The following is a 138789-nucleotide window of genomic DNA, read 5'->3' as shown; positions in this document are numbered from 1 at the left end:
CTTCATTTCACTGACTGTGGAAACAAAGTGGATTTATTCAAGTTTAAGTAACTCTGAACAAACCAACCAACACAGCATTGATTTTTGACAGTGTGTGACTCACTGTGAAAGGAAATGTGGAATTATACTGTGGTGGAAGAACATGAAAAACTATCGTGTGGGAGGCTGTCAGAAAGACTGTTTGTTGTTCTTAACAGTTCTGATGTTGTGAGAGTGTCTGCTCCTCTCTGTCTCCTCAACAGGATCATTTGTAGTGGATGTGACACAGAGCTCCTATCAGGCAGAGGAGAACCACAACATCACACTGGAGTGGACGTTCACCACCAAACCAGACACGTCCATCTCAGCACTGGAGATCCTCTGTTACCTGAAAACTGGTCAAACATACTCAACTCTTTATTTTCTGTTTGATGGTGTCGAGTTCTCAGAGGATGAAATGTTTTCAGGACGAGTCCAGAGTGACAAAGACGCCCTCAGAGAAGGACGAATCAGACTCCAGCTGTCCAGACTCAGGACTGAGGACTCGGGTCTGTACCTGTGTGACGTGGACACAGGTTATGGCTGCGGCTACAACAGCTGCAGAGTCACCGTCTCTGGTAAGAAAATTCATTTATACACATGTGATCACTGGGAGCTGTTAAAATAGATCAAGGTTGGATCCTAAGGAAAAAAAATGGTGTTTATAAATCCTGACATTGAGTTTTTTGAAGAGACAACAAAAAGTTAAAATATAATTTTATTTCGGAATCAAACTCTGGGAAAACAGAAACAACTGGGCAACCTGGAAACATCGAACCACCAGGGCCCTGTTTCAGGAAGCCGGTTTAGTGCAAACTCTGAGTAAGTATACCCTGAGTTAACGAAAACTCTGGGTTTTCGGTTTCACAAAGCGAGTTTAGATTAATTCTGAGTGAGTTACTATGACGACACACTCCGTGAAGCTAACCTGCCCCCTAGCAGGTTTACTTCAACTAACCCTGACATTCTCAGCCTCTTTGTCGGAAACCTGACTGTAGGAAGTGTCAGACATGGCGTGCCCCTCCCTTGAAGAGCCAGTAGATGTTGAAGCCCAAATTCTCCGCAGAGCTCTCCGCCGGGAGAGAGTGATTAGAGCGCGTTCGGACATTTTATCATTTCCTGATGATTTCCTGTGTGAACGTTACCGTTTTTCAGCACAATCTATAAGTTATTTGAATAACATCCTCAGGCCATATATTACGCATGTGACACATCGCGGACATTCTCTCAGTTCTGTACATATTATTTGTATTGCACTTCGGTTTTTTGCAAACGGGCGCTTTCTGTATAATATTGGTGACGCTGAGCACGTTTCCAAGGCTACCATCTGTCGGGCAGTCAGGAATGTTACAGTTGCACTGAAACGTCTCCTGTACTCGTTTGTGGTGTTCCCCGGTCATAGACCCACAAGATTTATCAAAGAGGGATGCCACTAAATTGCAGGTATCAGGATGAACAAAACTTAATTCATGATGTGGTGATACTTGAACTACTACTTAAATTTTACATTTATTTTCAAGATTCCCAGGCGTGATTGGCTGTACAGATGGCACTCACATTCCAATCATTGCTCCTTCAGTAAATGAAGGAGACTATGTGAACAGGAAGTCTTTCCACAGCATTAATGTGCAGGTACATAGTTCCCTGTAGCATTTCAAACTAACAAATTATTTCATTATAGTAATGGATGCCAATTTGTGTTCTCTGCACTGTGAAGATCATATATGATGCTGCCAACATTATCACAAATGTGGAAGCCAACTGCTCAGCCTCTGTGAGTGGTGGTGGTGGAGGACCCCCACCTGTTTTTCGGGCCTCCGCTTTTTTTCTGTTGGCTATAACGGGTCACATTTGAGCATACAGAGTAAGCAAATATGTACTTATAATGTGCTCAGATAATTTCAATAAGTGCTTACAGAAAGAAAATTAATGTAGCCTCTAACTGCAATTGATTTACATGGGACAAACAGACCAAGCACTATATAGCTCATAATACAATTACACCTTACCTGTTTGGACTTTATTTTTATATTTCATTTTTACTTGCTGCCAGGAACGTTTGGGGCCTGTTGGGTTGCACCTGCGCTCACATCATGTCACAAAATAAAATGTATAAAATAAAAAATAAGATATAATAAAATAACGTGTTAAATGGGTGGAAATCCTTCGATCAATGTTTAAATTAACACTCACGCATTGACTCTGTCGGCTATGTTTTGCCATGCATGCTCCCTTTCTTTTGCAGCTGTGGCTGTGTTACTTTTTTTCTGCAAAATTTGCATGTTATCAGCATATGCTGCCATCAGAATTTCGGCCTCAAGCGCTGTAAAATACATTGACCGCGCCTTCTTTCCCTCCGTCTCCATGGTGACTCGCTTAATCTGTGCTCCACTAATCAGGGCTTTATGTATCTTTGTGCGCGCGCTTAACTTGGGGTTAAAGCAACTCCGCGTTGATTGAACTACTTGTTATCAGCCTTTCTGAAACCGAATATTCCGAGTTGGACAGTTCGGGGTTACTCAACCCTGAGTATCGTTTTTCACTCCGAGTTTTCTAAACCGGCTTCCTGAAATAGGGCCCAGATCTGAATAAAGAGACCAAATTCACACATAAAAAATAAACAAATAAATGTAACTTTAAAGCTTACAACACTTATTAGGCTCATTTATTCACTCATACAGTACAGATAAGGCAGGTGATCTGTGCCAAAATTCAGAGCTCCACCATCTTTAAAATACTACCCATAAACACATCCTGGGCTTCTGATTATCACAAATGTGTAAATAATAGAATAAAACTAATTATTACCCTATTCCGCTTCCTGTCTTTAAAATGTGATAGAGAGATACTCCCATACATCTTATGACAAAATTTAATCCGAAGTGATTGATGGCCCTAATCATGACCTTTTGACCTCCCCCCTCCCCCCCGGAAGTGTGTAATGAGCGTGACGAATTGCATCCGGAGAAGGGGGGGTGAACCCCGGAAGCGCGCCATCTGTTGCTAAGCGTGTCGAATTGCATCCTGAGAAGGGAGGGGGAAACCTCCGGAAGCGCGCCATCTGTCGCTAAGCGTGTCGAATTGCATCCTGAGAAGGGAGGGGGGAAACCTCCGGAAGCGCGCCATCTGTTGTTGGGAAAAAAAAAGTTTTTAGAGGGAGGGACTGCAGCAGGGGAGGGAATAAAAGCAGAGAGGAGGAGTCCGTCACAATTTCTAAGTCACAGACACACAAGATGGAACCTTTCATTCTAACCCCCAACAGCGCTCCTGTTTACTTGGACGGGGAAGAGATCTGCTCTCCCAAAGAAGAAGGCTTTGAATATGACATATTCAAATACAGCATATTTACTATGGAAGGCCTCGATCCGGACCTTATGACACTTCCGGAAATACTCCGGAAGTGTCTAGTCATTTTCAGACCTGATGCGTCATGTTCCATAAACATGAGGGGAGGGGTATGGTTCCTGAAGCACAGCGGTGATGCAGCAGCTGATTCTGTGCTGTATAGAGAGACAGAGCGGCAGTTAGTTTTCCGCAAACTCATAGTTTGAATTCTGTTTCGATATTATGACAATTTTCTCTGTTTTTTACAATAGCGGGTGTAATTTTACTTTCTTAAGCTGCACCGGCGTCTGTAATGGGAATAAAGACTGACTTCCTGTAGAGATTTCAATAATATTTTATTTTCCTATAATACAGACGCAGTAAAAAAACCTTTAAGATACACCATAGCTTGTGATGAAAAGAAGAACTTTCTATCCGCTTGTAACCTACAGGCTGCCTACCCTATATGTGTAAAAAACGAATAAATATTCCTTAGTGAATACTACTTTTCCTTTTGAGAGACTGAAAAACAAACCATAATTGCCGTGACAGGCGATCTTGTTTCACACACACACACACACACACACCGCGGGCCAAGGAGGAGTGAGACGGCGGAAGAGTTTTTTTCTTCAATACTTTTACAATAGGTTTTCTCAATATATAGAAAATGATGACGCCGAGGAGTCAACAGCCGATATTATCATTGCTTGTAACCCGGTAAATAATTTCGTACATCTCCCAATAAAATAAGTCTTAGTGGAAAAAAGCTCATTTTCGAATAAGTTTATTAAAGCACCCCCCCCCCCCCCCCCCCCCCCCCCCCCCCTCTGTGGAAAAGAGTCAACCATGAGGCGAGTTTTGTCAACAGCAATTGTCCATTTGGTAAAACAAATATCCGCCTCAAAGTCGTATTTTACCGTTGCAGAATGTGGAAAACAGACGGCGTTCGCAAGAAGGCAATCAAAAAAAAAAAAAAAAAAAGGAAATTTGGTACCTCCAACTCTCCCGACTGCGCGCGCACACACACACACACACACACACACACACACACCGCGGGTCAAGGAGGAGTGAGACGGCGGAAGAGTTTTTTTCTTCATTACTTTTACAATTGGTTTTCTCAATAGATAGAAAATGATGACGCCGAGGAGTCAACATCCGATATTATCATTGCTTGTAACCCGGTAAATAATTTCGTACATCTCCCCATAAAACAAGTCTTAGTGGAAAAAAGCTCATATTCGAATACGTTTATTCCCCTCTGTGGGAAAGAGTTTTTTTCTCAGAGTCAACCATGAGGCGAGTTTTGTCAACAGCAAGAACAACTGTTGCCCATAAAGTAAAACAAATATCCGCCTCTAAGTCGTATTTTACCGTTGCAGAATGTGGAAAACAGACAGCCCTCACAGGAGGCACCATAGTTAAAATATTTAAATTTCAACTAAATTTGTAGTAATGATCGGATTTCCTCACTTATCTACACCACACTCCTTGTCCTTGATTTCTTATCGTTTCTTATCGTTCCTCTGTCCCTTAATAGAAACCACATATATAGAAACTATCCTCCCTTTCAGTTGTCTTTTGCACTTCCATATCGCAAAGCAGTTACTGTAGGTTATTTTCTGCTTATGCATTAATGTAATTAATTAACTTATTTATCCTTAAGTAAGGTAATGACTTGAGTTCTAATGCTTTTTGTCTCTTGAGTTAGCTGTCAATGTGGGATTTTTTTCCCCTTTTGTCCAGTTAAAGCTGCCTTTCATTCTTCAACACAGCTTAAACTCTAATAGGTAAGCTTTCTTGTAATTTCTTAGTTCTGCAGGCTTCTTGAAAGACATCCGAGACTCTTCTTTGGATGCTGGCTGCCTTTTGTTTTGTTTTCTGTCAAGATGATCCCACACTGCTTCGATTATCTTGAGGTTCGAACCCTGGAGAGATCAATCCATGACTGATGCGTTGTTTCATCCAGGCATACTTTGACTACATTGGCAGTATGTTTGCGATCATTGTCGTACTGAAAAATGAAGTTGAAGCCAATCAGACACTACGTGGTATTACATGGTCGATCAAAATCTGGTGGAACTTTTCTACATTCATAATTTGATTAATTTGGATAAGAGCTCCAACAACACTGGCTGAAATACAGCCTCAAAGCACGGTAGAGTATCCACGCTGTGTTAAAGACGGCTACAGACATTCACTGTTGTATCTCTTTTCGGACCTCTTCCATGCATATTTCAAATTTGGATTCATTACTCCATAAGACATATTACAGCTGATTTCTTTTTCCAGTCAATTTCTTGTGTAATTTGGCACACCTCAGCCTTATTTTTCTCTGTTCTCCTTCCTTAAGAATGGCTTATTAACAGCCACCCTTCCAACTCAGATAACTTTTGATGAGGTTTCATGAAATGTTTACAGCACTTGAGTTACTCGCCACGGCCATCCTAAATGCTAAAAACACTAAACTTTAATTCTAAATTACGTAATTAACGTTAACCAGAAAAAACAAGCCAAAGTCGAAATGTTGCTGAGCTGACCTGTGGTATGCTATGTCTTCTAAAGCACGTATAATGTAAACAGAACTGGTCTTTGCACAGAAGCCTGTGGAGCTTCATAATTAACCTCAGTGTGTGAAGAGGACTCTCCATTTAATAATAGCTGTAATAAAATGTTCTGGCCGACGGTGTTAAACGCTGCACTTGGGTCTAGCAGGGAAGATTTCAACTTTTCAATATGAATGAAGGCTGAAAACTGATTAGATTAATGTCTGATGATCTTTTCCGTGCTTCTTCAAGTTTGTAACACCAAACATATTAAAGGATGATGTAAGGCTCACAGGAAGAGTTTAATTAGACACACATTTACTATTTTTCTTTATACTCTTTCTTTCTTGACATGTTTAATATGATTACTATCAGAGGAGAAAATGAACCTTGTGTAGTCTAAAAACTTTTTTATTTAATCAAACTGTAATGTTGTTGAACTCTGACGGACGTGTCTTTTAATCTTGTCAACAAATCCTTAATCATCTAAATCTGCCATTTATCATCTTGTAAAATGTTCCCTCTGCTTCTGTTGCACATCTCCCCGGACACTCTCTGCTTCACCTGTCCTGTGCAGGTGGTCCAACCCCTGCCTGCCTCCTTAAACTGGGGTGTTTAAATCTCTTTACCTCTGTTGTGAACTTCACACAAAGTTTGTGGTAACAAAATCAAAGTGACGAGGATCTCATTTGAAAAACACACACACTCACGAGACAAAATAAAAACAGACTGCTCAAAGCAAAAGCAGAGCCCTCACAGCTGGTAGTACAAACACAGTGACAACATGCGTATTAGATACCCTCAGTGCCAAAAGCATAAATATGAAAAAAATGTGATCACCAAGAATATCCTAAAAATGGCATTGAGGTGCGTGTTACAGTAAAGAAAAAAAAAAAGTAGCCAAATTTTCATCGGAAAATGTTGAATTTTAGTAAAAACAATGCTCTGTAGTTTGATACTGTCGTTACAGACAAAGCAGATGTTTAAAGCCTTTGGACGCACATTTGAAACGCACTCATTCTCCTTATCAGCTGGAAACATTAAAGCCGTAAAATGACTTTTTCAAACGGATAAAAACTATTGAACAGCAGCAATGTTGAGCCTGTTCCAAAATTTGAATGTACATGTGTTGAAGGTGCGGGTCTTGTTGAATTATTAAACATACTTTCTTTAATTTTTCGAGCCACAAAAACAACAACTTTTAATTTTCTTCTGCTTGAGTATCGGCCTCGGGTAGCTCTACTTATCATTGCTCAATCAGTCGTCTGTTTGTGCTACTTTTTTTCAAGGAGCAGTGGATTATTGGTAAGGGTGACTTTATGTGTTTAGTTACTTAAGTGGAAGTACTGTGGAAAGTTTTACCTTACATACATAGATCTACCAGTACAGCTTCTGAGGTATCTGTTTACAAAATGTTATAATCTATTCAAAGGTTCTTTGCAATTTTACATTGATAAACATTATCCTTAACACATTTGGCCCACATAAAGTACTATGGCCATCACACGGTCATTTAGAATTGTTTAAATAACTCGTGTCTTAAGTCCTTCCATCAAACAGAAAATTAAAAAAAAAAAAAAAACATGGTTCACTTTTACATCACAAAATGTTAGAAATATAAGCCGTTCATCACAACCTGAAAGGCTGGGAGTTTAAAATGCAAACCGATGGAAGCAGAAGTAGAAGACTATAATGTCTCAGAGCACACGGTGTCTATTAATGTGTAGACATGTATAAATAAGAGCTTAATAAAGATGCTTAATTTCTTAAGAAATAAACAGGTGGAGTGATCTTTATCAAAAGTGGATGTTGCATCTGTGGCTAAACCCCTGTACCCAAAAAAACTTTAAAAATCTACTGTGTGTGAGGCTGTGTAAGTAAAGCTTGCCCTTCACACCTGCGTGTAATAAACCATTTGTTGGGGGTTGTGGATTTGGCACCTCAGCATTGTGAAAGTGGGGAAACATGTTTCTGGCTGTGCATAAGATTCCTCCTTACAACTTAGAATCTCAGTTCTAAATGAAATTCAGATGTTTTTTTAAGTATGGCTAATGTATTATTTGACTTCTAAGGCACGCACACACACACACACACACACACACAAGAACAACACAGAGAAGAAGAAGAGGGGGTCGTTTTACTACACATCATAAAAACGCAATCATTCATCTTCCAACTGTATCTTTCTGTTCTGGCTTTAGAATCATAGGTTGTTTACTGAGCCGTACTTTGGGAGTCATACTGTTGTGATACTGAGGAGAAAAGGGTAAGGTTTGATAGACTAAACCATTACACACACCAAACTTGAATAACCTAAAGAGTGTGTGAGACTGCTAGCTGTGTTGTTCAGCATTAAACTCATCTACAAATGTGTTAGTAAAGAGCGACTTGTACTTCTGTCCCATTAAGCAACGGTTTAACAAATTTCACTGCAAACTATAAAAGGAATCTGGATTTATATAGAACATAGTAGTGATGGATTAAGTGCAGGAAACACTAGTATAAGGTGTCTATTGAACAAATCTCCTTCAGCGTTCAAAATGACCAAAGTGAGGCCTACAGGCGTTTCTCTCGATTGGTTGTGTTCAGGGAAAAAGCAGCTAAATACACTGAGACTGCTCCGCATTGTTAGCGAGTTAACTCTGGATATCTGTAGGTTTTGTCAAACTTGGAGTGAACAAAAGCAGAAAAACAGTAAAAGATGCAGACAGTGAAAGTCTGGTTTATTTCATGAACACAATGAAACATTTTACAGTCCACAGAGCAAAGTAGCATACATGATAAATAGATACACATAACACGGTCAGTGAGAAGTAAAACTCGTCGTCTTACCACATGTTATATTCTGTAAACTTAAAATAACCACAGAAATTAGAGTTTAGTGTTTTAAGTCATCTATTAAAAAACATGAGTCAACATTACTGAAGTGACGCTTTAACGATGCGTCTTATCACCGTGTTTATGATGATAAAACATGTCCTCTCGTTAGTAGATGTCAGCGCTGTCACTTGTCATGAAAATGTCCAGAGCCAGGGTTCCTCTTCAATTACCATTGATCATTAATAGGGTCACAAAAGATTTGTCACATTATCCCCATAAACAAAATTGCTTTTATAGAAATCATTGTGATACAAATATTTAGATTCTTGATTCACAATGTGCACGAACTCAAAATCTTTAGAGGTTCATATTTATAAAGTATCGCAAATAATACATTTATACCATTGTATGAGCTACACTTCTTGTAAAAACTGATTGAAAAAAGCTCCTGTCGTGACCTTCCTTCTGTGAGGACACACACACAGAGAGAGAGAGAGAGAGAGAGGGGGAAGATCATTAGGATTGGAGGCGTTTTTGGATTTTCACTTATTGTTGGCTTTACAGTCACATAAAATTCATTCCAATTTTTTTGCCTTTGCTTCAATTAAGGTGTTTCTTTAAATCTACAGCAGCTTCCTTTTCAAAAAGTTTACTGACATAGTAAGGAAGTAGCTAGGGAACTCAGTAAGTATGAGCAACAACAGCTTAGGGACTGTTTCTACAATAAAGAGGAATTCATCATCATCCGCAGTTCATCAAAAAAAAAAAGCGCCATTAAAAACAATTCAGCAGATCCTCAAAGTATGGATACAATCTGTTTTCAGCTGTAGAGGTACGCTTCATGTACTTATCAACATGCAGTTTAGAGGCTTGCATTAGAGTGCTTTGGTACTTGGGCCTCTTTTATTTAGCACGGTTATACCATTGTGTATTTAGCTATATAAATATGCTCAAGAGTCTATTGTATGTTTGTCATGCAATTAAAAATTCAAAAATATAATTTTTAAATCAGTAACTTTGCAAATTTAGCGCGGACCCTCACCCCTCCCTCCGGCTCCCACGGCCCCGCTGTCACCGTAAGACTCATACTCTTCCCCCACGTATGCTGCTATTTCCCCGCGCCCCAATAATTCTTGTCCTTTTTCTGTTGCAGCCTCCCACAGTCCCGTTTTCGGCGTTCCTGCGCGACTCATCTCCCGGTCCCTTGGTTTCTCGAGTTTCACGTAACCAACTCTGTCTAACTGTTGCAGAGTTAAGAATCTGTAGTTTTTAGATTGCAAAGTTACTGATTTAAAAATTATATTTTTGAATTTTTAATTGCATGACAAACATACAATAGACTCTTGAGCATATTTATATAGCTAAATACACAATGGTATAACCGTGCTAAATAAAAGAGGCCCAAGTACCAAAGCACTCTAATGCAAGCCTCTAAACTGCATGTTGATAAGTACATGAAGCGTACCTCTACAGCTGAAAACAGATTGTATCCATACTTTGAGGATCTGCTGAATTGTTTTTAATGGCGCTTTTTTTTTTTGATGAACTGCGGATGATGATGAATTCCTCTTTATTGTAGAAACAGTCCCTAAGCTGTTGTTGCTCATACTTACTGAGTTCCCTAGCTACTTCCTTACTATGTCAGTAAACTTTTTGAAAAGGAAGCTGCTGTAGATTTAAAGAAACACCTTAATTGAAGCAAAGGCAAAAAAATTGGAATGAATTTTATGTGACTGTAAAGCCAACAATAAGTGAAAATCCAAAAACGCCTCCAATCCTAATGATCTTCCCCCTCTCTCTCTCTCTGTGTGTGTGTCCTCACAGAAGGAAGGTCACGACAGGAGCTTTTTTCAATCAGTTTTTTACAAGAAGTGTAGCTCATACAATGGTATAAATGTATTATTTGCGATACTTTATAAATATGAACCTCTAAAGATTTTGAGTTCGTGCACATTGTGAATCAAGAATCTAAATATTTGTATCACAATGATTTCTATAAAAGCATTTTGTTTATGGGGATAATGTGACAAATCTTTTGTGACCCTATTAATGATCAATGGTAATTGAAGAGGAACCCTGGCTCTGGACATTTTCATGACAAGTGACAGCGCTGACATCTACTAACGAGAGGACATGTTTTATCATCATAAACACGGTGATAAGACGCATCGTTAAAGCGTCACTTCAGTAATGTTGACTCATGTTTTTTAATAGATGACTTAAAACACTAAACTCTAATTTCTGTGGTTATTTTAAGTTTACAGAATATAACATGTGGTAAGACGACGAGTTTTACTTCTCATGTTATGTGTATCTATTTATCATGTATGCTACTTTGCTCTGTGGACTGTAAAATGTTTCATTGTGTTCATGAAATAAACCAGACTTTCACTGTCTGCATCTTTTACTGTTTTTCTGCTTTTGTTCACTCCAAGTTTGACAAAACCTACAGATATCCAGAGTTAACTCGCTAACAATGCGGAGCAGTCTCAGTGTATTTAGCTGCTTTTTCCCTGAACACAACCAATCGAGAGAAACGCCTGTAGGCCTCACTTTGGTCATTTTGAACGCTGAAGGAGATTTGTTCAATAGACACCTTATACTAGTGTTTCCTGCACTTAATCCATCACTACTATGTTCTATATAAATCCAGATTCCTTTTATAGTTTGCAGTGAAATTTGTTAAACCGTTGCTTAATGGGACAGAAGTACAAGTCGCTCTTTACTAACACATTTGTAGATGAGTTTAATGCTGAACAACACAGCTAGCAGTCTCACACACTCTTTAGGTTATTCAAGTTTTGTGTGTGTAATGGTTTAGTCTATCAAACCTTACCCTTTTCTCCTCAGTATCACAACAGTATGACTCCCAAAGTACGGCTCAGTAAACAACCTATGACTCTAAAGCCAGAACAGAAAGATACAGTTGGAAGATGAATGATTGCGTTTTTATGATGTGTAGTAAAACGACCCCCTCTTCTTCTTCTCTGTGTTGTTCTTGTGTGTGTGTGTGTGTGTGTGTGTGTGTGTGTGTGTGTGTGTGTGTGCGTGCCTTAGAAGTCAAATAATACATTAGCCATACTTAAAAAAACATCTGAATTTCATTTAGAACTGAGATTCTAAGTTGTAAGGAGGAATCTTATGCACAGCCAGAAACATGTTTCCCCACTTTCACAATGCTGAGGTGCCAAATCCACAACCCCCAACAAATGGTTTATTACACGCAGGTGTGAAGGGCAAGCTTTACTTACACAGCCTCACACACAGTAGATTTTTAAAGTTTTTTTGGGTACAGTGGTTTAGCCACAGATGCAACATCCACTTTTGATAAAGATCACTCCACCTGTTTATTTCTTAAGAAATTAAGCATCTTTATTAAGCTCTTATTTATACATGTCTACACATTAATAGACACCGTGTGCTCTGAGACATTATAGTCTTCTACTTCTGCTTCCATCGGTTTGCATTTTAAACTCCCAGCCTTTCAGGTTGTGATGAACGGCTTATATTTCTAACATTTTGTGATGTAAAAGTGAACCATGTTTTTTTTTTTTTTTAAATTTTCTGTTTGATGGAAGGACTTAAGACACGAGTTATTTAAACAATTCTAAATGACCGTGTGATGGCCATAGTACTTTATGTGGGCCAAATGTGTTAAGGATAATGTTTATCAATGTAAAATTGCAAAGAACCTTTGAATAGATTATAACATTTTGTAAACAGATACCTCAGAAGCTGTACTGGTAGATCTATGTATGTAAGGTAAAACTTTCCACAGTACTTCCACTTAAGTAACTAAACACATAAAGTCACCCTTACCAATAATCCACTGCTCCTTGAAAAAAAGTAGCACAAACAGACAACTGACTGAGCAATGATAAGTAGAGCTACCCGAGGCCGATACTCAAGCAGAAGAAAATTAAAAGTTGTTGTTTTTGTGGCTCGAAAAATTAAAGAAAGTATGTTTAATAATTCAACAAGACCCGCACCTTCAACACATGTACATTCAAATTTTGGAACAGGCTCAACATTGCTGCTGTTCAATAGTTTTTATCCGTTTGAAAAAGTCATTTTACGGCTTTAATGTTTCCAGCTGATAAGGAGAATGAGTGCGTTTCAAATGTGCGTCCAAAGGCTTTAAACATCTGCTTTGTCTGTAACGACAGTATCAAACTACAGAGCATTGTTTTTACTAAAATTCAACATTTTCCGATGAAAATTTGGCTACTTTTTTTTTTTCTTTACTGTAACACGCACCTCAATGCCATTTTTAGGATATTCTTGGTGATCACATTTTTTTCATATTTATGCTTTTGGCACTGAGGGTATCTAATACGCATGTTGTCACTGTGTTTGTACTACCAGCTGTGAGGGCTCTGCTTTTGCTTTGAGCAGTCTGTTTTTATTTTGTCTCGTGAGTGTGTGTGTTTTTCAAATGAGATCCTCGTCACTTTGATTTTGTTACCACAAACTTTGTGTGAAGTTCACAACAGAGGTAAAGAGATTTAAACACCCCAGTTTAAGGAGGCAGGCAGGGGTTGGACCACCTGCACAGGACAGGTGAAGCAGAGAGTGTCCGGGGAGATGTGCAACAGAAGCAGAGGGAACATTTTACAAGATGATAAATGGCAGATTTAGATGATTAAGGATTTGTTGACAAGATTAAAAGACACGTCCGTCAGAGTTCAACAACATTACAGTTTGATTAAATAAAAAAGTTTTTAGACTACACAAGGTTCATTTTCTCCTCTGATAGTAATCATATTAAACATGTCAAGAAAGAAAGAGTATAAAGAAAAATAGTAAATGTGTGTCTAATTAAACTCTTCCTGTGAGCCTTACATCATCCTTTAATATGTTTGGTGTTACAAACTTGAAGAAGCACGGAAAAGATCATCAGACATTAATCTAATCAGTTTTCAGCCTTCATTCGTATTGAAAAGTTGAAATCTTCCCTGCTAGACCCAAGTGCAGCGTTTAACACCGTCGGCCAGAACATTTTATTACAGCTATTATTAAATGGAGAGTCCTCTTCACACACTGAGGTTAATTATGAAGCTCCACAGGCTTCTGTGCAAAGACCAGTTCTGTTTACATTATACGTGCTTTAGAAGACATAGCATACCACAGGTCAGCTCAGCAACATTTCGACTTTGGCTTGTTTTTTCTGGTTAACGTTAATTACGTAATTTAGAATTAAAGTTTAGTGTTTTTAGCATTTAGGATGGCCGTGGCGAGTAACTCAAGTGCTGTAAACATTTCATGAAACCTCATCAAAAGTTATCTGAGTTGGAAGGGTGGCTGTTAATAAGCCATTCTTAAGGAAGGAGAACAGAGAAAAATAAGGCTGAGGTGTGCCAAATTACACAAGAAATTGACTGGAAAAAGAAATCAGCTGTAATATGTCTTATGGAGTAATGAATCCAAATTTGAAATATGCATGGAAGAGGTCCGAAAAGAGATACAACAGTGAATGTCTGTAGCCGTCTTTAACACAGCGTGGATACTCTACCGTGCTTTGAGGCTGTATTTCAGCCAGTGTTGTTGGAGCTCTTATCCAAATTAATCAAATTATGAATGTAGAAAAGTTCCACCAGATTTTGATCGACCATGTAATACCACGTAGTGTCTGATTGGCTTCAACTTCATTTTTCAGTACGACAATGATCGCAAACATACTGCCAATGTAGTCAAAGTATGCCTGGATGAAACAACGCATCAGTCATGGATTGATCTCTCCAGGGTTCGAACCTCAAGATAATCGAAGCAGTGTGGGATCATCTTGACAGAAAACAAAACAAAAGGCAGCCAGCATCCAAAGAAGAGTCTCGGATGTCTTTCAAGAAGCCTGCAGAACTAAGAAATTACAAGAAAGCTTACCTATTAGAGTTTAAGCTGTGTTGAAGAATGAAAGGCAGCTTTAACTGGACAAAAGGGGAAAAAAATCCCACATTGACAGCTAACTCAAGAGACAAAAAGCATTAGAACTCAAGTCATTACCTTACTTAAGGATAAATAAGTTAATTAATTACATTAATGCATAAGCAGAAAATAACCTACAGTAACTGCTTTGCGATATGGAAGTGCAAAAGACAACTGAAAGGGAGGATAGTTTCTATATATGTGGTTTCTATTAAGGGACAGAGGAACGATAAGAAACGATAAGAAATCAAGGACAAGGAGTGTGGTGTAGATAAGTGAGGAAATCCGATCATTACTACAAATTTAGTTGAAATTTAAATATTTTAACTATGGTGCCTCCTGTGAGGGCTGTCTGTTTTCCACATTCTGCAACGGTAAAATACGACTTAGAGGCGGATATTTGTTTTACTTTATGGGCAACAGTTGTTCTTGCTGTTGACAAAACTCGCCTCATGGTTGACTCTGAGAAAAAAACTCTTTCCCACAGAGGGGAATAAACTTATTCGAATATGAGCTTTTTTCCACTAAGACTTGTTTTATGGGGAGATGTACGAAATTATTTACCGGGTTACAAGCAATGATAATATCGGATGTTGACTCCTCGGCGTCATCATTTTCTATCTATTGAGAAAACCAATTGTAAAAGTAATGAAGAAAAAAACTCTTCCGCCGTCTCACTCCTCCTTGACCCGCGGTGTGTGTGTGTGTGTGTGTGTGTGTGTGTGTGCGCGCGCAGTCGGGAGAGTTGGAGGTACCAAATTTCCTTTTTTTTTTTTTTTTTTTGATTGCCTTCTTGCGAACGCCGTCTGTTTTCCACATTCTGCAACGGTAAAATACGACTTTGAGGCGGATATTTGTTTTACCAAATGGACAATTGCTGTTGACAAAACTCGCCTCATGGTTGACTCTTTTCCACAGAGGGGGGGGGGGGGGGGGGTGCTTTAATAAACTTATTCGAAAATGAGCTTTTTTCCACTAAGACTTATTTTATTGGGAGATGTACGAAATTATTTACCGGGTTACAAGCAATGATAATATCGGCTGTTGACTCCTCGGCGTCATCATTTTCTATATATTGAGAAAACCTATTGTAAAAGTATTGAAGAAAAAAACTCTTCCGCCGTCTCACTCCTCCTTGGCCCGCGGTGTGTGTGTGTGTGTGTGTGAAACAAGATCGCCTGTCACGGCAATTATGGTTTGTTTTTCAGTCTCTCAAAAGGAAAAGTAGTATTCACTAAGGAATATTTATTCGTTTTTTACACATATAGGGTAGGCAGCCTGTAGGTTACAAGCGGATAGAAAGTTCTTCTTTTCATCACAAGCTATGGTGTATCTTAAAGGTTTTTTTACTGCGTCTGTATTATAGGAAAATAAAATACTATTGAAATCTCTACAGGAAGTCAGTCTTTATTCCCATTACAAACGCCGGTGCAGCTTAAGAAAGTAAAATTACACCCGCTATTGTAAAAAACAGAGAAAATTGTCATAATATCGAAACAGAATTCAAACTATGAGTTTGCGGAAAACTAACTGCCGCTCTGTCTCACTATACAGCACAGAATCAGCTGCTGCATCACCGCTGTGCTTCAGGAACCATACCCCTCCCCTCATGTTTATGGAACATGACGCATCAGGTCTGAAAATGACTAGACACTTCCGGAGTATTTCCGGAAGTGTCATAAGGTCCGGATCGAGGCCTTCCATAGTAAATATGCTGTATTTGAATATGTCATATTCAAAGCCTTCTTCTTTGGGAGAGCAGATCTCTTCCCCGTCCAAGTAAACAGGAGCGCTGTTGGGGGTTAGAATGAAAGGTTCCATCTTGTGTGTCTGTGACTTAGAAATTGTGACGGACTCCTCCTCTCTGCTTTTATTCCCTCCCCTGCTGCAGTCCCTCCCTCTAAAAACTTTTTTTTTCCCAACAACAGATGGCGCGCTTCCGGAGGTTTCCCCCCTCCCTTCTCAGGATGCAATTCGACACGCTTAGCGACAGATGGCGCGCTTCCGGAGGTTTCCCCCTCCCTTCTCAGGATGCAATTCGACACGCTTAGCAACAGATGGCGCGCTTCCGGGGTTCACCCCCCCTTGTGTAACTGTGGAATTTCTTTTTTTAGGGTGGGGAATAATTAGTGTTTCATGTATCTCCTGCTTGCTGATCCTGTGTGCATTTGTGTTTCTTCTGAAATATCTAAAACAAGTAAGTCTGTTTTAGAGAAAGATATTATTCTGTAAATATAAAAATATCTCAGTCACACTTTAAAGTTTCTTAAATTATATTCAGTATAACATCTGTCAACAAAACTATATCACTGTCACATTTTGGACTTTACAATATTGCATCACTGACTTTTAATATTTAATGTCTCGCTATGCATAAATGTTTTTACAAATGTTTTAGCTGTTTAACTTCTTTTTCAAATTGTATTTGGCTGTTTTTGTTTGTTTTTCTTTTTGTTTTATGTTTGTGTTTTGATCTGTGAACCTTAAGCAGTATTTTCTTTCATAAGGTGAATCATCTCTGGAAACTGACTCTGATTTTTTTTTTTTTTCCCATTATTAAAACTGCTGAATCCCTAATGCATTTCAAAATTCCGAAAAATGCAAACTGTATTATGGACAGTGTTGGGGAGTAACGGAATACATGTACCGCCGTTACGTATTAAAAATACAAAATATGAGTAACTGTATTCCGTTACAGTTACCGTTTAAAAAGGTGGTATTCAGAATACAGTTACTTTGTTGAAATAAATGGATTACACGGCGGTACTTTCCTGTTTCATATTGTGGCGGGTCAGGACTGTTTGAGTTTTGTTTGACAGCTACGTTCTGTTGTTCCTGGCGGCAGCGTTACGGTTGCCATGGTTACAGGGTGACGCTCTCTCTCTCTGCATGTTTCCTGGGTGAGAGAGCGCCTTTTTGTTGTTGTTGTTGTTGTGCTAAGCTAATAGGCAGAATGCTACAGCTCTAAAGAATGTAGCCTCATGGGCAGAGCGCGAGGTAGGAGAAAAAGGCGAGTGGGAAAAGTACGAGTTGTCATCGAGCAGAAACGGGAGCTGGAAGCATGTAAATATAATAATAACCACTGCAGCCAAGAAGAGTGCCTGACGAGCCCAGTTGTAAGTACGCTATTAAGACTCGACTGTACACCGTGTTCGTGTTTTCCTCCGAAACAATAAGTTCCGTTGGAGCAGTCTTTCAACGCCTCTCTTTGTCTCTCGCAAGCAAAGTTGACCCAGACAACAAAGTAAAGCTATTTTTTTCGGCTACGAGCCCAACACGAACCCGACGTATTAGCCAGAGATCCCTTTACTACGGGTTCGGAGCCACGAACCTTCAGTAACAGTAATAAATCACAGCGATAGTACATTCAGGTAGTTGTAAAAAGCATGATTAAGTAATCCAAAGTATTCAGAATACGTTACTCTCATCGAGTAATGTAACGGAATACGTTACATAATACATTTTGGGGCATGTATTCTGTAATCTGTAATGGAATACATTTTAAAAGTAACCTTCCCAACACTGATTATGGATTACCAATAAATAACTGTAGTGATTTACAATACATTCCTTTTTATTTCTGCCATTGAACATAGAACACATTTAATCTTCAAAATGAGAAAATATGACATTAGTTCATTTTTAATTTGATGGCCGCAAAACCACTTAAAACCATTACCTCAGTGAGGAGGGCTTATCGTGTACCCAGTTTGATGTATGAAAAATTATTTTTCTGAAATGTGATTACATGCTGATTCAGCTCCATGTGTATCTATTAATTTTGTTCCCTTTGTTCTTTTTAAACTTCAAGAATTTGTAGTGCACTAAAAATAATGCATTTTGGGGTCATCTTGAAAGAAAGCACATGTGAAATGTAAATGTAAGGTCAAAGGTCAAATGTGACATGCTATTTGAATGCAAACAATAATAAGATAAGATAAGATAAGATAAGATAAGATAAGATAAGATAACCTTTATTAGTCCCACACGTGGGAAATTTGTTTTGTCACAGCAGGAAGTGGACAGTGCAAAAGTTATGAGGCAAAAATTAGAATACAATAAGAATAAATACAGTACACAACTGTACAGAATAGAATAAAATAAAATACTATATACAGTAGAATAAAATAAAATAAATATACAATAAGATAAAAATAGAATACAAATACAAATACTATATACAACTGAGTAAAAATACAACGATGACAGAAAGGATTATTGCACTTAGTATTATTGCATATGTATGGATGTGTGTGCTTGATCAATTAAAGTCTTTATTATGGAGTCTGACAGCAGTGGGGAGGAAAGACCTGCGAAATCTCTCCGTCCCACACCGTGGGTGCCGCAGTCTCCCACTGAAGGAGCTGCTCAGTGCTGTCACAGTCTGCTGCATGGGGTGGGAGATGTTGTCCAACAGGGATGACAGCTTAGCCGCCGTTCTCCTGTCACTCACCACCTCCACTGGGTCCAGAGGGCATCCTAGAACAGAGCTGGCCCTTCGGATCACCCTGTTCAGTCTCTTCCTGTCCCCAGCAGAGATGCTGCCGCCCCAGCAGACCACGCCATAAAAGATAGCAGAAGCCACAACAGAGTCATAGAAGGTCTTCAGGAGTGGGCCCTCCACTCCAAACGACCTGAGTCTCCGCAGCAGGTACAGCCTGCTCTGCCCTTTCCTGTAGAGGGCGTCTGAGTTATGAGTACAGTCCAGTCTATTGTTCAGATGAACACCAAGGTACCTGTAGCTGTCCACAGCCTCAATGTCCATACCTTGGATGTTCAGTGGTTGCAGTGGAGAATGCTTGTGCCTGCGGAAGTCTACCACCAGTTCCTTGGTTTTACTGGCGTTGATCTGGAGGTAGTTCAGCTGGCACCAGTCCACAAAGTCTTGGGTCAGACCTCTGTACTCCTTGTCGTCCCCATCAGTGATGAGGCCGACTATTGCAGAGTCATCAGAGAACTTCTGCAGGAAGCACTGGGTGGAATTGTGGGAGAAGTCTGCAGTGTAGATGGTGAAGAGGAACGGAGCCAGAACCGTTCCCTGTGGGGCCCCCGTACTGCAGACGACCCTGTCCGACACACAGCCCTGAGTCCTCACATACTGTGGTCGGTCAGTGAGGTAGTCCAGGATCCAGGTAGTGAGGTGATGGTCCACTCCAGAGTTCACCAGCTTGTCCTTTAGAACCGAGGGAAGAATGGTGTTGAAGGCACTGGAGAAATCAAAGAACATGATTCTCACAGTGCTTCCAGCGGTCTCCAGGTGAGCGAGGGAACGATGTAGGAGGTGAATGACGGCATCATCCGCTCCAATGCCAGGCTGGTAGGCAAACTGAAGTGGGTCCAGTGATGAGCTTATTAGGCGCCGAAGCTGAGCCAGGACCAACCGCTCCAGGGTCTTCATCAGGTGGGATGTCAGAGCCACCGGCCTGTAGCTGTTGAGGTCCTTGGGGCGTGAAGTCTTTGGCACTGGTACAACACAGGAGGTTTTCCAGAGCTGTGGGACTCTTCCCAACCTCAGGCTCAGGTTCAAGAGGTGCTCCATCACCCCACACAGTTGGTCCGCGCAGGACCTGACGACCCTCGAGCTGATGCCATCTGGACCCGCTGCCTTCTTGCCATTAATCCTCCTCAGTTCCCTCCTAACCTGGGTGGTTGAGAGAGACAGGCTGGAGCCTTGTGTTGAGTGTGTATTGGATGCTGCAGTTGGGGGTGGGGGGGAGTGAGCAGGGTGAATAGAGGAGGTGTGAAGTGTCTGAGGTGGAACAGCAGCAGTGGGGGTGGGTGAGTCTGCAGCCGATGTTGCAGACTGCCTCATGGCTGAATCAAATCTGTTGAAGAAATGATTCAGTTCATTTGCCCATCTCACATCCCTCCCAGGCAGAGAGTTCTGCTGTTGGTGTCCCGAGATGGTTCTGAGGCCTCTCCAGACTTCACCAACGTTGTTTTGTTGAAGCTGGTTCTCCATCTTCTGCCTGTAGCTCTCCTTCCCATTCCTTATCAGTCCCCTCAGCTCTCTCTGCACCCTTTTCAACTCCTCTTTGTCTCTGAAATATTTAGAATTCCCATATCAGTATTTCATATAAACAAATTTTAAGAAGTTCAAAATATAAAAGACAATTAATGATTGTTTGACCTTATTTGACCTTGATGAAAAGGTCAGGGGTCTAATGTAATCTTATATGTATAACCCCCATATATCATTCTCTATATTGTCAATACAAACAATAGCAGGAAGAGATATCATATCTGCTCTTGCTCTCAGCGAAGGCGGTCGCACTTTTCTCCTCTCCTCCTCCTCCTCTCCCTTAGCTTCCCTGCTTAGCCTCTTGTGTCCTTGTCTAGTCTCGTGTTTTTTGTATTACTTTTCCCTGGAACACTCTCTCACAGTCTGTTCTCTAAAACCTAAAAGAGAATTATGGATTTGATCAACTGGTCTCTGAATGCAATTGACACCCCCTTCTCAACGAGAAGTCTGGGCTCGGGTGAGCCTGAGTGCTGAAGATATCTACCTATTCAGAACCATGGTAACAGAGTTCTTGCTGATCGGAGCTGGCTTGGCCCTGGCTTATTGAAGAATTAAGAAGGCGGAACCGGCTGTTCAAACCCCCCACAAGGCTGCCCGCTGGGATTGAAATGATGGGACGAGGCGTGAGTTTCTCAAAATGGGCTCATTGAGTGCAGCACGGCTGCCGTGAATACTCAGAACAAGACCTCTGAGTGAAAAACTGGATTACATCTGGAGGGACTAGCTCGAATAACACCTTTGAGCGCAAATTCGATCACATCTTGGGGAAGTGCACTGCGGTCGTGAGTTCTCAGAACCTGCTCTTTGAGCAAAAAGAACGACAACATCACGGAACGTAAGTTTGGATAACATCATAGAAAGCTCACGGCTCTCCAACGGGAGATTGAGAGACCAGTGTTGGACTGTTAGAACAGCTTTGAACTTCATATGAGTTGTTCGCACTAAAGTAAAAAGCACCATCACTTCATGCGGATACCCTCTCGGCGCCAGCTGCGGTCGCAAGGCTGGAGCCGAACAAAAAACACCCTGATAACGACGGTGTTTAGACTGTTCTTCCCATTCCATGCAAGGCCACCTGAGTTGGCTGGAAGACTGTTTACTTAGCCTAGCAGGGCGAAGGACACTGTCTCAGCTGAACTCTGGACACACACACACATACATATACACTGATATGCACACACTCATCCTCCCTCCCTTTCCAAACGCCTTCGATGCTTATTCCCTTCCGATGCTGACGGTGGATCAAGGAGACCAGCGCACGCAGGCCCGGATGTACTGTCTAATTTGGCTGTCTCTCACCCTTTACCCACCCCTGTGGCTTGTCATGTGTTTCTTTGGTGTATTAAGAGTTTTTTCATGTGCTATGTGCAGAGGTGTTTTTTTCTGTTCTCAAACTGTTGGAGCTCAGTCTGGGGGGAGTTAGTTTTTTCTCGTTATCTTTCCTCATGTGGTGCATTTTCCATTGTTATACCTCTCTGACCTGTCTTCCCCATGTGATCTTTTGTGTAATGTATGTATGGTCGGAGGGTAAGATGGTGCCGCCATTGCGTGCAATAGGTCGGTAGCCTTATGAAATGAAATTTCCCCTGTGGGACTAATAAAGGTATATCAAATCAAATCAAACATTTAATTAGCTCTATGTGGCATTAGTATCACTTAGATCTTGAGATTAATCTATTGAACTTAAAGGAGAGGTCAGAGGTCATATTTTAAAGTACTTTCTATATGTTGGAAATACACACCACATTTGTAAGAATCATACGGTTATAAGTGTTTTTATACATTTGTAATCAATAAATCATTTATTTGACCTGGACTTTAATTGGCAAATCTGAAAACAACACAAAGGTTAAATAAAGAAGCTGTTGACAATTATTACACACTATGCAGTACCAGTACTTTGCTGAAGTGCCAATGGCATACTGTCAGAAACATACTTGCAAACTGCTAACATCATTAGAAATGAAGAAACCCCAAAAGAGACAACTAATTATATGATCTTCTGGTTGCGTAAGATGGCTGCACCGACGAGAGCTCCCAGTCATCTCAGCAAAAATGTTATTATTTATTTTGTACTGCTTTCTATTTCTGTGCGCACAGCACGATCATACACTCGGTATGACAGACAAACGCTTTTGGAGCTACGTTCGGCAGCCAGTTCGGACTTCGGACTACAGCGGGTTTCGACTCCGTGGACGCTCTGCTGCCTGGGATCTTTTGTTTACTCGCGCGACGTTGAGGGAAACCAAAGAGGGGGAAACGCGCCAAAGTTTTGGGCCAAACGTGACAGAGAAACAGCAAGCCACCTCTGCCCAGCATCCTGCTCGCAAATCTCCAGTCTCTGGACAACAAACTTGACGAGCTGCGTGCACGGATTAAACACCAACAAGACATCAGGAACTGCTGTGTTCTGGCCTTCACAGCGTCCCCGACTGCGCCATCACGCCGGATGGATTCACTGTTTACCAGGGAGACCGAACGAAGGACTCAGGCAAGAAAAGGGGAGGAGGGGTGTGCTTTATGGTTAACGCTTTGTGGGCTAGAGATGTGTGTATCTTAAAAACGTACTGCTCTCAGAGCCTCGAGCTGCTGACCATTAAAGTCAGGCCTTTTTACCTCCCGAGGGAGTTCAGCTGAGTTCTCCTCTCAGCTGTTTACATTCTCCCACACGCTGATAAAGCTACGGCTATGGACGAACTGTATAACATCATTATTGGACTTGAGAACAAAAATCCAGAAGCTGCCTTTATTGTGCTGGGAGACTTCAACAGAGCCAACATGAAGAAGGTTCTACCCAAATACTATCAGCACATCTCCTTCCCCACAAGAGGTGATCGAACACTGGACCATTGTTACACTCCATTCAAAGAGTGCTACAAACCCCTCCCCCACCCAGCTTTTGCTAAGGCTGACCATTGCTCCATACTGCTGCCTGCATACAGACAAAGACTGAAAGGTCCTGCAGGAGTGCTTTGACACAACTGACTGGCAGATATTTGTGGATGCAGCTGATGGCAACATCAATGAACTCACAGACTCTGTCATTGGATATATTGGAAAGTGCATGGATGATATCATCACAAAAACCACTGTCCGCATATATCCAAATCACAAACCCTGGGTAAATAAACACGTTCGCGCCAAGCTAAAAGTGCGGACCTCTGCCTAGAGAGTATTTTAAATTCAGGGAATTTAAAATAGAAAGTAGCTCGTCCACAGAAGGACTGGTAGCTCCCCTTACGATAAGGGTTCAGATCGCGCGAACAGGTGTGGGATTAGAGCTCTGGGTAGCTCCCCAACTGGGTCTAGACTGGGTCTAGAGAGTATTTTAAATTCAGGGAATTTAAAATAGAAAGTAGCTCGTCCACAGAAGGACTGGTAGCTCCCCTTACGATAAGGGTTCAGATCGCGCGAACAGGTGTGAAATGTGTGTGTTTAGTTAGTTTGTTTGTTTGCTTGTTTTAATCAATTTTAAATCATGCTTTTTATTTGTTTTTGTTTCTAATGTCTCTGTAAAGCACTTTGAATCACCTTGTCGTTGAATTGTGCTATACAAATAAATTTGCCTTGCCTTGCCTTGCCTTTAACTCCGGGGATGCTGATGCATATAAAGCAGCCAGGTACGACCTCCGAAAGTCCATAAAAAAGGCCAGAAAGGACTACAGGGACAACATGGAGTCCAGCTACCACAGCTTTGACACCAGGCGATGGTGGAATGGACTGCGCTGCATCACTGACTACAAGAAGGTCAACACAGTCAGTGTTCAGCCCACTGCATCTCTCGCAGACGAACTCAACAACTTCTATGCTCGTTTTGACGCAGACAACACAGAGCAGATCCTCTACCCTCAGGAGGACAGTGAGGCTGCAACTTTAACTCTGAAAACAGAAGCTGTGAGATGGACTTTTAAAAAGGTCAATCCTCACAAAGCTCCAGGACTGGACGGCATCCCAGGCCGGCTACTCAGAGTGTGTGCAGACGAGCTGGCAGAGGTGTTCACCAACATCTTCAACCTCTCCCTGAGGCAGTCAGTGGTCGACTACAGCTTGGTATTTAACACCATCATCCCCTCAAAACTTGCCACGAAGCTCGTCGACCTTGGGCTGGGAACACCAATCTGCAGATGGATTCTAAACTTCCTCACAAACAGGCCCCAGGTGGTGAGAGTTGGTAAGCACACCTCCTCACCATTCATCCTAAACACAGGTACGCCACAGGGTTGTGTGCTTAGCCCCCTCCTATATTCACTGTTCACACACGACTGTGTTGCTAAACACGAGTCCAACATTATCATCATCAAGTTTGCGGATGACACAACCATCATAGGCCTCATCACAGACAACGATGAGACGGGCCTATAGAGAGGACGTGATGGCGCTGTACGAGTGGTGTGTGGAAAATAACCTGACTCTCAACATCAGCAAAACTAGAGAGATGATAGTGGACTACCAGAAATGACCAGTCAGGGAAAACCAGCCCATCCACATCAACAGTGTCAAGGTCGAAAGGGTCAGCAGCTTCAAATTCCTTGGAGTCAACATCACTGAGGACTTCTCCTGGACCCTTCAAACAGACACTGCTATCAGGAAAGTTCGCCAGCGGCTTTACTTCCTGAGGAGGCTGAGGAAGTTTGGCATGAACGCCAACATCAGCTCAAATTTCTACAGGTGTGCAATCGAGAGCTTGCTGATGAGCTGCATTACAGTTTGGTACGGAAGCTGCTCTGCCAGCAGCCGTAAATCACTACAGAGGGTGGTGAAGGCAGCAGAGCACATCACTGGCATGAGGCTTCCTGCCATTCAGGACATTTCTCTCCAGCGATGCCTCTAAAGCACACAGCATCATCAAGGACCACAGCCAACCAGCACATCAGCTCTTCTCCTTGTTACCATCTGGCAGACGTTACAGGAGCCTGTCTGCTCGGACTACAAGACTTAAAAACAGTTTCTACCATCAAGCCATACGACACCTCAACCACAACACAGTCCACAGGACGCACTCAGAAGCTAACCTGCAGCTTCACAAGTACTCTGTATAATCTGCACTGGTCACTCCACTTTATTGATATTTATATTTTAAAAAAAGTGCAATACTGTAACAACTGCCACAAAAAACAAAAACTTTAGTTACTGCTGCTTATTCCTGTGCAATATCCCATCTGCCCCCCCTACATTCCTATTTAAGTTTTTCTTTATTTAATCACTAGTGTGTACATATATATATATATATATATATATATATAGTCAGTTAACTTAAAATCTCTTTTTCTTTTACTACATCTTATTATTATTTTGCTCTTACTATTTTTCTATTTATTTTTTATTATTTTATTTTATTTTTTTCTACTGTACCATTCTGCTGAGTGACTGTCTTCTGCTTGTCAAATACATTTCATTGCGATGTTGACCCTGTGCTAACTTGCATATGACAATTAAAACTGAAAACTGAAAACTGATCAGGTAGATGCTCTGTCTGGATCATCAAAGTACAAACCCCTGGGCATAGATGTTTGGCACATCATAAGGAACTTGTTTTTATAAGCAAGCTGAGATTTTTCTTCCTTTTCTTTTCTTTCTTCAATAATCAATAAATACTTTGAAAAGGACAGTGTTGTACCTTATTTAGATGTTAACCATAGTCCAGAAGTCTTTAAATAGTGCAGAGGTCTCTGCTTTGGGAAATCCATTCCAGAAACTTTGTGGGCCTTTTTTATTGGCCTTTTCTGAATGACCACGGTTCAGTTCTACATAAGTACCAGTTTTCTGGATATTTCACTACTTTGCTAAGTTCTGGAAGATGACCAAAACTGTCACCATCAGCTGAGAGGAAATTGATCGGGATGCTTGGAAACAACCGAGGAACCACCAAGACTCAATCCTGCCATGGAGACTCAATCATTCCACAGTAAAGCTAATTTTACATCCACATGAAGTGAGAGGGTGTTGACCAAGAAACAAAAAATCAACTACTCCAAAATCAAACAAAAACCTGTCAGGTAATGACGTTGATCGTTTCTATGATCACAGTTATACCATAGACATGTTTGGGTATGTCTACATACAATGGAGACATTGAGAGCAAACAAGGACACACCTATTCCAGCAGGTAACTGTCCTGACAGTTAAACCGCCATCTGACACGCAGACATGCTACCAGTAAATGTCAATACCAGTATAACAAAATAAGAGTATTTGTTATGCAGACAGAGAAATATTTTATTCTTGAAGCTCCTTTTGGCAGGGTAAACATTGGCAGTTGAATAGCATTGTCGGTCAGGGATTAAATGTCTAGTGATTAAACGCTTTTATCAGTGGATTTGAATGGAAGGTTTTCTGCTAAAAAGCTACAAAGATTTGACAATGCATAAAAAGGCGTTTTATACTATGTATTAATTGAAAATATGACAATAAACCTTTGGCTGCACCAGTGCAAAACGGGATAGGCAAAAAAAAAAAAAACCTCAGACAACGCAGATTCTGGTTAGACCAACAGATGACGTGTCATTGGGAACGAAAGCTCTGAAGATGATTGAGTTAATTTCCAGCTTACCGTTTGCCATTCCATCAACTTGACCTACCTCACAGCAAAACACAGCCTTATGTTTAATGTGTCCTTTTACACTGTTGCCTCGTGTTTCAGAACAGAAAACATAACAACAAAAGGGAACAAAGTTTTTAAAATGTATTTCATCAGTCTTCAAGACAAATGCTGCACACTGAATTCATGCTGTTTAATTTAAAAGATATGCACGTATTTATATAAAAATATTTATGCACATATAGAAAAATGGCCCAAACATAGACAAACAAAAAATAAAAACAACACAAATAGAGGAAGAAGAGAAGAAAAATAGTACATTCATGTAGTTGTAAAAAGCATGACAATATATCAAGTAGTCCAAAGTATTCATATGTTACTCACATTGAGTAACTTGTAGAAGACGTTACAAACTTCATTTTGGGGCATGTATTTTGTAATCTGTAGTGGAATACATTTTAAAAGTAACCTTGTGGACACTGTTTGTTTCACAACCTTTTTTAATAACTGACTGCTCAGATGGGAAAACCAAAAGAAGCTGAGTTTATAGGATTTACCCAAATTCAAAGCCGGTGATTCAACTAGTTTAACTCCAAGGGCGTGTCAGTGTAAGATCACCACAGTCAAGGACACATTTTGTGGTTTCATGCATTCTTTGTTTAACCATAGACTAATCCTTTTTATTTATTTATTGATTTAGTTTAGACTATTGTATTGCACTGTGAATCTGTGTCTCTATGCTTGACCACTCTCTGAAATCTCTTTTATTATTTAATGGTTTTGTATTTTCTGTGTTTCATAAACAAAGACAGATCAACATCAAAACCAAACTAGACAATGTCCATGTCTGGATATGCTTGCTTATTATGACTCACATCTCTGTCTAATTACAGGCTTTTGACATTTTCAGTTTAAAATTAGGACACTGCCAAAGATGAACTGTAAGAATGACCTCTATACACAATCAAGGGTGAAATGCCACAAAATGCCAAAGACAAAATTAGTAAAAAAAAATACTATTATAAAATACTGTAAAATACACTATACTAACAGAAGTATTCTTTCATCTGCCTTCACACACATATGAACTTGAGTAATATCACATAGTTAATCCATGGGGCTTAATATGATGTTGGCCCACCCTTTGCAGCTATCACAGCAACTCTTCTGGGAAGCCTTTCCCACGAGGTTTAAAAGCGTTTCTGATGATTCTTCCAGAAGCACATTTGTGAGGTCAGACACTGATGTTTGACAAGAAGTCCTGGTTTGCAGTCTCTGATTTAATTAATTTAATTCATCCCAACTGTGTGCTCTGTCAGGTTGTGGTCAGGACTCTGTGCATGCCAGTCAAATCGTTCCACACCCAGCTTACCTATCCAAGTCTTTATAGACCTTGCTTTGTGTGTAGGAGCGCAGTCATGTTGGAACAAGAAGCACTTAGCATTGTGCTTGGTGATGTAAGGCTTGGATCCAGCCATAGAAATCCATTCATTTAAGCTGTCCACACACTGTTCTTGAGCTAAAGGTCAATATAGTTTATTTCAACTAATAAAAACAAACTATTGTCAGAACCTATATATCTGCCCCCAGTGACTTGGCTTAGCCTTTACCAAAATGGGGCAGTTATAAAGAAATTATGTATAACTAAGACATTTTGACAACATAGCTGTCTTATATTTGACCAAAGGAAAAAGAGTAGCCATTATTTGCACAGGTAAATGAAAGCTTTTCAAACGTTAAAATCAAGTAGGTTTATAACGTCTGAAAGGTTTATCAGCAGGTTGTTGTCCTACATGGGAGAGTACAGTAAATTAGACTTGGACATCTCTGACGATAACCACATTGTTATTGTCACTCAAAAACTGGTGAGTTCTTTTCCTGAAGTGCTCCATTCAGCAATGTCTGTAATGTGGTGGTAGTTATTACATTCACATGCTCCTCAGGGCAAATCAACACAATGAAAATTATATGTTTCTTATTCTGCTAAAACATTATTACTTTTATTTTATTGGTATAGAGGCAGTTAAAGGAATTTCTTATATTAGCATCACACTATTTTAAGAAGGTGTTTTCCATTAATACATAACAGTCAAGTATAAATTTAGAAAGGCATGAACATAAACAAGCAATCTTCTTTCATATGCTATTTATTTATTTTTACATCTTACACATTTGTCTTTTCATATTCACAGAGCACATTTATGCTCCCTCCATCACTTTTGTTATTCAGAACCATAATTCTTGCTTTTTTAAGAAATACTGTTTTAATAAACTGATATACAGATTTTATTTTCCCTAATAATGTCAGCAATTTACTGTTTTCTGTACATTTTCACTGTTGGTATTAAGATAGAAAACAGCCTTCCATATAATACATTTGTAATCTCGTCTTTAGTCCATGTCTGATTAAACTAAGCAAAGCACAAGCTGATCTCTAACAGTTAGTCAGCCCAGGCTGCATGAGTTCTGTAACAGTATTGCAGTCCATAGTGTAAAGTTTTGTTTTGAGCTACCTTCAACTTTTTTCTCTTTTGCAGGAGTACTGATGAAATCAAGTAGTAATGATAAAGCTGTTAGAGACCAAACCATGAAAAACGTCTAACCAGTGTTGCTACAACTTACTTGAATTAAATAGGATCATGAGACAAATCTCTGCTTGTATCTATGAGTGATGATGTAAAACCCAACCAGAAGTCTCACTGTGTCTCCTCTACTGAGTGGGACATAAATGATGTTTTAAAGGGAGGGGAGTAAAGAAGGAGGAGCAGTGAAACAATCCTGTTTTTAACCGTTGTGCTCGTTTCATTTCAGATGAGTCCGTTTTTGTACTGTATCGAGTAGCTGACTGTATAAAGCAGCAGTTAAACTGAGGACATAATGACCACAGGCTTGCTTCTTCTTCTCCTGGTGCTTTCTGGTTCTCAGGCATCCCATTACTTTGGGACAGTGATGACCTTTACCCCTAAAGAAAGCACGGATGATGGATCTCTAAGGGTAAGGGCACAGTGCAAAAATATTGATTGCTGTTATAATGTGTTCTTTTACAAAATTTGTATTTGTAAAAAAAAGTGAAAAGGTGCTCAGCTTTGTTTGATTTACAAAATGGGGGGAATTAACGTGATGTCGTGAGTGTAAATCAATCACATGGAAGTGTCAAAATCTGTGGGTGAACTACTGACAATGTGCGAACTTATATACAAAGAGGGCAAGTAATTCCAGATTTTACAGATCCGTCTCAGTGTGGTAGCTGAAGAAGAATCAGCATATATTTTCTACTTTTTTATGTAACCTTGCTATTAGAAATTGTTGGGAATTGTGCAAGCATTGCAGGATGGGACAGCTGCTCTCTGGATAAATTTGACAGCTTAGGTAAAGCCCAGGATTTATCTTGCATTCAGTTCTTCTTTGTTGTTCTTACCACAAAATGGTCCAGTCTGCTTAAAGCTGTGAATTGGAAAAATACACTGGTATCATTGTTGTGTAATATATGTAAGTCTAATGTAACTTTTCACACGTGTTAGTATTAGAGATGGCACGATACCACTTTTTTATGTCCGATACCGATACCGATATGATAAATTTGGATATCTGCCGATACCGATATGAATCCGATATAGTGTTTTTTAATCAACAAAACTGTTTTTTTAAATATCTTGCTGCATTTTGTATAAGTTCATACTCAAGTTTAAAACAACAACTACACTAAAGCTATTCTGTTATACCTGTATGCAAAAAAAAATATTTCATAGTTCAGCAATACTGATCAATCTAATAAACTTAAACCTGCACCATCCTCCCTATTCTGGTATTTTAAAGAGTACTTAGCGTAAATATTAAGCAACCTAACTAATAGGGTTCCAACTCCCAGCAACAACAAAAATAAATAAATAAAAAATAGGGAACCACCCCTCACGCTCCACCTCATGATGCTTAATCGACGTAATCAACCTTAATTTGATGCAGTGTGAAAAAAAATGCACAGAAATCAATTATTTTTCAAGAAATATTAAATAGATTCAACATCTTTCTTCAACCGAACTGCAGACTGCACAGATGGTACCTTCCCAAAGGAAAATGTACTATAGCTTACTAGGGTATATTAGACTTAACAGTTACTATATACAGTAATGGACTTCTATACATTTTACATCAGATTAAAACTTTGGGTGTAAGATTCAGATAATTATTTAATAACAGCCAGACATTTTAAATGAGAATAAGAAAGAAAAGTATGTCTTTGTGCCCCCTTTTCCCTGTTAATGCCGTATCGGCCCCCCTGGCTAAACTTTGCTAGATCCACCCCTGCACAGTTACAACCGTCAGCTGCGTAGAAAAAGATCCCGGTGTAGAAAGTAATATTAAATCAATTCTAACAACAGCTTATCAAGCTTAAACATGCTGCTGTTGTTCAGCCGCTGGTTTCCTCTTTCTGGTGCAAAGTGGGCCAAAAACAAAGAAGAGACACGGCCTCGTGACAGAAAAGCCGATCAGCTGATCATTAAGCAGTTTCATGATTGAAGTAGCAGCCGGAGAGGCAGTCGCTTGTTAAGCTTAACGCAGGAATGCTTTACAAAGATTCAGAGATGGACTTACACACTTGCTTTACTTCTCTCGGGGATAACTTTGTCGGAGATGAAATGCCGGGTTGCTAGCGAAGCTCCAAATACTATCCAGACCACCGACAGGTCCCACATGCCACAGCCGCTCTATCAAGGTGATGCATACTGCTCCGACGTGCTAACGTTCTGAGGCGAGTTACGGTGTGTTGCAAGTTTTGTGAGGTGCTTTCGTGATATTTAATGGATCGGATTACATTTTTTATTTTTCTCCGATATCCGATCCAGTAATTTAGGTCAGTATCGGACCGATACCGATACGTAATATCGGATCGGTCCATCTCTAGTTAGTATGCAGTGGTTTTATTGTGTGAAGTGCCATGAATTCCATGATCAGAGGGTGATCATGAAGCTGTGTGGTTTCCAATTTGTTATTACAACATAATCAAGGTATTAGCTACCCAGTGGACAACACAGTACTGTCTATTAATTTTTTAAGTTGCAACAATCTTGTTATAATATTATAAAATTATATAACAATAGCATCATCTTTTCTTTCTTTCTTTCATTTTTTTTTTTTACAATATCGCAGGTGGTCTTTGACTACAAGTTGAGCTTTCGCTCATGCACAGATGTAGACAAGTGGAGCTGTGCCAGCGGTGACTGTGGTAGTGAGAGTGTGGAGCTGAACATCGTGGATGAAGAGGACAAAGAGTGGTGTCAGAGGGAAGGAGTCATGACTCGGGAGGTTTCCAGCAACTCTCTGTTTCAGCTACGGTCAGTAACACGTCAGCTGAAACAGCAGATTCAACAAAATGCCACTGACCTGATTGCATTCACTCAGTGGTCAAACTTGTATGTATCACTTGACAAAAACATAGTACACTGTACATCGGTTACTCACAATAAGAATTACAGAGTTTTGACAACAACTGTCCCCTTTGGAAGAAAAAACCTTAAGTGTATGTTTTTTCTGCTGTGGTGAAAGGAATTTTATCGAAATAACACCTATGGTTAAGAGGTTAAACATCCCTAATTGTTTAAAATCTCCAGGCTTTGGGGGCCTCCTGATCTGTAAAAATGGTCTTTCCCATATCTTAGAAATGTCTTGTGCTTATACATTACTTGGATTCATGTACAAATTAGTATATTAATGTGTGTACTATGGACCTTACAACCTTCAATTCAAATCCGTAGTTTGGCTGGTGGTGACTGGATTGACAACAAAAATGGTATTGGTAACTGGAAAGCTATAACTCAGGTGGACCTGAGGACTCGATCTGACACAGCTCAACCCAACAAATCACCTCAGACCACCATCCTGCCAGCTCTGAGGTAAAGCTATTAACTTTGTTGTGGCTAGTTTTTTTAGTATTTGCAAACCATCATTAGAGGAAAGCATCAAACATTCATCATATATCTTGTTTGCAAATCAAAAATAAATTCAATACTTCATGAAAAGAATGAATTATCATGTAATATATATCCTAAAATGGGTGTCGAACTCCAGGCCTCGAGGGCTGGTGTCCTGCAGGTTTTAGACCTCAACCTGGGTCAACAAACCTGAATCGAATGATTAATTCATTACCAGGCCTCTGGAGAACTTAAAGACATGTTGAGGAGGTCATTTAGCCATTTAAATCAGCTGGATCAAGGACACGTCTAAAACCTGCAGGACACCGGCCCTCGAGGCCTGGAGTTCAACACCTGTGTCCTAAAACATGTAACTGAAATATGGGTTCCTGAAAAATTTGATGTTTTTTCTTTACATAGAATCATGATAATAATCAGGACACCATTAGTCTGTTTAGGGCTAGGATTTAATTACATTTTTGCCAGTGTTGGTTGTTTTTTAGCAACATGGTAATGCAGTGTGTTATTGTACCAAATTGAATAATTACATTAGTTACTATTATGTTGTTATTGTGTTACAAAGGTTCTTCAGTTATCTGTGTGCCAGATAGAAAGAAAAACGTAAAAGAAAGATTTTTTTTTCTATCTGCTACAGTCAACCATTTTTAGTTGGTGTGCAGCAGGAAGACAGTGGTAGAGCAGTGCAATGATACAGCCATAGAGTTTTTGAGTTGAGTTTTTGGGCATTACTTTTATTACATGAAAGATGTGTGTGATGGTAAAATGGAAACTAGGACAGAAACTTTATTGTACTGCTAAGAGAAATTTGGCTCTTTGCAATCATCTGTACAGACAGCATGCTAATGCTAAGCTTGCCAACAACCCAGAGTGATATTAAATCTCAGTGTATGCTGACCCCAGCATAGCAGAGCCTGATCAACAGTTCACCAAGACAGTGATGAGCAGTCAGGCTGTGCCCTCTGTTTGTACCTTTTTATTGTTCTAAAGTAGAATCACTTTGGGGATCTGGGTCCTGGTTTTTCATCTTTCCTTTGTGCTGTTGGTTTTATGTTCATAATTAGGAACTGAAGAAAAGATCCCGTGCGTTTCCTTCTAGGGTAGGGATTTGTGTTATTGTTTGGGACTGTAGCCTTTAGTATGGTAATCAGTTGAAAATGCATTTCAGAACATTTTGCACAGCAACAAAACAAGTGTAACAAGTAGTGTGCTGAATTACATTCACTAGCAAGGAGTTAAGTACCAATACACATTATTTTTAATAAAAATCCATTACTTCTTACATTACTTTTAAAAGCTTTGTGTGTTTCAAACAGGCAAACATTACATAAAAGTGCTTATCCCTAGCCATAGATAGGTAGCTATGTAGCTAATGAAGTAAAGTTTAATAAACAAAAGTGATTTTGGATATACAAAATCTTTAGAGCTAGAGAGAAATATATTGTCTTTGCACTTATTAAAACCACAAGACAGTTCTACCTTTTAGGCGAGAAGTTTTGACCTGTGATATCTCTGTGCCAGAGTTCCTTCAAACTGTAAGAGAGAATTCAGCCTGTTGGCCTTTGATCCTGATGGAGACGAGGTTCAATGCAGATATGGAGACACAGCAGCAGATGAGTGTAATCCTTGTACACCACCATCTCTTCTAACCATCACACCAGTAAGTTAAAAGCATTTTCATCTGTCTCAAGCTAAGTGTCACAAAGTTAAGACGTTATTATTCTTCTGAGGTTATTATTTAATCTAATAAATAATGAATAACATCACAATAAAATACAGTAATAACTCTCATACACCCAAAGGTTACACCCCCAAATATAGATTTGGGGTCATTGCTGAAACCTCAGTGGGTTAGAACACACTTTATTGTTTTTTGCCTCATGGTCATGCCACCTTCCAATTTCTGACAATTTCAAAGATGTCCTAAAAAGCTATTTCAAAATAGCTTCTTCTTATAAAACATAAATTCAGCTATATAAACATGTAACTGGTTTCTCTCTGTGTTTCCTTCTCCTGTAGTCTTGCAAACTGACCTTTCATTCTGCGAGTAGGAGTGATGAAGGTGCATATGCAATACAGCTGGAGATGGAGGACTTTCCCAAGCAGACCATCTTTCTCCATCAAAGTGATGATGTGGAGACAACAAGGACTCCCAGTGATGCTCTCAGCAAAATACCAATCAGATTTGGTCTAATAGGTAGGTCGTTAACTTTTAACCTCTTAACTATTTCACAGTCCTTCAGAGTCCTGGATGAAAACTCCTACAGATGCAGTTGTCTACATCTGTGGATCATCCCATTCTTCTGCAATCATCTGACATCAGAAGAGTAATTAAATACTTACTGTGTAGGTCTTGGATTTGCATTTCTGTACTACTTATGACTCTTGACTCAATTGCTTTGCATTTGGGGGCACAATAACCAGCTAACACAGCAATACATGTCCCACACAAAGTTCCAACATTGTTACATTTGAAGCACCTACAGCTACATTTACAGCTAATTGGCTATATTTTTGTTGTTGAAATAACTTTCAAAATCATATCTCATTTTAAATCCTAGCTTGCCAAATTAAGTCACTAACTGATATGATCTTGAATTAATATGCCACCTTTTTGTTTTGCTCCAGTGGACCCGCCTGTGCCATCCTGTTCAGAGGGAGCCTACCTGCCCAAGTTTCTGCCTCCAACCCCCGTCAGTGGGGCTCAGCTGTTGGCCTATATTAATGAAACATTGAATATTACCATTATGGCAGAGGCAACCAACACCATGTAAGTTAAAGAGAAAGACACAAAACACTGGCATATGTAAAGAATATTTTTGTTTCAAACTTTCTCCTAGATTGTGTGTGAGCATAATATAGAACCTTTAAAAAAAAAAAAAAAACGTTTGTGACTCTTTTCAGTGTTTTTCATTTTCATTGCAAATTAAAATCAGTAATGCTGCCATATATGATTCCTTGCTTGTTCAGAATATACATTTCTTTCCAAAAAATTGTGTATATAAAAACTATATGAAAAACACATAACTTTAAGAAAAAATTCATTCATGAACATTTGTCTTGATTCACACTTTTAGTAAATATAATGCACTATTGAAGTACATCCCTGTCTAGTCACATTTGAAGAAAAATAGTAAAATTGATGTCTAGATCTGCTGAAGATAAATAAATTGCAGACATTAAATTATTAAATACATTTTAATACTAATAAGAATTATAGTTAAAAAACAAACAAACAAACAAACCAAAAAACAAAAAATTACATTTCTCACTGGATCACTGTAAAGTCATACATGAAGTAGTGGTAACATCCAATCCATCACTTGTAATAGTTTGAGGTGAACAGGGCATGAATTCAAATATGGTGCGATCATTATGTGGCATAAAAACATTTTAGAAATCCAGAACAAACAACATTAATTTCAACATGCAGAATAATTATTAAACCATATATTACATGAGTTTAATCAAATTACTACTCTTAGTTTTGATGTTATGACAACAAGAGTGGGAGTAGGTTGGGGTGAAAAACCCAATTTCCCAAATTCTGGAGGGACACTGAACTCTGACAAACTTTAGGTCATTATTGGTTGGCCACATGCAATAATGTCAGTATCAGCCACATAACCTGATCTTTGCTGATTAGCTGGGACAAAATCCACGTGGTTCTACAACCTCACAGTGAGTCATGGGAAGGCCAATTTTGATGTCCATCTAGGTTACCAAATATACATTTAATTTACCCAAGAAAGGGCAAGTAACCAAGTTAGAATATAACTTGATCTGGATCACCCTACACTACCCATGCAATGTCACCTATGTTGCATTGCTACATAGATGTCCTACATGAATGCCTTGACAGTGCAAAACATTTTTTATTTGATTTTTGTTTGCAATGTAGAATGTTTTGAATTGCAGGTCAAAAATAAATAAATAGATGTGTTTGAAAAAATCAGATGCAGGACTGGGAAAATTATTTAGCAGAGGCATTGATAGAGAGCTGTCTTTGCTTGCTCGTTTCCTCTTTAAACATATTGTTTAAGATGTATTTCTTTTTGTAAAAAGATACAATAAAAAGAACGGTGATGAAACAGTCTGCAATAAATTCTGATGTTTGCACTCTGATTTACCCCTACATGCCAAATCTCTATTTTATGTATTTTTGTAAGGGTCTCAAAGCTTTTGTTCAGTGGACCACACAGCGTTGTGAAACATGTTGTATCACATGGAGAGTTCATCCTGACCTGGACACCATCTGACAGGGAAGATGAAGAAAACCATCCCATCTGCTTCGTAGTCCAGGCAGAGTTAAAGTCAGATGGTTTAAACATTTTCGCACCACCATTTTTATGGACATATGTTGTACTGTTTCATTTTTTAATTACTATGTTTTGGATTTCTTTTCTCAGTACGGCCAAGTATCACTCTGAGCTACGCTGTGTGATTGTGAGCATTCAAATTAGTGAGTAAACTCCAAAAATGTGCATTTCCTTCATTGATTACTGTAACTGTTTATTTTTACATATTTGTTTATTATATTTTCAGGACCAATCACCACTCCTCTGCCAACAACTGTTCTGCCTTCAACCACCCCAGAACATACAACCACTCTTCTGTTCAGTACGTGAAATATAGAGGAGCTGATGCAGATCATGAATTTTGCCAAAGGCCTGTATCATGATGGCAGTTCAAACTCTCATTATTAGTTATTTATTATAACCAGTGGCAAAAAGACAGTTAACAATTGTACTTCCTGTCATATTGCTTTTTTTTGCAACAGAATATATGAGCTTCATTTAGATATTTGATGTGTTGAAGTAAAATCTTATGTTTGATGTTTGGATTTACTACATCTTTCACTACATTTCTCTGTTATTTAATAGTAAATGAAACAGAAGATCAGAAGAAGGTGCTATATGAGTCCACAGGATCAGGTAAATATGATTATTTTTCATAGCTTGAAAGTGAATAGCTGTCATGGAAATATTGTTTGAGCTTAAAAGCAGCTTAAAGATTGTCAGCTTTTATGTTTATCCTTCTTCTACATGCAGGTGACGACAGCATGGGTGCTGGCAAAGTTGTTGGTATTGTGTTTGGTGTTGGAGCCGTCGCAGCCATTGTTGGCATTGCCTTGTGGGCTTTAAATCGAAGTTCTCCTGTGCTCTGTGAGTCACAACATTTGCTACTTTTCCAAAATTTTTAAAAGGATTTTCTGATGATAAACATTATTTAAGGCAGTGGTTCACCTGTCTTTTTGGTTTGTTTTTGAATTTTACAGAAAAAAAGTTGGAGCTTTGGATGAAGATGGGGAAAACAAACCTGTAGAATCTGGAAATCACTGGTCTTCTAGCTACTTTCAGCTGCTCGCTTCTTGCGTCCCATTCCAATTTCTACAAATGTAAATGTTATATAATGCAGGTCTGCATTTTATTGTCAAAGCCTCACATAAATGGTCAATGAACTGTTTTGAGTCTTTGGCTCCATCTGTTGGTGAAATGATGGCATTAATGTACAAGGTTGTTCATTAAAGCTACAGGCAGACTCCCACAGATGCAGGTGACTCTGTTTTATCAGAGAAAAATTTAAATACTGGCAAAAGGAAATATCTACAGAGACAACATGTGAAAGTAAAACGTCATGCGTGAGAGCTAAAAACCTCAAAAGATATGAAAATTTTCAACCAACATGGTACAAAATGTAGTGTTGTAAGAGGGCGGGTATTTCTCACCACTGTGGTTTTTTCGTTAGTCGATCTTCACTGAGGACATTTTTATGTTGGACATTCTAAACCATAATCCTAATCCCAAATTGGCTCACAGTTGTTAAAAAAAATAAACAATAAAAAAATTATTTTATTTACGATAGAAGATACCAGCTCTCCCTCCACTCACCCCTAATTGATTGCAGCAATGGGAAGCCCTCCCAGAGCCTGGATCTGCTGGAGGTTTCTTCCTGTTTTAAAACATGTTTTTCTTTCCACTTTCACCAAGTGCTTGCTCATAAGGGGTCATCTGATTGTTGGGGTTTCTCTGTGTTATTGTTCGGTCTCTACCTTACACACCTTGAGGCACCTGTTCTTGTGATGCTATAAATAAAAATGAATTGAACTGAACAGAATACCAGATCATATTAGATGTTTGAAATGAGGAAATGAACCATTTCATGTTGGCCTTAACAAGATCTTTCTATTCCCTGTGTGAACTTCTTTGTCATTTTTTTGGATTTGTTATCTGTATCTCTTTAAAAAAAAATACACAGATAATTTTGGAATTATTTAATTCACTGACATCATTAATTCGCCCTGACAAATTGTCTATCATTAACTTTCTGGGCAGTCCAGACTCTTTACAAGTCAAGTCATATATATGCTCAAAAAAAATTAAATGGATTCTTTGAAATGATTACTTTGGTTTATGAGCCTCATTTCCTATAGCTCAAGAAACATTTTGCTCACTGATGTATTCTTTGGATACTTTTGTGCAGCTGTCATTGATTCTCAGCTGATTAACACATTTACATGTTATGGCAACATTGATGTCTGTCAGTATCCTAAAACTCACAGTAGTCCCTGTTGAACTGTTATCAACAGGAGCTTTTCATTTAGCAACTCCTTGACTGCATTTTATGACAATGACCTTTGAACCTATGTTATTGGTTTCCTTATTTATTCAGTGTTCAGTGCAACAAACCTTTTCCACCAGAGAGGGAATTTCTGTGCACATTTTAACTCACTCTCTGATTCTCATTTCATAGTGTTGCCTTTAGTGACACTGAGTTTGACACATCTGTGGTAGATTATATACTGACAATGTTAATATTTGGGTTTTTCAACTAAAAACTACCTCAGTACTGAGGTCATCATGTACCGATCAGACCAGATTGTCAGCAACTGGTTATTTTCACTGCCTGTCAACATGAGAGCAAGTTTGTACATGATCATACATGGACATGTCTGTGTGTGTCTGCTCACAATGGAGACACTGTAAGTATGATAAATAAAGACACACCTATGCCAACAGCTAAATGTTCTAGCATTTATATCAAAGCCAAACATGCAGGAGTGCTACCAGCAAGTTGTACCATGAGTATCAAATATATGAGGGATTGTTCTGCAGATAGAGCAGCATTTATTATTCTTGGAGCTCTTTGGAGAAGAGCAAACGTTTTCTAGTTAACATACAAGTGGATAGTTTTGTCTGTCAATTTCCATTCCCCCCTCCCCCCTCAGAGGTCTGCAGTTAAAAGGCTAAAAAGTATCCTAAGTAAAGTAGTCTAAGCTCATCATACTAAATTTCAATGTAGGTGACTTTCAAAGTGATGACTAGAGAGCTAAAGTTATTTCCATCGGTCCTCTTTTCATACAACGTGAAGCCAATTCTGTTCTGGTGCCTTTTGAAGACCAACCCACATTTTAACAAATTCCAGAGCTAAATATGACAAAGCATGACTTCCAGATGTTGGAGAAATTTAAATAGGAAAGAGATCATGGCAGCCACAATATGTGGGCATGTGTGAGTCACTGCTGAAATTCTTGTGCCAGGTCCTCCAATAGCCACTGACATCTGTGGCTCCAGTTTGGTGTCCAGCATTTCCTTGGTGCTAAAATGTTGCAGCTGTTTTTGCAAAAGGAAAAAGCTTGTTTCCCCAAACTTAAACATTAGAAAAACATTAGGCCAACTCGGACAACTGTGCTATTTATATTGTAAATAGCAAAGTTAAGTGAATTCCCTGCTGCTTTTCAATTTTCCTGAAGATCCTGCAGACATCTGTTGAACCTGCAGCTGGATGTTGAGGTCATATTAGTTTTGTTTTGTTTTGCACCATCTTTGGGAAAATGATGCCTCCTGGCTCCTTTTTTTTCTGGTGTCAAGTGTGACATTTATCATTGGAGTCTGTGCTTGGAGACAGGTTTTCTTCCACCAGATCACCTGTACAATCACCTGACAATGGAAAACATTACACACTCAATCTTTGTCACCTACTTTTAATTGTAGTCCGATGTGCTGCTGAGCCATTATTGGCACTTTAGTGATGACTTTATTTTTCAATCCCAGAGGTTCCCACTGGGTTGCACCACTGCCAAAGGAGAGCCTAACTGTGGCAGAGCAGTGGCTGAGACAAAACTGCATCATTTTAGACCTATGGAAATGAAAATGGCCTGAAAATCCAGAATCCATTATCTGTATAGAAATGAAATGGAATGTCCTACATAAAGATAAAAAAGAAAGTACTTTAGGACCTACAAGTAATGTGTAGTTGCTGTTTAACATAGTAGTGCACACTGCATCAGACTGCATGATTTAAGAGTAAATCTGCACATAATCACAGCACTATTGTGGGAATAATTAAAGCTTGTAACAGTTGGTGAGTCAGCTTCCTGCAGTGCCAGAATGTTTGGATCGTGGTAGCAGCTGGCACACCCTTCTGCTTCCTTCTCACGTTCAGGAATGGCAGAAGCCACATATCATGTTTCCACTGCTACTCTGTCAAAAACAAGAGAGTGAGAGAGAAAGAAATGTGAACTTTAAAGGTGGGGCTCCTCAATACAATCAGATTGATTAGAGCAAAAAGTTAGTTAACTCTAAGTAAACAGGATCAAGAGAAAAGTCGTGCTTGTACGATGACTTGACTGAAGAGACAGCCTCCGTTTGTCTGCTCTCAGTTTACAACATAACTGTGTCATAGTTATAGTTGTAAAGGGAGGAGACAAAAGTAGGAGGAGTACTGGGAGAAAAACACGTTGTTTGTTTCATTTCAGAGCCATACATAACTGGGTCAAGGACTTTATTTTACTCTATTTTAAACTTTATTTTAGGGCTACACAGTTTCACTGATCACAACTATGGATATAAACATGCTGCTCCTCTTTCTATTGCTGCTGCTCTTTGGTTCTCAGGCTAACCATTTCTTTGGGACAGTGATGACTTTTACCCCCAAAGACAAGACGCATAATGGCTCTGTCACGGTAGGTGTACCTATACCATTAATGCCAGGACTCTTTAGTTTAGTCTGAAATAGGGGCTCAGAGTTTTACTTATTAATTAAGGAGGATTGAAGTAAAGGCAAATTCACTGACATTCCAAAAGGCTCCTAAAAGCACTGACTTTATTTGAACAGTGCATGGACTCTTTATAATAACACAACAGGTGTTATTGTTACAATATTACAGGTGGCCTTTCACTACAAGCTGAGCTTTCGCTCATGCACCGATCAAGACACGTGGAGCTGTGTCAGCGGTGACTGTGGTACAGAAAGTGTGGAGCTGAGCATTGTGGATGAGGAGGACAAAGAGTGGTGTCAGAGGGAAGGAGTCATGTCTCGGGAGGTTTCCAGCAATGCTGTGTTTCAGCTACGGTCAGTAACACGTCAGATAAAAAAAGAAAGGTTTAATCCTCTGAGGTCTAAATTATCATAGATGATAACTCCAAACCAGCCCCTAATCCTAATTTGAGGCAATCAGATTATGTAACAGAGCTACTTTCATCTCCTCCCGCATTTGCAATGGGTTGCCACACTATTACAGGTAGCACTGCATATTTGATTTTGATTTAATGCCAGATGTCCTGCCAGACACAACACAAAAGGGATTTCTATGTTCTCTCTAGTCTTCCCAATCAGCGTAAGAATTCTAGTTAACAAACATTAAAAACCAAAAACAACAATTAACAATGCATCAAATGTCATGCATCACACCTTAATATATATGAGCCCTTTTTCATTCACAGTGTAGTCTTACCTGACTTGTCTCACCTAAAACATCATCAAAACCTGATTATACTTCATTGCCTGCTATTTCACAAAGATCTATTTACATACATCAATTTGTATTTACAAGATTTTCAGTAAACTTGACCTCTGACCTAGAAGGCCTATGCTCCACCAGGAGTCTACGAGAAAATTGATTGATTTTGACCTCTGACCTTGACCTTGAGTTGATAATTGCAATCATTTGAGACGCCTAGATGACCTCGTTATAAAATTATCACACAGACAAGGTTTTCAGAAAACTTGTACTTTAACCTTGACATTGAGATCAAAGCCATTAAAATTTAAATATATCCCAGATTATTATTAGGTGCACCTTTGCAACATTGAGTGTCTATCAGGTTCCCACCCACCCGCCCGGCAGGTTGATAACAATACCCCATCATTTCTTGTATGAATGAATACTAATTAGTATATGTTGCACAAGTTCTTAGCATAAGTTGTGTATAGAAAATAACCAAATTACCTTCTTTGAAACCCCAAAGATTGGATGGCGGTGACTGGATTCAAACCAAAAACAAGGTGAAGAAATGGAGAGCTCTGACTAACGTGGACCTGAGGACTCGTCTCGACACTAATCAGCCAAACAAGTCACCTCAGACCACCATCCTGCCAGCCCTGCGGTAAGCTTCTTTATTGTTTTAATTGTCATAAACTTACTGTAATGAAGGCAGGAAAGGACCCAAATGCAGACTCATAGGCAGGACGTTAACACAAAAACACAGTTTTATTTGCTGAGTGGAATAAATGATACAAAACTAAACAGGGAAATTTCAGGAATACTGAACTAACAAAGAAACACACGGAGAAGCACACAGCCACGACAGATGAGGGAGAATGCAACACTGGACAGAGGGAAACAGAGGGCTTAAATACACAGTAAAATCATGAGGCAACAGAAAACACATGGGGAACACAGCTGAGACGAATTATACACAACAAGACTGGGAAAACAAAACTAAACACACTGAATAAGGAATGCAAGACTTTCACAATAAAACAGGAAACAAAGGAACACCAGACTGACACATGAGCTTGACAGAGGAGTGGAGGAGAGTGTTAAGGGTTCCGAAAGAGACTCAGGCGCAGGCCAGGGTTTCCCTTTAAGCGAAGAACAGTGCGTTTTATTCACAGTGAACACAATCACCAAGTGGCTATGTACAATGTGCAGGGGGAAAAGGGTCCGGGTCGCCAGGGTCCGTGGGAAACAGGGTTAGGGGAAAAGGTGCTCCACACTTTCTGTACAAAAACTCCTCCTCAGTCACTCCTCTCAGAATCCGGTTCCAAAAACGATCTAAACACAAAAGGTCGGGTTAGCGGGATAATAACAAAGGGCTTTCAAGATACAGGTTGGCAGATACACAAGTTTGACTGACGCTGATAGTTCAACGATCCAGCGAAGACTAGTGCAGACTCGCCATCTAAGTAGTGCAGTAATCAGCTGGGATCAGCGGCCGGTGTGGTGATGAGCAGGTGTGTGGGCCAGCAGCGGGAGCCCGCAGTGAGCATCGCCGTGGCGAGAGAGAGAGAGAGTGAGAGAGAAAACAAACCACAAACATATTGCCCAATAGAGGATTGACCAGCAGGGCACAGGGACCATGACAGTACCTCCCCCTCAACGGGAGCCCCCCGGCGACCCACCAGGCTTACCAGGATGAGACAGATGGAAGGCCCGCAGCATACGCTTGTCCAGGACAGCGGCCCGCGGAACCCAGGATCGCTCCTCAATGCCATAGCCCTCCCAGTCCACAAGGTACTGGAAGCCACGCCCGCGGCGGCGAGAGTCCATAATCCGCGTGATGGAATAGGCGGGCAAGCCGTCCACAAGCCGGGCGGGCGGAGGGGGCCTGGACGGAGGGCACAGGGGGCTATTCTGTACAGGTTTGATTTGGGAGACGTGGAACACATTGTGAATCCTCATGTTGCGGGGCAGCCGGAGTTTCAGAGAGACGGGGTTGATCAGCGCCGAAACCTGAAAAGGACCAATGAAGTTTGGATTGAGCTTCTTGGACTCAGTCCTGAGAGGAACAAAGCGCGTGGACAGCCATACCTTTTGTCCCACGCTGTATGCTGGAGCTGGTGTGCGGCGGCGATCTGCGGTCTGTTTGGTTCGGTCCTTCGTGCGCAGCAACGTCGTCCGTGCGGCCCGCCAAGCTCGTCGGCACCTCCGTAGATGGGCCTGGACAGATGGCACAGAATGCTCACCCTCGACAGAGGGGAAGAGAGGCGGCTGGAAACCCAGTGAGACCTCGAAGGGAGACAGACCAGTGGCGGAGGAAGTCAGACTGTTGTGGGCGTACTCAATCCAGGGTAGTTCATCACTCCAGATGGACTGGTTGGAGGACGCTGTGCACCGCAACATCGCCTCGAGCTCCTGGTTAGCTCGCTCACACTGACCGTTGCTTTGGGGATGGTAACCGGAGGTCAGACTGACCTTTGCTCCTAATGAGGAGCAGAATTCCTTCCAGACGCCAGACGTGAACTGGGGGCCTCTGTCAGACACAATGTCTTCCGGGATCCCATGCAAACGAAACACATGACGGGTAAGCAGTCGTGCGGTCTCCATGGCCGTGGGAAGCTTGGGTAGAGCTATGAAGTGGGCAGCTTTAGAAAAACGGTCCACGATGGTAAGTATGACAGTGTTGCCTGCTGATTGCGGCAGTCCGGTTACAAAGTCCAAAGCTATATGGGACCACGGCCTGGACGGAGTCGGCAGGGGATTGAGCTGTCCAGCGGGCGGCTGATGAGATGGTTTATTCCGGGCACAGGTCGCGCAGGCGGAGACGTACTCCCGAGCATCTTTAGTCAGAGAGGGCCACCAGAAGTAGCGCTGGAGGAAGTTGATAGTGCGGTGGACCCCTGGGTGGCACGTAAAGCGGGCAGTGTGGGCCCATTGAAGCACTTGAGAACGTACTGATTGAGGGACGTAGAGCCGTTGGGCTGGCCCGCCTCCCGGATCCGGTTCCAACACCTGAGCCTCCCGAATGGCTGCTTCGATCCCCCAGGAGATGGCGCCCACGACACAGGTGGCGGGGAGAACGGGAGCGGGCTCAGTGGTGTCCTCCGAGACTGAGAACTGACGGGACAGGGCATCGGGTTTGACATTCCGGGAACCGGGTCTGTAAGAGATGGAAAAGTGGAAACGGGTGAAAAACAGGGCCCACCTGGCCTGTCGAGCGTTGAGCCTCTTAGCTGATTGTAGGTATGCCAGGTTCTTGTGGTCTGTCCAGACGAGGAAAGGCTGAGCCGTGCCCTCCAACCAGTGCCGCCACTCCTCCAGGGCTAGTTTTATCGCCAGCAGTTCCCGATCCCCGACGTCATAGTTTCTCTCTGCAGGGGACAGACGGCGGGAGAAGAAGGCACAAGGGTGGAGCTTACCATCCTTCCGTTGCGACAGAACCGCTCCAACCCCTGAGTCGGACGCGTCGACCTCGACCACAAATGGCTGCGTGAGGTCGGGTTGGATCAGGATGGGGGCTGAGGCGAATCGTTTCTTCAGTTCTTGGAAAGCTGCCTGAGCTTCTTTGTTCAACTGAAAAGGAAGCTTGGGAGAGGTTAGCTGGGTCAGCGGCAAGGCAACTCGGCTGAAGTCCCGAATGAACCGCCGGTAAAAGTTGGCAAATCCAAGGAAACGTTGCAGTTGGTGCCTATTAGGAGGTTCCGGCCACTCAACAACGGCTTTTACCTTCACAGGGTCCGGGCGGAGGTTTCCTTGGTCGATTATGTACCCCAGGAATGCAACGGTGGAGACGTGGAACTCACACTTCTCTCCTTTGACGAACAATCGGTTTTCGAGGAGTCGTTGCAGGACCTGTCTGACATGGGTCTCGTGCTCGGATTGGTTTCTGGAAAAGATCAGGATGTCATCTAGATAGACAAAAACAAAACGGTTAATGAAGTCTCTGAGCACGTCGTTCACCAGGGCTTGGAACACCGCAGGGGCGTTAGTGAGACCAAAGGGCATGACAAGATACTCGAAGTGGCCGAGGTGGGTGTTGAAGGCGGTCTTCCACTCATCGCCCTTACGGATGCGAACCAGATGGTATGCGTTTCGCAAATCCAGTTTGGTGAAAACAGTAACCCCCTGGAGGAGCTCGAAGGCAGAACTGAGGAGCGGCAGAGGGTATTTATTCTTTACTGTGATGTTGTTTAATCCGCGATAGTCAATGCATGGCCGGAGGGTTTTATCCTTCTTTTCGACAAAGAAGAAGCCTGCCGCGACTGGAGAGGTGGAGGCCCGAATGAGGCCGGCAGCCAGGGATTCCGTGATGTACTTGTCCATAGCGTCTCGTTCTGGAAGTGAGATGCTATATAGCCGACTGGTGGGTAAAGGAGCTCCCGGGAGCAGTTCGATAGCACAGTCATAGGGTCTATGCGGAGGGAGTGACTGGGCGCGGGCCTTTTGAAACACCTCAGCTAGGTCGTGATAAACAGAGGGCACATTAGTTAAATCAGCTGATTCCAATACCCCAGAAGAGGGCGTTTCAACGCTTGGAGGCGAGGCTGCTTTAAGGCAGGTCATGTGGCAGTCCTCCCCCCACCCAGTGACACGCCCCTTTAGCCAATCTATGTGAGGGTTGTGCTGTTGTAGCCAAGGATGGCCGAGAACTAGTGGAGTGCGAGTTGCTTTAAACACCAAAAAACAGATTTCTTCAGAATGATTGCCAGAGAGGGTGAGCTCGACAGGCTCCGTCACCAGAGTGATGTCTGGAAGGCGTTGACCTGACAATGCCGTAACACGTAATGCATGAGGCAGGGGCTCCAATAGTAACCCAAGTTGCCGGGCTAACTGACAGTCAATAAAGTTTTGTTCCGCCCCAGAGTCGATTAACACCGATAGGGAGCGGCTCTTAGAGTGAATGGAAAGCGTGGCCGGTAGTGTTAAACGGGGAGGAGCTTCTTCCTGGCTCAGCTCGCCCACCAGTACTCCTACCATCACTGGCGGGCGCGCCCTTTTGCCCGCGAAGGGCAGGTAGCCACAACATGTCCCCTGTGACCACAATAGAGGCACTCACCGGCGGTAATCCGGCGCTGACGCTCCGCCGCGGTGAGATGGGAGCCGCCCAGCTGCATGGGTTCCTCTCCGTCCCCGCTCTCGTGAGTCCGGGAGGGGCCGGCATCCGCCATGGCGCCGGTGCCAGAGACTCCCGCAGCCTCATGGAAGTTGTAGTTCCGCTGCGACCGGCGAGCCCGTAACCGCTCATCCACCTTAATGCACAGGGACATTAGCTCATTAAAGGAGGCAGGGAGATCACGCATGATTAGCTCGTCCCTTAATTCTTCTCTGACATTGTTCAGCAACGTGCTCCGTAGCGCCTCCTGATTCCACCCTGCCTCTTCTGCCAGAATCCAGAAGTCGATAGCGTAATCAGACATGCTTCTCCTACCTTGTTTGAAGTTGAGGAGACGGAGAGCAGCGGCCTCTGCCCCGGTGCCTGGGTTAAACACATTCTTAAACTTGGAGAGAAAGTCAGCGTAGGTGATGACAGGATCAGAGTTTAACACAACCTGGGCCCACTTTAGTGCACGGCCCCTCAGAAGTTGAACTAAATAAGTTATCTTCGCCCCATCGTTGCCATGAAAACGCTGCAGCTCGCGAAACGTCAGAGACACCTGAGCCAAAAATCCGGCGCATTTGTCAGACTCACCCGAGAATGGTTCCGGTGTGGGTAAAGGTCCGTCAGACGGCGTACCGACCCGCGGTGAGCTACCTGACGCTACGGCGGGCGGTGCCGCCTGGGGAGCCGGGCTGGGCGGCTGGGGATTCCCTGGTTGCGCATTTCCCTCCAGCGGTATTAACTGCGCCACTGCCAGGGTCAATGCGGCGACATCCTGCCGTAGCTGCCCGAGCATTTGTTCATGGCGGACCAGCGCGGCTTCCTGGGCGGCCAGAGCCCGGCCCACGGGGTCCTGTCCTGCGGGGTCCTGTCCTGCTGAGTCCATAATGGCTGGATCGTTCTGTTAAGGGTTCCGAAAGAGACTCAGGCGCAGGCCAGGGTTTCCCTTTAAGCGAAGAACAGTGCGTTTTATTCACAGTGAACACAATCACCAAGTGGCTATGTACAATGTGCAGGGGGAAAAGGGTCCGGGTCGCCAGGGTCCGTGGGAAACAGGGTTAGGGGAAAAGGTGCTCCACACTTTCTGTACAAAAACTCCTCCTCAGTCACTCCTCTCAGAATCCGGTTCCAAAAACGATCTAAACACAAAAGGTCGGGTTAGCGGGATAATAACAAAGGGCTTTCAAGATACAGGTTGGCAGATACACAAGTTTGACTGACGCTGATAGTTCAACGATCCAGCGAAGACTAGTGCAGACTCGCCATCTAAGTAGTGCAGTAATCAGCTGGGATCAGCGGCCGGTGTGGTGATGAGCAGGTGTGTGGGCCAGCAGCGGGAGCCCGCAGTGAGCATCGCCGTGGCGAGAGAGAGAGAGAGTGAGAGAGAAAACAAACCACAAACATATTGCCCAATAGAGGATTGACCAGCAGGGCACAGGGACCATGACAGAGAGGGGGCGAGAGGATACATGACGGGCTGGGGAAACATGGATAAACATGGACACGAAGAAAGACCTACAGGACAAAGACACAACAGAGAGCCTAATCATCAAAGACTTAAACAAGGAACATGAGAAACTCGAAACAAGCTAAGACTACTAATGAACAGGAACATAAACCATAATACAAAATATCACCAAAACAAAGAAACTCAAAATGCTGGGTCACAAGGACTCTCTGGAAAGGTTGTCATTCCATCACCGAGTGAACACAGAGAGACAGGCAAACGTTTGCATTCACATTCACACAAATGGCTAATTAATAAATGACATTTAACCTAACCTGCATGTCTTTGGACTGTGGGAGGAAGAGAACCTGCACAGGCACAAGGAGTATAAAATAAAATATGACTTGCATATTATTTTTTTTCACATAAAACCAAGTCAGTAGCAGACAGTGGGGCACCAGCAAAACATTATGGCTACCTAATTTTAAAGGCACTTTTCACCTTTCAACCAGTGCCTCACACGTTTTGGCATTACAGCTTTGCTGTTACAGGATTTTCCATTTTCCAATATTTTTAAAATATGTGGAGATATCAGAGCTCTATCCCGATCTATAACCCTTAAAGAATATCCAGTGACATGGTGAATGTTAACAGGGTTAAATGGGTGATTCTTGACAGTCCTTACATGTATTTTATTTTTGTTTTCCTTGGAGGAAGCCTTGTTGAAACTGCAGTTGTTAAAAACCAAAGTTACAGTGCTGATTTTTGGGTGAGTTTTGTATTTACTGTACTGCATGTGATTCCTATGTGCCAGAGTCCCTTCAAACTGTCAAAGAGTCTTCACCCTGTCGGCCTTTGACCCTGATGGAGACAAGGTTAAATGCAGATTTGGAGACATAGACGCAGATGAGTGTAATCCTTGTACACCACCGTCTGTTCTGACCATCTCACAAGTGAGTTTCACATACACTTACAGCATGATACTACAGTAAAAACTAGTCACAGAAACAGAGAAATGTTGTAAATTATTAATTCTTAGCTCTTCTAGCTGAAGGACTGCTGATGGTAAGCGCTGATAAAATGTCTTTCTTCCATCCATCCGTTTGTCTCTCCACAATTCACAAACATTTCTACCCCTCAAACTCAAACACAATGCCCACTTTTAACAAGTCTTCACCAAACTTGTGCAGGCTTGCACATTGTCATTTAATCCTGTCAGCAGGCAAGATGAAGGTTCATATGCAGTACAGCTGGAAATGGAGGACTTCCCAAAAAAGACTATCATCATCAGTGATTATGGTTTTCAGACAAACATCACTCCCAGCGAGGCTCTCAGCAAAGTACCAATCAGATTTGCTCTGATGGGTAGGTTTTTTTTTCTTTTTCAAAGCTTTTTACCATTTGAGGATCCTGTTTATTCAAAGTAAAATCAGCACAGGGATGTTATACTCCATAGTGCTGCAAGAAAAGATGAACTCACTCACGGCTGCTCCCTTTATGCCACAGCAGATCATCTTCCTGCATCTCACCCTATACCAGCATTCTCCTCTGTCACACCCACCCTCTGCATGTCCTCCTTCACCACATCCATCAATCTTCTCTGCGGTCCCTCTCTTTTTCTCCTGCCTGACAGCTCTGTGTTCAACATCTATTGCCCAATATGTCCTCTATCCCTCCTCTGCACATGTGCAAATCAACTCTGACTTTCTGTCAGTTTTGGAACCTTACATATCAAACCAGTGTCTTAATTGAGCAACCAAAATTTGATAAACTTCATATCAAGGTTAAATTGCTTGCTACACTACTTTGCTAGCTATCTATTGTAATGACCTAAAAATCTTTTTCCAGTGGACTCTCCTGCACCATCATGCTCAGAGGGAGTCTACCTGCCCAGGTTTCTACCTCCAACCCCAGCCAATGGGGCTCGCATGTACACTAATGACACAGTGAACATTACCATTATGGCAGAGGTGAAAAACACCATGTGAGTAAACACAGAACATATTTGAGTACCATGTTTACCTTACAAAGAAATAAAATTTTTGCACCATTACACGTGTGTTTTTTAAAGGTTTAGTGGTTAGATCCCTCCACTTAATACAAAGGTGGAGCGCCCACGAAGTTAAATCCCAAGAATCAATTAAACAAGCAACAAGTGCTCTCAGAGAGTCTAACTTCCCCAAAACTGAAGGGCTGTACTAACACTTTAACGCTTTATGATGTTTTTATTGCAATATGATGATGTCACCCTGTTATTGAGTCATTGCAACATTCAATTGAAAAAAATGAAAAGATATGGTTTCTTGAAATTTGACCTTTGACCTTGAGTGCTGAAATTGAAGGTCAAGGTCATAGTGTTGTGAAGTTCGAAGAAAATAAATTAACATTACATTACAAAATTGTGGCTAATATAAAGTTTGTTTGTTTGTTTTTACAGATTTTCAAATTTAGTGTGACCTTGACCCAGTTTTGACCCAAATTAAATCAGCCGTTTTCGGTATCTACCATCACACAAAATTGGAAAATTATATCTTCAAAACTGTGGATGCTAGAATTCTAACAAACAGACAAACAAACTGAAACAATTAAATACTCCCTTCATTTGAGGCAGAATAAATATAGTACTACCTTATATTGTTGTTTTTGGGTTATTGGTATTTAGGGTTTATCTTTGTCTTTTTATTTCTATATCTGATACTTTTCAGCATCAATCTCTCCTTTGTGTGTGTTTTTAAGGGTTTTAAAGCTTTTGTTCAGTGGACCGCACAATGTTGTAAAACACAATGAATCACATGGAGAATTTATCCTGACTTGGACGCCATCTGAGAATCAAGATGGAGAAGATCATCCCGTCTGCTTCTTAGTCCAGGCAGAGAAAGGGTCAGTGTGGGATTTGGATCCATTAATAATAATAAGTGAAAAGCACATCATACAGTAAATACACGAGGACTGGAATATTTAAAATTTATGTTTTTGTACTATTTCAATTGTTCATCAGTGCAGCCAAATATCAGTCTGAGCTACGATGTGTGATTGTGAGCTATCGCACAGGTGAGCACACTCACATTATGTTTTTCCCTTCATTGCTTTTCACGATCAATTATTTTTACATGTTTATTATCATGTTTTCAGAACCAGTCATCACAACATCTATGCCAACAACCGTTCTGCCTTCAACTACTCCAGCGAGCACGACTACTGGTGCGTCAAACACAGAGAGCATTAATATTGTGTTAAAGTCCTGCATCACTGACGTCTGGTTATTGTAACCTGTTATTACCATTAGTGGCGTTCAGTTATCAAATGCATTTTTTTTGTGTAATTCTACTAGGAGTGATCAAAACAAAGATGTTTGTTGTGCCCAACAAGACAGAGCCATTCAGCCATCACTAGCTGTAGCTGCAAAATAATGCATGTTTTTCTCCTTGGTGGTGGTGCAGGACTGGAACGAATCTGAATGTGGCCATTTTCCCACCATGTCGATATGTTTGTCTTTAACAGTAACCGAAACAGAAACACTGAGCATATCAACTATGGTGGCAGATGAGCCCAAAGCATCAGGTAACTATGAATACTTTTAATGGGTTGAAAATGTGCAGCCAGGGTATAAAATGAATGAATACAATGTACTTGATTACTTCAGCTATTCTCCTTCTGCCATGCATACATGCAGGTGATGACAGCAGTCGTGCTGGCAAAATTGCTGGTGCTGTGTGTGGGGCTGTAGGTGTTGCAGCGACCGTTGGCATTGTGGTCTGGGTGGTGAGAGGAAGTCCACACGCGTTCTGTGAGTCAAAAGTTCTCCTGTTTCTTAACTTTAACTTTTATTTTGGCTTAAAAACAACAGTGTAAAGTCAGTCGTTCAACAGTATTTTTTCTTTATTTTTACAGATAAAGTAGTCTAATGGAAGAAGAAAGAGATTAAGGAAAAACAAAACTGGCTATAAAATCTAGAGAACTTGGGAAAAGGATATCACAAACGTTGTTACTGCACATTTTTTTTCTGAGTAAATAATCACATTTCTACTTATGTATATACTATATGATATAGATGCATATTGTTTACTGATGAAGAATCGCACCATCGTGTCAATCTCCAGTGTACTGATATTAGTCTTTGGCTCTATCTGGTGGTGGAATGATGGCATGACATAAATGTACAGAGTTGTAAATAAAAGCTACAGAGAGCAGCTTTTAGATGTGTGTATTTCATCCTTTAACATCTTACAGACTTAAATGTAAAATACAAATGAGGCAGGTTTAATATGTACAGAGAAAATGGTTGGAAGTAAGGCACTGAGGTTTGAAGCCTGAAAAGAAAAAAGAAAAGTTCTTATAATGCACCTTTCTGCTACAACTGAGCACTAAAAGCACTTTAGTTCTGTTGCTTTATTGTTTATGTTTTGTGATCTGGATGGTGAAGGAAAGTCAGGGCTGTTAGGGCAGACAAACACATCTTTTAACCCCGTGAGGTGGAAATCAGTGCTGGTGATAACAATAAACCTAATATGACCATAATCTCATCATATAGACAAACACAAAACAGCCATTATCTTTCTCTTAAAATGTAAATAGTTTTTGAATGTTTGTCACTTTAGATTTTTTTTTTTGAGTGCATACAAACTATAGGGGTTTGCTCATCTGCCTTCACATGCATACAAACTATAGGGGTTTGCTCATCTGCCTTCACATGCATACAAACTACAGTGACATCTCATTCTTTAGTCATAGGGCTTCAACTCTTCTGGGAAGGCTTTCCACAAAGTTTAGTAATGTAAGAGTTTTTGATCATTATTCCAGAAGTGGATTTGTGAGATCAAAAACTAATGTTTGATAAGAAGGCCTGGTTCACTTAACTCTAATTCATCCCAAAGGTGTTTTCTAAGAGGCTGATGTCAGGACTCATCCATGTATTTATGGAGCTTGGTTTGTGCTCTGGTGCAAGTCATGTTGGAACAGGAAGGGGCCATAGCCAAACTGTTCTGACAAGGTTGGAAACTTAAAATGGAAACAGCTCTAGAATCCATTGGCAGTGTGCTTTTTGCCACTGCATCCAGTTACGTTCCAATACATCTCTAGATAGATAGATAGATAGATAGATAGATAGATAGATAGATAGATAGATAGATAGATAGATAGATAGATAGATAGACAGACTTTGCTTATAGGTGGTAACCCAAACCCCACTGTGCCAGTGTGTGTGTGTGTGTGTTTGTGTGTGTATTTTATTCATTTCTATGTTTAACATTAAATGTCTGTACTATTAAATCATTTGGATTGCTTGTATTAAGAGAAAACCAGCAGATGGTGCTAATTCTATTGGTTACCTCTGGCCAAGCTGTAATTCACATTCTTTGCTGGAGCAAGTTTGACATTTGATTTGTTCTGAGAATGAGTGCGATTTAGTGAGTCTTTTATAAGAATATGAGAATGTAGATTAAAAGTGTATCACACAACAGAAACCTAACATTGTTTCATATTAGCGTTTTTGCAAATCTGGCCAAATTTTTCCACAGGAAGTGGTTTCAGTCAGACAGACTTGCCCGTGGTTTACATTTGTATTCGGCACAATGCAGCTGTGATTGTGTTGACCAAGACATATTGTTATATAAAATAACAAAAAAAAAGAACTAAATTACCTCTATTTTTCTGTCTTTACTTCATTCATCGTCAATTCCCCCTCCTCTTTTCCCTTCTTATGTACAAAATGTTGGAGAATATTTAAATAATTTGTAATGTGAAGACTTTGTAAAGATTCACTATGATTTACACAGCAGTGCACTCCATGACAGTGACATCAGTACTTATTCAGGGTCAGAAACCTCTGGTTCAGTGTTTGAGATAGGTCCTATTGTTCCCACCACAGAACACAACAGAGAGCAGCTTTACTCAGAAACCAGACCACAGGATTTTCCAGCCACACAGCAGAAAACTAAATATAGGTCAAACAAGTTTACCTGTCAAAACAAGCACTTATACTCGTTTGCATTTTTTTGTTTTTTTGTTCCATTTTTTAAATCGTTTTTGCCATTTTAAACTGCACATGCTTTCAATATAACTGCTGAGCTGTTTGTGTTGTGGGTTTTTAAACTGGCACAGTGTCCTGTGTCTTCTCAGAAATTACACTCCCCTAGATTGAATACACTCAATTTAACCACAGCTGACCCATATTGGCTGAAAGAGCTGATGGAGCAATAATCACTGCATTTCTCTGTTTGCAATTTAAAGAAATATTATTAATTTTTAGTAAAGTTTTGAGCCCATGCTGAACGGAGATGAAAGTGTGGACAAAAACAACAAGAGACAGCCGTACAAAAGCTGATGAAAATAAAACCACAAACACTTCGCCGAGCACTGAAGGCCCCTACACTTCCTTTTCACACACAGCGATTATGCATTTCACATCCTCTGTAATCTAACAGTTTGATATTTTTCAACAAACGTTCTTGCTCTTATGAAAACAGAGGAAAATTGTCACAAAAGGTCAAAAGCGTCACACGTCAAAAATAGCAGATAGCAGCCATGTCTGGGACTTTTACTATGGGCTCCATGTCAACAGAAATGTCACAGCATGCTTTACACCTCACTGCTTATTACTGATTTATGACTGAGTGGAAACTTGACTAAAGCCACCTGTGGCCAATAAAAGAACTGGCCAGTTTTGCTCTTATGTGTCTCTTCATATTTCTGCTCTCCTACTGTCCCCTCCCACACCACAACAGGAAGGAACTGAGCAAAGTGAACAGCCTTTGTTGAGCAACAAAACACAGAACCCGGGAAAGCTTACTAACATTTATTCAGTCCTAAGATTTCTGTGATTTTAAGAAAAGTCACTCGGCAGGGTTGATAATGTGATCGGAGAAACTGGTCATGAAAACCTTAATAGTGAGAAAAAACAAAAGAACCACTCCAGACGAACCAACAACACAAGAATGAATCAGAGGCATCTCTTCATGTCCAGACATGAAATTTATTTTTAAAATATATTTATTCTTGCTATGAAATTAAGAATTCAACTAAAACAATTTTTAAAAAATCGGTTAAATCTGTACAAAAAGATCATAATAGGTGAAAAACTATTGACAAGAACCTAACATATCAAATATTAATTCAAAACCTTACCACTGTTTTAAAATAAACCAAAAACAAAAATTTGATTAAAAAAATCTCCTTACAGGAATAAAAACTAAGACACATCTTTGTCTCCTCTAAACACACACTTGCACTTTCTGTTTTTTAAACTCCTAACATTCAACAGGTCTCTGGTGACCCATCTAGGGTTATTAACCCATGGTTTGTTTTAGCTAGATGCTAAAAAAGTAAATTAAGTATGCATCGTTTTGCACTCTGGTTATTCAATTTTGGTTTTCCAAACAGATAAAAATTCCATTCAAATGAGTGGATGTTAACTGAATTCAAACCTTTCTCTCTGAGCCTAACTCATCAATAGTCCCCAATGACCGGGTGTCATACATCGAAGCAGGTGAACCATCGCCTCAACCTGTCGTGGTGTTGGCGTCACATACAAATGATGTCATGGGTCTTTTGTCCACATTGCTATGATGACCTCACGCACATTAAGTGGTCCTTTTAATGGAAAATGATTAAAGTCGATTAGAGCCACATCAGGTCGACCTGAGATACTGTTGAAAGGGCTATAAGTGGTAAGATATGAAGAAAGATTGCGCAGCAGGCACACGCAGTGGCATCAGGACAGGAAAAACCCTTTGAGATAAAAAACCAAGGTTTATACTCGAGTGTTAGTGAACATGAAGTCGTATTAAAACATTATCCTGATATTCAGATAGTAACTACTGTTTTCCTGATAAACAAAGTAAACAACATGGTGATGGGCTTGCACACACACAATAACAATGCAAAACATGAAATACTGTGGCAGAATACAGCAAGACAATAACATTAGTTATTAGAAGACTCAGTTTGTAGAAGTGTTACAAACAGACCACTTACGCAGGCCTCAGCTCTTTTTTTTTTTTTGAATAACACTACGGTCCCCGTTGGCCCTGCACAGATAAATGCTGGAAAATGTCAACTGAAAGCTGGTGAAAAATGAATACCCACGTTCAGGACACCCCGTGGTACATGTTCATCAGCTTGTTTGGTTAAACAACCATTTCCATGATGACATGATCCGTGCTCATTCTCTTCACAGCATTCTGAGCTGCTGTGAAGAAAAAACAAACAGAACAGCAACATGAATTCTTGTAGCTTTTGTCTTAACAGTCGTCAGCAAACAGCAGTAAAAGGTTTTTAATCAGATCAAGAGTGCCTCATTTTTCTAGAAGTAACTTGTTTGTCAAAGGTCACCTGCAATACCACATTGTAACTTTGGAATTTACCTGCAAACCTCAATAACCTCAGCAGCTGGTGTCAAAACACAGTTCACCGGAAAAAACATGGCTGCTTTATAATAACGTGGCACCTAAAGAACAGACTTTTTTCTACCAATAACATCTATTGGTCATGAGCACAGTATAAAAAAATGGACATGACCACCATGAGATCAACCGATGATTTATAAAGTCTCATTATGAAAGCTCAAATTCACACTTTTGTAGCACCATTTGAAACCAGATTATTAGTTTGTATAACCAAAAATTATGTTGTGGAGGCTGTCCACCTTCAGTTAATACTGTAAAATGATAAAGCCAGACAGGAAATAAAATTTTAAAATTTTAAATTTAAAAGTTAAAGCCCTCTGGCAACCATTAAAATATGTGTAATGTGAAAACGAACATACAAATGTTATATTTGACATAAGAAAACGAACATATCTACTTTCCTTTATCTCTATTTCCAACCTCACACACACCAACACCCACACACACACACATATAGTCAATATATCGTAGAGTGAACTACAAATACGGCATTAGATTTTAAGGAGTATTATCCATTGCCATCATATCAACAAAAGGAGGATGACATTACACAGTTAGGCATGGATGATTTGATTATTTGATGTAAGCGCTGAAACCAAACAGTTTCCAAAAGCCTCCCTTTTATGAATTCTAAAATTGTGCATTAACGTAAACGGACTGGTTCTTATATGGTGCTTTTATAGTCTAATTGAGCACTCAAAGTGCTTTATACAACTAATTCATTCACCCAATCACTTTTTCCAAGCTGTTAGCCTATCTAACATTCATACACAGTCACACTCGATGGATGCATCGGAGAGCAACATGGGGTTAGCATCTTGCTCAAGGATATTTGGCATGCAGACTTGGGGGAAGCCAAGAATCGAACCACGAACCTTCCAATCAGTAGATGACCAGCTCTACCGCTGCAGCCACTTTTATGAAGACTTTTATGAATTGAATTTGAATTAGTGGCCAAATTATACGTACAGTACAGAGAAAAAAAAGGATTTGCATTCCATTTTCAATGTTTTTCTTTCTTTTATTAATATTTGTCACACTTAAATGTTTCAGAGCTAATAGTTACTTGGCGTAAGGGCGGAATCAAACATTTGGCAGTGAGCCTGTGACATTGCTGTGGAGAAATTTTGTGTGCATACACACACATATATATAGCTTGATCTGATGGCTGGGGCTTCTGGTAGAGAGGAGAATTCATGGTTCCATCAATTATGGTAAGATGTCCGGGTCTTGGAGCAGCAAAGTTGTCCCAGACTATCACACTACCACCACCTTGTTTGACTGATGGCATGATGATCTTCTTATGCTGAGAAAAGGTGAGATGAGAAAACCTTCCAAAAACTTTGGTCTTGTGAATCCAGACATTATTTTGCCAAAAGTTTTGGGGATCATGGAGATGTTTTTGACACTGTGAGATGAGCCTTTCTTTTTGGTTAGCAGTGATTTACTTAGAACTCTCCCATGAATACAATTTGTATCCATTCTCTTATTGTTGAATCATGAATTCTGACTTTTACTGAACCAAGTGAAGGCTGCAGTTCTTTAGATGGTGTTTTGTGACCTCGCTTGCGGTGTTCCTGTAGATTGTGGCATGATCTGTTGCTTTTTGTAATCTTTAGGCTGATTCACTTTGTCACAAAGGTTCTGTTTAAGGAAATTCTTAAAATGAACAGGTTTGGATACACTGGACTATTATTTTCTTAATGATTTGATGCATGTCACTGTGCAGAATAGGCAAAAAAAATGAAGACAACAAAATAATCAACTATAGATGACATATCTATTTTATGTAACATTCTAATTTCAGACAACAGTTTTGCTTGACAGAAATTGTCACTGACAACAAACAAAAGCCTCCAGAAAATAGTTTACTAGCTGATAGCACATGTTGTTGTTGTTATAACCCAATCTGATAAGAAATACCTCTTACACACTTGCAGGGTTTACTTTACCTCTCCTCCTGTCTCGGTATATAAGCCCCAGTAGAACAGTGGACACCAGGTAAGGCGTTCCCACCAACAGGTGAAATACTAGTCTTAAGACAGAAAAAGAGCAGGGAGCGGCCGGTTCAGCTGCAGATGTAGATGAAGGAAACTCCTGAGATGAAGCTGTAAAGAGATGAACATGGAAATTATACATTTAAATGCTTTATTAAATACATGTTTTCTTTAATTGTGTCTTTTTTAGGGGTAGAATGTTTTTCTCTCTTCATCATTTGCAGATGTACAAAACACAGACAAATATGCAAATTTTGGAGATTTAGATATAATTCCTCTAACAGCCATTTTTTTAAATTTCTTTTTTCTTAAAATGCTTAAAATTTTTAAATTGCTCAACATTGTGTATGTGATGGGATTTTTGTTGCTCACCATCAACTGCCAGCCAGCTGCCTAGTGATTCTTCACCTCCTGAAATGCTGCATTTATAGAGTCCTTCATCTGATTTAGAAACCCTTTTAATGGTGATTTCTCCTGTGGAGTTCCTTTTGATGCAGTGGCCATCTTTATAGAAATCAAAAAACTGGTTGAAGGACTTTGTCTCAGGTGTACAATGCAGTGTTACAGTGGCACCCTCGGACACGGGGAGGGCAGGACTCTCCAGAATCACAGGCTGATCTTTGGAAAATGCAGAAAATCAATCATTTTTATAGGTTTTCTTTGCTTCGTTTCTAAATGATCTGCCTTAATAAGTGTGACTTTAAGTTTAAATATTACATAGCAGAACTTAACGTAGTGTTATTCATACCAGTAATGGTAATGTTGACCACATTGCTCTGCTCCCCACTGACAGACTCACACCAGTACACGCCGCTGTCTGGTGGGTAGGTTTGTCCGATGATGCAAGTCGAACCCGAGGAGGCATAGCCCCAGCCAGAGGAGCAGGGTCTGGTCCCCCCTGCGAGCGTTTTCCTCTTCACTTTCCAACCAGTGTTGTTCAACTGTTCGCCACAGCTCAAAGAGATGTTGTCATACCTGAAGAACTGAGACCTGTCAGGGTTGACCTGAAGACAGGCTGTAGGAAGGAAGGGAGAGAGAAAGAGACAAGAAAAGGGTGAAAATTAAAAAAACAAACAAAAAAACAACAACCAAAAAAAAAACCAGAATGAAAATAATTTATTAAGGACCGAATAAAAGCAGTGTTTAAGAAATAACAGTGTAAGCAGGGATAATGATGGATTATAAGAAAAAAATTGTCCAAATTGTTCAAAATATCCTTAAATGTTAAATTTTGTACTCACTCAGCATCAGGCAGAATGGTGTTAGCTGCATCCTGTGTCAATACCAACTAACAGAAAAACAGACGCTGATCTCTCACTTCCTGAAGATTTTGGTAGGCGGGCTTGTTTTGTTTGATGGCAGCTGCTGCGGGAAACACATCGAAATGTGTTTGCTCATCAACAGTTATCATGGCATGCTATTGATTTGATTAATGCAACTGACCTGCTTACTAAATGCATCGATTTTATTTCGGGGAAAGGACACCAAACTATAAAACAACCCAAGAAGTTGCCTGTGCAAGTAATGCAATCATATATTAACAGTATTATCTGTTTTAATGCATATAAATGCTGGTTTGATATCCATTACTTGTTTTTGATCTCCCTTAACACCAATTTATCTTTTTTACAAGATGCGAGCAGCCACCTTAACCCTTAAATGTGTAAGTGGGTCAAAAATGATCTGGTGAGCTTGTTTTCTTTCAATATCTTCATAATGAAAAGTTATTATTTTTTATTGCAGTTATACACCCCCCCCCCAAAAAAAAAACAACAACAAACAAACAAACAAAACAAACATGTTATTGATACATGCCATTTAAGTTTTTTAATTACCTTTTATACATTTTACAAAACTCCTGTTTTTGTATTAATACCAGAAACTTTAATAAGTGGCTCAAAAATGACGCTCCGATAGGTATCATAAGTTTCCTAGAAACAAAGGTCGTAAAGTTGTAAAGTAAAGTCAACAGTATGTGTGTATCGATTGTAGCTCGAAACAGGTAGTTTGTCATAATTGAATACAGCGAGCAGATAAGGCAAGAAAACAGCAATGTCTCCACCCACCACCACTTCCCCTGCCGGTGGCGGACTCCCTCAGGTGTCGGTGCGTTGGTGGTTCTTTGTATCTGGGGGTGGGCGTCCGGGTACACACCGGCTCACTCCTTGGCGGCCGCTTATTGGGGCTCGCTCGGGCCATTTCGGAGGTGGGGTGCCCCCGGCCTCTCGGCCTGGGGCTCGGTCACTCAGGCACAGCTGGCTGCCGGCGGAGCTCACGGGCGCGTCACTGCAACTCCCCCTGGCTTCTGCTCCGCGGCTGCTGAATGAGCCCTCATCAGGGACTCTCCTTAGCTCTAACTGGGACAGTGGCGCAGCTGCCCCTCTGTGGGTCTTCCTTGGTCTCTTGTGTTCTGGGGGCCTCTGGATGTCTGAAGTTTTGATCTCCTCCATACCTGCTTGATACCATAAAGGACAGGGCTGTGGCTCCCCACACTCCCTAGCAGATCATTACATGGAGAAACCTTTGGAATGCAAGCATGCTGATCCACACAGGTATGCACACAGGTGTACACATGGGTATTCACAGACGCGGACTACAGCTTTCTTGGCTGCTGCCTCAAAGCACATTGTGCGCTGTCTATCTTGCGTGCTGCACAATATCGTCTATTATTTAGTAACTATTGATATCTATGACTAGCTAGTTTATTGTGATGGTGCTTTTTTTTTTCTATTATTATGTTGCTCTTTGTTGTTTGCTGTCTCCTCTGTTTGTTTGTTTTTTTCTCCATACAGGTGACCCAGGAGTTTTTTTTTTTTTGTTGTTTGTTTTTTTTTCTCTCTTCCCCCCCTCCTCACCGTCTCTTCTCCCCTTTGGTTTTCTTTCTTTCTCTCCCCCTCTTTCTTTCATTCTTTCCCCCTGTCCTATCCCACAGTTATGTCTGTCCCGTTTGCAACTGTAAATAAAATAAATTCATAATTATAATAAAGGTCAATCAAATGGACCAATATGGCAAGGCCATGATGATCCACTTGGTAAAATAAATCCGCTTGGCATCTTTCTTGGCCTCAAGACAACAATTCTGATGGCTATAGATCCAAACGGGACACAAAAAAAAAAAAAAAAAAAAAAAACAGCAATGTTTGACTTACTTAAGAATGTAGAGTCCAGTCACTCGTGGATCTAAGAGTTAATATCAGTTGCTGATTTGTGGGCTGATTTATGAGCTACTAGTGGTGGGATTTCCGGCTCTTTTTAGAGAACCGGCTCTTTCGGCTCGGCTCACTAAAAAGAGCTGGCTCTTTCGGCTCCCAACCAGCTCTCCAGGTTGTTTTGTTGCTTTAATTAATTTATTATTAACAACAATACAAAATTATGCACAAAAGGAATTACTAATTTATTTATATATGTTTATATATAAATATATACGGTGGCCCCTAGAGACAAAGCACGTACAAACTCCAAAAAGCACGTACAAACTTCAAAACACATTTCTAGCATGAACTGAACTTCCAAAACAGAGCTACCTAGATCACTTAAATTACACAATTGAAAGCATGTGTGTATTGTTTGCGTATTTATACACAAGCACTCATATATATTCAGATAATTAAAAAAAGAAAAGTTCATTTACCTGTTACTTCCTCACACCAAATCCGGTTGTTGGTGCTTCCTGGCTTGTGCAGCCACTAGGTAAGGTAGCAAAAGCTCAACACTATGCCTACCATCCTGGAGCACTTCTGTTTGGTTTTGTACGTGCTTCGGAGTTTGTACGTGCTGTAAATATACTTTAAATATACTTCAAATATACATTTATTTATTCACTCCACATAAAATATAATAAATAAATCATATAATACAGAAACCAACTATTTCCATTTCAACTTTTAACTTTTAAAAATTTCAGCTTTTTCCTTTTAAACAAATTTAAAGTGAAACAACACAAAACACTGCAAATCACAACAAAATTAAATATAAATTAAAATATGAAAACAAAAAGAAGATGCACATTCTCTGTTATATAGGCCTGCATGAATAAACTTTTCTGAATCCTGAATCATCCGCAACTGAAAATAGTTGTGGATGATTACTATACTTTTCTAATGTGACGTTGTTGTCTCTGGCTCTCTTTCCCTCCCGCTCTGTTCCTGTGCTACTGAGAGTGTAACTATCGCCCATCCCCCTCTTCCCAGCTCAAAGCACAAGTCCTGTGCGGAGTGAAGCGGAAAAAAGTGCGAGAGAGGGTGAGAGAAAGAAAAAAAAAAAAAAAAACTCGCATCGTTCACGTCAAAGATCCGGCTCTAAGAGCCGTTTCGTTCGCGACCGACACATCACTATGAGCTACCATTCTGAAGCACTAGTTTTAGCATTGCGGCTTCTTTGAGCTAAAAGTATCCAAAGATTGAATGCTCTGTTGCCACTAATGCTTGCCATTGAGATGCATGCATAAACAACAGGTATGAACACAATGACAGAATTTTTCAGAACTGGTAACAAACATCTTCTTGGATGGTCTTTTAGTAGACAACAAATAATCACACAAGCAGTTGCTAGCCTAGCAAGTATAGCTAATGTCTTTTCACTAAAATGGCTAACCACTTTCATAACAACCGACCCTTTTGCACTTTAAGTTCTTTTCCACTGATAAAGAAATTGGAAAAGTGCTTTTTTAAAATTTCAGTAGAATTCATATTTTATTTCTTCCAGGTGTTAATTTAACATTTTAATACTAGATTAACGTTTTGGTTACACAACAGATATTTAGCACAATGCAGTTTTAAATAATATAAGCCCCCATATAAGTAGAGATATTTAGTGATTGTGGAAAAGTAAGTAAATGGTAAATGGACATGCATATCACCTTTATATCACCTTTCTACAAGTCTTACTCACCCAGTCACACACATTCATGCTGGGCTTATGTCTCAGCACTTTTTAACATTTACATGAATGTACTGGGGTCAAAATGAGGTTCAATATCTGATACTTTGGTGTGCATTTAGTATGAGAGCATTAAGAATGAACCACATCATTGACAAATCAGTGACAGTGCTTTGAGGTCTGTGGTCTCTTTGGGCATGTGATTCTTCTTGGAGAGGTCTGCCATCCTGTGGCAGTTGGAGGACACTACAAATGTTAAGCTTTTCGAGGCAGAGGGAAAACTCGGCTGCTCAACACTCGGCATGCCTTCACTTCTCAGCCTACCATCTTTTTTTAATTGAAGACAATGACTAACCTCATTTTTTTGTTCCCCTTATACATCAATACAGCTTTTATATATATGCTACTAAGAAGAAAAGAAAAACACAAGGGTGTTTTGTTTTTTTTTTGGGGGGGGGGGGATTCACACATTTAATCTACCAAATGAATGAATCTACCAAAGGGTAGATTCATTAAAATGAATCTACCCTTTGGTCCTCCAGGAGATCCACTACTCTGTCAAACATTAAATTAATCTGTGTGGATCCCACTGAACAAAATGTAGTTTACTATGGGTATCTTCAGATAATCAGACTATAAAAAGGCAGATAGGTAAAGATTCAAATTTCTTAGTGAAACGGAGGATTAAAACCCAAAGTGTTAATTTTTTTACTTTTTTTTTGTTTTATATTAAATAAAATAAAACCCAACAAGTCAGTTTGTTAGATGATCTCATTCCTCACTTAAAGATGGAATCGGTTTAATTTTTGTAACTTTTTTCTAATCTTCATATAATTTATAACATAACTACCTGTGAAAACTGAACAAGATTTGTATGCAATTTGTAAAGTACTGATGAGTGCATGCAATGAGCACATAAAAACGAACCAGTTCGTTCTGAGAGGCCACGTCCCCACAAATTACAAGCTCATCTAACATCTGTGCACAGACTGAACTCTGTCTTTGTTGACAAATGTAACACAAGCTCAGAAGGGTTAGCTACTTCTGATCTTATCAATGCGCAGGTTTCATTCTATATCCACATAGATTCTGGGTTTGCCAATAAAGTGTAATGGAGCTGCGACTAAATGCTCTTTTCATTATGAAATATTAGCTCATTACGAACGGCTAGCTGTTTATTTTTATCATTTTTACTGGCCAAAAATCGCTTACCACTGTTGCCTCTGAGAAATTAGGTTGTGAGTATGTATGTGTATGTGTATATATATATATATATATATATATATATATATATATACACACACACACACACACACACACACACACACACACACACATTTGAGAAAATCATATTAGAATACAGGACTTTGTTGGGACATTGTGCTGAGAGATTTGTAAAGTACTTTCACAGCTGGGTGAAGTTGGTGGAAAGTTACATTTTAATAATAACTTAAATGAATGCATGCCCTTGTACAAAAAACATCACCAAACAAAAATGATATCATTTGGGATTACAGATGATAGATGACAAACATTTTTACATGACCCACTGAAACCGAGCTCACTGTCCAAGTTTAGCAAATGTAACGTTTCAATTACAGAAATACAAAGATACCCTTTTGCACATTTTATGCAAAAACCTGGAAATATTTTTAATTAAAGAACAAAAGGGTTAATGTATGAGCAGGATAAATACATCATGATATATACAATAATTCAATAACAATTAAGCTTACTTGATTTAGATTCTTGGAAAAGATATCCATGCTAATTTTAGCACAGAACATTTTGTTTTTTCCCCCAAATCATGGTAAAGTATCATTGTCTGTGTGATTTTGCAAATGGTAATGCAAAAAAAAAAAAAAAAAAATCAAAGACCTGTATCTCTTACATACTTTCCTTAGTGATTAATAAAGTATTCTGATTCTGAAGGACTAGCTTTGTTTTCTGGAAATACACCACCGGGCTGGCTCAGTCCTTTTAAATTCCATTTTTCTACTACTTATTTGAACTCTAGTACAATTTACGTTTCATTTTGTTTTCATTTCTTAATAAACTTTTCTGTTCATCTCCTTCAGGTAAATTTCCCAGGAGGTTGTGATGCTTATTAAATTCTGTTAAATGTGGAAGTACTGAGGAGTGTCTACGCTGAGGAAAGCGGGTGCTTCGATGGGGTGAGACACTGGAGTTGATCATCTGTTGGCCACTGAGAGCAGAAGAAGGGTTGGATGTTGGTGAATGTAGTTGTAAAATATCTGGACTGCTGTACATACGGTGGTTTCTTTGAGATACGTGACCAGGGACTGGAAAGCTGTCTTGTCTTTTGATAACAATTTTCGAATCCCTGCTTTTGGGTAAGTTGCCAGATTTTGTAGTGTTAATGCTGGTTGAAGCTGAAGATGGGTTTGGATTGTACACACTGGTGACGTTATTAATGTAAGGGCTATGATTTAAGAATAATTGTGAGGGTTTTGGAACATCTCCTGTGGTTGTGGAATGGCGTCGAACAATTGTTGCCCTGTCGTAGTGAGTAACTTTGTTGTTCTGTATTTTTATGATCTCATCGTCCATAAGAAACTCATTCATCTGCCCATTGTGGCCATTTACCAAGTTGTCCGTTGTCTGTAGGTGGTAGCTTTCACACGTTATACTTCGATCTGATGACTTCTTGGTCACTAGCTGCTTTACAATAGCTGTAAAAAAAAATATTTTTTTTAAAAATCAGAAGAATAATCTAGTTGTAGAAAGAAACCAAAATGTATACAGCTACAAGAGAATTAGCCTGCTTTTCACTATATTTATGACTTCAGAAAACACTTTCCCAATCACTGTTTTGGGAAAGGAATTCCCAGGACTTATTTCTCCAGCATGTCAAACAGACAAACAGATTGGAATGAGATCTGGGGAATTTGAAGGGCAAGTCAACACCTCAAATTTATTGCTGGGCTCCTCAAACCATTCCTGAACCATTTTCTTTGTGGTAGGGTGCATTATCCTGCCAAAAGGTTCCACAGTTATCAGGGAACACCTTTCACATGAAAGGGGATTGTGTATAAGAATGTTTAGGCAGGTGGTACATCGAAATAACATCTACATGGATGGCAGGACCCAAGGTTTCCCAACAGAACATTGTCCAAAGCATCACATTGCATCTGACAGCTTGCTCTTCTCCATGATACCAGGTGTTCCCCAGGTAAGCAACACAAACAAAGCTGGCCATCCAGCTGGCCATTTCTTCCATTGCTCTGTGGTGTAGTTCTGATGCTCATATGTCCATTGTTGGTGCTTTCAGTGCTGGACAGTGGTCAGCACTGCCACCCTGACTGGTCTTTGGCTATGCAGCCCCTTATGCAACTGCAATGCACCGTGTGTTCTTACACCTTTCAGGCAGGCATTAACTTATTTTGCAATTTGAACTACAGTAGCGTGTCTGTTGGATTGGACCAGACAGACCAGCCCGTGTTTCCCACAACAATTAGTGAACCTTGGCCACCTATGATCCTGTTGCTGGTTCACCACTGTTCCTTTCTTGGACCATTTTTCATAGATTTTGACCACTCCAGACTAGAAACACCGCACAAGATCTGCAGTTTTAGAAATGCTCTGACTAGCCTAACCATTCCAATTTCTTAGACTTGCCAATTTTCTCTGATTCTAACATCAACTCTGAGGGCAAAATGTTCACTTGCTCCATAATGTTTCCCACCCACTAACAGGTGCTATGATGAAGACATAATCAGTGGTCATAATGTTATTAAGAATCAGTGTGTGCACTTCCCAACACTGATTACTGATCACTGGACATACCTCACTATAAAATATGTCTAAGCTGCTCAGTATATATAAAAGTATATGGCTCCGTGGCTTGCCTTGCTATAGCACTGTTTTTGTTTACGTCTTTTAGTTGAGAACTGTTACTTACCAAATTTGCCACATGGCTTAAACAAAAGAGCAATCAGTCCAGCTGCAGCTAAGAGAAACCCAGCTGTTCCTCCAATGGTGATGACAACCATTTGAAGATCAGATTTCATACAGCCAGCTAAAATGACATAACACTGTGCAGTTATATAAATAACTTGGAATATTTTGAAAATATAAAATACTCTAAAACATAAACCTATCATGGATGAAAAATGCAAATAAAACAGGATTTTAGGTGTAAGATGTACACATGTCACAGTGAAGTCCCTGCATACCTGGTATGAGGATTGTTGTTTCCCTTGTCAGGTTAAACTCTGGTTGATGAACTCTGCAGGTGACACTAAATGACATAATTAGTGTTATATTAGTGAAAAGCTCATTTTACTGTTAGGTGGTTAGTAAAAACATCATCTGTAGTTTTGTGCAAAAGTCTTGAGCCAGTCTTCATTTATATGGGAAAAAGTGTCCTCGTGGACTGTGACCTTTTCATTGTGTGACGTGTCCTGCAAAAGAATAATTTTTTAAAGCTGTGTTTTACCATCTTCCTGGCAGAATAGAAAGAGAGAGGTTCAAATGTTTTGCAGAGTATGTAAAACATTTAATGCCAAGATGAATATTTTGTTTCCTCATTTCTAAACCATTTTACAGATGTTTTAGAAAGTATAAGTATATATTTATAACCTGCTGGTAGCTCTTTGCAGAGTGGCTCTTCGTGTCACAGTGAAACATCCACGGGCATCTTGCTCTCTTTTTGGATTTTCCTCAGAGATCTTTTTTCCTTTGTCATCCAGAAATGTTATCTGAGGCTCTGGCAGCCAGCAGTTTCCTTCGCAATGCAGAGCTATGTCACCGCCCTCCACTGAAATCACCGAAAGCTTTGGCTCCGAAACAGCCACTGTAAAAACAACAAAAACAGATTTATATATCTGCCACACATGTATCCTAATTTCTTGCTTGTTCTACTCTTGTTTTTATACTAAATATATGATGTCTAATCCTAAATCTTTTTATAGAACTTGCTTCTGAAGAAGAATGAAAGGCACATACCCCCATAAAAACTGCTGTTAAACAATTCAATTATTTACAGTGGCTTGCAAAATATTCGGCCCCCTTGAACTTTTCCACATTTTGTCACATTACAGCCACAAACATGAATCCATTTTATTGGAATTCCACGTGAAAGACCAACACAAAGTGGTGTACACGTGAGAAGTGGAACGAAAATCATACATGATTCCAAACATTGTTTACAAATAAAATAAAAGTGGGGTGTGCGTAATTATTCAGCCCCCTGAGTCAATACTTTGTAGAACCACCTTTTGCTGCAGTTACAGCTACCAGTCTTTTAGGGTCTGTCTCTACCAGCTTTGTACATGTAGAGACTGAAATCCTTGCCCATTCTTCTTTGCAAAACAGCTCCAGATCAGTCAGATTAGATGGACAGCGTTTGTGAACAGCAGTTTTCAGATGTTGCCACAGATTCTCGATTGGATTTAGATCTGGACTTTGATTGGGGCATTCTAACATATGTATATGTTTTGTTTTAAACCATTCCATTGTTGCCCTGGCTTTATGTTTAGGGTCGTTGTCCTGCTGGAAGGTGAACCTCCGCCCCAGTCTTGCAGACTCCAAGAGGTTTTCTTCCAAGATTGCCCTGTATTTGGCTCCATCCATCTTCCCATCAACTCTGACCAGCTTCCCTGTCCCTGCTGAAGAGAAGCTCCCCCAGAGCGTGATGCTGCCACCACCATATTTGACAGTGGGGACGGTGTGTTCAGAGTCATGTGCAGTGTTAGTTTTCCGCCACACATAGCGTTTTGCATTTTGGCCAAAAAGTTCCATTTTAGTCTCATCTGACCAGAGCACCTTCTTCCACATGTTTGCTGTGTCCCCCACATGGGTTGTGGCAAACTGCAAACAGGATTTCTTATGGTTTTCTTTTACTATGGCTTTCTTCTTGCCACTCTTCCATAAAGGCCAACTTTGTGCAGTGCACGGCTAATAGTTGTCCTATGGACAGATTCCCCCACCTGAGCTGTAGATCTCTGCAGCTCGTCCAGAGTCACCATGGGCCTCTTGGCTGCATTTCTGATCAGCGCTCTCTTTGTTCGGCCTGTGAGTTTAGGTGGACGGCCTTGTCTTGGTAGGTTTACAGTTGTGCCATACTCCTTCCATTTCTGAATGATCGCTTGAACAGTGCTCCGTGGGATGTTCAAGGCTTGGGAAATCTTTTTGTAGCCTAAGCTTGCTTTAAATTTCTCAATAACTTTATCCCTGACCTGTCTGGTGTGTTCTTTGGACTTCATGGTGTTGTTGGTCCCAATATTCTCTTAGACAACCTGTGAGGCCGTCACAGAGCAGCTGTATTTGTACCGACATTAGATTACACACAGATGCACTCTAATTAGTCATTAGCAATCATCAGGCAAAGTCTATGGGCAACTGACTGCACTCAGACCAAAGGGGGCTGAATAATTACGCACACCCACTTTTCAGTTATTTTTTTGTAAAAAATGTTTGGAATCATGTATGATTTTTGTTCTACTTCTCATGTGTACACCACTTTGTGTTGGTCTTTCACGTGGAATTCCAATAAAATTGATTCATGTTTGTGGCTGTAATGTGACAAAATGTGGGAAAGTTCAAGGGGGCCGAATACTTTTGCAAGCCTCTGTACATGGTGACAAATCACAGTAACAGTTGTCTTAAGGTTATTATTGTTGAAAGGGTCTTTAACCGTACAATAATTTTAAGAAGCTGTGCTTTTCATTAAGTAAACTACTTTTTTTCAAAAGCTACATGGAGTCAAGCCAAAGTAGATGACTGTGGTTTGTCAAGGTGTCCCTTCATCCGAAAAAACTAATTCTGTGCCCTGTGGAAAGGAAATGTATTTTCTGTGAACCAATCTTTAATTATGCCAACTTTTGCAGGACCTTAAATCACATATTTATCAAATATCACTAATATCATAAAATATGCAATTCTGTCAAGTAGTAAAAAGCAACAGCAAGAGACTAAATATAGCTGGTTATATGCCCATCTTCAAGACTAAACACTAGATAAGGCTGGTGCTGTTTAAAGGTCAGTTTTGGAACAGTAAACGTAATGATGTCCCAATGCTGCAGTCTATGACTAAACATATACTCTGATAAATAAAAGGACAGTAAAGGAGAAAAAGATTGATAGATAAAATGATACCAATGAACCATGCTGCCAATGAGGACCAGTCAACCAGTGAACATAAAGCACAGTGGTGAGCTAAAAGTTTACAGCCAGTTATAAATCTTAACTCCCCATGATAGACAGAATCCAACAGATGAAGATAGTGAGCAGAGGCATTCGTGTAAATGATACCAATGTAATCCAGGAAGGGTTTTCCTTGCAATGAAAGAGAAACATGATCAGTTCATGAAAAAGAATACCAACTTCAATCAAGTTAATAGGACGTGATTGAACCTGGTCCTGCTTAAGAACGAGTCCTCTGAATGATGATGATGTGAATAGCTTATCCTGGTAAAAATATATCGGATAAAACAGCTCTCCAAAGTCATGGCAAGCAAAATGTTATATAAAATAAAAAAAGGATTGTAATATCTACATTAAGTCACCATGGAAATCCATAAGGTCGGTTGTCTTATTGTAAGCCTAATTGAACAGTTTTGGTTTCTAAACCCCAACCCAGCATCAACTAAAAATGTAGTACAGGTAAGTTATAAAAAACGTTTCTTTTATAGCCTTACACATCCTCTATTATAAGACTTGGTGCATAGCTTTACTTCATAATTAAACTACATGCTGCTAAGAGCTCTGACTCTAATGTACATATAATAAATGGGCAAGGATTCAACTCTCAGGCTGGTGGACCACACAGTTCACAGCCGAATTACCAATGTGGAAATGAACATTAGTAGACATACCCACAACCAGCTCCACTTTTGTAACCTTCCTGATGGCATTTTTCTGGAATATGAGGCATTTGTAGTTTCCAGTATCAGACACTTGCACATTGGAGATTCGTAATGAGATGTTTCCATCTTTCAGCTCTTTCACGATGAGGCTTGTCCTGTAATCGAAGGCTGGATTCTTCATCTCGTAGGCCTCACAACCATCCCGGTACAAGAAGACAACATCTGGCTTCAAGCCTTCCTTGGACCACTCAACAGTCGGAAAGTCAGTGTTGTCAGAGATATTAAAACTGCACGGTAGAATAACATCTCCACCAGCAAAGGCAAGAACGTGCAGTGGCTGACCATGAGCACGGGATCCGCCTAGAAAAAAACCCACAAGAGGAATAATCAACCATATTTATACTAATAAAGCTGTGTGCAAACTCCATCTGGATTGCCTCCTTTACATTATTCTATGTGTTATAGGTGAAGAGAGCTGAGAGCTACAAGGCAAACTCTGCAATTTACCAGTCTTTTTAAAATACTGGTCAATACTCTGCATATTGACCAGTAGGATTACAATTATATTACAGAGAAAATGAAGTATAACCTATATGTTTTTATCCCCATGTTAAATCTGTAAGGGCATAAATCTGTGACAACAGAGATAGAGGTAAACCTTTGACTTCAACAGGAGAAAAAAACCTTTTAAAAATTTTTAAAATTCTTTTTGACTCCTCAAGGCTCCTGAAATTGAAGTTAATTTAGGTAATATTTGAAAATTACCACCCTAATGAGAGCCCAACCAAAAAAAAGCACCAAGACTGGCAAGGCTGTTTTTTTTTCATAGCACTTTAAACGCTACAATCAGCTGCATTTCTAATAATCTTCTCAGCTGCATAAATTGCAGCTGTAGTTTTCTGTGATGCAAGTACATTGGAGGCTTAGTCACTCGAATGCATTTCTCATCGATTTCCTCATAAACATTTGATATGCACTGACTTTTCTGTTGGGGTTCACACAAAATGCATAGTATTTGGTTAATGGTACAACTATTGGGACGAGTCCATGTGGTGAAGTTTGCACAGTGTTCCTGATTGGTTTAGGACGATTAAGATATTGTTCACCAATAAAAAAAACACAGGTTGAACTAGGGGTGCACATCAGTGAATAACACTGTTCCACTTCTTGACAGAAAAGGAAAGGTATAGTTCATGGGGTAAGGGGATGACCCCAAACCTGTAAGATGTATAGTTTTTATATGAAGATGTCCCACACTGTCCCACACAAACATACTCTATGTTCACTTTGTTAGGACTCAGAAAACTGTGACATTCAATTAAGATAAACATGTCATGTCAATAACACAAGTACACACTCACCAGCCAATTTTTAGGTACACCTGTTCAACTGCATGTTAATGCAAATGTGATGGACCGAGCAGTGAAGGAAACTTAGGCACAGGTTAAAGTCCAAAAAATGATTTTTTTATTTAACCCAAAAAACATAATTGATTAACTCATGCAAAAAGAATCAAAATCTTGGGCCCATAAAAGAGGTCAAACTAACAAAACTCTACTCAAAGTTGACAACACAACCGATAACTCAAACAAACTGCCCTAACTTAATGCGACAAAGGGGAAACTTAAATAGTGGCTGATCAGCCCACAAAAACAGGAAAAGGGGTAAAACACACAAAACCTAACTAAACCAAACATACTGAACTCCAATTCCCCCCCATGGTCCTGAGTTATGGCGTGAACCAATTTGTAGCCTTCCTTTAAACCTCGCTCCGCCCCTTTTCCACCTCTTGGCTCCTTAATCAAGGGACTGGAACAGCTGCAACTAAGGTAACTCAGAAAACAAAAGATTAATCATACATAACAGTGTAAACTAAAATGTGCGCACTTATTTTAGAATGCAGTGTTATGTGGATATGTGAATGAATTCTAAACCAAAACCAGTTATTTATTGTTCTGTAAATAAATTCCTATATTTAAAGAAAGAAATGTGAATGCAATGTTACTTATAAGCCTCTACACTAACATGGTGATATTACCACTGTGTGGCTGTAAGTGCAGCCATCACAGCAAATATCTATTCACACGAATCACATGGCGACAAATTATTGCATTAAGACATGCAGATGTGGTTAAGACAACCTGCTGATGTTTAAACTGTTTAAAAATGAGAAAGAAAAGTAATTTCGGGAACTTTAAACTTATGCACAGTTATAATTTTACATTTCACTCAGTTCACGCATGCAGATGAATTATACTTGGGGTTACATATAAATACATGTTTTTCTTTTTTTTTTCTTTTTTTTGCCATAATCATACATTCCTGTTACTGTATGTATACATGATATAAAATCCCACCTATAACACCCAAGAGGAACTTTTTCTGCTCTTCTTCTAAGTGTCAGAAATATAATCCACAAATTTTATTAATAACGTTTTGATCGGACATCATTTTCCAGCTAATTGACTTACAAAAGGTAGCGGCATCAGGTGAAGCAGTTTATATAAACACTTTCCCATAGCAGTGGAAGATAAACAGTAGCAGTACTGCTTGCATCTCCTCAGTACATACACTGAAACATCCTCGTGATGTGCTATACTGGCTTTAACCGGCTTTTCGGGTTAAAAAAAGAAATAAGGACATTTAAAGAAATCCAAACGCATGCTTGTTGTTTTATCGATTGGCTCCTGTGATTCTTATTCTGCCAACCGCAGAAAAAAAGCATTTTGCCGTCAACTGTTCTATTAATTTTGTCTTTCAGCGAAATGCTTAATTTGTTTCTCAAGTCATGTTTCCATTTGAATAACTGTAATTTAACTTTGACATGCGCAACATCAATTTAAAGCAACCCGGCTCTCTTTCTTACCTATATAAGCTGACAACAGACCGGCAATCACGAGAAGACGATGATACATCATCATTACACAGTTATTAATAAAACCAGTTAAATGTTTCAAAAGTAATCATCCTCTCCTCAGACACAAGCGACTCTTTAAGATCAGACTTGCGAAAAAACAGTCACACTGAATGAGAACTGAATTGTCAACTTCAGACTTTGGACCTGGGCTTGGGTGTGTGCTATGGGTGGGTGTGTTAAAGATTGCTACACTTTTACTTCTCATTCGCTTACACATGAAACGCCAACACCAGCTCTAACTTCCCTGTAAAATACAACAACAACAACAACAAAAAATGAAAACACTAACTTGAACTCCAAGACGTTTAAAGGATGGCTGGAGGTCCATATTGAATTTGCAAATCAAGTGGGTGGGTGGTGGTTCCGCTCTTCTATTTAGAGCGGTATTTCCTGAGATGAGCTAATTAAAACACACACACACACAAATATTTATGAATATTTAATGTAGCAGGTTCAAAAATAATAATTAAAAGACCTCAGCTACAAAAAGGAGAAAATACAGATTTATCATAAATATGATAGTATTAGACAAGCTTTCACTGACAGATCCGTGTTGGATTTTTTTCCTTTCATTAATAATTATTAGATCATTTTCACATGCTCAATTTCCCTCTGGGATTAATGAAGTTTCTCTGATTCTGATATGTCTTTTCAGCTGCAACAACATGTTGTTGCATCTCTGGCAAATGCAGTTCCGCATTTTAAGTGTTGCACTGAATGCTTTCTTGTTCTTTTTCCCTATTAAAGCCCAAAGATGCCACCCAAATACACATTTAGGGGTTGAACTATAAAAAAACAGGAATTTTTTGCAGGTTTTCACAATTCGCAGGTGCTCTATGAATGTAATCCCTGTGAATTTTGGAGGTTTCCTGTACTTCAGTAGTTTTCACACTTTATTTTCTTTCAGGTTTCAGGCTAATATTGTCTGAAGAAATAAACAATGAACTTGAGTGTGGAAGAAATACAAAGCATAAGCTTGAGAAAATGATCATTTTTGTTTATATGACACATAAATATTTCATTAAGTATTTAGCTTTTGAAACCTGAAACATTAAGCCAAACAGAACATTTAAAATTTGTATTACAAAGCAGTTTTAAATAATGTAAACCCTCAATACAACCTTTGACATCAAATGTTATGGTAACATAAAGCAACATTTACATTACAGTAAAACATAAATCAAAATTAAGGTACTGAGATTCAATAAAACATCAACACACACACACACACACACACACACACACACACACAAAATATGTTGGTTATATAATACATCCAAATCTGATTCATTATGTTTAATGCTCATTAGCTTAAAACCCAAGACTTCATTTTCAGCTCTTACCTTTTAAATAACTGTTGGTGTAAAAAAAATAACCATCCATAAACAAAAATACAAAGAGCAAATAGGAATTAAAACAGTCGGTTCATGAATGTCTGCCTAAGTGTTATCCATCAGCATTCTAGCCATGCTTTACATGGATTTTTCCCCATAGCACAACCAAATGCAAATCTTATAAAAGAACTATAAGGCCAAAGTAATTTCAAAGTTGATATCTTCTAGTTTCTGAAGCCAAGCTTGTAAAACATCTGGCTAAGATGCAGTCATTAGTAGATGTTAACTGAAAGTTTTCCAGTTTTTGTTCTCCTTTTGTGAATTGGCAGCTCATGACTCTTCAGTTAAATCTTCCAGTACATAAAAGCGGTTATTACTGCAAGCTAAATGAGAACCTCCTGAATAACTTCTATGCAGTGGTGAGAATGCATCTTGATCTAGCAGGGCTTCAGCTTCACTCTTTGAGCTGCTAATGTGGTCCAGCATTTTCTCTGCATTGCTGGTTAAAGACAAGCTAGGTAACGCTAAAGACATAATAGCAGGACTACTTCTGTTGCGATGTTTTCTTTGGATTGGTTGGCCCGGTGCTGGATTGCTGTTTTGCCTCTTGACTCCTAAATGTGAACCTTTGTGGTGTAAACTGCCAGATTTTGGAGGGTAAGTTTTGGTTGAAGCTGTGGATTTTGGATTATAGTCATCAGCACAGTAACTAGCGTTGGAGTCCAGGTCAGAATAATGATTGAAAGGTTTTTCGGGGATTTCTGGTTTGGACATGAAAAGGCCCCAATTTGGTTGGTCATGCTGGGTAGCAACAGCACGAGACGGCTGATCATTTCTTTTTAGCTGGCGAATGATCTCTTCTTTCTCCTGAAGCTCTGACTTGAGTCCAGCCAATCTTTCTTTTAGCTGCTCAGTTAAACTGTTTAACATATTTTCAGTGCTGCTATTCTTTCTTTGGTCTGATGACTTCCTGTGAAGACGCTTCTTTTTTTGGGCTGTGTAGACAGAAAAGAAAATGTGTCATTAATAATGTGACATTAATTTACGGATTAACAAGAAGGGAAAGTAAAAGCAACCCAAACTATTTTTGTAAAAGAAGACATAATTTTAAAGTGACTTTAGCTGTGAAGCAACAAAATGAAGATTTTTCCCACCAAACATTTGAATCTGAAGGTAATAAAAACATTAAAACACTTATAGGCAACTTTTCACAAGCTTGTCGCCCGTCCTTAACTTCACTGCATAGTTGTACTTTCTTTTTTTTGATTGGTGTCAGGTACAGGACCACCACCAAGGGAGGCACTGGGCACCCACCAAAATTTGCTGGCCCCCCAAGTGACCCCCAGCACCAAGAACACAAGTGAACACAAGAGAGGGCAAGACACCCTACAGTGAGTTGAAACATTAACTTGTTATTTATTCCTGCATATATCATTTTTGTCACTTTAGATGTCCCTCACTGTCCCTCACGTCTTTGGTGTGCCACCCCTATATTTTTTTGGCCCCCATATGAAAGATTTCTAGAGGTGTCCCTGAATAGACATGAAACAAGTAGAGGTACTAAATAAAGATATTTTGGTGATTATGGAGAAGTAAATGTTATGGACTGGTACTTGTATATCACCTTTCAACTCAGTTGAGCAGACATCTAAGTCTCATTCACCCAATCACATGTGTTCATGCAGCGCTTAAGTACTTTATAGCATTTACATGAATGCACTGGGGTCAAAATGGGGTTCAGTATCTGAACACGGATACCTCAGCGCGTAGTCAGTCAGACGAATCCACCAGGCTTACGATTGGCAGATGACTCGCTCTAACACCTGAGCCACAGCTGCCACTATGTGTGCCCCTTTGGCCATTAAGAGCACTGCAACTATATTTCTAGCTTTTGTTTTATAATATGTGACATTAATAGACTTTCACAAGTCTTACAGGACATTGTTTTTTTTTCTTTTGAAGAGTGGGTTGATGTTTTTGATAGCACTAAAAGCAAAGCTGTTGCTATTATTTTTTCTACTGAAACAAGCTGTCTTTAAGTACGAGTAAGTACTCAGCAACAGCACTTTGAGGTCTGTGGTCTCTTTGAGCATGTGGTTCTTGTTTGAGAGGTCCATGTCTGCCATCCTGTGGCAGTTGGACAACACTACAGACGTGAACCTTTTCAAGGCAGAGAAAACACTTAGATGCTCACCACTTCGCTCATGTCTTCACTTTTTTAGCTGTATCATCTTTGTTAAATGAAGACAGTGACTTACTTGATTTATTGTGTTCCTTATATATCAGTAGAGCTAAAATAGCTGAAAATAAGACAGAAGCCAGCCCTCCAGCAGCAAAGGCAGCGGTGCAAATGTCGGAGCTGCAGGTGGCTGAAATAACACCATGCATGATGTTAACATCTGATCACATTATCTGCTAAATCACAAACATGATGTCTTCAACATAGAACTGATTTTCCAATATCTAGGAACTATGGCAAACTAAGCAGCTTCCTTTCTTAAGAAGTGTTGCATAATCACATAAATGGCTCCATGTATACAAAATAAAACACATTTATGTTTTTATTTTATTACAACAAGATGTTTCCCGAGCTAATTATCGGAAGACTTTGCAGACTATACCTGAAAACAATTGAATCACCTTCGACTTTCTACAACTCAGATGTGATATAATGCAAGAAAACTGTTTATTTAATGAACAGATTAATCAAAATGCATATGATTTGATTTGAGGTTGGATATGTGTGGTGGTAGTTCTTTTTTTATTTGTTTTAGTTAAAAAGGGACAATGTATTATATAAAAATGATTGTTGTCATTTGATGCACTGTTCCAGAGTTTAACACTAATTTGCATCTGGAGTTCCTGAGCAGATTGGAGTTTTTAAAAGTAAGTGAACTTCCTGCAACAGGCTGCATTTCTCTTATTCTGTTAGCCAGCGGGTACATGTGTGATGTTGAAGTCCCCGTGTACCTGATATGAGGATCTTTGTCTCTCTGGTCTGGTTGATCTCTGGCTGGTGAACCCTGCAGGTGATGCTGTGAGAACAAATATAGCACATGCAAGTTGGTTAGTTTTAGAGTAAATTAGTAACATTTTATGTGGACAAAGGTGTTTTGTTTTCAAAAGATTTTTAACATTAAGTGCCCTTTGTCACCGATTCTGTTTAGAATTTTTATGGACAGAATTTCTAAGCGTAGCCAAGCGGTGGAAGGCTTTCACAGAGAATCTCATGTCTGCTTTATACAGATGATGTGGTTCTGTTGGCATCATCGGGTAATGGCCTCCAGCTCGCACTGGAACGGTTCGCAGCCAAGTGTGAAGCGGTGGAAATGAGAATCAGCTGGAAAAGGGAGGAGTGCCCACTCAGGGACGAGTTCCTGCACCATGTGTGATTGCAGTGATGCAGACGCCATACTGGTCCATCATGATGAAGGGAGAGATGAGTGTCAAAGTGAAGCGCTCTGTTAGCCGATCAATCTACCTCCCTACCCTCAATTATGGTCATGAGCTGTGGGTAGTGACTGAAAAAACAAGATCGCAGATAGAAGCGGCAGAATTGGGCTTCCTCCAAAGAGTGACTGGCCTCTCCCTTAGAGAGTCGGGCCATTCGGGAGGGGCTCAGAGTAGAGCCGCTGCTCCTCCACATCTAAAAGAGCCAGTTGAGGTGGTTCAGGCATCTGACAGTGTCAAATGCCTGAACCACCCGGGCCTCCTCCCAGTGGAACACTCAGCTGCTTGGGAATGCCTTGGTGTTGCTCCGGGCAAACTGGAGGTGGCTAGGGAGAGACAGGTCTTGGCTTCTCTGCTTAGACTTCCGGCCCCGGATAATTGGAAGAAGATAAATGGATGGATAGATGTTTTTTAAGAAATTAAATATAATGATGAGTTGGGGAAAAAAAACTGGCTGCTTGTGTCTGATTTACTTACCAAACATGGTATATCACTGGTTAAATCTTTTAAGAAAACAGGATCAATTTAATAGAACCAAATTTAAATGTCGTTTTTGGGTGCTCCCTTTAGGGGTCACTGCAGCAAGTCATCCATGCACATCTCACCCTCTGCCCTCACTCTTTTCTTCACATCTCTTGTGTCTATTGCTTTGGACGTTTAAGACTTCACAGAGAGAAATACGTTCATACACAAGAGTTTTACCTTTAAAGAAATTCCAAATGCCAATGACCAGTCAAAATAAGGTCATAAGATTTAAAACTATTCCTGTTCACATTGCACTAATGATGTCTTAACTCAACAACAAGTCTGTTTCATGATACATGATGTACTGCATTGCAACCTCTCGCATATGAGAGAGCAACTTCTGATGCGTCTGAGGCATAAGGAAAACATTTTGTTTATGTTACATAAAATAAATTATCAGTGAGTTTTGAAAGACGGAGCAATGATGTCAGTTGAACCTGCTGTTTGCTTCCTGCAGAGTAACTCTTTGTTTGATGATGAAACGTCCGCTGGCATCTCGATCTCTTTCTGAACCTTGAGCAGGGATGTCGTTTCCTTGGTGATCCAGAAATGTTACCTGAGGCTCTGTTGGCCAGAAGTTCACCTCACACTGCACAGTCACCCCACATCTTTCAACCGAAACCACTGAGAGCTTTGGCTCCGAGACTGCACCTGTAAACAAAAATAATCTAATCAGGTGTGCCAACTGAATCTTTCATCTGTCATCACATCCTGAATAACCAGCTTCATGACTAGTTTTATGTGCATAATTCAAGCCATCGTCTTAATTAAGCTTCAGGCAACCAACTATACCAAATGTAGTTCACTGCGAGTAGCTAAAGATAACCAAGTTATCAAAAGGTAAATAGGTAAAGATTAAAATCTTTCTTAATAAAATTAAACACTATAAAAAGTCTTCTTTAGAAGCTTCATTAGAGGGAAAAATCGACCAATTAATCACATAAACTTGGTAAACAACTTCAAAGAGACATGATTTTTAGAATAATAACATGGGGAACAAATAGTGTACACAGTTTACTCTGTACACAATTTAAAGTACTGGAGAGAGCACATAATGACAACATAATGAGGACAAAACCAGTTGAACCTGAGACACTCTGACGCACATGTGTGCACAGACTGAACTCTCAGCCTTTGTTGACACAGTACTTCACACAAGCTTAGAAGTGTCAGTTACTCCATTCACAAGCTTCATTTCATACTCACAGTAAACACAGGTTCTAGATTTACCCACAAAGTGTAATGGAGCTGCTAAAAAATGTTTTCTATCATGAAATTACTATTGAAGTATTAACAACTAGCTGTTTTTTGGGGGGTTTTTGTCATTTTTATGGGCCAAAAATTGCTTAGCACTGTTGCCTCATAGAAGCCAGCTGTAATGCAAAAATGTCTATCTAACCATGTGTTACAATCTTACAATCAGCCAAAAAGCCTTTTTGATGCTGTTTTGAGAGGCGAATACTACGAAAATTACACTCAAGCAAGCGTGTTATCCTCTTTCATCATTTAGACGTGACTTGGCTTAATCCATCAAAATGCCGTCGCTGGGTCTATTTGGACACTGAATCTGAATAATTCACAGAAATGTATAAAAGGAGTCATTCACATTACTTGGTTCGTTCAGCCTACGATTTGATAAACTAGACAAGGTTCGAGGCCTGTGCAGCATTCCTAGCTTTGGTTATTTAGTGAACTTGAGAGGACGTACCAACAACAAGCTCCACTACTGTGACCTCCCGAGGAGCATTCTTCCAGAGCTTGAGGCATTTGTACTTCCCTGCATCAGACATTTTCACATTGGAGATCCTTAATGAGATGTTTCCATCTTTCAGTTCTTTCATGATCAAGCTTGTCCTGTAGTCAAAGATTGGATTCTTTATCTCGTAGGTCTCACAGCCATCCCGATACAGGAAGACCACATCTGGGTTCAGACCTTCTTTGGACCACTCAACAGTCGGAAAGTCAGTGCTGTCAGAGATCCTGAAGTTGCATGGTAGAATAACATCTCCGCCATTAAATGCTAGAACCTGCCTCTGTTTACCATGTGCAGCATGTTCACCTAGGAAAAAAATACATAAATATATGAATAAATGTTTTCATTTAATGCTACATTTTATACTACTTATTCATCTCTGGGTGAGGGACGAGCAGTCTGAACAGACCTGCCCAGACCTCCTTCTCCATGGCATTCCCAAACCAACTTAATAATGTAATTACTCCAGTTATTTTCAGGTGTGTCCTCAGCAATTCTCAATCCCGAATCCACCCAAAACACCCCACCTAGGAGTCATCCAGTCATAATTACTTCAAACGGCTTCTTTGAAGGAGAAGCAGTTCTACTCTGACTCTGAAGGCCTGAATTTGTCACAGTCCCGGGTCGGTGACCCAGTGTTTTTGGTTTTTGTACTTTTACTTTTGATACTATTATGAATTATGACTGTTTTGTATTTTGGTTTCCCAGTGTTTATTCTGTGCTCCCTCTGTTTTGTGTCATCCCTGCCTGTGTATCCCCTCTAGTGTAGTCAGGTCTCTAAGTCTGTGTCTTTGCATGTGTGTGTGTTTCCTGTTTTACTTTGAAGGTCCGTGTCTGATCGCAGTGTGTTCAGTTATCACCTGTCCCGCCATGTCAGACTACTCCCAGCTGTGCCCTCCTTCTGTGTCTCAGTCCCTTGTTATCCCTCTGTGTATTTAAGCCTTGTGTCTGCCTGTTAGTTGCTGGTTCATCTGCGTTATCTCCCTACAGCATCTTATGGTTTTTTCTCTGTGTCTTCCTGCATCTCTGTTTCTGGCTTCAGGTTTGTTTTATGCTTAGTCTTCCCAGTTTAGGTTTTCTCAGTTCTGTTTTTTCGCCACCGTCGCCTTTTTGTATTTTCAATCGCCACAAATAAAGCTACCTCACATCAGCAGTGCCTGCATCTTGGGTCCTTTACTAATTCTACACGGCTCGCCCCGCCGGCCTTGACAGAATTCTTCTTCTTTCAGTCACTATATTTATAACTTGGGCTTGTTTTCATTTATTTCAGTTATGCAGTTAACAATCAGACAAATAATAAAACAAAGACATGATTGTTTTTTTTTAAAGCTGCACTGGATAGCACTACTATTCCACTGACTCCTATAGGATGGTATTGCATTTACTTGTAATAATGAGACCTTGGACCTTATTTGTGCAACCTTAAAGGAATTGAACTTTTTATTTTGCCATACTTTTCAGTTTTTTATACTAGTCAGTTTCCTACTTGTGACCAGATTGAGATATAGCATTTGCATTTGCCAATTGCTGTTTGGCTCTTTAAATTATTCAGTGGCTTGCATTTGCTTTCTTGCGCAAGAACAATTGTTTGCTTACGCAATCTTGTGTTTTTCCTTCCTTGATATGGCAGCAGATATCATGTCATCATGATTGTCTCATCAGGCTGCACAAACGTGAGATGATTTGCAGCCACCGACTGTAAAAACTATAAAATAAAGAAGGGCTGAGTGACTTTCTTTGAGCAACACTGTATCACTCACAAATGGCAGTGCATAACCAGATAAGATAAAAGAGATGGTTAATTAATAATGATCGAGGAATTACAAACAACTGTAAAACCAAAGACAAACTCTACCACCTCACGTGGCAGATAGAGAGCGCTTCCTCATACTTTCAAAATCAAGCAGCATAAACAAAAGTTTAAAAAAAAAAAAGTCCACTGCGTCAGACTGACAACTTCATAGTTTTATGCTGCGATAATTTAGTGCAACAATGCATGTAGGAGATTAAATAAACAAGATCCTTTTTCACTTGTGACACAACACAGGTAATAAGATAATGATTATTATTAGTAGTGATAGCTAAACAGTAAAGCTATGGGTTTGTTTTTGTTTTTTTTTTACCTATGGCGCTCATTCCGACTGTGAGACTGATGGAAACTCCAGAGAAATGCAATGTAATTGTGCACATCTAGGAAATCTTTCGATGAATATGCCTCAAGAAGATTTAAATCATAAAAATCATGCTAACATTTGTGGATGCAAGAAAAATGCTTTAACAATCAAATACATTTATTTTTAAAGAGTGTTCAATTAGCTATACTTCATTAATTTCCAGGACATTAAAAAAATGCAACACTGTACTTATTAACACCACATCACCAGTGGATTAGCTTTCAAATAAAGATCTTACATTTCAGGAGTCCCCAATTTTTTAGATTGTATAGTTGTTTCTGTTAAAGGTTTTTCCATAAACATTCTTTAAAAAAAAGTTCTAAATGTGACCCGATTAATGTTGATTGATGTTGCAAAATTTTCCCATAAATTTCCATTAAGGGTGCTTTGAGTGCTGGATCACTCTTGTGCCTTTGCTTTAACTGCATAAAATCAAAGGCAGCTTGGTCTTTGTGACTGAAACGATACTCAGAGTTAGATACACAAACAACTGCCACAAAAATAGTGCAGTGTGATAAGGCACAATAGCAGCAATCCCTGTAAACATACAACTATTCAGAATATCTGGACAAGGGACAAACATTGTGGTGCTGCACACTTTCGGGTTTCCTGGTTGGGGTTCCTTTGATAAATCATAGGCGCACCAAATATTCCGGGCCACCCATGAGATCCAGAAAATTTGGCTGTTGCCCTTTAATCCAAGTTAGCAAACTAGCACGGACTCTCAAACGACACTAGTAAGGAATAACAGTAGCAGTAGTAAAATATTAAAATATAACAATATTGTAAGCTGCATTATTACAGTGATGATCACATGAAACAGCCGGAGGCATAAAGCAAAATCTCTGCTCCCGGAAAAATATTTGCACCTCTTGCAGAAGATGAATGATTTGTATTGTTGACATAACCTTTTGCATACATCCTACCACAAGGTATAAATGTGAAAACAGGTCTTAAGTTAATCCGATTCATGAGTGGAAACTATGCAATAACTTATCTCATATTCCAACACTGTGAATGCAAGAATGTGTGAGTCATACCTAGGGATGGGCATCGAAAACCGGTTCTTGTTGAGAACCGGTTCCCACTGTTTCAATTCCTTGGAATTGTTTGCCATTTTTGCAAACGATTCCCTTATCGATTCCTGTCGCCCCGAATAACGTCACCATGTTGCAGAGCATCATTTACCTGGCAGGAAACATGGCGGCAGGTAAATAATCAACTAACAGTGCATATTATGTTAGCGTGATCTGCCTTATTACAAACCTGCCATTACTGTGCATTTAGGTGACCATGATGAGAGAGACAGACAGAGTCTGGCTCAGATGCTGGCAGTTCTCGCTGCAGTCTACCGGCAGCGTCTCCTTTCAGGCCAGGATAGACGAATGTCACCGAGCAGTGACTAAGTTTGTGGTCAAAGCCTTGCACCCATTTGCCACAGCAGATGCCCCCAATTTTCGGTAAGTGAAGGTGTTTAATTGTAGGCAGGGACATTACTGGATATTCTTGTGTAATTGCTACAGAATAATTTATGTTATACTTTGTTATTGCTACAGAAGAATATTTATTTTATTATTTTACATTTACAATCTTTTTTCCCGGGGACCCTGTGACACCACATTGAAGAGCCGTAGGCTGGATCTCTTAAGATCTCACTGTTGGGTTTGTAAGGCCATGTTACTCCTAAATTTCTATCTTGTTCAAAGAAAAGATATAAAACAAAGTTCTAAGCTAATCGACCTTAGTGTTCTCCTTTTTTAAAAAGAATTGATAAAGAATCGAATCGTTAAACAGAATCGAAAATGGAATCGGAATCGTGAAAATCTTATCAATACCCATCCCTAGTCATATCTCCCTCGTATCACTCTGTGGGCCTGTAATTACTGTTATAATAGCAATAACACGAAGGTGGTTCTGTCAACATACAGTTAATGATGTAATTGCATTCCCATGTAAACATTTTGCACTTATAAAAAGATTTAGGAAAATCCAATTAGAATCTGGGACTTTGTTGGGACACCGAGGCCATCTGAGAGAGATAATCTCTCCAGTGTGTCCTGGGTCTGCCCCGAGGCCTCCTCCTGGTGGGACATGCCTTGAAGACCTCACCCAGGAGGTACTGTCAGTGCGCCCCAGGGCAGCTGTGGCTACAATGTAGCTTGCCATCACCAGTGTGTGAATGTGTGTGTGAATGGGTGGATGACTGGTTGTGTAAAGCGCTTTGGAGTCCTTAGGGACTAGAAAAGCGCTATACAAATGCAGGCCAGTTTGCTTTTACACTCAGCTGTCTCTTCACCACAACAGACCGGCACAGCATCCGCATCCCTGCAGCCGCAGCACCAATACGCCTATTGATCTCCCCTTCTCCTGTCACATGTGAACAAGACCCCGAGATACTTAAACTCCTCCAGTTGGGGCAGGAACCCGTCCCTGACTCATTCTGAGACCACCCAGTTGAAAGCCTTCCGCCACTTGCTGCACCTAGAAATTCTGTCCATACACATTACGAGCAGAATAACTTTTATATCACTCCATTTCAGGATTTTACACTGGCTTTGTGTCAGGTTTAGACTTCAGTTTAAAACCTTGGCTCTTACTTTTATCCTTTATGGCTTTATGGGGTGAGGTCCCCACCCTTATTGTCAAACTACTTCACCACTACTCTCCGACGTGGTTTCTTAGGTCTTTTTTTAGTGATTTCACATGACCACCTGAAAAACTATGGATCCAAAACTTTGGAGCAGCCTGACATATATTCTTGGCCTCCTTCACTCTGCAGGCTGACTAAAGGAGGCAGGAGAACCAGCCTAAAACTCATTTGTTCAGACAGGCTTGTGTGTTGTTTTATGTGTATCTATCTGGACTTTGTAAAGCACTTCTTTTCTTGAAATGTTCTGCATCAGATTTTGCTTTTTTACTAAACAGAATTACTGTCATGTGACACTCTAATATGCTAAGCACAGGAAATGAGTTTTCTGGCTCCATTAAATAGCTTCACTTGTAGTAGACGGTTTGTACAAACAACAGCAAGACTATCATTTTAACAATAACACAACGATCTTCTTGCTGTCATGTTCATGGAATTTAAAGCTGGTAAAACAAGTTTGTCTTATTTGTTATTTAGCCTTAAACTTGTGTTACTTAAACGTACAAATCATGGACATTTGCCTCTTTGCTCTTCTGTGTAACTTCATTTGTAATCTTTTTTGTCATTACCATTGGGATTACATAAATTTGCAGCTCATTTATATAGCTATAGACACATGTAATATAAGTAATAATAGCAGCTGAAGTAGTATTCCCCTCCTTACCTGTAAAAAATAGCAGCAGCCTGGCACACAGAAAAAGGCGCTGATACATCACCAAGGGGGAAAGGCTGAAGTTTCCCTTTAGTCTCTGAAATGGTGTAAAAGTTCATAGAAAGTGTACACCGGCCTGAAAACAGGACGAGCCCATTAAAGATGGTACGGTAGACAGGACGCACAGAGACACTGCCTGGAGTTCATTCGTGAGGTTTCACTATCGGTGTGTGTGTGTGTGGTGCGTTCAAGTACACTCCGTGTTTATAGCTACCTAATGTGCTAAACTGTCATTAAAATATAAAATAAAATACAGTGATAAAAGCATTTTGTGCTACCAGTTTCACTGTAGCACAATGGACTAAACTTGCCACTTGATGCCTTGACTTTTTTCTTTCTTTCTTTCCGTTTATGAGTGTGGGAGAACATTTTCTCCCTCCACACAAGGACGTTCCAACCTGAATATATACACGGATGACACAAGTCACATGACAATGCATTGGGAAAATGTATGAAGTGGTTATTTTTGACTGTGAATGCACTTCAGGAAGCCTGAGGCATATTCTTGAAGACTACCTAAAGAAATTACAAGAAACATTGCCTAAGAGCGTTTGGACTTTGTACCCATTTGTGTTTGTACTTTTCAATGTATTAATCGTTGTCGTCAGTGTGTGCAAATTCAACAAATGCCCTACAAACTACAACTTTTTAATAATTTTAATAATAATAATAATAATAATAATAATAATAATAATAATAATAATAGACACAGTTGAAGACATAAAAGTAATACCAAAGACTTACATCAATATACATTATAGATATGAAAAGATACAATGAAATAAATAAACACTTAACACCTGGGTTAAGTGTTCCTGGTGGAGTCATCTGACACTTAAAATCGGGGCAGCGATAAAAGCATTTCCTGAGTAAAAAGTAAAGTCAGGGAAATTAGCTCTGATTCATGGCAGCAGAAAGTACACTGGGATAATCAGGGCAGCAAACAAAGGCACAAATGACCTTGTGCAAAACATTAGCAAACAAGAATGATTTGGGAGCCTTTTTCTTTTTTTCGGATAACAAAACATTTTTGTTACATGAGCCACTGAAACAGAGCTCAATGTCCAATGTTTCATCTATAAAAATACAAACATATCAATTTCCATTTGCACAGTTTATGCAAAAACATAATTGGAAATATATTTTTTTTCCTCAAGCACATTAATACATAACAGTATACAAAAAAAATACAATAGCAAGTAAAAAAAAGGCTTTAAAGTGCAAGAAAAAAAATTAGCTAAAATTATTTCATCTATTGGAAAAGCACTCCTATATGTTAACAAAGTGATGGTGAAATGGCCTGCATTTGTATAGGTTTACTAGTCCCTAAGGACTCCAAAGCGCTTCACACATCCAGTCATCCACACACATTCACACACTGGTGATGGCAAGCTACATTGTAGCCACAGCCACCCTGGGGCGCACTGACAGAGGCGAGGCTGCCGAACACTGGCGCCACCGGGCCCTCTGACCACCACCAGTAGGCAACGGGTGAAGTGTCTTGCCCAAGGACACAACAACCGAGACTGTCCAAGCCGGGGCTCGAACCGGCAACCTTCCGATTACAAGGCGAACTCCCAACTCTTGAGCCACGATCGCCCCACAGAGTGTTAACAATGTTAACAAAGAAATGGTTTTTTTTCTCCAAACAAACAAAAAGATACAAACTAGCCCCAACTCTCAAGCACCATACATCATGGTCTGGTCCCATTTTTTGACTGGTAATGCAAAGAAAAAGAAAGAAATCATGCTTAATATTAAAAACATTTTAAGAACAGGAGACACTGCAGCTGACTGTCAAGCCCCTACTCCGTGCTTCCATCACTGGTGTGAAATTTCAGTTTCTAGTTATTGCTCAGTTAAGGAGTTTCAGTCATTTAAACCGAGCAAGCATTGTCTTGCCTTATGCTTGAAATGTACAGCTTACATTTCCTTTACTTTTCATTTCTTAATAAACTTCTATGTTCATCTTCTTCAGGTAAATTTCTCAGGAGGCTGTGACGGTTATGAAATTCAGCTAACTGTGGAAGTACTGATGAGTGTCTACGCTGAGGATGGTGGGTGCTTTGATGGGGTGAGACACTGGAGTTGATCATCTGGTGGCTACTGAGAGCAGAAGAAGGGTTGGATGTTGGTAAGTGTAGTTGTAAAATATCTGGACTGCTGTACATACGGTGGTTTCTTTGAGATATGTGACCAGGTCCTGGAAAGCTGTTTTGCCTTTTGATGATAAGCTTTGAACCCCTGCTTTTGGGTAAGTCATCAGATTTTGGAGTTTTAAAGCTGGTTGAAACTGAAGATGGGTTTGGATTGTACACACTGGTCAAGCTCTTGTTGTCAGGGCCGTGAGTTAACAGTAGTTTGGAGGGTTTTGAAACGTCTGCTGTGGTTGTGGAATGACATTGGACAGTTGTTCCACTGTTGTAGGAAACAACTTTGCTGTCCTCTAGTTTTTGGGTCTCATCTTCGATAAGAAACCCAGACTGTCTTTTCATCTGTCCAATGCTGCCATTTACCGAGCTGTCTGTGCTGTTAACTCTTGTCGGGTGGAGGAGGCTTTGATTTGATGTCTTTCTGTTCACTGGCTGCTTTACAATAGCTGTGTAAAATAAAATACAAAAAAGCTGAATCATCTTGTGGCAAATAGAATTCAAACTGTATAGATGGCTATAGGAAAATTATCCAACCTTTCACTTGATTTATGACTTCAGTAAAACAAAACAAAAACTATGATCACTGTACAGACAAAGGAACTCCAAGAAATACACAGATCAGGCAAAACAATATGATCACCCATTGAATATTGTTTTGGTCCCTTTTTCACTGTCAAAACATCAAGATGTTAGAAAAACGTCTTTCAAGTCGTGGAAGTTGTGAAGTGGACTGGACTGGACTTCTTTGCCCAAACACATGTCACAGACGAACAGATTGGATTGAGCTTCATAAACCATTCATGATCCGTTTTTGCTTTATTACGTTGTGTATTATGTTGCTAAAAAGTTCAGGGAACCATTTCCACGAAAGGGGTACATGGTCTGCAAAAACAATTCTTAGGTAGGTGGTACGTATCAAAGTATTACCCACATGGGTAGCAGGAGCAATGATTTTCCAGAACAGTATAACAGGATCTGCTGCTTGCCTTTTTCCAAAAGTACATTGTGGTACCAGGTGTTTCCCAAGTGTTTCCCAGTGTATGTATTCATACACCTTTTATTAGAAACAAAATTAACTTTAATTAATTCTTTAATTTGAGCTCCAGTAGCTCGTCTGTTGGATCGGATCGCGCATCCATCAGTGAGCCTTGGCTCAACATGAACTCGTTGGTGCTCTGACTTCGTCATCTAGCCATCACAATTTAGGCCCAAACTAACTTGCTCAAATGCCTATCCCAGTTTTTCCTGCTTCTGACATTAAGTTTGAGGACAAAATGTTCACTTGGCTCCCACTTATCCCACCCACTTACTGGTGCCATGTCAGTTATTATTAATGTTATGCCTGATCAGTGTATACTATTGAGTCAGTCTCAAAACTCCTGAGTTTCCACCTTAAAGACTTGCAATTCTGTCTTTGTGTTCTCTATGTAAAGAGCAGCTACATTTTTCTTCATCCTTAAAACAACAACAATAAAAAATAAAACACCAAAACCACTTTGCTGTCATTTCAAAATGTTTCTCAACTGCTCACTGGCAGTCTATATCAATGGCCCTTGCTTTGCATTTTTTTGTATAATTCAGAACTGTGACTCACCAAATCTGAAGCATTTTATGCATGAAAGGGCTGCAACTAAGAAAAGAAGTGCTGTTCCTCCAATGGTGATGGCGATAGTGTGAGGATCAGACTTCATGCAGACACCTGAAATGACATAACATTGTGTTGACATATGAACAGATAATTCTCAGACAGACAGACAGACAGACAGACAGACAGATCTGCCAACAAAACTCAACAGGACTCCAGACAATGTCAAGAATAGAGGCGATATGCAAACTGGCAAGCATGTGGTGCAGAGGCCGTACATAGGTTGTATTGGAGTAAAGATACAATTTGTTATCATGATCTCTAAGCAGCACAGTGACACGGTGGTAAGCACTGTTGCCTCACAGAAAGAATTCAATTTCAGGGCGGGGTCTTTCTGTGGGGAGTTTGCATGTTCTCCCTGCGTTTGCGTGAGTTCTCCACAGGTAATCTGGCTTTCTCCCAGCATCCAAAGACATGCATAAGTGGAAGAGAATGGATGGATGGATCGGTTTCTAAGTATAGATATTTTGGCTAGAACTACATTATCAATCACAGGTGTGTTCTGCGGTGCCGCTGCAGGGAAGGCAGACGCACCTGTGCATTGCAATCAGCCTAGAATCTGTGTAGGGTCGTATGTTTGGGGTTCATCGTTGATGTGTATGACTGGCAGCCAAGCGTGTACAGCAAGCGTGACAGAGATAATAAAAGATGCGCGAAGCATGAGGGTACACCCAGGTCTGGTGTGGATTTCTTACAGCTTAGAATAAAGACAACAGTGGGTTAGGGTGTCAATCCTGGTGTGAAGTGACATGTGGAAAGCAACAAGAGAGCAAATGGTTAACATAGGGGTCATCTGATAAAACTCCACACACGAAATCCCAATAAAACCTACACATAAACCCTAAATAGATAGCAAATGCATTAAACAAAATGTGAATATGGGAGTTTGAATGCACACGTGAAGATCTGGCATACCTGGTATGAGGATCTTTGTTTCCCTGGTCTGGTTAAACTCTTGTAGATGAACTCTGCAGGTTATACTGTTTGACAAATACACAGTTTATAAATCACATCATATAAGTGAAAATCTAATTTTACAGTTAGTTGGTTAAACATAATCTGCAGTATTGTGCAAAAGTCTTGAGCCAGTCTACGTGCAATAAATCACTGCACTTTTTCCCACCTAAAGAATTCAATGGGGGGAAAGTGCAGTGATTTATTGAAAAGTACAAACACAAATGGGCACACAGTCTGAACTCTTATAGGCAATGTTTCTTGTCATTTCTTTAGGTAGTCTTCAAGAATACTCATCGGGGTTTCTGAAGGTCACTGAAATTCTCCTTTGGATGTTTATTTTGTGTTGTGTCATGATGATCTCACAGTGTGAATATAGGGGTCCTGGCTCTCAGGAGGCCAGTCCTCAGTAGATAGGGTTACACTACACGAGAACTACTCCTGACAGTTACTTAATGAGATTAAAGCCAGAGAAACAATGAGTTCTGACGCTACGTTTTCCTGTTGTCCTATCAGAATATAAAGAGAGAGATTCAAGACTTTTGCACAGTACTGTAATAAAATTAAAAATGCTTATCCAATTATTAATGTCTAAAAAAATATGTATAACCTGCTGGTAGCTCTTTGCAGAGTGACTCTTTGTGTCACAGTGAAACATCCACGGGCATCTTGTTGTCCTTTGGGGTTTTCCCCATAGATGTTCTTTCCATTGTCATCCAGAAATGTTACCTGAGGCTCTGGCAGCCAGCATTTTGCTTCACAATGCAGAGTTATGGCATCACCCTCCGCTGAAATCACTGAAAGCCTTGGCTCAGAAACAGCCACTGTAAAAACAACAAAACCAGAAGGTGTGATCATAAATCTTCCATCCGATGCACCTGTCCTTATTTCTGATAAACCTGTTATTGTTTTTATGTTAAAGTTACATCTATGACGTCAATCCCACACTTTATAACACTCTTGGCTTCTGAAGAAGAATGAAAGACACTCTAAGTGATACACAGACAATACAAACTGCTTTTACACAATTAAATTACACTATTTATAGACAGTGTCAAATCACAACAGCAGTTGCCTCAGAGCGATTTAAACTGTAAGGTCACGACCCTATGATAATTATATGGAGCTGTGCTTTTTATAAAGTAAACAACTTTTCTAAAGCTCCTTGAAATTGAGCGTTTAAGTAGATGAGTGTCTCCTCCTATAAAAAGACATCCTGAAAGTCTGTTCCTCTGATGAAAGAAAGATTATCTCATGTGAACCAATCCTTAACCATGGCAACTTTTACAGAAGTTTAAATCTTACATTGGACAAATATTATTAATAGTATAATATGCACTTCTGAGCAAGGCCAACTGGCCATATTCCCAGTAAAATAATGAAATAAAGCTGGTGTCATTTGAAAGTTTAGCACACACAATTTACTTTACAGACCCCCCCCCCAAAAAAAAAAAAAAAAAAAATGATGCAGGTATCACCATGGTTTCTGGTTGTGTTAATATTTTTCATTCATTAGGGACAAAAATATATCCAAATTTGTAACAATAACAGAATTTTATCAACTACCCCTGGCAGAGGTTTGGTGATGCAATGGTTGCTTGTTTAAGGTCTAATGACTGTGACTCAACTTCAGGGATTTAATGAAGACACGAATGAAACAAGAATTTCAAGAAATGCAATAGTCTCATTTCCTGTTTTTCATTATTGGCAGTGGCAGCTTGATTTAATGTCCACATTTGGTCTAAATCACATTTAAACAGAGAGACATGAAACCAAATGAGGACACACCGGATATGTTCTTCCGGTCCAGCCCACAGGTGGGCGATTGCTACATGAGCAATGAGGCTAATGATCAACCAGTTCAGCCTGTTATGAAACACCCAACTATTAAAAAGAAAAGAAAAAAAAAAAAAAGAGTCAAATGTGTACACACACTGAACTCAAAGGACATTCCTGTGGATGAAGCTGTTGTTTGTACTTTAAGCTTCAGAAATGACGCAGAATACAGTCGCGTATTTTTAACCCATAGGATTAAATGTTATGTACACAATGTATTACTTAAAGAGCAAAGTGGAATTGATTCTCGGTGTTTTTCACAACTGCTACTATATTTACAGCCTATACTCGGGATACTTGCCACTAAAGTGTGATATTTAGCTGAAAGTAGTGGCTTGTTCTGTGTTTAAATAATCTCTGTTCTGTTCCTTCCATTTGGAAATCTGTTTAAAGTTTCCTTTTTTGGATCTATTATGTTATGTTTTTATCTTTGAACTCAACTAGAGCAGCTTTGTATATGTCACAGTCAAAATATGGTCTACTCCTCTTTTATTGGTCGTTGGTGCAACTCTTCTGTTCAGCTCCACTGTCTAAAAGAAGCTAGTTTCCCCTGTTTCCTATGCTTTCGTCTGTTGACCTCCATAAACAGAACATTTGAGCAGAAGGAAAGTTTGCTCTAGCAAGATAGTGGCTAACCTTATCAACCAATAAAGCTTGATACTCATCAAGACTCATTTAACTTTGAAGTAGTTTTAGACTGTTGACAACTAAAGGCTGAAATGTGAGAAGTTTTACAAGTGTGTGGATTTATGGACGTATCATTGATTTTTATTCAGTTGCTATACGACCCGAAGAATGGATTCAGATTTTTAGGTATAATTAATAGCTCAATTGTTTATTCAAAAGGAAAATCAAATAGATAGAAGATGAAATGAGATACAGATGCAGAAAAGAAGCAGCTCACAGATACTGTCTATGTTTAAAGAGCTCTGTGCTGTTAGGGGTAGGGTCAACTTATATCAATGACCACCATCTAACCTAGCATAAACTTTGTGGAGCATAGTTTATCCTCCTGTAATTCAAAATTGTGCCCCTTCAAGCTCTGACTCTAAAGTAAAACCCAGATCCTGATCGCATGTTAAATGAATTTAGCTGAACTGGACAAGAATCCAACATTTAAGTGGGTGGAGCACACTTAGGCAATTCAATGGTGAACTCTTTGTGTAGAAATGAACATGAGTGGACATACCCACAAACAGCTCCACTGTTGAAACCTTCCTGGCGACATTTTTCTGGAATACGAGGCACTGGTACTTTCCAGTATCAGACACCTGCACATTGGAGATCCGTAATGAGATGTTTCCATCTTTGAGCTTTTTCATGATGAGGCTTGTCCTGTACTCGAAGGCTGGATTCTTCATCTCGTAGGCCTCACAACCATCCCGGTACAAGAAGACAACATTTGGCTTCAAGCCTTCCTTGGACCACTCAACAGTCGGAAAGTCTTCCTTGTCAGAGATATTGAAACTGCACGGTAGAATAACATCTCCACCAGCAAAGGCAAGAACGTGCACTGGCTGATCCTGAGCAGAGGATCCACCTAGAAAAAAGAAACGAAAAGAAAAAAGAAACACAAAAAGGATAAACAACCATATTAAAATGATAAAAACTAAAGTTATTGAAGTAGGCAATAAACAATGTGAGTAAAACTTTACGCCTCCAGGTGGATTGACTCCTGTATGTTATTCTATAGGTGAAGAGAGCACGGAGCTGCAAGGCAAACTCTGCAGTTTACCAGCCTTTTTCAAATCCTGATCAATACTCTGAGTATTGACCAGCAGGATTACAGTTACATTACAGAGACAATCAAGTCTATCCCATATATTTTTAATGCCACATTAAAGCTATAAGGGCATACATCTGTAACAAAAGTACGACATTCAGAAGAGAAAGCCCCTTTTTAAGAGAAAAAAAAAATATTCTGACACATTAAACTGTTGTTTTTTTTTTTGTTGTTTCTTTGTTTGTTTTTTGGTGGCATTGTTGATTTATTTTTTCTCTTATCCAGGTTTGGCCATCGTATCTTATTTGAAATGAAAGAAAATTGCCACCCAAAGAGCCCGACAGAAAACAAAGCTGCAAGACTGACAAGGACGTTTTGTTTCTGAGGACTTTGAATGCCACAATCAGCTGCTTGCACTTATTATCTTTTTCACCTGCATAACGTTGCAGCAGTACTTTCCTGTGACGCAACAATGACGGCTTAGTCACTCAAATATTCTCTCATCCAATTAATCATGAACTTCTGAATGCACTGCATTTCTGATGGCATTTATTTTTAAATGCATAGTATTTGGTTAATGATACAACTATTGGCACGAGTCCATCTATTGAGGTTTGCACTGGTTGGTTCAGCGTGATTAAGATATTGGCCAGTGATGTTCATGAGGTAAGGTGGGGAAGTCCCCAAACCTGTAAGATGTATACTTTGTACATACATGAAAATGTCCCACACTGTCTCACACATACTCTATGTCCCACACTTTTTCAGGACACAGATAATTGTGACATTTACGTAAGCAAGATGCATAGAAACACACTTTATTTGGTACACCAGTTCAACTGCATGTCAGTGCAAATATCTATTCACACAAATCACATGGCAGCAACTCCTCATTAAGACATGCAGACATAGTTAAGACTGAACATCAGAAACTTTGAACATGGTGCACAGTTCTGCACCAGTTAACAAACCGTACATTTCATTTGATTCAGGCATGCAGTGTGTGCATCTTTAACAATTAAAGAACAATTATGATTAAATGATTGCACATCATTGCTGTTCACAATTATGTTTGTGTTTTTTCCTCTTTCAAGTCCCCCAAATTCCCTCTGCACTAGACTGTGGCATATTTAATTGACATATCTGTTATTTTCTCTTCCTCTCTTATCCATTTATAGATGTATTATATTCGTATTGATTTGGGGTTACTTTTAAATGCATTATGGTTTTGTTTTTTCAAACTTTGTGAGTAATTACATTAAATAACCATAATTTCAGCACTGGTTAAAAATACTATGACAACAGTGTTTGTAGTAATTATACAGCACTACTACAGAATGTATAATATGAAATCCTGTCTATAATGTTGAAAACTATTATTTTATTCTGAAAATCTCTTAACAACGTCCTGAGATCACTGCAGATTTGAAACTTGACCTAAGGACGCTGAGTTATTATTTTTCAGCTAACTGGTTTGGCATGATTTACACAGGTAACGGCAACAGGTGAAGTTTAAACAAACACTTTCTCGCACTAGTGGAAGACAAACAATCGCAGTATTGCTTGGATCCGCGGCACGTGCAATGAAAGGTCATGTTGAGCTTGTGCTGTTAAGTATCCTGTTGACGGCCAGGAATCACTGTTCACCGCTTGGAAAAAGTTAATTTAAAGAAATCCTGAAAAAAAAAAAACCTGTTGGCTCCTGTGATCTTTATCTGATAACAGCGATGCATGACGAGGGCGTTTTGCAGTTAACCGACCTTTTAAATTTTCCTTTCAGTAAAATCCCTAACGTTCTTTGGCACTTCTGATTTAGGGGAGACCGGGATAGTTGTAACGTGGGTCAGTTGTAACACTTCCAATTTCTCCAATCAGGGCTAAGTTTCAAATGATGTGACTCATCCTGTGCATGCCCAATTCAGTTCTGCTATCACATGTGAAAAATCAGCACATTTTGTCAAACACAGACAATTTAACATGAAAAAAAGTGATTTGTATGACAAAAAGTACGTTTTTCTACTTAATTTCAACTTCTAATAGCATTATCTGCTTTGCAGTTAAACTCATCAAACTTAAATTATGTTATTTGTATGTCTATGGGGATATATTCTGTGTAGGTCTTTAGTGCTAATGTTTTAGCTGTTGGCTGTAATGTTAGCTAGTTCATGGCTATAGGAGTCTGGGTCAGTTGTAACAGCAACAGTCTGGGTTAGTTGTAACAGCAACAGTCTGGGTTAGTTGTAACAATAATGCAGATGTTACAACTTTGCAAACCACACCAAGGTAAGCCAGGATAAAAAGTAATGGAATTGCGATGCTGGTGAACAACTACATTTTTTCAGCTTCATTGTTATGTTCAAAATTAGTGCAAGAGTTGTAGGTTATAATGCCCACTGAGCCAATGAGGCCAAACTCAAGGAAGACCAACCAAAATTAATGAAATATTCAGTTGCAGAAAATTACATAATTTGTCTTTTTTGAGGGGGTTGGAATATGTTCAAAAGCTAGATTTCTGCATTCTGTCACACACACACGTAGCTACATAAATGGCTCTAAGTGCATTCATGTGTTGAATAAACAAAGATTACACGTTAATGTTTTGTTAGTACCCTTATTTCATTGTGTTACATTTCACCCCAGGATATGTTACAACTAACCCAGACTATGGGGTTAATTGTAACATTTCACTCTTCGTGTTTGAGACCATACCATGCAATGGGTAATTGTGCTGCAGAGAAAATAGCTGCACTATTTAATAGCAGAGACATGTAAATACTTTGCATTACATTTTGAATCCACTACCTTAAACGAGCTCCAATTTACAGACAGAAATATCAAAAATGTTACAACTATCCCAGGTCTCCCCTACTTTAGTCTTTGACTGAACGTGAATTAAATCGTTGCACTAAACAAAATCAGCATAACCCAGCTCTCTTTCTTACCCATATAGGATGACAGCAGACTGGCAACCACGAAAAGACGACGATACATCCCTAAAGGACAAAAGACTTTCCCCCTCAATTACTGAAGAACCAAATTAAATGTTTCGGAAGTTATCATTCTCTCTGCAGACACGAGAAGCCTTTCAGATCAGTGTGATCATACACACTGACTGACACTCACAACTAGTGATGGGACGTTCTGTATCGAGGCTTCGAAGCTTGTGTCGAGTAATGGAGGGGGCGTTTCCGCGAAGCGCGTATCGAGGCTTGCTTCATTTATGGGAGGAGCTGAAAATGATGACGTCCGAAGCCTCGCTGCCCGGCTGTACCACGTGACTGGTTCATGAAGTGGTTCGAACTTTGCCGCGAGATATGACAGCGATATAAACCCCTCAGACTTCATTCAAAATGTGGGCGTTTGATGGAGAGTTGCGGTTAGTGAGAGTTTGGAGACCGTTTGGAGGTTTATGAGAGTGAGGAGAGAAAGTCAGGAGAGAATGGAGCCAGCTAAGAAGAGGAGGATGTCCTCCCCTGTGTGGGAACATTTTGATCTTATTCCTCCCAACAAGGTATGTAAATTCCTACAGAAGATGTATTTTCATGATACTGATGGTGCAATACAATTTATGTTAAGCTGTCTTGACTTTTGTACAAGGTGAAGTGTTTGCTCTGTGCCAGGGAGCTGGGATATAACAACAACACCTCATCCATGCTTAGGCACTACAGAGCTTTGCATGAGAATAAGGGGGACACTGATTGTGGAGCAAGACCAGGTGAGCCATCAAATGCAATGATAATATAGCATGCTGTAATGTTACTAAATGATATAACAATATTATACAACTGTTATAAGTTACGTATGTGATATTTATATTTGTGCTTTGTTCTCCTGAGGAAAGACAATCTCAAATAGATGAAGACCTGGTCAGCATGGTGATTGAGGACTCCCAGCCATTTAGCATTGTGGAGGACAAAGGATTCAAAAGATTTGTTAAATCATTAAATCCTAGCTATGTTCTCCCCACTAAAAAGGTCATAAAAGCAGTGAAAATTTAGTTTTTACAGAATAAAATGTGAACAGGCAGGAGTGTGTAGCTGTCCATACCTCAACGTTACAAAAGCACAACCACTGTCCACACCCCAACCACACCTCACCTCACAGTAAATGATCATTTCCATTTTAAGCATTTCCAAATGATCATTTTCCATACTGCCACTATAAATATACACAGTATACTGCCATCACTACAATATACATGTTTTACACACTCCTTTTGTTGTTGACATTTACAGGCTGTGTGCAAAATGCCACACTCTTCAAATTCATGCCAGCTATTATTTTTACGTCCAGTAGGTGTCCTGCTAGAGCAAATGAAGCTTCATGAAGCTTCGCGTTGGGGTGAACCAATTGGATGAAAAGCTTCAGTGCTTCATGGGGCTTCATCTGCCCATCACTACTCACAACCTCAGACTTTTGATCTTGGTTTGGCTGTGGGCGGTGCAGCAGTTACGCTGTTTCTCACCTGCTGACACACTGACGCTTCAACACCAACAAAAAAAAAAGAAGAAAAAGGGTGGTGCTCCTGACCTCTCCAGGGGTCGCCATCTGGTGTTAAAAATGAAACATTACACTCGATTTACACAGTAAACGGGCTGGTGGTGCTTCATCGACGTGTCAACTTTCCAGCTCTATAGTTTGATTCGTGGAGTCTGCCATAGTATATAGTTTACTTATCTTTGTCGAAGCCTTGTGTATTACTTTAGTTATTATTAGGTCTGAGGCAGCTTCAGGCTGAATTACAGAGCAGGTAAAGCACGTCGTTTTTGCAAAACCTCAATGCAATTTTGCACTGATAACGAGCCTTTGTAGGGTGTTTCTGTTCTTATAGAGAGACTGTACGAGTCCAGTTTCACGTTTATGTACAAAAACGTGTTGATCTAACCCAAATAAAATATATTTTTAAAAGAACGTTATTAAATCGATTTATTTTACAGCCTTCAAACAAATTTGTCAAAATATGAAAATGATGAAATCAAAGACCACAGTGTGTGTGTGTGTGTGTGTGTGTGAGAGAGAGAGAGAGAGAGAGAGAGAGAGCGTTATAGAGAAAAGTGACACCAGAAATGCCATATCAGTGAAAGCTCACGGTAACGCTGAGACACGAGGTTTTATATATCTGTTGCTATATATTTACATATACATGGCATCTGCAAACAACGTTTAGCTTAAAAACACTGAGCTATATTATCGTCGTCACGATTTCCTCGTTTTAGACAGGAAGCTCACGCGGCTGATCGCACGTGACAGTGTAAACAAACAACAGCTCTTGCGCAGCAAGTCGTAGACTTTTGTTCTCTTTGAGGTAAGAATTCCTCTTAAATACTTTTGATTATTCTCATCAGAACTGTTATAGAAGTAAAACACCTTACAGTGTCGATGTAAAGGTTTTAACGTTTATGTGCAATTATATAAATATATCGTAACAAATAATACAAAGAAGAAACAGACAACAATACAGTGAAAGTGAACGTGGTATCCGTAACTTTCAGATAGGATCCAACAACAAAAGAGGCATCAATGCCTTATAAAAGATGAATGCAAGTAAACAAGGACACAATAGCAGTAAGTCGCAATTCCCAAAAGGTCGATTCTGTCATCCCGCTGTAGCGTTTTCAGTGGGAGAAACATTTCGTTACCCATCCAAGTACAGTCGATTTAAATGTTAGAGTTTTCTCAGCTGACGGAAGGGGTCACAGCAGTTCGGGGGATTTTAAAACCGTCCAACATCGTTTATATGTCTTTGTCGTTTTCTGGCTTTGAGATTAAAACAATAGAATAGAATAGAATAGAATAGAATAGAATAGCTTTTTTCGCATTATATGACATGATAAAATCACAGTTAAGTATCTCTTGTGAGTATAAATTTTTGATTTAACTTTGATACTTAATGTCATTTAACACAAAAGCAAGAAGCTTATGACTACAGCGACAAAACTAAGTCCGGAGTCAATGCAGAAACTTAACAATCGTTTATATGAAAAGATCTGGAAGGGGGAGTTCATTGTTTTGAAAGCAAATATAAAAAACGAATTAAAAACGACCAGAAGAGGGAGAAACAACAGTCAATGATGAAGAAAAGAGGACAAAACAAACAGAAAAAGCTTTTTCTCTTGGAGCAAAATCGCACAATTAGCATGATTTATTTTGATTGTCTTTAATCTCGTTAATTTTACAACTTTTCTTTTTCTTTAAGATTTCCAAGATGCATCTGTGGAGATATAAGTTATCATTGAGAGGCTACAGAGCCATGATTTTACAGCACATGATTTTCTGCCTTCTCCTGATACACAGAGGTGAGTTCATAGTTTTATCAGCATGGTGTCACTTCACATTGCACACGCTGCCTCTTAACTGCGTGCAAAACATTTGTGGTTGAGATCAGTAACTTCCTCCTCCAGAATCAAAGAGCCAACCCACAAAGCCTTTCACAATACAACCCCTATCAAGCATTTCTTTGTGTAGTCTTTTGTGTTTTGAATACTCTTTTCTACTGAACGCTCATTTGATGTCGCCATTGGATTATTAGACATTTTTACTGCATAATTGCATTATATGTTTTGTTATGCAACCTTTTGTGTTTCTCCTTCTTAAACCAAAAAACAGAAGCAAAGGCCACATTTTTGGTTGCCTGAACAGGTCATGATTGTTGTCATATATTATATTATATTATATTATATTATATTATATTATATTATATCGTAGTTTGTTTGTTTTTTATTATATCCTGGGGTCAGATGCCTTCTGTGTAAACGACTGTCATGTGGTTTGACTGCAGTTTACAGTACAGTTTGTACATTTTTTTCATTTTCTTCTCTGAGCTCAACGTCACCAAGGTTAAGTGCTTGGTAAGTTAAGATAAGATAAACCTTTATTAGTCCCACACATGGGAAATATTTGGGTCATGTAAGAAAGTACAAGTTTAAGACGTGAAAAAACCCCCACAATAGGTTAGATTATTATTATTATTATTAGTAGTAGTAGTAGTAGTAGTAGTAGTAGTAGTAGTAGTAGTAGTAGAAGTAGTATTTCCAGTTTGGTCTAATTTTATATAAATGTCAACTTGTTTGTAAACTGTAAGAGGTTTGACAGTAACTGTGACTTACACTGTCAGGAATGCTCACTTTACTCCGCTGTTTCCATTTCCTCCTCAGGGCGGCCTCTCATTGTCGTTCCATTGCGAGCAGTCGTGGCCACAGTTGGGGAAGAGGTTGTTTTGCCGTGCCACGTTAAACCAGAAATGAATGCTAATGGGATGAGACTGGAGTGGGCGAGACCTGACCTAACACCCGGGTTTGTTTACGAGTGGGCAGACGAAAAAGAACACGTGGTGAACAAACAGCCGTCGTACAGAGGAAGGACATCAGTGGTTAAGGAAAAACTGGAACATGGAGACATTTCACTGAAAATCTCAAACGTGACCATCTCTGATGAGGGAATATACAGATGCCTTGTGCCACAAGTGGGACAAGAGGCCTTCATTAAACTCATTGTTGGTAAGTAAATGCACGTTATATTATTTTTTTATGTCCTTTCTTTATGTATTAATGTGTTTTAAAGTACTTTGAGTGCTCAATTTGAGTTTAAAAATCTCATGTAACTGAAAGAAAAGAATGGAGACACTGGCTTCTTGTTCTCATGGAAACATTACATCTACTCATTACAACTACTTCAGATCAAGTTATCCTTTAGTGTCATGGGACTGGATCCCTGCATGGAGTAGAAGGATTTTTCAACCTTGAGGGAAGAAAGCTTGGGATCCTCTTGTTAATATGTATGCATGACTCAGGATATGTCATTAACTTCGAGAGATCTAATTCTCCACTAATGACCAGATCTCAAACCCAAACCATAACTTTTGTCAAAAAAGCAAAAATTAAAATAAGACTTTTTTTTTTCTGTGCTTTCTGTGCGGCTTAAGAGGTTAACTTATTTATTGCCCCCTTAATAAGTCAACAAATGAATACATTAATGTTCAGCATGCTGTTGCAGTGATACCTCACAGTAGTGTTTTGGGTATTAGCTCTGATGGGTTTGACTGGTGTTTTCAGTGTGGCGTTTACATGTTTTTCCCACAGCTGTGTGGGTTCTCTCCCAGTACCCCCACCTCCTCCCACAGTCCAAAGACATGCAGTTAGTGGGGTCAGGTTAACTGGCAGTTCAAAATTGTCTGTAGGCGTGAATGCTTTTTGACTTTATGTGTTAACCTTTCCACAGATTAGCAAACTATCCAGGGTGTACCGTGTCAAAATGCAATAATATTTTCTTCAAAATGCAACACTATGATAGTAATTTGCTTTCATAATAACTAACTTGTATAATTAACTTAAGTGTATATGTGTCTCTTTGGTTATTTTAGCAAAGTTGTTCCATCGATTCATTTTCTTCTGCTTTTCCTGTTCACTTTTCTAAATTACTGGTCACACTGATACCTTTTACAAACATAATCAACCAATAACCACAATGTTGGCGCTGTGAATTTAAAGTATTTCTCCTGGTCTTGGTTGTCTTTTCTTTTTTTAGGTGCTGTCTCCTTTCCTAAAGTCACGGTAATAAGTAAAACCAGCAGCAGGGTGGTGTTACAGTGTGAGTCTGCAGGCTGGTATCCAGAGCCTGAGCTGCTGTGGTTGGACGGTGAGGGAAACCTCCTCTCTGCTGGCCCTGCAAAGACCCTCAGAGGTCCTGATGACCTCTATACTGTCAGCAGCAGAGTGACCGTGGAGAAGAGACACAGCAACAACATCACCTGCAGAGTCCAACAGAGGAACACCAACCAGAGCAGAGAGACACACATACATGTTCCAGGTAGATTTCATGATGAAATGCTTCATATGCCATATGTGAAACTACTGTGGTTTTTAATAATGTTACATGATATCTTCCAGTCCCGTCCTGGTCTTTGAAATTGGTCTTGGTTCCGGGCTTACTCGCCGTGTTTCTGAGTATTCTACTGACCATTCACAGATGCCGAGTAAGGTAAATAAGTCTCTCTTTTTTTCCATTTTAAAATAGTGTTTTTGTCATTACAAGAACATTAAATGTTCTCTACTGAGATCTGAGAAAACATGGCAAGCATGTCAACAATGTGCCATGACCCTAAACTTCTTTTTTCATTCACGAAGAATCAAAATAAAACCAATTCCAAATAGGGGGTAAATACTTTAAAAAGCCTGATAAATTAAGCCAATATTCAAACACAAGTGAATCCTCTTGTCTGTGAATTGTATACATTGGTCTATGTGACCACAAAGAACACAAAATGACAAGTTAACACTGTATTTTTACTAGGATTCATGAACATGATGAAAAAGAGGTGATGCTCAAGAATCCAGATGTGTAAACACCACAAGGAACAGCTTTGATAGATAACCACACAACTCCAGAGGGGCAAGAACTTCAGATGAAGTAAGATCAGGAAGTGGAGCTTCTGAAATATCTGGAGGAAGCAGGAGAGCAGCTGAAGAAGCTACACATTTCAATGACAGGGAAACAGGCTTTGAAAAAGAGTTTACATGAATACAGTGACTGTCATTGTCAGTATCCCTGAACAAAGCACTTGTGCTTAAACAGTCTTCAGTCTTTAGTCTCTCTGTATGTATTTCTAAATGGCAATAACTCAACTCAGTTCATCTGTGCAAATTGATTGTTACATTTCTTACTGTGTTAGATGACCTGTAGTATGTGTTTCATGTGATGAGGTCATGTAATCACTTTTATTGCATTATAGAGAGTGGATATCATCAATATTTTCATCTGAGACATGTAGTTCTGACCATGAGCACAAAAGGTCCCCTTACCATTCAAACCTTCTGTTTATGAGGGAAACCAGTCAGTCAGACAAAAGTTGGCTTATAGGGAGAGGAGCCAAGAAAAGACAGAAGACGAACTGAAGTGTCAGACTGAGGCTTAAAAACAAAGATAAATAAGTATTATTTTGAACTGTGAACCATCCGAAGCTGCTTAGGAGTCCAAGAATAAAACATATTGTCTTGGAAACAAGGAGAATATGCTCCATTTCCCATTCCAGTGCATTATTGTAACTTTGTAACTACTTTTCTGGTTGTAGACACACCTTTTCAGGAAAAACAGCTATTTTGGGTCTCACCCAAAGTCACAGACTGACAATCCTAGTGTAGCTAATTTTGCTTTAAAATGGCCAATCAGGAGCGGTGAGCCTCAGGATTGGACCATGTCCATGGCCATAATATAGGAAGTAAAATTAAAATCACTGTAGAAACCTCAAAAGACCCAAAATGTTTTAACTTCATCTAGGCAACCAAAGAAGGGCTTCTTACCTCTAACCTACAGTCGATGACTGTCACTTTCACCAGCTGTTAAATTTGCACTGAGTCTAACAATCTGTGATAGCTACAATGCTAAATCAGAAGCAGCACTTTTCTGTGAGGCACCATTCATAAAGGTCTTGTATTAGAAAGAGTTTTCATAATGAATTTAAGTGCCATGCATGGCAGAGTCGATCTGACTAATAAGAGCCAAACAACATCGTTTTAAGGTCTAAACAGGCTATATTTATATACAGTCCAAATCAAGAAAACTTTATTTGCAAATGAGGCAGCACAACTGTACAATATATAATCTGTAGATAAATAATAAGTTAACAGTTTTATTTATTTTGGTTCTCTTTGTATTGACCTATTCTTAATTATTGTGACAGTCTTTCTTTTTAACTGTATGCACCTCTGTTTCTCTCCTTTAATATCAAATTAATGTATTTCTATTGAAAAATAATACTTGTTAATACAATCTTTGTAAATAATACATTCTTTCTCATTTTTCTTAAATATAAGCCTATTTATTTACTGTGCATGTATCTTGTAACTCGAGCAGGTGCAGCTATGTTACAGCTGTGCTACTTAGTGGTGCAATGAGCAGCTCAGCTTCAACTGAAACTGCTCTGTTATTTTATTCTGAGAGAGGACGAGTTGCAACATGTCTCTTGTCATCTTGTTATTCCAGTTTTGTTTTTTTCTTGGAATAAATACAGTTTGGTCGACCACATGCTAAGCCCTGCTTCACTAATGTCATTTTTCCTTTTTTTTAAATGTATGTCCTGTCTGGCAGTTTTTGCAATCAGAACTCTGATCTGAATGCTTGTGGGGCCAAACACATTTTACTTTTTGAAGATCAGCTCTATACATTCTCTATTGGCTCCACTTGTGTTTCTTTTATCTGTTTCTTTATTCATTTGTATTTGTTGTTTCCATTATAAAATTTTATATGGTATGATATTATAATATCTAATCAGGGACAGGAAGAAAAATATATCTAGGCCACAGCCCCCAAAACTACTGAAAACCTGAGACAACACATTTCTTCGACATCCTATGAAGAAGGACGGAGGCACCAGATGGGGCAGCCATCCAAGAGGACCAGAGGCAAGGGAGGGCTGTTGCAGGGGTGTTATTAGTGTCATTATTATTGTCACGGTATGGCATGGCAAACCGTGGGGATGTGGGGAAAAGGAGGACCCAGGCGCGGTACTCTGTGTATAAACAGTGCGTTTATTTACAGTGATGGTAGAAAGTAACAATAAACCCCAGTGTATTCCCCAGACTCCCGTGTCGTGTCTCCCTCGTGCTCTCTGCTCCCGTGTCAGCACCCCCCGGTGCTCGCTGCTCTCCCAAGCCTTCCACGCTCCTCCTGCGGGAAACAATAGCGGCAGCTGTCAGGACACTCCGTAATGGCAGGCATACACTTTCAGACTAAACAGAAGACTAACATGGAGTCTCATGCAATGATCCCACGCCAGTGGAAGCTCCAAGACTCTCTTAAGTAGCTCCCCCGACGAGGCCTGATCAGCAGCAGGTGTGTGGCTTCGGGTGTGGCCAGTCCCCTTGCAGGGCCACACCCTCCAGGCCTGACACCGCCTATAAACAGGTGCTCAGCCACACACACACACACACATATATATACACAAGCACAGAGAAGGGAAGCAACACCAAAATACACAACAATAACACAGGTCCATGACTGCCCAGGGGTCCTGGGTCGCCCAGTCCCAGGACCCTGACAATTATGGAGCCATTCATCCTGTTTTGTTTGTTCTATTATGTAACCTTTAGATCACAGCTTCCAGACTGTCAAACAGACTGTACTACGATGCAAAGTGTAGTGCTATGCTAACATTTGTATTTTTGCCTAGAACAGGCAGATTAGCAACTTTTATAAAATGTAAATACCGTTATTAAACAGTACTGGTATGTAAAGAGTGGGAAGCCTTTTTCTCTTTAATTTAACAAGCTAAGTGGCCTATTTCTTTGCTTCTTCATTTTTGTGTCTCATGACCCCAACGTTAACTCAAAATTCTGTTTTGGACTCAAGGTTTGGCTGTAACATTCATCCTTTTAGGAAGTTGGAAACAGCTGAGTCATATTTGTATTATTCTCGTCTTTCCTCAGGCCAGGAGGTAACGTCCTTCAATAGTATTACAGCATGATATAATAACTATAACTCTTTATTTTAGAAAATGTATACCCATTTAGGCAATCAGTTGTATAACCTGCTTTTTCCTCCCACTGTCGCAAACTGTTGCTTAAAGCAAAGAGGAGCAAAGAGGTGCCCTTTGCCAACCTGCCTAAGGACAACGTCTCCACAAATATTGACATTCACTGGTCAATTTATTAGTATTTGTGTAGTGACAGTGTCTGCTGATCCATATGAAAGAATGCAGCAACAGTAACAGAATATTTACCCACCAAATTGCAGCAGATTTTTAAAAAAGAAATCTTGGCAGCTTTAAAATTTTGATTTGGAAACAGAGATTAATTCGTCGAAAACTGTTACTAGAGCAGGGCGTGGGTCAGTAAGGGAAAACTAGGAATTCACAGGTGCAACTGGAACAAAGCGGTACCCGCTGAGAAGAGAAAAGAACAAAGCTAGAAAGGTGGCGAGGCGAAGGACACTGGGGGAAAACCAACAGATATCAGGTTCCTGATGGAATTTTCCAGTCATACCTTTGGATCATGACACTTGGTCTGTGTTACAAAAAAACAACTCATCTTCCAGTTCCTGCTGCTGATACACATAGTGGTAATAGTATCATGCAGTAGGGCATGACACCACTACCACTATGCTTCACCGTGATGATGGTAGCCAGCTCCACAGTCCTTTTATCCTCTAGATATATTGACCAGAAAATTTTGTTTATCATGGTCTGGTCATGGTTTCTCTAACCCTAAAATATGTATGAAAAGCATTAAATTAATTAATTAATTAATTTCAAAGAGTCAAAGCATTTTGTATTCTGAATAATCAGTGTTTTGTTACATTTACTACAATCTTGTATTTTTTGGCTAAGTCTACACACAAATATTTTTTACACATACAAATCCTGATATACAAGTACAAAATATTTATAACCACTATTTGAGCCCATACAAAACACAGACTTAACAATGTGGTGTATGCTGTACAGTGCAGCGAGGAATGCCCAGACCTCTACATTGGAGAGACCAAACAGCCACTTCACAAGTGCATGGCACAACACAGAAGAGCCACCTCCACAGGACAAGACTCAGCAGTCCATCTGCATCTTAAGGATAAAGGACACTCTTTCGAGGATGCCAATGTTCACATTTTGGACAGAGAGGACAGATGGTTTGAAAGAGGAGTGAAAGAAGCCATCTATGTCCACTGTGAGCGATCGGCTTTGAACAGAGGCGGGGGTTTACGACACCAACTGTCTGCCATCTATAATCCAGTTTTTAGATCCCTTCCCAGACGCCTTAACGCCCACTCACATCCTGGGCCATCTGACCTCAGGAAATCACATGGTGGGTGGGGCCAGGTTTCACAATGAGCTCACCCGAAACTCTGGCTGATTGTGACCCACACCCGTTTTCACACCTTGGCTCATGTGATTAGGTAGAGGATCATCAGTGGGTCCTTTGTCCCTCTTTGGAGGGAAAATCCCACTGGGTTTAAATCTGGGACTCTCCACCATTTGACCTTAGAACTGAAGAAGCTTCTCGGATGAGAGGTGAAACATCTTCAAGCAACTCAAAGAAGTCCAGACGCTTTTCTTTGCAAGCTCCTTTGACTACAATCACCTGGATGACTGTGTATGTGACAAGCAAGGCCACTAGAGGGAAGCAGAGTATCAGATTGATAACCAGTGATTTCCATTAACTTCTTCTTTTCTAAGAGTGCAACAATGATTAGTTTAATAAGAATTTAAAAACACAGATTTTAAATAGATATTTAACTGATCTTGCTTTCTTTTTTCTTGTTTTCCAGCAATTCACAGAATAAAAGTATTTGTGTAAGGCTTCCTCATTACTGTCAACCAATTGGCCTGGTTTGCTGGCTGCTTGGGGCAATCTGCTGTGGGAGCGATAGCGGTTGCTAAACTGTGGCCGCCCTGATTACACAGGCGTGGCTAGCTACAGGTTCATTTGAAGTCTTTTAGATGCTGGTATGGTTCTTGTATATGCATCTAGTTATCTCAAATCTCTAAATGATTTCACACTGTTTGTTCTAAAATAAGATGAAGCGAGAATCCTTGAAAAACTGGTAAGGTCAGAAATTATAAAGAATAATTCTGCATGTTCTTGAACTCTTGCCGTTTGCCTGCAAGCCAAAAAGCTGAGTAGAAGATGTTGTGTTAACTTTATTTTGCTTGTTTTTAAGCATCTTGCAAACAGTTATATATTAACCAGTTAAAGGGATTTGAGACACCAGGGCTATTATATTTTTATAGACCAGTCACCACCCATGTAAAATCTAGGAGGACTTTATTTTTTTGTCTGTGAAACACAATATCATTCTCTTCTTAATAAAAGTGGCAGATAAAAGCATTGATAATGGAGAATAAAATTTGTAATCATTACTTTGTTTCAGCATGGTTTATATTACTACAACCAGTCACCATCTGATAACCTGATGTATTTCTTAAGTTAAACATGCAATTTCCTGTTTTAAAGCACTTTCATCAAGTTGAGGAAAACTGGTTAGTATAGCATGAAAATGATCACCCCAATGTGAACTTTAGGCCAGTTTTATTGTGACCAGTCAAAAGTTTTGATCAGTCACTGCAGAGGTGCATTTTTCCGGAGTAGTAGCATGTGCCTTTAAAAAAAGAGGAGCCACTCCAGATGTTACTTTGAAGCAACACGAGGAGTAGCTCAGCTGTTACCCTTCAGGTAAATTCAGCTTTCATTCTTATTTAGCAGTTTTTAAATGAAACAAACCAGAGCAGAATGCTAGAATTGGCTATCTTTGATTTGTGGAGAAGAAAAAGACCCAAAGGAAACAAAGATTAAAAAAATTAAAAAATACATTAAAAAGTTGAGTCTTTGGTGTTGATCTCTAGTTTCCAAACTATAATAAAAGAGAAGGAAAAAGTCAAAACTCCTTCTCCACCAGTTCTTTCAAAGCTTTGAATTTTTCAGTATGCAAGCAGGTGGCTTGGTGATGCAGGAGAGGCTGGATCTTTGCATGGTTAGAGGTCAATTATTGATGAATGCTGCACAGGACAGTGGTGCTGCGCCTTCCACAACCCTGAATTGGACAAGAGAACATGGAAACATGGATGGCATCTCATTTTTGTGTACTGGACATTTTAAATATGTGTTCCCCTTTCTTTCTTTTCTTTCCTACCAGAAATATTTTTCAGGTTGACAATTGTATATTGTCAATTTGTATTCATATTATACTGTATTGACTATTTTCTGGTAACATTTCTGTAAACAGACACTCTATTTTATAAATACAGGACAGGTTGGGCAATGAAGTACCAATTAAAGAAATTAAAAATACTTTATCATCATTACACTGAACTGTCACACAGTTAGTCAGAGAAATAAAATCTGCATACCTACTGACTACTTGTGAGATAAAGCAACAGAAACTAACATTGGAAATATAACGAGACGTTTCAAAATAGATCAGTCATACAGCAAAGTTATTAATGAGCTGTGATGACATTGAGCTGTGTTTGTTTAATAGGAGTTGGTAGCAAATGGAGAGGTGATTCTTTAACTGATACAGTGGCTTCGTAAACATTCTCATATTACAGTACACAGAGTAAATCATATATTATTATGTGAAGTGGCGCGATATAAATAAAACTGAATTAAAAATTGAAAGGAATCATCTGTGCTGTAGTTGTGTTTAACTCCTGCATCTCTGTGATCACTTCTAATGACACATAAATCAATGTTCAGAATTCATGAAGTTCAGAAGTCATGCTATTGCTGTATGTGAGAAACTGACAGAAAAGATCATTAACCTCTTTTTCTCTTCGTGTCTTTTGAGCAGCTGCTTTGATAAACTACTTTTGTTTCGATTGTCATGATCACCATTGCTCTCACTGTCTGTGTGTGAGGAAATCTGAATTCTGTTTTTATGTGAATGACGCCAATCTCCCATCTGTCTTTGGCACTGCTGTCATGTGTTATCATAATCTGTTATCATTCCAGCACTGAAACAAACTAACAGTTCACCTGTAATTCAGTTAGTTTGTAATCCATATGTCTGAATTACAGATGAACGTGATTGGCTCAGACGGCTAATTTTTCTGCATTTTTATTCTCTCCTTTGTTCTGCAGCTTAAGGAATGAGGTAGTGTGTGCATTACACCAGAGATTTGGGTTTTCTTCTGCTTTTAATAAGCCTGAATAAAAAGAATGCTTGGTACTCCACTCTATTTTGCTTGTAACTGTAGGGTTTTTTTTATATGAAATAAAACCATTTAAGCACAAACATCATAAATTATCTAAACATCATATATTATCTGAGGAGTACCAGCGAGATATAGTCAGGGTCACCTTAATGCACAACTTGGGCTCTGGAACACAAAATCTTACCATTTATATAAAGAAATTTAAAACGTTGACGCACTGATCATCAGACACCTTCACTAGACAGTGACTAATAAATCAAGCATGAGTATGAGTACGCAAATATTTGTGGAGACTTTTTTCTGAGGTAGGGTTACACCGAAGGACTGCTTTGTCACTCACTCAAGGACAAATCCTTCATCGGATGCTATATTGACCTGTCAAGGATGTGCTTATAGTTTTTATTATTGCCAATCAAGCCAGTAAAGCAAGATGTTCTTACAGCATTTAGTCAGTTGAGCAAGGTTAATAAGGTTTGTATTTTTCCACATATGTTCAGCTTTTCTACATTATCATCAATGAATATAATCATGCATCTAAGAGGAAGGATTGACAGTTTGAAATAAGCTGTATTTTAAAGGGGCTACACAATGGAGAGCTAATCAACATATATTATTAAAACAACAAAGGTTATCACAGATTTTTGAAAGCTTGGATGTTTAGATGGATAAATAAGTGCAGAATTCAAATATCGCTTCTGAACTTCAGAATTAATTCAGAATTTAAAATATATATATATATATAACCCATGTCTTCAGTTGTAAAAAATATAATGAAAGAAACCAATGTGATGAAGGAGGTGGTTAAGTTATTGACCTTAAATAAATGAATAACCAAAATGGTGCAAGTAAATTATTTATAGACAGAACAGTTAAAATATAGTGTAACACGAAAACTGTTGGACTTGAATGACTGAACAACCCTTTGGATTATAAAACAAAAAGAGAAAAATGTTTTTTCCACAAAAAGTAAAGTTCACATAAACTATTTAAAAAACACCTTCTATGTGTTCGTTTAACTGGAGATTTGAACATTGTTTTGTGGGTCCAGTGTTTGTATGTGTGGATCTTGTTTCAGTTTCTCCAACAGTTCAGCAGTGTTGCCAGGCACTGTTATTTCCAAAGAAGAAAAATCACTGGTATTCTTTATAAAATACATAAACTGTATATCAGAGTAAAACAAGTTGTACTTACAAGGTGAACTTGAGTTTCTGCCTGAAATAAAAAGAAAAAAAATCAAAAAAAAAAATAATTCTGGAAGTAGTAACTTGGTGGAAATTGAGTATTTCTTATATAGCTTGTTTTTGCTCTACCTGATCACTCACACCATTTTATACAACATGCCTCATTAATCACAAAAGCTTTTTTTCTATAGTTAAGTGCTTTCTATCCCACATTCACACTACAGTGGAAACACTGGAGAACAACTTGGGGTTAGTATCTTGCCCAAGGATATTTGGCATGCAGACTGGAGTGCACAGGAATCAAACCCCAACCTTCTGATTAATAGATGTGCTACCTTCGTAGCTCAAGAGTTGGCAGTTCATCTTATAATCAGAAGGTTGCCGGTTCGAGCCCTGGCTTTGACAGTCTTGGTCGTTGTGTCTTTGGGCAAGATACTTCACCCGTTGCTTACTGGTGGTGGTCAGAGGGTGGTACGAGTGTCTGGCAGCCTCGTCTCTGTCAGTGCGCCCCATGGTGGCTGTGGCAACAATGTAGCTGCCATCAACAGTGTGTGAATGTGTGGACGACTGAATGTGTAAAGTGCTTTGTGGTCCTTAGGGACTAAGTAAAGCGCTATACAAATACAGGCCATTTACCTTCTGAACCACAGCCACCCTATGAGATCATATCATTCTAATTACAAGGAATTATATGGCCACTACCAGCTCCACCACCATCATCAAGTTTGCTGACGACACCGTCGTGGTGGGCCTGATCTCTGATAACAACGAGACGGCCTGCCTGAAGGAGATTAGGAATCTGGAGAACTGGTGCCAGAGGAACAACCTCCTTCTAAACGTCAGTAAGACAAAGGAGCTGATAGTGGACTTCAGCACTTAGCAGGAGAGGAACTACCAGACCCCCGTCATCAACGAGTGCCCAGTGGAGAGAGTGGACAGCTGCAAATACCTCGGAGTTCACATCACGCAGGACCTGTCATGGTCCTGTCACATCAACACCGTGGTGAAAAAGGCCCGTCAGCGTCTCTACCACCTCAGACGCTTGAGAGACTTCCAACTGCCCTCCAAGGTGCTCAGGAACTTTTACTCGTGCACCATAGAGAGCATCCTTTTTTTTTTTTTTTTTTTTTGCCTGTCCCGTTTGGCTCTTTTGCCATCAGAATTGTTGTCTAAAGGCAAAGAAAGATGCCCAACGGATTTACTTTACCAAATTGACCATCCCAGCCTTGCCGTAATGGTCCATTTGATTCACCTTTTATTGTTTATTTTATTTTCACTTACTGAATACGGGACAGACTTGACTGAGGGAAAGAAGGGGAGAAAGAAAGAGGGAAAGAGAAACAGCTGAGAAGAGGGACGGGGGAGAAGGGCAAAAAACAAAAACCAACAGAATGGGCAGAGAAAAAAAAAATGCATATATCAATAGAGAGCATCCTGACGGGAAAACATCTTAACCTGGTTCGGGAACAGCACCATGCAGGACAGACGAGCTCTACAGAGGGTTGTGCGATCAGCTGAGCGCACCATCCGCTCCGAGCTCCCTGACCTGCACTCAATCTACAGCAGGCGGTGCTGGACCAAGGCCAGGAAGATCGTGAAGGACCTCAGCCATCCCAACAACAGACTGTTCTCTCTGCTGAGGTCAGGAAAGCGATTCCGCTCCCTGAAGACCAACACAGAGAGACTGAGGAGGAGCTTCTTCCCGCAGGCGATACGGTCTCTCAATCACACCACCACACAGTACTGACCCACACATATAGTTCTTACACACACACTGGACTTTCTGGACATTGTTTTCACTTCATCACTTAAATCACTTTAAGCATATTTGCACTGCACAAGACATAATGTGGATTTCACAACACTGGACATTATATTCTTCATTTCCAGTTAATACTTGTACAGCTGCTGTTATTGTGTATTTATTTATTTATATTTCTTCATACATTCTTATATAGTTCTATATTGTGTATGTTGTTGTACAGTTATTTTATTTTCAACTTTAATTTATATATTTTATCTTATTCTTTCCCAGTTAAATTTACCCTTCATTCTAATTTGTGTTGTACAGTTATTTCATTTTTAACCTTAATTTATATTTTATTCCTTCCTAGTTAAATTTACCCTTTTTAATTTTTCATATTTATTTCCTATCTTATTCATAGCCTTTTCCTTTTTTTTTCTTTAGGTCACGAGCAGTTGTCCAAGCATTTCACTGCATATCGTACTGTGTATGACTGTGTACGTGACAAATAAAATTTGAATTTGAATTTATTTTTTATTGCCTCAGTAGTTGGGATAATGGGCAATGAATATGACTGAACATAGGGAATGGGAGGAGCTGGTGACAGCATGAAAAGTCAAATTCTGTTGACAGCCAGAATAATTACAGTAAACATTAGAGACTGTTCATTTCTTTGTAAACAAACATGCAAACAGCAGGGCCTCATATAATATTTTCTCCCGCTCTTGTTGAACAGCTGGGTGGAAATGCTTAGAGAAGAGGAGCTAATGCTACTATCTTTTTATATTTTATGTTGTTTTTATGTTGTTTTAGTGCAACACTGGGGCCGTGAGAGCACTGCAGTTTCAAATTCTGGTGTATTATCTGTACATATGAGTTTTGCTATTAGGCAATAATTTTCTACATGGAAAGTCTGTATAATTAAAAGAAAGCTTTCTATACAACTTTGTTTTGCAATGTGAGCTTTACTTCTAATTGTAGAAGTAAATACAAATATTTTTTCTCTTATACTCGGTTTAATTCTGTTGAAAAGAGTGTCCCATTGGCAAAGCTAGTTGGTTTAGGCCTTTATTGATTTTCACATTATCTCTGAGCTGCAAACAGAAGCACTATTTAGGAAGGAAATAAATCTCGAACAGAACGAACTCTGAGAAATTCAAACATCTTCCTTCACAAGTTGGGAATGAGGTGAGAGTGATGAGAGAAATAAAGAGCTTCATTAAACACGTTATTGGGATAAATTCCTTTCACCCTCTGTGCAATACACAGTCAACCTCACACAGGCACAGACACACACAGCGCACACTGTGGACACAGGCTGAGTACACACATGAAATGAGCACTACAAACCTTGGGTACATTTGAGGGCTTCAGATATATAGAGTTACTTAAGGTTATTGTTGAGTGTTAGTAAAAGGCGTATACGTGACAGGCGTACTCTCTGACTTGAAATGTTTCTGAGGCCAAGGCGAGAGGGCCAGGTAGGCAGCCAAGATCAAGGAATGGACCCATCAGACCAGAATTTTTATATGTAGCAAAGAGTAGCACTTTCCATTATGAAGGACATTTGAAATAGCAGGGGTGGCTTAGCCCAGAATACGAGCCACTCTTCCACGGTACTCATGTGGCTCTGGGGCACACCACTTCTCCTGGTTGCCTGGTCCACGTCTTTGCCTTTCACCTTGAATCATGTACGCTGAAGGCTGTACTTTCCATGTCTCACCTGTGTGGACAAAACAAAAAGACAAAAAACAAATCAACTGTTAGACAGCCTATATGTTTGTCAGCAAGCTGGCTTTATTGTCCTTATTAATGTCGCAATAAGGACATAGCTAAAGTCTTGTTTTCCTGAGCGAGTGATTCCGTATCCTTTTCTGAATTGCCTCCAACACTTTTATGGCATACAAACATTAGATTCATTCAGAGACTATAAACTGCCCAAAGACTGATTATTTTTATTAGTCACTTTCCCAAGGAACTTTTGTCTCAACTCCTGAGTCTGCCTTTTCTCAGCCTTTTATTGTTTCAGTTTTGAACTCAGTCAGTTAGCTGTCCTATCCCATGTGGGGTTACACCAGAGCCTGTGCCTAACCCTGCACTCATCCTTGCTCCAATGGTCAGGGTGGTCAGGACGCAGTCTATTGTTGCATCCGTACCTGTTCCTCAGGTGAGAATGACTACTGTCCATCTAACCTCTGCACCCACACTCTCCCAGGGTAAGGGAATCCTCCAGTCACCAGAGGAAGCAGCTGAGTTCAACCCCTGACTATGCATCCAGAGCTGTCAGAGTATTCAGAACACCTAGAGTTCCCAAGGTACTGTAGGAGAAATATCAAATGACAAACATAGACTCAGCAGAGACGTAAAGCTTCATTTTATCTTGCAAGAGGACTAACAGCATTCAGAGTCTATGCAGAAACCTGAATTGGGGAAGTCTGTCACTCTTTTATACACTTCTCCTTCCTAGATGAAAATCATTGTTCATTGGTGTACTAATAGACAATCTAATGACTTTTATTTTACATGGAAGTCATTCCTAACTGTCCTTTCCTGTCTCATTTTCCAATTGGCTGTTCGCCGAATTACTCTTCAGGTTGCTCCTCAGTTTCAGGTGTGTTCCCAGTCAGAACTGGGAAGAAAAAAGAAACATACTGTTGGCATGTTTTGCCAACAGTATGTGTGGATAATGATGAGTAAAGGACAAATACATTCACCATGCAAAAAACGAAACAAAACTGTGACACAAAGATCAGGTGATGTATCTCTTTGTTGAGTCAATGTGCATAATTAAACAGCAGTGGAATTTTATCTGGGTGGAGGTAGAAAGGTTGTTATAAAGTGAAATACAAGAAAGCATGGAGCTAAAATAAATAACAGTGTATTTTTAGTGTGTTTGTTCCTGGTTTTGAGTCAAGATACAGAAACAGTATATAAGTGCTGGTGTCAGGTTTGATCAGCACCTCCACACTTGAAGGCTGAAGTTACAAGCTGATGCTGATAAGAAGGAAGATAAGGTATTATATCAAAGGCTTGCTGGAAACTGTCAAATTACTGTCTATCTTTTCTTTAATAAACTACCAGCCACTTTAAATTTTCTGATTTGTGTAGAGATACTAACATCACCATGAAGCTGCTGACTGTGTCTACACTTCTGTGCGCAATGGTGGCTCTGGGCACTGCTGCTAGTGAGTATTCCAGTATGCTGTGCATCATCTATACATCTTATGCATGAATATATTAAACTGAAAATGAATGACCAAAATCAACATTTGCTGATGTAATTTGTTTAGCACGTCGGGGTAAAGTGGCCAGTAATGGGACAGAGGCATTAATTCCAGCAGGTCACCCAAACTAATCACATTTTTATCATTCTGAACAGAAGAAGAGTACATCAGCTTTCCTCTGTCAGTTTTACATAAATTATTTTTCATGTATGATGGACAAGTACATTTATAGCTAAAAAAAAAAGTTAATCTTTAACACTTACAAATATTTTTCATGAATTTATATTTTAACATTTTTTTCTTATACAGTAAAGTAACTCAATAATCTTTGATTGCCTTCAGGAGGACATTATCTTGAGAAGAGAGCAGCATCTTGTCCAGGTGGCTGGACTCAGTATGGGAATCGATGCTTTCTCTACAATCACGATCAAATGACTTGGGCTCAGGCGCAGGTAAAGGCAGTGGTCTAAATTTATCATTTATTCTTTGTGAAATCTTAAATCTTTCTGTTTACGTTGTCATTTCTATGAACTCTGTTGATTTCCATTGTAGAGAATCTGCCTAAACATGAATGCAAACCTGGCATCTGTACGCAGCTACGACGAGTATCAGTTCATTCGACGCGTCATATCTAGTGCCACTCATGAAAGTGGACTAACATGGATTGGTGGCTCAGATGGTCAACAGGTATAATTTCACTTATCATTATTCAGATGACCCTTCCCCATTAGCAAACACTTGGTGACAGAGGCGAAGAAAAACATTTTTTAACAGAAAGAAACCTGAGGCAGAACCAGGCTCAGGGATTAGCACACATCTGCAGTAGATAAGGAGGTCTTTAAGATCAGATGGGATCTGATTTTTCAAGACTTTTAAATTCATTCTTGATAGTATTGTCTATAACTGCACATTTAGAACTTGGAACTGTAGCTTAATTTTAAGTGTATTCTTGTCTGCTTTTTCTGTTTTCTAGGAGGGTTACTGGTTTTGGATCGATGGAACCTCTTTCACATTTACGCAGTGGTGTCGGGGAGAACCTAACAACCATAGGGGAAACGAGCATTGCTTGCTGGTGAATTTTTCAGGTAAACCTTCTGTGAAATCCCTAAAAGTACAATGTATGAGCACTGTAAATGTTAAAGAAAAAAAGAAACAATACCCACAATTCCCCAAATAATTTTTATGCATTTAATGTGACAAACAGTAATGTGTGACAGAAATGTAAAACAAGTAGTGTCATTTATTTTTAACAAAGACAGCAGTTCAATTTTTTATCATATTGAATATTTACATAGTGTTTTGATGCAGCAGTAAACACATGTGGTGCTACTGTTATACAGAACAAAATATTAAGATTATTAATCATTTCTCCTTGTGATTATGATTTCAGTTCATTCTGATTTTATCTACTTACAGGAAGCAAGTGTTGGAATGATGGGACATGTGACAGCCGATTCCCATTTATTTGTGTCAAGGCCATCTGATGATTCCTGGGCTGTCATGAAGGTGTGGCCCACCTGACGACAAAGCAAATACTCTAATATATCACAATAAGAATCTGGTTCTGATTTGATTTACTTCTTTTCTTTTACTGTAATGCTGCATAAGGAATGAAGCGACACGTGACATAAACTGGAGGATCTCTTTTATCAGGAGCAAATTGCATGTGTACATGAAAGAATGCTTTTAGCAAAACTTTGTTTCCCAGAATGAATTGTTGTTTCTCATCTTCTTCATCATTAAAATCTTAAGCATTGAATCAAACTGGTCTGTGCATTTAAATGCTTAATACTCATGAGTGTACTCTTAAATTTCACATACATCTGCACTGTAAAATCTAACTAGTTCTCTGAGCTCAAAAAAAACAAAACATATGCAAACGTGTTGCCTAGAAAAAAAACTAACACTTACTTAAGATGACTAAGTTAGGACAACTTAATCATTGTGAGTACAAAGGACCAGAGATGACTTATTTTTTTCTGAGTGAGCAATACTAATTGTTTAACCACTGAAAAAGATTTCAAATTTAAAAAAATATATTTTGTGGTAGCTTACTAGTTTCAATTTTGCTTATGTTTTATCATCCTTGAACTTGAGATTTGTAGTAGAACACTTGAACACTATAAACACTATAAGTATAGCCAGGAAAAATTAACAGCACTTCTTGTAATGCAGTTAAACTCAGTCCAACTGTGATTTTCAAATGCAAAAAAGTATATCAGTAAACATCCTGGACATTGTTCTGCTCAATAACAAACAAGTATATTCCTACTATTGTAGCTTGTGCTATTTAATAATACCTAAAATAATTACTAAATTTGCATTTGCATATCTTTTGTTACACAATTGAAAACTTTAAAAAAAACTTTAAAGTATTTCTCACCCTCATGCACTAGCTCAGGGTCCCTCGACACTGCAGAATGCTAAAAGAAAGTTCATGAGTGGAAAAATTAAAGAAATGATAAGCTGTCAGCTGACCATAGTTGGTTTTAGTACATAAATATTGGCTTGACTGTATCTGGTGGGGCCAGGAACCATTTTGACAATATTAGCAGCACTAAGTCTACCCTGTTGTTGGAGTTGCGCAAGGGACCGTGATATCTTTCCATTCTGAAAGGAATTGTGTCTGCTGGTGCTTGAGAGGCAACAGCAGGGCCACCACTGTCATTCTTATCACATGAGAATGAATCAAAATCAGGGTCCTTCTCAACACAATCCTCTGTCTCTGACACATTCTCCTCTGTGTCACTTTGACTGTCAAAGAGTTGTGCCAAAACCTCACTGACAGTAAAGCTTTTCCCAGAGGACATTTTTTTTAGAGAGCATACAGATTGCAAAGTACACAGTGCGAGTAATGATTTAGATAGAAGGCTCCCTTATTTGGCTTTAGCTGTCAATGTCCTTGCTGAAAATTCCTGCCCACATTCCCCCTCACAAGAAATATCCACTCTGATACTTGGATGTGAACAACTCGCAAGCCACACTGTGGCAAATATCATAGTCCTCATGGGAATGTTGTTGGAGGCTGTGGAGAGCCGGTCCAGCCATCGCCTGCAGCTGCTGCTTCCGCTGGCGGCTCTGGAGAGCCCTTGGTTCTTCTTACCTTGCCTTTCCCGTGTTCTGTGTGTTTTTTCCAGTCAGTCATGTCTCAGTGTCATGTCTGCGTTTCCATGTCTGTCTTGAATTTCCTGTTTTACTTTAACAGTCATGTGTGAGTGTATTCAGTTTTAAGCCCTCGCTGTCTTGTCTCATCAGATTTGGTTCAGACTAAGTTAGGGCAAGTTGTTCATTATGAGTACATGATATTAAGATAACTTGATTTTTCTGACTGAGCAATACTAAAGGAATTCCACTGACATAACATTTTTTAATGTAACTGTCATGGTTCTAGGTCATTTTGACCCAGCATTTTCAGTTTCTTGTATTTTTGTATTTATCTGTATTATGGTTTATGTTCTGATTCTTTAGTTATCTGAATATTATAATTCTATGTTTCAGTTTGTTGTGGTTTAGGGTTTTGTTTTTAGGTTTTGTGTCTTGTGCCCTCGTGTTTAGTGTAGGTTTAGTTCAGTGTCAAGTCTGTGTCTGAATTGTTTCTTGTTTCCTATTTTACTTTGAAGGTCCATGTCTTATTTCATTGTATTCAGTTTTGCTTCCCCCCGTCTTGTCAGGCTTATCAGGTCCCGCTGTGTTCCCCACCTGTGTGTAATCTCCCTGTGTTCTTCTGCGTGTATTTAAGTCGTGTCTACTTTTGTGCTGATTGCTGGTCTGTCTGTGTATCAACCGTGTGTTCTCCCTGCTGTCAGCCTTCATGTGCCATCGCCCACCTTCCTTTGTGTTCAGGTTTGCTGTTTAGTAGTGATGGGCAGATGAAGCTTCATGAAGCACTGAAACTTTTCATCCAATTGGTTCATCCCAGCGCAAAGCTTCTTGAAGCTTCATTTGCTCTAGCAGGACACCTACTGGACGTAAAAATATTAGTTGGCATGAATTTGAAGAGTGTGGCCTTTTGCACACAGCCTGTAAATGTCAACAACAAAAGCAGTGTGTAAAACATCTATATTGTAGTGATGGCAGTATACTGTGTATATTTATACTGGCAGTATGGAAAATGATTATTTGGAAATGCTTAAAATGGAAACAATCATTTACTGTGAGGTGAGGTGTGGTTGGGGTGTGGACAGTGACAGTGACATCAATGACTTTCTGCATCGTTTCTGGGATGCTTAGGACTATTGCACTGCTGGAAATAGTTTATTTTGATGCATATGCTGCTTTTTTGCAAATTTGCAGTATAATATTTATTTTCGTTTTTCCTGCAGTGTATAAAAATTGGTGTATTTCAAAAATAAAACTATGAAGACACTCAAAATAAATTTCCTGTGGTGGGAAACTATTTTGTGCTGCTTTTTTGTATTTACAGTTTTGAGGGATAAGCCTCTTAAATTTCTCTAACTAGAAATATATGTTAAAAAAACAAAAACGATTTTCAATTTCTTTGTAGTTTATTGCACTTTTTTGCAATTTATGTAATTACTATGCACTTAATGCATGCATATTATTAAAATTTGGGCTATAATGGTTGTATTGATGTATAGCAACTTGAAATGCTCCCAAAAATGGCTCCACAGCATGTAAAAATATAATATAAGCTCTGGCGGACTTGGTTCTATGGTAGGTCTTAAAGGGTTAATACAGCTTTTTTCTTTCTTTTTCTCTTTTTTTAAGCCAGTTTATTCATTTACCAGTTTATTCATTTACCAGTTGATTTATTTACGTGCAAACAGGACAGGAAGCCTGTGTTTAAACATTACTCATGGCACATTCTCTAAGAATAGTCATACATTAGAAGGGTTGATCAATGTGTCCTCAGATAATCCCCTCTGCCTGCCCTCCCATGGGTCTAACTGGATACAGCTTTGACCTCTCTGAGAGAGTCTGTTTGATCATCTTCCTGGGCTAAGCTGCCATCACATCCTGACCACCGTTGATAGGCCCAGCTGGTTACAGGAAGTGGTGAGCTTATAGACTGCACAGTCATGTATTGCGGAATAGTCTGCACTGCAGAAATATAATAATTGCAGTGCTGGGGTTTATGTACTATGATCTAATTTATCTTAGCTGTATTCCACCACTCTTCTGTTAGTGAGACATTATGACAAAACCCTGTTAGCACTCTGAGTATCCCCTGTGAGCACTCCCCCCCCACCCCTTTGCTTTTTCATATCTGAAGATGAAACGAAATGTCCCTAACTGACTTAAACCACCTTAAGCAGCAAAAGGATCAAATTTGCAGAACTATTTTTAGGATTTCTTTAAGAATTTATTTTGTGGTAAACTGATGACGGTATCGCTCAGGTTTCACAGAGCTTCATGTAAAGCAGACACTCCCTAGCAGATCGTTACATGGAGAAACCTTTGGAATGCAAGCATGCTGATCCACACAGGTGTACACATGGGTATTCACAGACGTGGACTACAGCTTTCTTGGCTGCTGCCTCAAAGCACATTGTGCGCTGTCTATCTTGCGTGCTGCACAATATCGTTTATTATTTAATATCTACTGATATCTACTGCTAGCTAGTTTATTGTGATGGTGCTTTTTTTTTTCTTATTATGTTGCTCTTTGTTGTTTGCTTTCTCTTCTGTTTTTTTTTTCTCCATACAGGTGATCCAGGTGTTTTGTTTTTTTTGTTTGTTTGTTTTTTTTTCTCTCTTCCCCCCCTTCTCACCGTCTCTTCTCCCCTCTCTTTCATTCTTTCCCCCTGTCCTATCCCACAGTCATGTCTGTCCCGTTTGTAACAACTGAAAATAAAATAAATTCATAATTATAATAAAGGTCAATCAAATGGACCAATATGGCAAGGCCATGATGATCCACTTGGTAAAATAAATCCGCTTGGCATCTTTCTTGGCCTTAAGACAACAATTCTGATGGCTATAGATCCAAACGGGACAAAAAAAAAAAAAAAGAAAAAAGAACACTAATGTCTTTTTGTGGTTTATTCACATGCAACTATGGACACAACTAATGTTCTGTGCGCACATTTTGGTTAATCAGTCACTGCATACACAGACAAGTCAGATACAAAGTAAAGTGTGCATGTTAGTCCCCATAGGGAAATAGTTCCTCTGCATTTAACCCATTCACCCAGTGAAGCAGTGGGCAGCCACCAATGCAGCGCCCGGGGAGCAGTGTGTAGAGACGGTACCTTGCTGAGGGGTACCTCAGAGTAGCCGTTCAGTGGAGTCGAACCCCCGACCTTCCGGTCATGGGGCCACCACTCTACCTACTGAGCTATCCCTGCCCAAGGGGATGTAATCATCCTAGGGAACAATCGCTAGTGTGTATGCGTAATTATTCCCTAAAAGAAAAGGGATTCATAAATATTGCAAAGTTCAGTATATTGAAAATGTTGGTCAAAGGACTGTCAAATTCCTCTTATTTGAATGTTTCGTTGCTGTCTCTTTAAAAGTTCACATCAGGTTTATGTTTATGTCCAGTACAAAGATGACTTGAATATAATAGCATTTCCTCTTTATCAGATGTTAGTCACTGTGGTTTTACACACAGGCTATTCATGACTGCATTTTGAGGTATGGGTTGCATGTTAGATGCAGACATACCAACCATAACTTCTAAAATGCTCGTTAAAACCAAAACTGTTATTGCACCTTTACCTTCATTGTGCAAGACAGCATGCTGGTAGCCTACATTTAAGAATCATTATTTATGAGCTTTGAATTTTTGATGCTTTATTACACTTTCTTTTTTGAAAAAGGCAAACAAAAGCAAACAGCCAGAACACAAAGTTGTAAAACCCACCTGATCGACCAAAATCAACTCAAAATTCTCCCACACAACAGAACCTCTTCTATTCCTCGCTGGCTCCAAATCTCTCAGTGGAATGATCAGTGGTTCGCTATCTGTCACCATCAAAACACCACAAATCCCGTGAATGATTCATTTCCTTATAAACCATTGAATCAGCAGTTAGACTCTAAATGAAGCTTCGGACGTCACTGATCACATGACTCTAGCCAGACGAATCAAGCTTCGACACAGTGCTTCTGAAGCAGTGTGTTGATTTTTTTGACACACGCACCGGAGCGTCAGCTTCAAGCGGGCCATCACTACTGTTTAGTTTTCCCCAGTATAGATTATCTTTAGTTCCATTTTGCCATTTTCACCTTGTGCTTTATTTTGCAATAAACCTTCTTCACATCTCAGCCTGCTCTTGGGTCCCCATATATTTCCTCCACACAGCTCACTTCACTAGCCGTGACAGTAACTACATGAAAATACAGATTTTGTTATAACTTACTATTTTCAAAATTGTTTCTAGCAAATGTATTGCAACTTAAGTACCACATTTCTTTTTTTTTTATCATACCAAGTTTAACTGTTACAGAAAGACTAACAAAGACATATAATTTCCAAATCAGCATTACTGAGCTAGACAATAAAAAACAGTAAGTGCAGGTAAATATTACCCACTCAATAAGTACCCCAAATTAATGCATGTTATGACTACTGAATTTATATGTAGCTACACAACAGACACAGGTAGATGCTTGCCCAAAAGCTTTAATGTAGCAAGAAGGAAACTTAAAAACAAAGAATTAAAACAGAATAGTTTTCTTGGAAGACAATACAAAGAAACATGGTAAAATCAGTCTACTGATGACACAATCACACTTCTGTTGACTTGTGATTTTGTTGTTTAAGTGTTAAACAGAGAGGAAAATAGAATGCTGCACATAAAGATATAGGAGCAAAACAGAAACATTGTATTTCAGTCTGCTGTTTTGATTCAGATTTCATGTGTGTCAGTCCAGGAGTCCTGATCTCTTCTTGGCACAGACAGAAGGACGGAGATTATCACACCACACATCATCCCAGCATTTGCCATCTGTGAGGTTCAAAAGCAGAAATCAGTAAAATGTCACACAAAGTGTTAAAGATGCGATCCAAAGCAAGATTGTAAGTTTTGATTTATGTAGTATTTTATTTAAAGCACTTAAATTATTCACAAATTAAGCAACCATGTTCTGAATTACCACTATAATTAATCTGTAGGCAAAATGGACGGGAACCACTAATGGGCTCTCCTGGGCACCAGTTTGTGTACTGGAAAGGCCTCCCATCACTCCAAAACCAAATATGCTCCTGAAATTAAACACAGCATTAGTTCAAAAGGTCAAGCGTTGTCACAGTCCCTGTATCAGTGTAACCCATCTCCACCCTAGATCCTCTATTCACATATTTTTTTGACAAAATGTAACATCTTCTATCATTAATACAAAAAGAGAAATACTGTGTAAAAAAAAATTTAAAAAAGTACCCCTGGTGCATTGGTTCCTCCAACCCAGGTTGTTTGGTAGCCATGAGGAGCAGTCATCTTCTGAATCATATGGTATTCGCTGCTGCTGTGCACAGATACGAGGTTTGCGTCCATGGACAAGCAGTTTCTCTTCAATGGAGAGTGGAGTTTTATTCATGTATGTATTTTATGTATTTTAATCAAGTGTTGAAGACAATACAAATAAGTTAACCCACCTCAGCTCTAGGCCAAGTCATGGATGTTGGAACGTAAACAAAGCAGCGATCTCTAAACTCAGTCCAGCCATGAGGGCAACCACCGGATGTCTTGATTAGGTCACGCTTTGCTGGGGGTCAGTAAAAAGTTGTACATGTTGTGTCTCCAGTTGATATCTTATTTTGTAATATCTTAATCCTGACATCTACTATAAATGAAAACGATCATACAAGAAATATCTTAAAAAATAAACATTAGTTAAATGATCGACAATGAACAGAATATTTTGACTCCTTTACATTTATATAAGTGTAATTCTATGCATGCCTCTGTAAACTTTATAGTGATTATTAGTGATGTGCGATACCACTGATTCCCTTTCCGATCTGATACCGAGTAAAATTCAGGGTGGTATCAATGATACTGATCCGATACTGGTACTCTGTACAAAAACGTAATGTTTCATTGTATTTCATAATACAATATATAATTGTATTATGTAATTGTAATAATAATATAATAATAGAGCTTCATAATGATTATAGGACATCAGATAACTGATGTCCTATACGAGGTTAGTGGTGCTGCCACAACATCTCACTGTCTCGCCACATATATTGCAAACCACGTCTTGGCTGTTTGTGGAGGTAAAATACGTCCACACATGACTCCATTTACGCTCAGCCATTGTTGTGAGTGCGCACGAGGTGCTGCAACACATTTATACAGTTGTATTTTGCATTTGACTATGAAAGGCTTAAGAGGAAGTAGTTCCTTCCAATTTAGACAATCCGAATGATATGGTTTCTTTCCACTCTGTTCCTGTTAATGATAAACTACAAATTTATCGCAAAGTGCTAAAATATCGATATTTTAATATGAGAATCAATTCTAGAACATAAACGACTTGTATCGGAAGAATCGATAATTCAGTATCGATCCGCACACCACTAGTGATTATTAATAATGCCTTTCTAGGTATTAAAATGATAGATTATTTATACAGTACCTTTAAAAAGGATTTGCAAAGTTGACAAACACAATCAAGGAAGAAGGTAAATTCAAACAGAGAGTTAAAATGTGAGTTTAAACCAAACTAAGTACAGTATCAAGAAAATGTGAATTAAATAAAAAAAAACCCACAAAACTTTGACTGTGCTTGTGAAATGCAGAAACTGCTCTGCGTTTCATTTTCTCTCACTCTCCCTCTATCTAACTTTCCCATATTCTCTAGTGCTACACGCTCTTTTATATTCAGCTATTTTTTTAGAAATAAAATGTATTCTTTTCTCTTCTTATAGTGTGTCCTTTGTACTATAAACTGAGGTGCACATCTTCCATGAGAAAGGTGCTTTTCTTTTCTTTAGAGATGTGATTACTTTTAGTCAGGGCAGAGCAGTCATTACACAAAGAAGTGTAGACACACTGAATAGCTTCATTTTCATCTGTGTAAAAAAACAGAAATGTTAAAATAAGTGATGGTTCAATAAGAAAAGAGAGACGATAATTTATGGGTCTCCTTCTACAGAAAGGTCTGCTCTCTTTTCACCTTTTCAGTCAGTAGCTTTAGCATGGAGGTGATAACAGCTCTAAGATTATTGGTTATATACTGTTTCATATATTTACATAGTTGCAAAACCGGAAACCACCCTCTTTCTCAACAAGAGATGACACAATACCACTTTTTTATGTCCAATACCAATATCATAAATTTGGATATCTGCCGATACCGATACGTTTCCGATATAGTGTAATTTTAAATAAATAAAACTGTTTTTAATATCTTGGTGCACTTTGTATAAGTTCATACTCAAGTTTTAAAAAACAAAACACTAAAGCTATTCTGTTATACTTGTATGAAAAAAATAACTGTCTCTCTGTCTCTCTTCCTTCTCTCACCCCAACCGGTCGCAGCAGATGGCCCCTCCCCTCCCTGAGTCTGGTTCTGCCGGAGGTTTCTTCCTGTAAAAAGCGAGTTTTTCCTTCCCAATGTTGTTAAAATTGAATTGAATTGAAATTGAATTAACTGTTGTTTAAATATCTTGTTTAAAGTTCGAAGAGAGAGATTAGTGATTTCTGGTGCCACCTTCTGACCAAAATGTTTTGTACTCCAAAAATAAAAATGTAAAGTTGTTGCTCTGTCTCAGTTTTTCCAGATGATAAACAAATTGTAATTTCTTTAATTGGAAGTTCATTGCCCAACTTGTCCTGTATTTATAAAACAGAGGTTTCTTTAGACAAATGTTAACAGAAAACTGTTAACATTTCCTAAATTGAACAAAAGTGCTTTAAAAACAGGATATTCCACATTTAGGTTAAGAAATACATCAGGGGGATTTCAGAGGGTGACTGGTTGTAGTAATAGAAGGCATGTGTTAAAAACCAGTTATGATTAAAAGCTTTGTGTTCATTATCAATGCTTTGTGCAGTAGTTGGCACTGTTTCACAGCAAGAAGAATCCAGCAGCCAGCCAGGCCTTGCATGTTCTTCTTCTTCCTCTGCTCTTTTTGGGTTCCTTGCCTTCGTTCTAGAATACAACAACATAAGTGTTAGTTTCATTCTAAATAAATTTCTGAAACATTAATTAAGTTTTATTAATGTCAGCTTGTTTATGCATGAATGCATTTTAGAAAGGACATGCAGGCATTCTGATATTTCCCTCTGCCTTATTACTGTAGATTTCTTTTTCAAAGTTCAAGTAGAGAGTTTATTAAATACCAGCAACAGCAAAATCCATGAATTTGTCCAAAGGATACTGTCCATATTGTCGCACAAGAAGCAACACAAGTGGCTCCATTAATCACATTAATCACTCAGAGAATCATGAAGACAGAATCTAAACCATATGAACTTTCTTTGTTGGCATCACAGTAAGTTACATCTAATTGAGGTAGGTACTGTATAATAACACAGATTCATACTGCACACAATGTTACGCCCCAGTCTAGGGGTACAGGAACATAACATAAGGGTTAGAAAGGACGTGACCCTGCCCTGGTCCCCAAAACCATAAACTAATCTTTGAAGGGAACGGTGGTTTATTTGTCTCTACACTGAAAAGCTTAACTCCAGGGTGAACAAAGGCCAAAATAACAAACGAATCAAGCTAAGCTAGGAAAGGAGGTGCTATCTAAAACCCTGTGAAACAAAAATCAAAAAAAAGACACATGCTACACCTAACTCACTAACTGAAACAAACAGGAGAAAACGGTACAAAAAAATAATAAGGCAGCTCACCCCTTCTGTTTCAGTGTCTATTTACAATGTACTATTTACAAGTGAAGACTAATTTACACACTATATACAACGCTCAGTAAATCTCAGGAACCACACACAAATAACACAAGGTTTGGAAGCCAGGGCCAGCTGCTGTGCTGCTGCTGTCACTCGCTGCCACCAACAACTGTTGGTGAGGGATCTTTTAGGGGAGTCTCTCGCAACAATCCAGCATCAAGGAGCGCTCAGCCACACTGTTAAGCTCCCTGACGAGGCATGATCAGCTCCAGGTGTGTGTGATCCTCCTCCACAGGTGCTCTGTCACACCCACACAAACCCACCTACACACAAACACATGGAAAACAAAGGACAGCAGCAACAAAAATACACATGTCCATACTTATTCAAAAACTCTGGGTCCCTCAGACCCAGGCCCGCGACAAATTAATTTTCCCGTCTGAGCCTATTTTGTCTTTACAACTTTCCATTGCGATAGCTTTTCATCATATACTTTCCACCATATTAGATGAAAGTTAGAGATAGAGTTAATGGTTTCAGAAAAAAAGGAGGCCAGCTTCATGTGGATATTCTGTCCATCTCGATTTTACCATGTGCTCTTCACATTATCATACTCATCAACCATTTTTCACTAGAGAGAATATACAAATCGTTGATGAAAGATGTGTATTATATTATGTTTTAATTTACAGACAAAATTACAATATCAAATTAGCCCTGTAGAAATCACAATCAACGAAGGGCTTAAACAACAACCCTCATAAAATTCTTAAAAAGCTTCAACCTTTGAAAATTCTCTTTAAAACTTAAGTTGAAATAAAATTTCATAGCAGTTATTATTCAATCTTTGATATGTTGTATTTGAGGCCAATGTCAAAAAACAAAAGATCTCTATGTGACATTTCAAAAGCATTTTTGTTAAGACCACTTGTAAATATATATATATATTTCTGCCCCGGGGCTTCCTCCGGGTGTGACATGCTTTGAAAATCTCACCCAGGGGGCATCCTTGTCAGATGCCCGAACTACCTCAACTGGCTCTTTTTGATGTGGAGGAGCAGCGGCTCTACTCTGAGTCCCTACCGAATGGCTGAACTTCTCACCCTATCCCTAAGGGAGATGCCAGCCACCCTTCGGAGGAAGCCCATTTCTGCCGCTTGTATTTGCGATCTCGTTCTTTCGGTCACTACCCACAGCTCGTGACCATAGCTGAGGGTAGGGACGTAGATCGATTGGTAAAATGAGAGCTTCGCTTTTACACTCAGCTCTCTCTTCACCACAACAGACCGGTACTGCGTCCGCATTACTGTGGCCGCTTTTTACTGAAATGGTGCACCTCAAACCAGAGAAGTAGTTACAAAGTTACAATAATGCACTGAAATGGGAAATGGAGCATATTCTCCTTGTTTCCAACACAATATATTTTATTCTTGGATTCCTAAGCAGCTTTGGATGGTTCAGAGTTCAAAATACTTTGATTTTAGCCTCAGTTTGACACTTCAGTTCATCTTCTGTCTTTTCTTGGCTTCTCTCCCTATAAGCCAACTTTCATCTGATTGGTTTCCCTCATAGAAAGAAGATTTGAATTGTAAGGGGACCTTTTGTGCTCATGGTCAGAACTGCGTGTCTCAGATGAAAATATTGAAGATATAACCGAATAAATGTGAATGTCTAGAGCATTATGAAGCGTTCGGCTTACATCTGGATTCTTGAGCATCACCTCTTTTTCAGCATGTTCAGTAATCCTAGTTAAAAAATACCATGTTACCTTGTCATTTTGTGTTCTTTGTGATTACATAAAACAATGTATATAATTCACAGAGGAGAGAATTCACTTTTGTTTCTTTAATGGTTCAGTTTATCCCACTTTTTAAAGTATTTTTCTGAAAATTTGGAATTGACTTATTTTGATTCTTCATAATTGAAAAAAAGAAGTTTAGGGACATGTTTGCGATGGTTTCACAGATATCAGTATAGACAATTTCATGTTTATCTAATGACAAAAAACACTATTTTAAAAAGAGAGACATGTTTACCTTAGTCACTATCTGTGAATGAAAAATCCCTCTACTTCATGGCACTAAAGGATAACTTGATCTGAACTACTTTGTGATGTTTCCATGAGAACAACAAGACAGTGTCTCCATTCTAAAGACAACAATACAATATGTGACAACAATCATGATCTGTTCAGGCAACAAAAACCAAACGATTTCTTCAAAATGTCATTTTTACTTTTTTTTCTTAGTAATAGTTTAAGCAGGGGAAACACAAAAGGTTGTTTAATAAAACATACAGCACTTAACAATTACGCACTAAAAAAATTAATATGCATCTAATGGCGACATCAAAGGAGCGTTCAGTAGAACAAAGTATACAAAATACTACACAAAGAAATGCTTGATGGGGGTTGTTGTGTGAAGTGCTTTGTGGGTTGGTTGTTTGCTTCTCTAGGAGGAAGTTACTGATCTCATAAAGCCACAACTGTTTAGCACGTAGTTAAGAGGCAGCGTGTGCAATCTGATGTGCAAAGACAACACGTTAATAAAACTATGAACTCACCTCTGGGTATCAGAGAAGGCAGACAATTATGTGCTGTAAAATCATGGTTCTGTAACCTCTAAAGGATTATTGACACCTCCACAGATGCATTTTGGAAATCTTAGAAAAAAGAAAAGACATTAAAGTCAACCTTGAAAATTAATCATGCGAATTATGCAATTTCCCTCCAAGTAAAAGGCATTTACTGTTCATTTTGTCCTCTTTTCTTCATGTTTTACTGTTTAACTTTCTTCTTGTCGTGTGTAATTCTTTTTTTTGAAATTTGCTTTTAAAACATTGAACTCAGCCTCACGGATCTTCTCATACAAACTCGTTAAAGTTTCTGCACAGGCTTCCGGTCAGGTTCAGTTTTCTTGCTGCAGCCATGAGTTTCGTTGCTTTGCTGTTGTGTTAAAGGGCATTAAATATCAAAGTTTAATCAAAATTTAGGATCACAAATAACTGTTGATTAGATATATCTACAGTTATTAAGACACTTCTTCCACCCAGCTCATCAGCTTTTCAGTTTAATGCTTTCAGGCAAGCAGTACAGGTCGATGAGAGACTGCACTATATCTAAGAAAAACTTTTTCAAAAAAGATTTTTCAATAACTGAAAAATATGATCATGAAAAATATAGAGTTATTTATCATCAAGAGCATTTTTCTCATTTTAAGCCAAAAAATAAGTTAACTTTTTTATGGCCAAAAATGCCATCTGTTTATGGGCCTGTGTGTGTGCGAAAATGTGTTAAACCATAGCAGAGTGCTTAGTTAAACTTGTGCTTACTTTTTGAAAGCTCTTTGTTTTTCTTTATCTTTTTTAGACTCTGAATTAAGCCAGCTGGGTTCTATCCCCCTTTCTCTCAATGATATTGTTAAGTTTTTTCATTCTTGCTCTCCCAATTAACAGTTAATTGTACACAATAACATTAACCATCTTATATTTTTCAAACTGTTTAGACATCTCAGAATTGGATGATTACCGTTTACAACATGCTCCTGTGGCAGGACAGAAAAATGTTTGCCTCTCAGACACGGAAACACACAAGTTGTTAACAGAGCTAGGCCTGTGGTGCAGCACTCAAAGCTCCCTCTGGCAACCAGCGAGACCGGCGCCCTGTCTTGGCAATGCGACACACCCAAGCCCCGCCACGTTAACTGTATATATCCCCGCAGACACGGTGAGTTTCCTGGTGTAACCCATGTGAAATACAGGGCTGCAAAATCCCTTTTTGTTATCTAAGGCTTTAGCCTGTTATTGTCACAAGTGCTGTAATGCAGTCTTGTGTTCTGACAACCTTGCGTCCAGTGCGCAGGAAGCATTACCTGTCTCTTCCTGTGAGATCTTCCCTCTGATGGTGGTCAAGTGTGTGTCGGAGCGCATGGAAAAAATATCTTGGTATGCAATGCTGCAACCCCGTTAATGAGACCAGATTGTGTTACGTATAAATGCTAAAAAGTTACTGTTTTATTAGGCCCCGAACTCTGACCACAAAGGGAATAATGTCTGTCAAGTTATTTGTGTTGGAAAATCCCGGTGAGTCATATGCTTTTGTTAGGTACCTGTTAAGTTAGATAATGTATTTCACTAGCTGATTCAGCTCAGAAACCTTTGAACGAAAAACAATCGGGAGCTTTGAGAATCTGGTGTGTTGTTTTACTTCTCTTGTTGTTCTTTACAGTGTGTTATAAGTGTTGAATGCTTTGAGCTAAAGATGTTTTACTGTCGATGCTCGATGCGATGCTAGCTGCTAATAGCTGTTAGCCACCCCACCCCCCAAAGCCATATTCCGATCGGGGAGGTATTCAGATAGAAGCACTAGCTCTGTTTATATTAGAATGGTTAGGTCTTGATAGAAATGGGCATATTTCAAGTTTAGTTAACCTTAGGGTTAGGGTTAGGGGGTTAGGATAGGGTAACCCAGACCTCTACATCAGAGAGACCAAACAGCCAATTCACAAGCGCATGGCACAACACAGAAGAGCCACCTCCACGGGACAAGACTCAGCAGTCCATCTGCATCTTAAGGATAAAGGACACTCTTTCGAGGATGCCAATGTTCACATTTTGGACAGAGAGGACAGATGGTTTGAAAGAGGAGTGAAAGAAGCCATCTATGTCCACTGTGAGCGACCATCTTTGAACAGAGGCGTTTGTTTACAACACCAACTCTCTGCCATCTATAATCCAGTTTTGAGATCCCTTCCCAGACGCCTTAACGCCCACTCACATCCTGGGCCATCTGACCCCAGGAAATCACATGATAGGGTGGGGCCAGGTTTCACAATGAGCTCACCCGAAACTCTGGCTGATTGTGACCCACACCTGTTTTCACACCTTGGCTCATGTGATTAGGTAGAGGATCATCAGTGGGTCCTTTGTCCCTCTTTGGGGGGAAACTCCCACTGGGTTTAAATCTGGGACTCTCCACCATTTGACCTTAGAACTGAAGAAGCTTCTCGGATGAGAGGTGAAACGTCTTCAAGCAACTCAAAGAAGTCCAGACGCTTTTCTTTGCAAGCTCCTTAGATTACGATGACCTGGATGACTGAGAACCTTCACAGACAATACATTACAAGGAAAATCACCTTAAGAATTAAATAATCATGTATGCACACACACACACACACACACACACACACACACACACACACACACACACACTAAAAACCTACACTGGAGTATTTATACATACTCCTTGTTTTAAGATTTAATAATTAGGATTAATGTGCAACTTTTTACCGTGTTATGACCTGTTGTGATAAGGCAAAACAAAGGGTTAATCAAAGATGGCCCATCTACAGATAACATTTAGTGATGGGGACCTTGGTACTTGACCCTGCACCTTCTGTTTTTGGCACTTCTGCCCCGGTGCCTGTGCAGCCCCCGGTGAGCTGGCTGTGGTGTCTATAATGGCTGGGACCTGTGGAGAAAGCCCAGAATAAAAGGGGTTAGCCGCTTGAAAGACCTCCAGGAAGGCCTTGGGAAGCAGTTTCTGTTATAGAAAATGCTGGGGTCAATCCAGATCACTAAATAAATACAATACATTTGTAAAAGTCTGTCTTACTTGTTCTTCAAGAAGTAGAGGCAACCCCCCTGGATTTCAGAGACATTGGACTCCATCTCCCAAATGTCCTTTCTCCGTAGGGAAAACATGACATCTATATTTTCTCTCAAGAGTTGCATGTTTTGTTCTCTCTTTTTTTTCATTGCATTAGTCCAGATACTTATTTTGGCCATCCCATGCAACATCAACATACGGTCATACCTGTCCAATTGGATAGGGAAAGAACAAAACTAAAAACCCCTGATGTTAAAAATAAATGTGTAATTTGAAATAACAATTTTTGATGTCGCTGATAATGAGAAGCAGGAACCATTTCATTAAACTGGATGAAACTGCTTAAAAAAACAGGAAATTGCATATTTTGGTTCCTAAGTAATTCATTTGAGGGTTATCAGAGAATGACTGGTTTAGTAGTGACACAAGTCATTTTGAAAAAAGGAAGTCATGATTTAATTGGCTGAATTTTTGAGTAAGAAATAGACATTTTTTATCAATACTTTGATCTAAATTAATTTTTAAGAACAGAATTGCATGGCGTTTATAACTGCACAGTACAGTATTGTGTTGGTGGTGAGCATTGTTGCCTCACAGCAGGAAGAATCCAACATATAACTGGAGCATTTCTGTGTGGATTTGGCATGTTCTTTCTTTATCTATGCTCATTCTGGGTACCATGGCTTCTTTCCACAGTTCAAAGACATCCGTGTTAGGATAAATTTAAATTGGCCATAGGAATGGATGTGAGTGCAAATGTTTGTTTGGCTGTCCGTGTTGAACCTGTTACAAAAGGGGTACCATGATGTACTGTACAACTCAAGGCATCACTGATCTCTTTGACCCGGAGCAATCTAGTGGCGTTGGATGGACTGAAACATAATGTCCTAGACATCTTTCATTGTTTTCCAAAAATAATTTGAATTTGTCTGACTACAAAACAGTAATTTTGCAATTTTGCCTGTCATTTTAAATCAGCTTTGGCCCCATGTTTGTATGTTTTCTGTGCTCAGTTATGGATAAAATCTAGGCTTGTCAGTTTGAAACATCAATGAGTTATTTCATTTTCTTATTTATTTATTTACTCATATTTTATTCTGCATTGAAACTTCTTTGGAACTGGTGTTCTACAATTTCTGTCTAGACAATATGGTGTTTTGTAACTTCCGTTTTGGAAGAAAAATTTATTTCATCATCGCTTTTATGTACACAACAGTTCCCCTTTTTACTTGATAGTTTTATTAATTCATTTATAAGACAAAGACTTAAAATTGCCTGAGAAATTTATTTCTCGTATTTATGATATTATTCTAATTGAAATAACAATAAAACTGAAGTAACAAGTAACAGTTGAATCAACTTCAGATATTATGTCTAGTTCATTTGTCATGAAAGAATAAGGGAGTAGGCCTCATCTGGCCATCTGGTTAAGTAGGTCATGCAAAATTTATGGATAACCCCTTTAGTTAAAGTTGAAAGTCTGCACTTCAGTCACATATAGCCACTGTATTTTAGTACAGTGGCTAAAAATATGTCTTTTACTTAAACATTAGCAGGGTCCTACATAAAGAAAAAATATGCTTAGTTGTAATATTTGTTAGTTTGGCAAATTTGTAAGAGTCAAAAGTCAAGCCTCCCACACAGCACAGTGACTTATTGTCAATGTAAATAAAGTTTTGTGGCTATTGATAGGGAGCTTGTAATGGAAACCATTACCTTGTTGGCACTGTTAGTAATTAATAGATGGATTGAGAATTTAAAATAGTATAAAGAAAACACACATTAGTTCTTATGAATTCTTTATTAGGTTCACTTGACGTAGGATTAAATTGACAGCTTGTAAAAGTGAAGAGTAGTGATGTATCCTGTGTGTCGGGTAATCTCGGGGGAGTTTTTGTGAAGCGCGTATCGAGGCTTGCTTTGATTACGTATGCAGTGACGTTCGAGGCCTCGCGGGCAGTCCGTACCACGTGACTGATTCAGGACCTGGCTCACCGGTTCGCACCAGATTCGAAATAAAATGGACAGCAAAACACAGCTGATTTCCCATCACATTGTGTTGTGGAATTGGATTATGTACGTGCTACATAGTTACTTGAGCATTTCTTCTTCGATGGAACCAGCAAGGAAGAGATTTTTTCATTTCATCTCTCCTATTAAAGTAGCCATGCACACAGTAATAAATATCACAAATGATAAGTAACATAATATAAATAAACACTACAGATGCTATAATCTGATTTCTGTCTTTTAGTTTATTAAAAAGTGAAGCGCCACACACTAGTTTGTGTCATTATCCAGATGTGC

The 138789-nt window shown here is 39.5% G+C and overlaps 9 protein-coding genes across 11 annotated transcripts; 4 read left to right on the top strand and 5 right to left on the bottom strand.

Moving 5' to 3' along the window:
- Positions 1 to 30064: 30064 nt before the first annotated feature.
- On the top strand, positions 30065 to 39516 carry LOC146713607 (uncharacterized). The gene is made up of 12 exons (XM_085449401.1): positions 30065 to 30181; positions 32336 to 32520; positions 32941 to 33078; positions 34636 to 34774; positions 35134 to 35311; positions 35743 to 35884; positions 37284 to 37427; positions 37524 to 37576; positions 37660 to 37734; positions 37998 to 38048; positions 38166 to 38279; positions 38393 to 39516. Coding segments are annotated over exons 1-12 (1338 nt in total). The 3' UTR covers positions 38395 to 39516.
- Positions 39517 to 41843: 2327 nt separating this feature from the next.
- On the top strand, positions 41844 to 53956 carry LOC146713606 (uncharacterized). Of its 2 annotated transcripts, XM_085449388.1 has the most exons (12): positions 41844 to 42079; positions 42284 to 42468; positions 43365 to 43502; positions 50198 to 50336; positions 50574 to 50748; positions 51232 to 51367; positions 52120 to 52263; positions 52382 to 52434; positions 52516 to 52584; positions 52885 to 52944; positions 53057 to 53170; positions 53275 to 53956. In XM_085449388.1, the coding sequence occupies exons 1-12, from the start codon at positions 41957 to 41959 to the stop codon at positions 53286 to 53288; spliced, it is 1350 nt and encodes a 449-aa protein (XP_085305514.1). In that variant the 5' UTR covers positions 41844 to 41956; the 3' UTR covers positions 53289 to 53956. The 2 variants fall into 2 exon arrangements, with proteins under 2 accessions (XP_085305514.1, XP_085305520.1); XM_085449394.1 differs by lacking the exons at positions 53057 to 53170; positions 53275 to 53956 and having other exon boundaries at positions 52824 to 52889.
- A 2401-nt stretch (positions 53957 to 56357) lies between these two features.
- On the bottom strand, positions 56358 to 61058 carry LOC146713605 (high affinity immunoglobulin gamma Fc receptor I-like). The gene is made up of 5 exons (XM_085449447.1): positions 61024 to 61058; positions 60531 to 60797; positions 60155 to 60400; positions 59738 to 59893; positions 56358 to 57568 (listed from the first exon to the last, which is right to left on the bottom strand). The coding sequence occupies exons 1-5, from the start codon at positions 61052 to 61054 to the stop codon at positions 57507 to 57509; spliced, it is 762 nt and encodes a 253-aa protein (XP_085305573.1). The 5' UTR covers positions 61055 to 61058; the 3' UTR covers positions 56358 to 57506.
- Positions 61059 to 66076: 5018 nt separating this feature from the next.
- LOC146713604 (uncharacterized) lies at positions 66077 to 72736 on the bottom strand. The gene is made up of 5 exons (XM_085452687.1): positions 72499 to 72736; positions 69263 to 69476; positions 68857 to 68921; positions 68583 to 68699; positions 66077 to 67353 (listed from the first exon to the last, which is right to left on the bottom strand). Exons 1-5 carry the CDS (start codon positions 72668 to 72670, stop codon positions 66674 to 66676), a joined length of 1248 nt encoding a protein of 415 aa, XP_085308813.1. The 5' UTR covers positions 72671 to 72736; the 3' UTR covers positions 66077 to 66673.
- A 3545-nt stretch (positions 72737 to 76281) lies between these two features.
- On the bottom strand, positions 76282 to 88160 carry LOC146713603 (uncharacterized). Of its 2 annotated transcripts, XM_085449006.1 has the most exons (6): positions 87954 to 88159; positions 82424 to 82774; positions 81153 to 81366; positions 79711 to 79775; positions 78999 to 79109; positions 76282 to 77735 (listed from the first exon to the last, which is right to left on the bottom strand). In XM_085449006.1, exons 1-6 carry the CDS (start codon positions 88000 to 88002, stop codon positions 77071 to 77073), a joined length of 1455 nt encoding a protein of 484 aa, XP_085305132.1. In that variant the 5' UTR covers positions 88003 to 88159; the 3' UTR covers positions 76282 to 77070. The 2 variants fall into 2 exon arrangements, with proteins under 2 accessions (XP_085305132.1, XP_085305140.1); XM_085449014.1 differs by lacking the exon at positions 78999 to 79109 and having other exon boundaries at positions 87954 to 88160.
- A 475-nt stretch (positions 88161 to 88635) lies between these two features.
- On the bottom strand, positions 88636 to 99671 carry LOC146713602 (selection and upkeep of intraepithelial T-cells protein 1-like). The gene is made up of 6 exons (XM_085448993.1): positions 99255 to 99671; positions 95779 to 96129; positions 93364 to 93577; positions 92715 to 92779; positions 91749 to 91853; positions 88636 to 90600 (listed from the first exon to the last, which is right to left on the bottom strand). The coding sequence occupies exons 1-6, from the start codon at positions 99301 to 99303 to the stop codon at positions 89936 to 89938; spliced, it is 1449 nt and encodes a 482-aa protein (XP_085305119.1). The 5' UTR covers positions 99304 to 99671; the 3' UTR covers positions 88636 to 89935.
- Positions 99672 to 101395: 1724 nt separating this feature from the next.
- Positions 101396 to 107337, top strand: LOC146713601 (butyrophilin subfamily 2 member A2-like). Its single transcript, XM_085448980.1, has 6 exons — positions 101396 to 101617; positions 102509 to 102608; positions 103467 to 103808; positions 104836 to 105117; positions 105198 to 105288; positions 105601 to 107337. Exons 2-6 carry the CDS (start codon positions 102518 to 102520, stop codon positions 105650 to 105652), a joined length of 858 nt encoding a protein of 285 aa, XP_085305106.1. The 5' UTR covers positions 101396 to 101617; positions 102509 to 102517; the 3' UTR covers positions 105653 to 107337.
- Positions 107338 to 119000: 11663 nt separating this feature from the next.
- LOC146713600 (ladderlectin-like) lies at positions 119001 to 120856 on the top strand. The gene is made up of 5 exons (XM_085452686.1): positions 119001 to 119064; positions 119446 to 119555; positions 119656 to 119790; positions 120077 to 120188; positions 120520 to 120856. Exons 1-5 carry the CDS (start codon positions 119004 to 119006, stop codon positions 120585 to 120587), a joined length of 486 nt encoding a protein of 161 aa, XP_085308812.1. The 5' UTR covers positions 119001 to 119003; the 3' UTR covers positions 120588 to 120856.
- Positions 120857 to 126673: 5817 nt separating this feature from the next.
- On the bottom strand, positions 126674 to 127867 carry LOC146713599 (ladderlectin-like). The gene is made up of 4 exons (XM_085452685.1): positions 127664 to 127867; positions 127449 to 127577; positions 127165 to 127273; positions 126674 to 127016 (listed from the first exon to the last, which is right to left on the bottom strand). Exons 1-4 carry the CDS (start codon positions 127682 to 127684, stop codon positions 126934 to 126936), a joined length of 342 nt encoding a protein of 113 aa, XP_085308811.1. The 5' UTR covers positions 127685 to 127867; the 3' UTR covers positions 126674 to 126933.
- Positions 127868 to 138789: the final 10922 nt, after the last annotated feature.

This window comes from Copadichromis virginalis, linkage group LG3, assembly GCF_057382275.1.
Source record: "Copadichromis virginalis isolate Kocher_CV1m ecotype Utaka linkage group LG3, C_Virginalis_male_GT1.1, whole genome shotgun sequence".
NCBI classification, from domain to species: domain Eukaryota; kingdom Metazoa; phylum Chordata; class Actinopteri; order Cichliformes; family Cichlidae; genus Copadichromis; species Copadichromis virginalis.
This window is presented reverse-complemented; position numbering and strand designations above follow the sequence as displayed.

Coding starts and splice junctions, on each gene's coding strand:
- LOC146713602 (XM_085448993.1), bottom strand. CDS start 99,303: ATGTATCGTCGTCTTTTCGTGGTTGCCAGTCTGCTGTCATCCTATATG. Junction 91,854..92,714: donor AACAAAGATCCTCATACCAG/GTATGCCAGATC, acceptor ATGTCATTTCAG/GTGTCTGCATGAAGTCTGAT. Junction 90,601..91,748: donor CATAAAATGCTTCAGATTTG/GTGAGTCACAGT, acceptor TATTTTACACAG/CTATTGTAAAGCAGCCAGTG.
- LOC146713604 (XM_085452687.1), bottom strand. CDS start 72,670: ATGAAGAATCCAGCCTTCGATTACAGGACAAGCCTCATCGTGAAAGAG. Junction 69,477..72,498: donor AAAAGTGGAGCTGGTTGTGG/GTATGTCTACTA, acceptor TTGTTTTTACAG/TGGCTGTTTCGGAGCCAAAG. Junction 67,354..68,582: donor TAAGCCATGTGGCAAATTTG/GTAAGTAACAGT, acceptor TTTTTTTTACAG/CTATTGTAAAGCAGCTAGTG.
- LOC146713599 (XM_085452685.1), bottom strand. CDS start 127,684: ATGACTTGGCCTAGAGCTGAG. Junction 127,578..127,663: donor TGACTTGGCCTAGAGCTGAG/GTGGGTTAACTT, acceptor TCTCCATTGAAG/AGAAACTGCTTGTCCATGGA. Junction 127,274..127,448: donor GAGGAACCAATGCACCAGGG/GTACTTTTTTAA, acceptor GTTTAATTTCAG/GAGCATATTTGGTTTTGGAG.
- LOC146713607 (XM_085449401.1), top strand. CDS start 30,065: ATGACCACAGGCTTGCTTCTTCTTCTCCTGGTGCTTTCTGGTTCTCAG. Junction 33,079..34,635: donor ACCATCCTGCCAGCTCTGAG/GTAAAGCTATTA, acceptor TCTCTGTGCCAG/AGTTCCTTCAAACTGTAAGA. Junction 37,428..37,523: donor GTAGTCCAGGCAGAGTTAAA/GTCAGATGGTTT, acceptor TTCTTTTCTCAG/TACGGCCAAGTATCACTCTG.
- LOC146713606 (XM_085449388.1), top strand. CDS start 41,957: ATGGATATAAACATGCTGCTCCTCTTTCTATTGCTGCTGCTCTTTGGT. Junction 42,080..42,283: donor CGCATAATGGCTCTGTCACG/GTAGGTGTACCT, acceptor ACAATATTACAG/GTGGCCTTTCACTACAAGCT. Junction 50,337..50,573: donor CTGTTCTGACCATCTCACAA/GTGAGTTTCACA, acceptor AAACTTGTGCAG/GCTTGCACATTGTCATTTAA.
- LOC146713601 (XM_085448980.1), top strand. CDS start 102,518: ATGCATCTGTGGAGATATAAGTTATCATTGAGAGGCTACAGAGCCATG. Junction 102,609..103,466: donor CCTTCTCCTGATACACAGAG/GTGAGTTCATAG, acceptor TTTCCTCCTCAG/GGCGGCCTCTCATTGTCGTT. Junction 103,809..104,835: donor CTTCATTAAACTCATTGTTG/GTAAGTAAATGC, acceptor TTCTTTTTTTAG/GTGCTGTCTCCTTTCCTAAA.
- LOC146713605 (XM_085449447.1), bottom strand. CDS start 61,054: ATGCAGCTAACACCATTCTGCCTGATGCTGA. Junction 60,798..61,023: donor ACCATTCTGCCTGATGCTGA/GTGAGTACAAAA, acceptor TCCTTCCTACAG/CCTGTCTTCAGGTCAACCCT. Junction 60,401..60,530: donor GGTCAACATTACCATTACTG/GTATGAATAACA, acceptor CATTTTCCAAAG/ATCAGCCTGTGATTCTGGAG.
- LOC146713600 (XM_085452686.1), top strand. CDS start 119,004: ATGAAGCTGCTGACTGTGTCTACACTTCTGTGCGCAATGGTGGCTCTG. Junction 119,065..119,445: donor GGCTCTGGGCACTGCTGCTA/GTGAGTATTCCA, acceptor GATTGCCTTCAG/GAGGACATTATCTTGAGAAG. Junction 120,189..120,519: donor CTTGCTGGTGAATTTTTCAG/GTAAACCTTCTG, acceptor ATCTACTTACAG/GAAGCAAGTGTTGGAATGAT.
- LOC146713603 (XM_085449006.1), bottom strand. CDS start 88,002: ATGTATCAGCGCCTTTTTCTGTGTGCCAGGCTGCTGCTATTTTTTACA. Junction 81,367..82,423: donor AGTAGTGGAGCTTGTTGTTG/GTACGTCCTCTC, acceptor TTTTGTTTACAG/GTGCAGTCTCGGAGCCAAAG. Junction 79,776..81,152: donor CTGCAGGAAGCAAACAGCAG/GTTCAACTGACA, acceptor TTGTTCTCACAG/CATCACCTGCAGGGTTCACC.